The sequence below is a fragment of the Manis pentadactyla genome, chromosome X, assembly GCF_030020395.1.
Source record: "Manis pentadactyla isolate mManPen7 chromosome X, mManPen7.hap1, whole genome shotgun sequence".
Lineage (NCBI taxonomy): Eukaryota > Metazoa > Chordata > Mammalia > Pholidota > Manidae > Manis > Manis pentadactyla.
In genome coordinates this window covers 24,539,081-24,683,259 of record NC_080038.1, presented here as the reverse complement: position 1 = coordinate 24,683,259, position 144,179 = coordinate 24,539,081, and the positions used below count along the sequence as shown (strand labels likewise).

The following is a 144,179-nucleotide window of genomic DNA, read 5'->3' as shown; positions in this document are numbered from 1 at the left end:
TCTACCTTTTACTTGCATCTACCTGCCACTTCAGCATTTTATTTAAAATAATAATAATAATAATAATAAGGGAGAAATGTGGGATTCACATATAAATCAAGTATAAAAATCAAACGAATAATCATATCTGACTTGATTGTTTATAGTTCATGATGTGTGATCAAAACCGAAAGTTTCTGTGATATGACTGCCCTTGCACTGTTCACCATGTAAGAACTTATTCACTATGTAAGACCTTGTTCACCATGTAAGAACTTGTTTGTTATGCTTCAGAAGATTGGAGACTGTTGAGATATAGGCTTGGGGTTTATTAATGACTGTGCATTGAGTCCCCTATACAGAATTTTATTGTTGTTAACAACCATTTGATCAATAAATAATTCATAAGTCTCAAAAAAAAAAGAAGGAACGAGAGGACTGAAAAAGAAAAAAAAATGGGTAGAAGACCTGAATAGGTATTTTTCCAAAGAAGACATACAGATGGCCAAGAGGCACATGAAAAGATGCTCAACATCACTGATCATCAGGGAAATGCAAATCAAAACCACAGTGAGACACCACCTCACACCAGCCAGAATGGCTACTATCAACAAGACAAAACCAGTAAGTACTGGGGAGGCTGTGGAGCAAAGGGAATCCTCAGGCACTATTGGTGGGATTGTAAATAGGTGCAACCACTATGGAAAGTAGTTTGGAGGTTTCTCAAAAAACTAAAAATAGAAATATCATATAACCCACCAGTTCCATTTCTGAGAATTTACCTGAAGAAAACAAAATTACTAATCCAAGAAGATATATGCACTCCTATGTATTGCAGCATTATTTACTATAGCCAAAATGTGGAAACAACCTAATGTTCATCCATAGATGAATGGATAGAGATGATATGGTACATATATACAATGAAATATTACTCAGACATAAAAAGGATGAAACCTTGCTATTTGTGATGACATGGATAGACCTAGAGGATATTATGTTAAAGTGAAATAAGTGAGACAGAGAAAGAGGAATACGGTATGATTTTACTTATATGTGGAATCTAAAAAAACAAATGGACACCCAAAACTGGAACAGACCAGTGGTTACCATAGGGGAGCAGGGTGGGGAGATGGGTGAAATAGGTGCATGGGAAAAAAGATTAATGATAATGTTTGGTATCTTGATCAGGGTGATGGTTACATGAATATATACACATGTCAAAATTCATCAAGCTGTACGCTAAGATATGTGCATTTTATCATATGTACCTTATAAAATATATATATTTGAAGTTGATAAACAATGACTTCAAAGCAATCACTAGCATTTTAACAGAATAGGTCCATTTTCAGGGATTTTGGTTGGGATATTTAACTCCGAGATGCACATTGCATATACAGATGTATGTATGTGTATGTATGTATACATATATAGTAACTTTTTGTCTTAAAAATTTTTTAATTTGTGAATTTAGTAATACTCCACAGTGCTTTTCTACTAGTAGGCAAGGAGGGACAGTTCTATAAGTGATTGTGCAGAAGACAACTCACTCATCCTGCTGCAAAGGAGGGCAGTTTTGGTTACTTCGTTACACTTGGCGTGCCTTTACCAGAAATGCCTGGAGGCTTAAACTTAAAACCCCTCCCTAATTGGTAGAAGCAGCTCAGCACGTATTATTTAATCTTCTGGCTCAATAACACACTCCTATTTCCTCAAGCATTGATGAGGCCATCTGGAGCTCACAATGACCAGACAAATGGGCAGCATTGGTTACTATTGCTTCTCCTCAAGGAACGTTGACTAAAATGTCCTTTTAAAGTAAAGTATCTGGACCTATTTATCACTGTTTAACAATGTGCAGGGGTGGCATTCTAGCCAGAGTTTGCGTTAAAATGCTGAGTACGCATTGAAAAGAAATTCAACAAGGAAAGAAATGACTGCCAACCTCTCTCCTTCCCTAAGACTTTGAACTCAGTCAATGTTATACATGGCAAAAAAATCCCCATTCTCTGCTTCCGTATTTGAGACTCTTTTTGGATTTTCAAAAGAAGGTGAGAAATTGCCCCTAGATTCATCCTTACAGAAACATTTGTGATTTCATGGGCGCTGAGCCTTTCTGTCCCACTCAGGCACACGCACGCACACCTACGCAATCTGACCAAACTTGTGAATGAATCTTGACTTCGGAGAGGCCTCCTACTTGAGACCCTGATCCCTCAGCGTTGAGGGTTCCTTCCTCAGACCACTATAGAATATTGAAGGCTTTTGAACAGTGGAGTGACATTTTAGGTTCATGTTTAGAAAACTATTAGCATGGCAAGAATAGGGTGGTGTGGATAAAATGAGAGTTCCTGTGGCCAGGATTCTCACCCTGCCCTGGTTGACTAGCTCACTGCACACCTGTGGGCAATAGATGGCTGTTGACTCTATATAAAGAGCTCCACCCAGTGCTCTGCGCTTGACACGGTGGCACTGCTACAAGGCTGCAGGAGAGCAGAGCAGAGGCTGGAGTGGTGGCAGCGCAGAGGACAGAGGCCCAGAGGCAGAGACTGGCTTGCTGCATGCAGACTCGCTCTGAGTGAATGGGATTTTAGGGACTGACCTGCCACCTGGAAATAAAGTTGGGTATAACCCTTTCACCCTGAGAACGTTTTGCTGTCATTTTCTTTGGTCACATCGAGTCCATAGCAAACTTGCCCAGGGCCGAAACCCATTGGCAAGACACCTTCACACGCCACCCATCAAAGTGCTTCATGTGCTAATCCAATTCCTATGCGTTTGATTAGGCTCCTAGTGGGGTAAGGATAATGAGGAGTGCTAAATTACACAAAAAGAAAGAAAAGATAAATTGGCCTTAATCATACTCATCAGAAGTTTTGTGCTTCAAAGGACACCACTAAGGAAGTGCAAAGTCAACCCACAGAATGGGACAAAATATTGGCAAATCATATACCTGATAAAGAACTTGTATCCAGAATATATGAACGCTTACAACTCAACCATAAAAAGACAAAACATTCTACTTACAAAGGGGTAAAGGATTGGAGTAGACATTACTGCAAAGAAGATACACAAGTGGCCAGTAAGTACCTCCAAAGCTACTCAACATTATTAGTCATTAGGGAAATGCAAATCAAAGCCACAATGTGATAATACTTCACGTCCACGAAGATGACTAAACATTTTTCGAAAGACAATTGAAACCTTCAGGACATTGCTGGTGGCAATGTAAAATGGTGCAGCCACTTTGGAAAACATTCTGGCAGTTCCTCAAAATATTAAACAGTTATACGACCCAGCAGTCCCACGCCTACGTATATTCCCAAGAGAATTGAAAGCCTATGTGTACACAAATGCCTGTACTCAAGTGTTCATGGTAAAATTATTCATAACAGCCACAAAGTGGAAACAACCCAAATACGCACCCACTGATGAAAGGATAAATAAAAGGTGGTATATTCACATCATGGAAAACTATTCAGCAATAAAATGAAGATTAAAAACATTATGCTCAGTAAAATTTGTGTGTATGATCCAATTTATTTGAAATGTCCAAAAGAGGCAAATCTATAGAGCCAGAAAGTGAATTGGTGGTAGCAAGGCCTGGGGGCAGAGGGGATGGGATTGACTACTAATGGGCAGGGTGTTAAACTTGGGAGTGATGAAAATATTCCAAAATTAAATTGTCATAATGGTTGCTCAACTCCACCAATATACTAAGAACCATGTAAAAGTTTGCTTTCAAAAGGTGAAGTTTATGGGATATAAATTATATCTCAATATAGCTGTGATTTTTAAAAATGATCTCAAGACACTCAGTGCACAGTTGCCCTGGGTTTCCTGCCCCACCAAGGCTGAACGGGATAGGACCTAGAAGGCCGACCCCATGCCCCTCTGTCCCGCTACGTGACTCTGCCTAGCCCCACCTCCCCTTCTGACTCCGCCACACTCTGTGCCCTCACGTCACTCCGCCCAACGCCCTTTACTCCGCCCTATCCCGGCCCAACTTGTCTCTGCCCCGACTTGACTCCACCCCACCCCCGCAGGACCCCGTCCTCTCGCGACACTGCCATGCGACCACATGACTCCGACCCTAATGGATCCTCCCACTAACAGTTACTGAAAAGGGACCGCATTTCCTGTCCCATCCCAGAGCTGCTGCTTGCTCCAGAGCTCGCCTGCCTCTAGCCTCTCCTACTGTTCACCGTGGGAACACGCTGAGGCCACCTGCGCCTTCACCACCACACCGCCCGCCATGAATGCCGAGCCACCATCCCAAGTGGTGCAGAACTGCCAGACTGCTGACAACAACCAGATCAACCTGGAGCTCTACGCCTCCTACACGTACCAGTCCATGGCCTTCTACTTCGACCGGAATGATGTGGCCTTCAAGCACGTCGCCCAGTTCTTCCAGCGCCGGTCCCGTGAGAAGAGCGAGCATGCTGAGAAGCTGATCTGCCTGCAGAACGAGCGCGGCGGCCGCCTGAGCCTCCGCGACATCAGGAAGCCCGGCCGCGACGACTGGGGGAATGGCGTGATGGCCATGGAGTACGCCTTGGGCCTGGAAAAGAGGGTCAACCAGAGCCTGCTAGATCTGCACCGCCTGGCCACCGACAAGGGCGATGTGCACCTGTGTGATTTCCTGGAGCGTCACTATCTGCACGAGCAAGTCAGGTCCATCAAAGAGCTGGGGGACCATATCAGCATCCTGCGCAAGATGGGAGCCCCAGAAGCCGGCCTGGCCGAGTACCTCTTTGACAAGCTCACCCTGGGCAACAGCGACAAGAACTGAGCTTGGACGGCCTACCCCGTAGCCAGGGGCAGTTTCCCCTGGCCACCATGCCCAGCAGTCTTATTGAAAGACTGCCCTTACAAAGTGTTCCTTCAGTTTTTTCTTCTAGTTTTGCCATTTCTTCCAATAAAGGTATTTTGTTTTTGTTAAATAAATGAAGGTCTCTGGTTGATTCTGGGTGCCAAAGCCTCCCCTTTTAAGTTTTAAAACAGGTCTCCAGGTGTCTCCATCCACGGACAGCTCTGCATCTCCACGGATGGAGTGAGATGGTGTCCACGGGACCAGGAGAACACAAAATCCATCTTCCCCTTATAAAGCAGTGGGGGTCGGATGGGGTTGGGGTGAGGTGGGTGGTCTGGGTTGTGAGGGGGTGGGGTGAGGTGGGTGATCTGGGGCCCTGGAGAAGGCAGGCACGTGACCATGGTAAAGATATAAAAGAACATAGCCTAGAATTCATTAGCATAGTTGCCCTAAGATAGAAGGAAAGAGGATGGGATTGGGTGGGCATTAAAATAAAGGGGATCTTTCATAGACAAAAGACTGGTGGTTGCTACTGGGGAGGGGGGAGTGGTTAAAATAGGTTGAAGGGATAAAGAGGTCCTAAATCCCAATTATGGTATAAGTTAGCCTCATGAAAGTACAACATCAGAAATATAGTCAATAATATGCAATATCTTTGTATTTTGACAGCAGTAACACTTACTGGGATGAGCATTTAATAATGTAGGTAACTGTCCAATCACTATGTTGTGCATGTGAAGCCAACAGAGTGTATATCCACTCTACTTCAGTAAAGGAAACAAAAGAAAAGGGGGATCTTCGGCTTGATGTGAAATGTTTTAGTTCATCAAATTATGCAAATGCTAACACTTGTGGATTTTTCATAGCAAGCTGGGTGGCCCTGGAAATGGGAATGGCAGAGTACTTCCTCAAAGGGTCACCCTGGGCTGTGGTAATAATGGGAAATGAACCTTAGGCTGGCTTTTCCATAGGCAAGGGGTCGCCAAACTAAAAAAGTACCAATGGCACTTTGCAAGTCCACGGCCTTGTATCTACCTTCCTGTATTTTCTTTCTTGTAAGACCCTCAGGAAGTAAGGGCAGGTGTTAAGACCACGTCTTCTCCAGTGAGAAAAAGGGAGGTCACACAGGTAAGAAGTTATGGATGCGGACATGAACAAAGATCTTCTGATGCCATGTTGCATTTTTTCTGTTACCCCCAGGCAAACTCATGGGTTCAGCAAGATTGTGCGGGTAGACTGGGAATCCAGCCCGATCACCAGGCCCTGAAGGGAGGGAAATCCCCAACACTCTTAAAGACCGGCCAGACCTCTGTAGTCAGTCTCTCCCTTCATTACTCGTGTGCCTTCCAGCCTAGGGTGGGAATGGTTCCTAAACCTCAGCCCAAATCCTCCTCCTTTGAAAGAAGTCTTCAGAATTAGGCACAGAATGGGTAGGAGGTAGCAGGGCACCTCCCAGGAGGGCAGTCAACACCTGAACGCCCGAGTCCCTCTGTTCAGGCCCTCTCCCCTCACGGGCAGCCACGCTGCTCCCTGAGTTGGCCCAGAACACTGGGGAGACCTGGACTGGGAATCCCCACATGGTGTGCCATGCGCCCAGAGAGCTTCACTGTGAGTGCCTTCTCTTCGGATGCAATAGCTAGAGGGGGTGGCTGCAAGGCACACATGGACTGCTGGCAAATCCAGCTCAGGGACGTGGACAAACCCAGGGTTTTTGCCAAGTCCAGGGGGCTGTATCTCTACACCGAAGCATTGCCTGTGGTGATCTCTTGGTTGACCCCTAAAACTGACCCCTGAGTGGTTCTGCCTTGGCTGCTGGGCCCATCTTCATCCCATCTTTCCCTTTTTTGTGATTCAGAGGGACTCCCCGGAATAATGACGACAAGTCTACTTAGGTCTACAGCCTCTTATTTCACCTGGAAAAGGGCTTCCTCACCTGCAAGGCTCAAGGAGAATTGTGATTACCCTCCAGCTCCTATTAAAAGCCCCTCCTGGTAGTCAGCGGCAAGAAGTAAGAAACATTCACGCCAATGGAGTTGGTGCGTTTGCACTTTCCCAGGTCTCTGTCCATCGCTGTAAGCCTCCTCATTATTCCCCCCTCCCGTCACACAGCGCTCAGAAGGGGTGAGCAAAGCTTCTCTGTGTGTGCCACCTTGCTGAATACCCACAGCCTTCTCAACTCCTTGAGTTTCAATAATACATGGGAGTGAGTCGTGACTTGGTCTCCCACCCCTGGAAAACAGCACCCTGAGACACACAGCTGGGTGCCTGTGAGCTCCTGGCCACGCCCTGTTACTTGGGGAATTGACATCAGAAATAGTGGCTGTTGCTAAGCTCGCCAGAGTGATGGGTGAGGACAGACTAAGGGAAAATGGCCCTGAGCAAGAATGAAGCTCTCACTGTGTTAGACACGGAGATTTGGTGTGTGGGGGGATTTGTTACTGCAGCACTCTGTAGCCCGTTCTGACTGATAAAACCCTCCAGTGCTGGACAGGAGAGGCGGGCATAGATAGACTCCAGCACCAGGCCTGAGCTTCCTGTCACCTGGAGGCCCCAGCTCTGAATCACTTCAGTTTTTCTTCATGAGCCATGACATTTGGGAAAATAAAAATCATATTAAGTAATCATATTAAGTGAATTGACAGATATTCCTGTATGGGATAGGCATGACCAGATGGAAAAAAGTGAGCAAGCCCACAAAATAATTGGGGATTGTGCCAGGCTAGGGTGGCTGCTCATTAATAAAAAGTAAGAGAGTAAACAGGCTGGTCAGGATTCAGATTAAATGCCTACTCTGCTCTTCTCAGGGCCTATTAGAAGTAGCAAAATTCCATTTATCACATGCACACAGGTCTGCCACCAATTACCTGCTAGGGCCAAATCAAGCTCTTCATGTACGTAGGGATGGACACCAACAGGTGAGTCAGCTTAACCTGGAAGGCCTGTAACACTCTTTATTACAGTGCTGTAGATACCTGCCTGAAAGTATTCCATCTGTTTCCACAATCAACTTGTTAAGCGCCATGAAGCACAAAGCTGGCTGGATTCCCTGGAACCACAAAACCATGAGGAGCTCTCAGACCTTTTCTAGAAAATCAAAGTAATTTCCCCTTGCTGCAAACCTTCAGATGCCTCATATAATTAGGATGAGTGGTGTATCATGCAGCCTTATGCTGGGAGATTGCTCAGGTGCTTGGAGAGTGGGCCCAATCAAGCCAAGACTGAGTTTAAGCCCAGATGGGTCAGTTATCTTCACACAGAGAAAACCCTTCTCAGCCACAAACTACACCCACAGTCATGGGCTCCAGACAAATTCTGTCAAATTAGTCCCAAAGGAGCCTGGATAAGTATGTCTATAGCTCTCCACATCCCATTACTGCTAATGGAAAAATAAGTCCTACCACTCCTCTTACATCATCTCTCCAGGGTCCTGCCTGCCAACACACTATCCTCAGACATGCTCTTCCCTAAAATATTGCTACTTTATAACAGAACAAATATCCACAAAGGGGCTTCATTTCAGCAGTTTCTGGACACCTTTTAGAAAAACTGTTATGTCAACTGCGCCCATTTCTCCTGGGCTCTGAACACAGAAGTCACCATCCTACAGGGCCTCTTATTTTAGATGTCCAAGAACTCAAAGGGCTCAGTTAAAACCCCGGTTTTAACTTCTTCCTCCAGCTACATGGCCTCCTGCATTGCCAGTCTTAGAAATGGTGAATCGAAGCCTGAAGTCTGAGAGTCCCAGATTCCACTCTTTCTCTATTACCTGCATCCAGCTACACACTCTGTTGACTTTCCACGACAGGGACACGGGCACCCATCACCCTCTCCCTTTGCCTTGCCCCTGCCCCACTCCATGCCTTCTCTTCCCACCCTGGGTCATCACGTGAGTCTCTGGGCTGCTCTCTTTCTCTGCAGTCTCTTGCCCCACTCATCTACCTCTCACTCATGCCACAGTACTCCACGACAAAAATCTGGTTTTCACACTCCTGTGTTGTGAAAAGTCCCAAGTGCCCTATTGCATACACAATAACTCCCAGAGCTGGGCTGCTGGATTTTCAGATTTCCCTCAAAATACCCGTAGCTCCCCCTCGCCTTCTGTGGATAAAATGAGAGTTCCTGTGGCCAGGATTCTCACCTGGCCCTGGTTGACTAGCTCACTGCACACCTGTGGGCAATACATGGCTGTTGACTCTATATAAAGAGCTCTGCCCAGTGCTCTGGATGTGACATGGTGGCACTGCTGCAAGGCTGCAGGAGAGCAGAGCAGAAGCTGGAGTGGTGGCAGTGCTGAGGACAGAGGCCCAGAGGATGGCTGTGTGGGATGACTGCAGGCAGAGAGGCCCAGAGGATGGCTGTGTAGGCAGAGAAGCCCAGAGAACAGCTGTACAGGCAGAGAGGCCCAGAAGACGGCTGCGCAGACAGAGGAGCCCCGAGGCAGGGACTGGCTTGCTGCATGCAGACTCGCTCTGAGTGAATGGGATTGTAGTGATTGACCTGCCACCGTGGAAATAAAATTGGGTATAACCCTTTCACCCCAAGAACATTCTACTGTCATTTTCTTTAGTCACACTGAATCCGTAGTGAACTTGCCTGGGGCTGAAACCCATTGGCAAGACAGGTGGTAAGTTTTTGTTGTGTAAGAAAATGACCCCCAAATATAGAGGATTACCAAAACAATCATTTTATTGCTCAGGATTCTGTGGGCAAATCACATGGCCAAGCCCTGAGTCAGTGCACATGGGGACTAGCCAAAAGGTGTGGGAATATTTGAGGAACCTCGTTGCAGGGTGTCATCTGTGAGTTACTTCAGAACTTGGCATGGATTTTCTACAGCCCCAGCGACTTTTTTTTTTTACATTTGTGTACATTTGAGAGATGATGAGGCTTTTAACAAGGTTAATGAGGAAGATCAGGGGACAGACAGGATAATATGTTCTGTTTTGATTTCTATGTTTAAGAAAATCTGACTTCAATTAATGCTCATTTTTCTACTGGGAAAAGTTTAGTGTTATACCAACCGAGAGAATTCATCCTATAGACTTTACATAAACGTTATCTAATTATGATCACAAGGTGTTAGCTCAAAGAACCTCACCACTGGTCATAGATCTACCTCTAGCCAAGTACCTGTCTTGCCAATGGGTTTCAGCCCCGGGCAAGTTTGCTATGGATTTAGTGTGACCAAAGAAAATGACAGTAAAGTATTCTTGGGGTGAAAGGGTTATACCCAAGTTTATTTCCAGGTGGCAGGTCAGTCACTAAAATCGCATTCACTCAGAGCGAGTCTGCATGCAGCAAGCTGGTCTCTGCCTCTGGGCCTCTCAGCCCACCCAGCTGTCCTCTGCGCCTCTCTGCACAGTCGTCCTGCACAGCTGTCCTCTGGGCCTCTGTCCTCTGCTCTGCTCTCCTGCAGCCTTGCAGCCATGCCACCATGTCGTGCCCAGAGCACTGGGCAGAGCTCTTTTTATAGAGTCAACAGCCATGTATTGCCCACAGGTGTGCAGTGAGCTAGTCAACCAGGGCCGGGTGAGAATCCTGGCCACAGGAACTGTCATTTTATCCACATACCCATTTAATTTGTTGTTTACAAATTAGTTTCTTATCTACACAAAGACCGTTTGATTTCAAGTATAAGGAAACCAATTCTTGTTCTCTTTTTGTCTATATTCTTAATTATCTTTTCCAAATCCTCTAATTAGAGGGCTCAATTCTTTCCAAAAATAGTTATTTAGCTTACTATGTGCAAAAAGAGCACAATGCTATGTAAGATATGTTTTTCCTATCTTTATCCCAGGCTTAGTCATAAATTCCTTATTCATCCAGTAAATACTGAGTATATTTTATATGCCAAATGCAATTACATCTACACATCAAACTCAATCAACGAATATGTACTGAGGGTTGATTATGTGCCAGGCACTATGCTAGACATTAGAGCTCTAAGGGTGAGCCAAGCTTAGCATTCTTTACCTTCTGGAGTTTATGGTATAGTTGGGGATACAGACATTAATCTTAAAATCACATAAATGCAAGTATATTCAATCACAACATGGGGTAAGTAAAGGAAAAGACTATAACCTGTGCTAATGGGGCCAGAAAAGGCTTCCCTAAATAAGTGACACCTGAGGAGAGAGGCATCGGCTGGGAAGAGCCCATGGGGGACAAAAGTGACAGTATATGGAAAGCTCTGGCAGGAGGATCAGCATCTGTTAGCAGAGCTGAAGGAAGAGCTGGGGTAGAGAGTGCATGGAGGAAGTTGTGGGAATGAGGGGTGGTTCCTGCTGTGAAGGGCTGCAGGTTATGGTAAACACGTGGGCTTTGATCAGGTAAATGAGAGTGACTGAGGATTTCATGTGGGAGGGGGGCATTGTTGGATCTGCATTAAAATGTTTGCTCTGTTAAGTGCAGAACAGATGCAAGTGGGGCAGGGTGGGGTGCAAGGAAATGGGAGGAGGAATCCCTGCTCAGGAGTCCAGGCCCCGGCGCTCTAGGGTGGTGCCAGTGGCAATGGAGAAAAGGAGATGGATTCCAGATTTAAAGGAGGTAAAAACAGAGTTTGGTGACAGGTATATGCAGGCTCAGGGAGAGGGTTCTCAAAGCTAATTCCTAGGTCCCCAAATGGTTCAGTAATAACTTTAGTAAGGCTTCAACTTAGGATTCTGTAGTAATTCCAGTGTGTGGGATTTTTTCCACTGTCTTGCCAATGGGTTTCAGCCCTGGGCAGGTTCGCTATGGATTCAGTGTGACCAAAGAAATTGACAGCAAAACGTTCTTTGGGGCGAAACGGTTTATTACCCGGCTTGCTCTTCAGTGGTAAATCAAGCACTAGCATCTCTGCCTCCGCCCAGAGCACTAGGCCGAGCTCTCTATATAGCACAATAATAGCTTATTGCCTAAAGGTGTGGAAGCGGCAACCCAACAACAGGCCAGTTACATCATCAGGTGTTTTAAGTTCAGTGAGGAGCCTGGCCATAGGAACCCCAACTTCCCCACATTCACCCACCACCAAGCAATCCTCTAACATCACCTGGGTGTCCTGAATTCAGCTCAGTTCTGACACTGTCTACCTGGAGACAGCATCAGAGCCCACAGATCAAAGGCTCAGTCCTACAAAACTGTCCACCTGCCCCTGACTTTCAGATGCCAATCACAAGTTCAGGCTGTCATCGGTACTTCTGACCAACCAGCTATAGAGCAAAGGTCCCCTGTTCTTCTCAGGTCCAATTAATTTGCTAGAGGGGCTCACAAAACTCAAAGAAACATTTTACTTACTAGATCGCTGGTATATCAGGAAAGGATGTAACTCAGGAACAGCCAGATGGAAGAGATGCAGAAGATGAGGTGTGAGGAAGGGACATGGAGCTGCCACGTGCTTGGAGGACCCCACTCTCCCAGCATCTCCATGCGTGCACCAACTCCGAAGCTCTCAGAGCCTTCTTTTGCGTTTTTAATGGACCTTCATTACGCAGGCGTAATTGATTAAACCATTGGCCATAGTGAATGAACTCAATCTCCAGCTCCTCTCCACTCCCTGGAGTTCAGGGGGTGGGACTGGAAGTTCCAATGTTCTAATCATATGGTTGGCTCCACTGGCAACCAGCCCCAGACTCAGGGGTTTTCCCAAAGTCATTTTATTAGCATAACAATAATACCCCCATAGCTCTTATCACAGAAAAGTCCAAGGGTTTTAGGAGCTCTGTGCCAGGAACCAAATATATATTATTACAAATCACATTATCACCCTACCAACTTGTTAGAGACAGAAGCAAGACACATTCTTTTGGATGAGAACTGCAGACACAATCCATGAGGTTGTTTACATGGTGTATCAGTTACCTCTTTATGAGTTATGAACCACCCCCAAAAGGTAATGGCTTAAAACAATCATTCACTCCTAATTCTGATGTTTGGCAATTTGGGCTGTGCTCAGATGGGTGGTTTCTGGGCACGCGCCTTTGGGCTCACACTTGTGAATGCAGTCAGTTGACAGTGCTGCTAAGAGCCCTCAGCTGACATGACTTATTGATTCTTCTGCGTGATCACATCTTCCAGTAGGCAAGCCTGGCTTCTTTACACGGTGGTCTCAGGCATCCAAAGAATAACAGAAGCTATTCTCAAAGTGTTATCATTTTTCAAGTTTTTGCTGGCATTTCATCTACTATTGTCCCATTGGACAAAACAAGTCACATAGTCAAGCTCAGAGTCACTGTATGAGGATCATTCAGAGGCAATGGATGCAGTGAACAAAAGAGGAGTGGTGAACAAACTGGGGACAATTACTGAAACAATCTGCCACACATGGTTTCATTGTTTTAACTATGAGTGACTTCAAAATTTGTGGATTTCCTATAATCTCAGGGATTTATTTACATTTTGCAGAACCAATACATTATTATCTAGGCATAACCACTATTTGACCTAGTGTTCTTGACCTAGTGTCTAGCTGTAGTGACATTATGTATGTCCTCAGTCGTCCAGACCAGAGCATAGAGCTACCTGATGCTCATCCCAGGCCTTAGCTCTCCTGCTGGATCACCATGGCTTTGACTCACTGCTTCCCAAGCAGGCTCCCCAGCCACTGCAATATCACTTCTTGTGGCTTTTATGCCTTTCATGAGGTAACTTTGAATTATTTCTTGGTCTCCATCATCTTGTATTTGACTCTAAGTGTTTCATGGATCACTACAGATTTGCTTATATAAGCTTTCCATTTAAAAAATGTCCTTTCTTTCTCTCTAGCCTGAGGGTTTCAGGCCCAGGGAAGTTCACTATGGATTTGGTGAGACTGAAAAATGAAAACAGAATGTTCTTGGGGTAAAAGGGTTTATATCGGGCTTTATACCCATGGCAACAGGTCAGTCACTAGAATCCCATCCGCTTCAGGGCAAGTCTGCATGCAGCAAGCCGGTCTCTGCCTCTAGGCCTCTCCCCCACCTTGCAGCCCCAGAGCACTGGGTGAAGATCTTATAGAGTCAATAATAACTCATTCCCACACATGTGCAAGCCTGTGCCTGCAAGCATTACACATAGGCAGTGGGCAAGCAGACCAGGGTCAGGTAGAATCCTGGCCATGGAACTTCTATTTTCTCTACACTTTCTAACAGACATAATGACTATCAGTGAGTTATTGATATGTATTGATAAAACACAACATTTCTATTGCATGTAACAATAAACATTGATTTTGCTCACGTCTGTGGAACAGCCAGGGAGTCTGCTGGTTTAAGCTGGTTCTGGATCAGCTCTGTGTTTCTCTTATTGTCCTTGATCCACAGGGTTAGCGAACAAGGGTTTTTCAATAATGACTTCTTTTAAATCCACTGGCCACACAGTTTCCGGGTTGGCTGCTTTGCTTGTTTTCAAATTTGCTTCTTCCCCAGCTCTTTTTCCTTCTTTCTCTTTCTCCCCTTCTCCTCTGTGTTTATAATGTGGTTTTTAAAAAGTTTTAAGGTACAGTAAGTTATTTCTCTGACTTTTTACTTCAGTTTTCCCCTAAATCAAGGTTGTTTAAGATGTCTTTTCTTTTATCCATTTCATTTTCATTAATTATAATATAAAATATAAAATAAAAGACATTTATAGAGACATTTTAGTTTCTCTATTATTTGTGTACCTGTCAGTTGTCAGAACAGTTGGGTAAGACATTTGTTCACTAAGTTGTCAAGTGTATCACTCACTGTGTCCTTTTTATCCCAAGTATATCAAGACATTCTTTCATTTTCTGGTATTATTATTCACAGAGGAAACATCACCTTCTGTTCTTAAGTTTAAATGAAAGTTCTAGACATTTATCAAACATCCAGCACTTTCAAAGCCTGCTCAGGCTATTTTGCCAGTTATCGGAGAAGCAATGGCCATGAAAAGAAGCTCTGAAATCCCCCCAGAGAATCAGTGTTAAAAAAAATGAACTACTCCTAGAACAGATAAATCTTCTGCAGTTGATGGGATGGGAATTTGTTAATTTAGGGTCACCTACTTAGGTATAACTATATATGCTTTGTGGATTAATAATAAATATTAATAGCAGAGGCTACTAAAGTAGAAAATATAGGTTTGCAAGTAAATATACCTGCAAATATCATCGTAGCTTTGCTGAGTGAAAGCCGTATCTCTAGGAAGCCAACCTGTGTGACAGACTAGAATGTGGAATCAAAACTAACCCCCCAGTAGGATTTCAGAGCAAGGAGCTGAATTGCACATGACCATCAACTGTCCTACTATCATTTCTTGGTAACATTTCTGAATGTGTATATTACCCAGCTTTTGGGCTAAAAATGTATGTGGGGGGACAACAGTTAATCATGATCAGAAGAGAGTCAGTAATGCTAAGAAGTTTGGTAGAATGGTTAAGAGACACACTTGGGCATGAGTCTCAGTGCTGTCAGCTGCTTGCTCTTTAACCTTGGGCAAATCCCTCAACTTTCCTGAGCCACCTCTAGGGATTCGGGGAGATTGTCATTCCTAGGGAAGATTCTAGTGCTAGCATCAGCTTCCTTGAGCAGCCCTCCGCTCTCTGCTCCTCCCCATTCCTGCCCCTCCATGCGGCCTCTGAGGCTCCCTTCTGAGTCTTTGTAGGGAGGAGAGCCTAGTGCTCCCTTCTCCCGAGATTCAGGGCTCTGCCCTTGTGTTGTCTTTCTTCCGTCACTCATTTAGAAGCGTTTATCTTTCCTCTCCCGCCAAGTATAAAGTCCTCCAAGCATTAAATGGAAAAAAAAAATCAGCAGAAGCAAAACACATTCTAACAGTTCAATAAATTTCGTAGTCAAGAGAGGAAATAGTTTGAACTTAAAGTTATTTATGTGATTTAAGTGTGATAATGTATGATAAAGTATGTAAAGCACTTGAGCTGGATACATAGTAACAATTCAATAAATATTACTATATTTGCCTACTTTTCACCTCATGTAAGCAACATTTTATAAACCAGATGGTTATACTTTATATTAAACCTCACAGGCATTTTGCCTTGAAGACAGATCTAGAACCAAATTCTGGTGCATCTTTTTTAAGGGCATGCAATATTTTTCAGGCTTCTGTAAACCATCTCCCAAGAGCTTCTGAATTTAATATAGCCTATTCTTATTTCCCAAATGTCTACTTTCTACGAGGAGCAGCATTATGCTAATTAAGCTATCACAACAGCGCCTGCATTTCCCCAAGGTGACAATCCTATTCACTCCAGGTACATAATCTCTGTTCTACAGTTTTGTCTTTCCCTGTTTACTTTTTCTTCTTCCCTCTTTACATTTCTTGTCTGACCTCTGTGGGCACTTGACATTTGGACATAGGCATAGGGTATAAAGGGACCAGGAGGATGCAGAAAGGAGAAAAACACCCAGGAGACTGTCTTCCTTTTGTAACACCTTATCTTACCATTACTGTTTTTCCTACTTACTAAATGACAATAATACTTAACACTTACTGAGCAGTTGCTCTGTGACACCCCTGCTCTAAGCAGTTTGTATGTATTATTTCATTTGATCCTCACAACTCTGAGAAGGATTGTTCATATCTTCATTTTCTAGATGAGGGAATGATGCAAACAAGTTGAATAACTAGACAAAGGCCACACAACTAATTTCTGTGTGTCAAACCCAGGCAGAGTCCAAGATCTTAACTACTACACTCTTTTCCCCATTGTTTTCCTCTGCTGTTTTAAAATGTTTTCTTTTCCTTCAGGATTCTTGCAAGTTGTGATTTCATTCAATTTGTTTTCTATAGGGTCGTAATTCTTTCCTAAACTTTCTTAAGTCAAACAATACAGATGTACATACAGTAGAAGTGAAAAGTCTCTTTCCCTATAATCCACCAGGAAGACACTGTTGATAGTTCAGTGTAGACCTTTCTTATGAACCTCAATAACTTTCTCCAGTGACAAAATGGCCACAGCAAGAGAAAACCAGTATCATGGAGTTTGTAATAGGATGACTAGAGTATGCAGGAAGTTTGTCCAGAACTGCTCTGAGTCTGATAATTTCTGTTAAGCTTTCCTCAGTTTACCTCAAGTGTCAAGGAGAAGCAGAAAAGTGACTCTGAAGGCAACTCCTAGGAGAGGAAATAACCAACCCGTCTTCCATCAAACCAGACTCCATGGGAAAAAAAAATTGTACCTTCTTTTCTCCAAACCTGTCCCCAGGAGTCTAAAATTAGCTCCACTAAAAGCAATTTCAGAAACAAAAGTCATTATTCCTTAACTTAGAAACCTGAGCAGAGAAAGAGTGTAAATCTATTTGCTTTATTTCAAGTTAACATCCCACTCACATGTTTTGGATAAAAACCTTTTTAATGTCTTTCTACAGCAGAGTTTCACAAAGAATTTGAGAGTAAGACAGTCTTTCAGTATGTCTTCCTGCTTGTATATTTTCGTATCTGTACACCTACAACTAAGGTTCTCACAAATTGTACAATGCAAAGCAAAATATCATTACTTCTCTTAGATGAAAACTAGTTTGGATTACTCAGTTTCAAAGTAGTTTAATGATTTCTTTTAAAGTGGTATATTCAAAGAAATTTCTTTTTAAAAATCTTATTTTATATATAAAAAGAATTCAATTTAAAATATACTTTACTCGAAAGAAACCAGGAATTACGGTGTTAAAAATTGTTGGCTCAATAACTGTTTTATGACTAAAGGAATTTAAGCCTATTATTAATGTTGATATGAACCTATTGTGATTGTTTTTTCAAAGTAAACCCTTTGTCTCATATAACTATATGTGGAAATATTTACTATGAAATATTCTATAAATTACCATTTTCCAAATGAGTTAAATTTTATTATTCTTAATAACTTTGTAAAGCTCAATATATAAAAAGCTAATGACAACAATAATAGAGCTAAAAAAGATTTGCTTGGTACTGAGGCAATAATGATGATATCAACATAAGGTACTACTAATAAAATTTTGTCTTGATTTGATCATGTTTGTCAATTGTTATAGATTATTTCTCTATAATTTTCAAGAACCAAATGCGTGAAAAGCAAAAGCAACAGAATAAGGATGAAAAACAGCTTGGCTGGTACTGGGAAAATAATGGGGGCACAATTTTGCCTTGGAATTGATTTTACTATGTCATCCCAAGAGTAAACTACAAACAGAGGTGTTTAAAAACAGCTTTGAAGTAAACAGGCTATAACTAAGATCTTTAGGACTGAATAAATTTAGGAGAGTATATAATGTGCAATTACCAGAGATAACCCAGTTCTTAAATAACTGCTAAATGTTAAGTTACATATTAGGAAGAGAATTATAAATCTGACTTTTATGATGAACTGAAGAGACTAGGGGAAATCAAAGCTGCAGGAAGCGCAAGATGGCTTCATTTAAGCTTTTTTTTTTTTGGTAACAAAATTGTTTACTATTGTATACTGCTGAGGTTTTGTGGTTGTGCTATACATTATTGCAGCAACAGAAAACTGATACACTCTATATCTACTATACTTTCTTGTATTCCCCATTCTGCAGGTGAAGCTAATCAATCCTCCTTTGTGATCTCACACTTGGTCACATACTCCACATTATATTGTTGCAATTTTTGTATGAATTGTAATCACTTATTGAAATTACCTGTTTACATGTCTGTCTCCTTGCTAATAAGTTTTTTTTTGGTATCATTAATCTATAATTACACGAGGAACATTATGTTTACTAGACTCCCCCTATCACCAAGTTCCCCCCACATACCCCATTACAGTCACTGTCCATCACTGTAGTAAGATGCTGTAGAATCACTACCTGTACTCTTCGTGCTGTACAGCCTTCCCCGTGCTCCCCACACACATTATACTTGCTAATCGTAATACCCCCTTTCTTCCCCCACCCCCTTATCCCTCGCTTCCCACCCATCCTCCCCTTTCCCTTTCCCTTTGGTAACTGTTAGTCCATTCTTGGGTTCTGTGAGTCTGCTGCTGTTTTGTTCCTTCAGTTATTTCTTTGTTCTTATACTCCACAGATGAGTGAAATCATTTGATACTTGTCTTTCTCCACCTGGCTTATTTCACTGAGCATAATACCCTCTATGTCCATCCATGTTGTTGCAAATGGTAGGATTTGTTTTCTTCTTATGGCTGAATAGTATTCCATTGTGTATATGTACCACATCTTCTTTATCCATTCATCTACTGATGGACACTTAGGTTGCTTCCATTTCTTCGCTATTGTAAATTCTGCTGTGACAAACATAGGGGTGCATCTGTCTTTTTGAAACTGGGCTGTGCATTCTTAGGGTAAATTCCTAGGAGTGGAATTCCTGGGTCATATGGTATTTCTATTTTGAGTTTTTTGAGGAATCTCCATACTGCTTTCCACAATGGTTGAAAACTAATTTACATTCCCACCAGCAGTGTAGGAGGGTTCTCCTTTCTTCACAACCTCACCAACATTTGTTGTTGTAAGCTTGATTTTTATGATCCTATTATGAAGCATCCTGGGCATCTCCATGCATTTAACTGATAATCAAAACAAAAAACAACCCCCCCCCAAAAAAAAACAAAAAACGAGTAGCCTAGCAACTTCTGCAGTACACACTTGAAGGGAGGAAGCCTGAACAAAAATGCCTGAGTGTGGGAAGCAGCGACATCTAGGGGTTAAATTTGTTTCTAAGAAGAAACCAGCTTTTCAATAGATGACATGTCTCTAGATTCTGTTCCACATGGCCTTTAGCAAACTGATAAAAGATTTTAGACTACAAGTGATGGACTTGGGATAGGGAAACATTGTATGGTACACATCACTTTATAAATTGTGAGTGGACGTTTGAGACCTATCAGCACTTCATATTGGCATTATGGTATCTAAAATATAACTCAGTGAAGAAAAACCATTAAATTTGATATCATGTCTACTATATCAGATGAAAGAAACCTATGTTAACACTTGGAGCTTCACCAGTTCTTCCAGTTGTGGGACACAAATCCTTGGCTTGAATAGTCGCTTGGCCCGAGCCAAGAACCTGGGGACACATTTCAAGTGAGGATTTTCCTAAATTTTGAAAGGCAACCTTCTTTCTGGAAGGCCCATACAGTTACCAGTGAGTGCAGCTCAATCAGCCAAACACAGTCACAGACATTCATTAGGAAACAGTAATACGTTGTCCAGGCCTAGCATACGTGTGCCTCTCTGTGAGAGGGAAGGAAGGGGCACCTGGTGGCTCTGATGAACACATATACACACTGGAGACCTGGCAAAAATTTCCCTCCAATAATTTTTATTATCCACATTTAACAAATAGAATTAACCCGCTCTGTGGGATGGGTACATAAAGAAAACATTGAAAAGCCATGGAACAATCTACACAACTTCCCTTGAGTCATAAGTTATGTCTCTTCCTTGAAAACCTATTAAATAAAGCAACTAACTAGCAGTAACATCTCCCTGAGTGTCAGGGGAGAGAAGCGAAATATCAAGCCATAATGGGAAAAGCCCCAACATAGTGTAACTGTGTAACTGTTCAGTTTCAGAGCCCAAGTTTCCCTTCCATCACAGGCGGCAATCATTTTGACTGTCACCTGACCATTTTATCCATGTCTTTGTGGTCTTTTAAACACATGATCAGAGGGAAACACATGTCATCCAATTTCAGTAGTTAGTGCTTTCTTTTGACTGTAATGAACTTTAGCACCTACAATACAACTGTACAAGGAATACAATAAAACACAAGTCCTGTGCCTGAAATCCAGTTATCACAATGATCTGTTTCCCCTGGACATTGAAGTGTAAAGTTGAGACTTTTCTGTCCAGAAATTTTCTAGTCTTAATCTACAAGTATAAATACGGTGAACTGACATCAGTGCAATTATCTATTCAAATTTGTTGAACGTACTATATAGGAAATTAGACAAATGGGTATTTCTTTTTTGAGTCTTCCAAATTCAATTCATAACAAGTGAATGGCTAAGCAAGGATGTACTTTCTAATATACATCATTCCTTCTATATATTAATAGTTTATATGAGGTGCTGGCAATAATTGTGCCAGAAGATCAATAAGATTTCAACCCTTTTAATTGGGAAGGCTGTCAGAATAAACAAAAATGCACTCGTTGGACAGTGAGAGATGGACTTAGATACATACAATTAGGAGGGCAATATGCTTTACCTTTTGATTATGAAATATTTTAAGCATACAGCAAAGCAGAGAATATAGTAAATACATATGTACCCACCACTCAGAAGTGTCAAAACCTAAGATTTATCTATATCTGCTTTAGCTCTTTTAATTTTTTAAGAAACACAACTTTTCAGGTTCCAGTGAAGTCCCTTTTTCAGATTCCATCCTCTCCTTTCCAGAGGTAACCACCATCTTAATCTTGGTATTTATCATCCCTATGCAAGTTTTGTACTTCCAGTTCACCTGTAAGTGTCCATATACATGACACTTTGCATATTGCTTTGTATATTAAAGTTTTTATGTAAGGTTTATGAACATTCAGGATCTATGAATATATCCCCTTAACATTTGGGGAAAAAGACCACAGGCATTATTTTAGAACTATATTTTCTACTCTTCCTTCTAACCTCTTTTATTTTCCAATTTTTCTAAGAGCAGTATTGCTCTTCTTTCCAAACAAACAAAAAGGCAGGAATGCTTGTTTTAAATAGAGCTCCTTGAGCTGCTGAGAAACCAGTAATGCAGAGTGTGAACTTGCAAATATTCACTGACTTTTGAATTAGATTCTCAATTAATCAAAGAGATTATAAGCAGACCTATTGTTTACTCTTACAAGCTTTGTAGTAAAGAAAAAGATTTGGTGGCAAATTAACTAAGGGCTGAAGGTTTAAATTGAGTTTGGGGAGAAAGAAGATGATGAACAGATGTAATTAAACCTTTAAGAAAATTAAGAAAGGGCAGAGTTAAAAGGTTCCACCTAGGGAAAAGTCAAGTTACTGATAACTACGGTGATACATTTTGGTTAATACTTTCAGAAGACTGCCTCCGCGTTGATCAAGTCTTTGGAGGAAGTGAGTTAGCTGCATCCTTTAATATCAGTATACAGGCATACCTCAAAGATACTGTGTGTTTGATTCCAGACTACCACAATAAAGCAAATATCCTGATAAAGTGAGGCACATGACTTTTTAGTTTCCCAGTATGTATAAGTTATGCTTATGCTATACTGTAGTCTATTAAGTATGCAAAGCATTATGTCTAAAAAAAACCAATGTACATACCTACATTAAAAAATACTTTATTGCTGAAAAATGCTAACCATCTGAACTTTCAGCAAGTAGTAATCACTGATCACAGCTCATCACTACAAATAGCAATGAAAAAGTTTGGAACACTCTGAGAATTACCAAAATGTGACACAGACACAAAGTGAGCAGATACTATGGAAAAATGGCACCGACAGACTTGCTCCAAGCAGGGTTGCCACAAACCCTCAATTTGTAAAAAAAAAAAAAAGCGTATCTGCAAAGCACAACAAAGCAAGGGGCAATAAAAAGAGGTATGCCTATATTTTTACTGCACAGACCATGAAAACCCTGGGAAGGGAATGAAAGTCCAGATCTTCTGTTTCACCATAGTCTTTTATGTGTAAGTGACTAAAGCATTTTTAGTATTTCCAATATTAAATACTTGAAAGACAATTATCTAAAGTGGAATAAAAAGGAGTCAAATTTACTAATCTCCATATTTCAAAGAATAGATAAAAGTCATTTCCTTCAGAGGGCTCATTTCAGGGATTATAAGCTCACATGCCATCAAGGACTGGTTGTATATGTTTATTTTACATAATTGCAAATTAAAAATAATTTTATTGTCTTAATCAATAAAATTTGGCCCATGGGTTACTAACTTACGACATCTGAATTTTTAAAATCACATCCTTTATTGAGATATAGTTCATATACCGCAAATGCACCCCTTTAAAGTGTATGATTCAGTGGTTTCTAGCACATCCACAAAGTTGTGTGACCATCACCAATATAATTCCAGAACATTTTCATCACCCCAAAAGAAACCCCGTACCCATCATCAGTCACTTCCTATTCCTCCTCCCAGACTCTGGCAGCCACTAGTCTACTTTCCATCTTTATGGATTTGTCTATTCTAGATATTTCATATGAATGGACTCATACAAAATGTGGCTTTTTGTGTGTGGCTTTTTTCCCTTTGTATAGTTTTCAAGGTTCAGCCCTGGTGTAGCCTACATCAGTACTTTATTCATTTTTATAGCTGAATACTTTTCCATTGTATGGGTTAACACCTCTTGTATATCCATTCATCAATCGATAAATATTGGGGTTGTTTTCTCTTTTGGGCTGTTATGAATAATGCTGACGTGAACATTCATGTACAATGACCTCTGAATTTAAGTCAAAAAAAATTAAAATTAGTTTTGTAGTTATGTTAATATGGCTCAATATTATACATACTAACAATTAATATGGTTCATACATATAGATACAGTGGGAAGTTTTTTCCCACGCCTTTCCCCCACATGCCTGATTGTCACTGCTTTCTGTCCCAGTAAGTGAGCACTTGTAACAGCTTCTTAAGTGTCCTTCCAGCACAGGCAAATGTCCTAGGTTTCTGTCTCTTTTTTTTAAGTAGAAAGGTACCACCCTGCACTCTCTTGCACCTTGCTTTTTCACTTGTCCTGGGTATGTTTCCATATGTTTCTAGACAGAGTCCTTATTCTTCTCTAAAGCTACACATTTTCTAGTATTTGACTGAACCACAGTATATTTAACCACTTTCCCTTTGATGGATGTTTTGGTGATGACTTAAAATGATTTTGTATTTATGAAATCTACTTGTAAACTAGTCATACAGCAATAAGCAACCGATGAGACAGACAAAACCAGGTTTAATAATGAAGAATAGAAGCTCCATAACTTTAATACTAAACAGGAAAATTTCAAAAGGCTTGAGGCTGCTTTTCAAAATAAAATATTGTCATCCTCTCAACTATTATGCTGTCAGATAGAACTAGTTATCTGAAATAGGAGGAAAACTGGCAAATACAGATTATGGTCTGGTTGAGCAACTTGTTTTTAACCTATCTTTTGCTTCTCAGAACAGTTATCTTTCTCGTCCCCAATTTAATTTAATGGGCCATTTTCACTAAATCTGATGACAGGGAAATCTCAGGGAATACTTGTGAGAGTTTTCTGTCTATGGCATTTAGCACATCTTTTATTTTGTCGTAAGACCAGAATTAAGATATGCACCTATAAAGTTTAGACCAAACAGCAATCAAGTTGGCTTAAAAAGTCACTCAGTTTCTACTAATTGTCTATTATGTGACCTATAAAAGTTGTTAGGTTGCAAGAACAACAGATCAAGTCAACTTCATTATTAATTAAAACAAACTATTAAAAAGTTAGTTAAAAAATAAATTTTGGAACCCTTGTACACTGTTGTTGGGAATGTAGAATGGTGCAGCCACTATAGAAAACAGTGTGGTGATTCCCCCCAGATCAGAAACAGAACTACCCTATGGTCCAGCAATGCCACTCTGGGTACATATCCAAAGTATCTGAAATCAGGATCTCATTGATCTCTCTGCACTCCCATGCTCACTGCAGCATTAGTCACAACAGCAAAGATATGAAAACAACTCAGATGTCCATTGACAGATGAATGAATAAAGAAAATGTGGTATATACATGCAATGAAATATTCTTCAGCTTTAAAAAAGGAAATCCTGCCATTTGTGACAACATCACTGCACCTGGAAGACATCATGACAGACATAGAAAGACAAATAGAGCATGATCTCACTTATGTATAGAATCTAAAAAAGCCAAACTCATAGAAACAGAGAATAGATTGGTGGTTACCAGGGTTTGGGGGAGGGCAAAATGGGTAGTTTTTTTCAATGGGTATAAGTTACAGTTATACGAGATGAATAAATAACATAAGATGAATAAGCTGCAGAGATCTGTAGAACACAGTGCCTATACTTAAAGATACAGTACTGCGCACTTCAAAATATGTTACAGATCTCATTTTCATGCCCACCCCAACCTGGCCACCACACACACAAAATGCAAAGGGACACAAGGAAACTTTTGGAGGTGATGGATATGTTTATTACCGTTATTGTAATAAACATTGTAATGGTATCATGGCTGCATGTGTATGTCCAGACTCATCAAACTGTATACATTAAATGTGTACAGTTTTCTGTATATCAATTACACCTTATTAAAACTGTAAAAAATAAATTGTATACTTCTATTTACTGTTAGGTAGGCACTGGGAGGCAAATACAACTTTCTCTACTGTCAATGCCATTAGGTTTTGGGCTATGACATCTTTGGTTTGGTGGTTTCTCCTAAACAGCTATCATTCTGCATTCCCATGATATTAAACACCCAAAACCCAAACAACTGAGCTTTGGGCACCTCAGAAGAAACACACTAAAAAGTTCTAAGTTATCATTATAGGAGCAAAGATGCATTACTTATTTTACTGACCAGAGAACAATTGAGGTGCTGACTATCCAGTTGAGAGAACAATGGTTTGACTCCACCGACTAACCTAGGTAGAAAGAAACTGAAGCACAAAATGAAACCAGTAGATGGTCACGGTTAGCCATGCGAGAGCCTATTGATAATGGTTGCTGACCTCACCAGGATATTTTCTGGATGCTGAGATGGGGAAGTGAAGTCTTTTCTAATAGAATGATTAAGGGGCTCATCACTCCGAACTACTTCTTCGGCTGGTGGTTAATTCTTCAGAGTCTGCCTGATGAATGGCTAACCGCTGAGTTTCACGTTTCCTGAAACGCTTTTCTTAATTTAACTTTGATCTAAGTTCTATCTGTAAATGAGAAATGCAAGTAAGAATGAGGGGTCAATTTATTTTAAGTAAACTTACCATTATACATCAATGTGTACAGTTTCAAACATTTATAAATACTGCAATTTATAGAAAAATTAACTACCTTTAAAAGTATTTGAACAGTGATTTTTCACAATATTTACAATGAACCCAACCTCCCTTTGTAGACATAGTTATGTTTAAAAGTACTCTGGCCACAAAGTAAAATTTTCTCAATATCTTTCTTTAATATTTATTCACTCAAGTGGCAGCTCCATCAATAAAACCCAACAGATTCAATAATTTAGAAACAGTCCTATCAGAACTGCAAATGCAAGCCACCATTAATCACAAACAAAACCTTACATGTTAATATATAAATATTTTCCCATTCTCAGCACTGACTGAAAAAATAATTAGGAGACAGTATTTTCTTATTTGTAGTAAACAAATTAACTTTAAGGTATTTTTAAATTGACATTAAGAAGCTAGATTATGTAAGTTTGTAAACTCATAATACTAAATATTTTGAGAAATTCTTGAAGCCATTTCTAAGAGTAAGCCCTTTTTCAGTTGAAATATGACAGTAAGCAGAGGTAATTCTGTCATACCCAACAGAAATTATAATTGCTTATCAGCAACTGATAACTATTTGGATGGAAAGAGACTCTCAGCTTTATTCTTAACGTTTTTTTCCTTTTTAACCTTTTTTAACATCCCCTCAAAAGGATCCCAAATATGTCTAAAATTATGTCAAAGGAAAATATGTTTATATAGATTAGTACTATGTTTGAAAACAATATTTACAGTAGTGTTCCACAGTATTTTTTCTTTTCTTTTAGCATATATCCAGCTGAAATGAACAAAAAGATAAGGTATAAGAAATATAGTTGAAGTCACAATAAAGTACATTTTCTTTTATTGACATAGGACATATATTTAAATTTTAAATGTTGGCTCTTTAAGAAAAAGTTTTTCCTTTTAATAATATGCATAACCACTGCCTAAAAATGTACAGTGTTTTCCTCAAAATATTTATACACATAAGTGGTCCAGTTAAGACCAGCCCCATTATAACCTACTGAATATACTGTGCTCTTAATTTATAAAGGGGCTGCCCTCAGTATATAAAATATATAAGCATGTATGCTATACAATACAAGGTAAGAAATATAAAAAGGAGATGAAAAGAAAAAAAATTAAGTGTCCTTCCCTATAAGATCCAGACAGAAATTCAGTGTAGTGAGACCATGTAAAATGTACTCTTCATTTATAAAGGGGCTACCCTCAGTATATAAAATATATCAGGCATCTGTGTTATACATACAAAGTAAAAAACATAAAAAGGAAAGATGAAAAGTAAAAGGAAACAGTGTACTTCCTTGTAAGATCCAGATAGCAATTCAGTGTAATTAGTGAGACCATGTAAAATATCTGAAGAATTTCAGTATTAGCGAATCCTTTTCAGAAAAAAAATCTAAGGTATGACAGCACTAAATTTCCATATTAAGAATTTAACAGAGGTTTCCCTTTAAACATTCAGTGATGCGTGGTCTTGCTAATAGGCAGAAAAAAGACTTTTGGGGGTCCGTGAAAAAGAAAAACAAAAATGCGCTCATTTTAGCCTCTTAATCAAGTGTGTGTAGTACAGAGAATCAAATCCTGGCCCATCAGCATCTGAATATGTTTTATGAAAGATTCCAATGGACAGGATCTGAATTCTTCCTACATCTTAGAGGGAATGGGGCAGGAAGTGATGGCACAGGAGGGGTCAGCCCCAAAGGTGGCTGGTCTGTTCTTAACTGTTGATGTTAAAAAACACACCAAATGTTCTATAGCATTCTTTCTGCTGCATTTTCTTTATTTCAAGCCACAGGTCTACTGGAGGGTCATGCAGCAAGTGGCTTATAAATAAAATCAGAGTCTATGAGTAGTGTCATCACATTAGGAGAAAATTGCTGGGTTCTCTCATTAAGTAAAGAGCTTGCATCTTTGGAATCCATGAGTGGAATTATTTACGGAATACCTAAAATGGGGGACAAAAACCATATATGTCAATATAACGTATATGCAATTCACAAGTTAAAGCAATGAAGATTATTCAATCATTTACTGAGCTAGAAATTCTATGTTTTCTAAATATTGCTTCACAGTTAAAATGCAACAAATATAATGGGGCCAATTACAAAATTAGCAAATATTAACACTGTTGCTAATTGTTTACCAAGACAAGCAATTCCCACTGTTCTCCTATCTCAGCATATGTTGCCAAGAGAGAACCTAAAGAGATAACCATATTCATTTTGGAACTCTAGGAATTTGGACACTTAATGCATCCTTTAGCTTAGAGATATGCTACATGTCTCAATTTTCACAGAGACATCCTTTTCACCCTGTTATGGTACCAAAGGGGAAACAGAAAAAAAAACCAGTGAACATATTCAGCTGCAATGCTTTTATCTTTCCTTTTCCAGACCATCACTATGCAGCCAAAAAACTCAGGATAATGAAAAAAGTAATAGAATTTTTCCTAAAAGAGCACATAAGTTTCTTTATAAGCTTACTAAATTACAGTTTATAAGCTTTATAAACTTCTTAATTACAGTTCTTCTGGGCAATACTTGGACTGTTCCACCAAGCATTCCCGAGAAGCAAAAAGAAAACAGACATCAGTTAATTCTGTATAGATTTATGTATACAGAAACCCTTTGTAAGGTGGAAAGCTCTAATACCAACATAAGGCATTGTTACTAGGGAAGCAAAAGACTTGAAGAAGTTTACCTTGAATATGAAGAATACAGAATAAGGTAATCTAGATTTACGTTCTCATGCATGCAACCCACATTTTCTCTTTAATTAAAAGAGAATCTAATGTTCTACTGATGTAAATAATTTTCATTCCATATTTTTATATATATAGCAAAATGAACAGATGATGCCAAACTGAATTAAGGCTAGTCAGGGAAATATCTACAGATATTTCCCCCATATCAATAAAGTTTAAATTTTGCATTTTAAAGCTAGGGCATCATCTAATTAATTAAGATAAATAATTTAACTCTTTCCCTAACGATGAAGATTTTTTAAATGTTTTACTTTCTTGGCAACATATGGAACAAGTCATTTCCATTTAAGCCATTAATTTGAAGAAAAACTGAGGTATCATCAGGAACAGCTTCCAAAAATGATTAATTATAGTTGAATTAACACAAGTCATACAATGTATTTCAGAACATGCTGAGCAATTTTACTTTTAAAAGAATCTTCAGAAGTTCATATGCAAAAATAGTCATTCAGTTTTAATTTCAACTCCAATTTATTTAAGCATTAATTTAAAAAACTTCAGTTCACTGTTCTTACAACTAAATAAAAGTGAATATAACTTTTCCCCAGTTTTAGAGGTTTACAGAAACTCTGCTAACATAGTCTGGCTGAAATTCTTACCAGACTGAAATAGTACACCTTGTATAGCAAATATGAAAACCTTAGGTATGTTTGAAAACCAATTTAATTAATGTCAAAAATTACACTTTAACTTTCATCTGTCACTCTGAACGTCTTTTCATTTAAGCATTAACAGTAGCACTTTCACTTGTTTATTGCTCAGCTGACAGCAGAATTCAGCCCCTTAAAGAAATCATCACCTACTAAAAATAAAACAGGTTAGGTAGAGTCACAGTCCTTAATTCTGACTGCCCCCAAAGATTAATAGGTCTTACTAAGTAGACCTTTAATAGATTTTCCAGGTTCCTAGACACAGGAAAAATGAAAAACACTGAAAACTTTGTGCTGAGTTATACACAAAAAATACATTAGTGCTAACTAATAAAATTGTCTAAAGAGTAACTGACCTGAGATGTACTTTGCTCCGATTAACATTACCATGCTACTCACTATAAAAAAGCCCAAGGGTAGACTACAGAAGATACTAGGGTCACCTGTGGTCATCCAAGTAGAAGGGAATTCCAGTCAAGCAAACCAAAAGAGAGACACATAATTACAATATTTGTGTTAAGAATCACATGATAGCAAAACAAAATAAGTTATAAAAATAGTATATTCATTCATAAAAGCTAGCAAAGAGTTATTACTTCAAATCAAAAATATAATCAATATTGAAGGCTTATGACAGCTAATGAACAGTACAGATAGCATGACACAAGTAGTCAAGAACATAATACATGTAGACCAACATAAGCCATCCACTGGCAAAGCCAAAGAGAGCTGATGGAAGAGACCTTGTAGGGAGGCTGTTGACTTTAGCTGTCTTGATTTTTCCCCAAAAGATACTAAATGAGCAAGTCAAATTCCCCCATAATTCAAATTATAGATCCTTTGGCTATCAGAGAAGAGTTATATTTGTCTACTGAAAATGAATTTCAAACTGCATTTTTGCTCAAATATTGGTTTCGTTTCTTCAATAGAATTTGGTGTGAAATGAAAATGCACCTGACAATTAAAATACTGTAATTAAAAAAATAAATTGTATTAACCCACTTCTTTAAAAACTGCCTGATAACACGGTTGTTTTGGTATTTTCTAACTTGAATTCTCTTGGAATCCCTTACTTTAAGGAATATTCCTTATATGTGTGTGTGTATTTTATATATACATATATATATATATATGTTTTTACGGAATTTAAAAGTTACATATCTAGAATATTTAATACTCTTTCAAAGAGAAGTATATTTACAATTAACGCCCAAGAGTTAAGAAAGTACAACCACTAGACAAAGGGGCTTCACTAAAATGCAACTAGTTAAAGATTCACTGTGGGCATATTTTGATATATGATAAGCTGATAAGAGTCATTTCTTTGCTTTTTGGGGGAGAGAATTTTTTCCCTTTCACCATGTATTTCTTTTTCCTTAGAAGGCAGATATTCATTAAAGAGGGATATGAACTATTTCCCCGCTTATGTTGTCTTTCACATAAAAGACAAGGTTTCTTTTTGCTTCCACATTTGTAGAGCCACATTTTGATTTGATTTTAGAAAAGGGAACATACTTTCTAGTTCTTTCAGAGCAACCCATCAGTTATGCTAAGTTACAGTAACTGACATCCTGATGTGGCTGCAGTGAGTTTTAGTTTGAGAAAAAGATCCTGAGGATTATCTGCATTCACAAGTCCTTGGTGATTTAGGTAGCATCTACTTACTGAAAATGTTTTCCTTGTGGTGATGATATAGTTATATATATAATAATAAATCATATGCTTGTTATCTTATAGCTGTGCAATGCATTTTAAATCAAGTTTTTTACCTGTTTTCAAAATGTTGTTTTGGTGGGTTTGGAGTACAAAGCCAAGGAGTCATCACTCATGATAAGCTTTCTCCAACAAATGAAATCTCCAATCACTTCTACAACATTTTAAACTCATATTGAATGTGTATTAAAAATCGTTTATGATGTATTCAGATATAGTTATGAGAAAATAAATATGACTACTTCAAAACTGGCCAACTGCTTTGGAAGTTAGGCTAGTTTAATATTTTTCCCATAAATTAAAGCAATTTAAAGAGAATAAGAGTCCAGGTAGCAATTCTCATCTCCTTTTAAGATGATTAAAGTAGGATTCTATCTGTTATTGTATAGCTTATTGATATATCATATAGTTGTGTCATATAGCTTCTAATGCTTAAGGAAATACAATTAGCATTTCACTAATTGAATATTTTATTCTGAGTTTATTATACAACTTAGAGACCCTCAAAACGTTATATATTAGAGTGCTTTTCATAAATCTAATCAGGAAACATTTTCAAATTTGGCATAAATCCACTACAGTCTAATTGAAACAAAAATAAAATTTGAAAAATCTAAATTAACTCTCAAAAATCAGATTACTTCTATTAACAAATGCTGATAGCAGAAGCTAAAGAAATCATGTAATTTTCTTTCATCAACTTTTTCTTGACCTTTTAAATTCATTGACACTAAGGAATGCAAACAAAGGGAAAATGATCAGTTGGTTTTGTGGGAATTTTGCAATTAAAGTTCTGTTGTCAACTGCTAGTAAGGAGAATTGTGTGTATGTGGGGGGGTGGCATTGAAGTGGAGGGAGGGACACAGAGAAGACTGCACCATTTTTAAAAATCCAATTAGTCAAAGAAATCAGAAAACTCAATTTCTCACTAGCCATTAATTAAGGGCAACTAGAAAATAAATCAAGATGCATGTCTGTTATATCTTGCACAGCAACTGCCACTGTGCTAGAAAAATACTCATGGCTGAGAAGTTTAATTATGAAGGGTCTCAAAATTGCAGCCTTAGCAAGAAAAGCTTTGCTACTATCTTGGAGCAGAAGCTGAGTTTCAGAACAAAAGATTTTGTTTTAAAAAAAGGATTTAAGCATATTTAGGAGAAAAAATAAAAGCTTCATGTAGGAACATCCAGGACTAAAAATACAGATTATAGTGATCTGTGATGGTAGATGTTTCCAGAAGCTTCTCCTAAAAGCCAGGTAGATTCAAAGTGGTTCTTTACTCAGTTTGGGGTTGGAAGGAAGTTTATATTTAAATTTCATTTATAAACTCTCCTCCATTAAAGTATATGCTTTAATATATTATTGGCCATTGTTCCATTCATTATATTCCAAATCTTGCGTTTAGCAAAGAATTAAAATATTACGCCACATTAAAGGCATGTTTAAGGCTATTTAAATATAAAGGCATATTAAAGGTGGCTTAAAACTGTTTACAACAAAATGGATTACTTAATGAATATCTTCCTACCTAAATGATTGAAAAAAGTTCTATTAAGTCCCAAGAGCATTTCCCAATCTATTATGACACTTCTAATTTACTATGTTTAGTACATTTCTTCTTCTCTGATTCCAAGGAATTCCCATAATGTACATTCACTAAAAACTTGAAATCAGCCTGGGAAGTAGTGAAATATATTCTGAAATTAATGTAGCTTTCTGTTGGTTCAGGTCTTGAAGACAGCCCCCCAAAAAGGTAAAGTAAGACACTAAGAGAAAGAAAGAAAACTCTAGTTGATTTTTTTTTCATTAAGAAGAAACTAGAAATAATTTCACTTTTAGAATACTAAGTTATCTATTAAGGACCAGAAATAAACTAATAAGGAAAGATATGGCAGGAGAGAGTTAAGCATGTGTATCAACCTGATAATTAACATTTTATGTCTGGAACTTTAAAGTGTTTTCAAAATGTTAGAAACTCTGAATGTATGATAATGCTTTTCTTCAGAGCAGCCTTGCTAAGTATAAATGGTCAGATACTTAAATGAGCTATTTAACATACTAAGACAAAGTGACAAAATAATAAAAACATTTTTACCACTTTCTGAAGACTGGGTTGTAACCCAACCCATTGACTTCATCACAGCTTTCTTCCACGTAGAATAACGAATTTCACTTTCTAGAAACAGAAGGTAGGAAAAACACATATGAAGGGTAGTTTACTGAGATCTTCTAAGTATTGTACTTATGTTCCCTCAGCAGTCTTGACAAATTGTTACACATATTAAACTGACATGAGGCTTTATCAGGACTCAGATTTGGGAGAGTACAGTTGCTAATGACTGCCCATAACTGGGAGAGAAGCTGCTTGGAAGTTGAAGGGGAAGTTCAGAATGGTCTTCAGGGTGAAAGACTGGGAGATAGACTACATGTGAAGACCAAGTCATACACAAATAAGTGGTGATGAATTAGAAAGGGGAATCCCACTTTTAGAAATTTTTATTAAGGTACATCCAATAAAATGCATAAACATTCATACACAGCCTGATGAATTTTCACATGTGTATATACTCACGTAATCATCACCCAGATCAAGATATCAAACATTCTCACTAATTTTTTCCCTTCACCTGTTTCAACCATCTACCTACTTACCCTCCCCTACTGTAACCACCAGTCTATTGTCTGTATTGATGAGTCTATCTCTGTTTCACGTGTTTTGTTTTCTGAATTCCACATACAAGGGAAATATATGCCTTTCTGTTTGACTTATTTCACTTAGCATAATGCCCTTGAGATCCATCCATGTTGTCATGAAAGGCAAGACTCATTCTCATTTATGGCTGAATAATATTCCACCATGTATATGTACCACTCTTCTTTATCCATTCATCTACTAGTGGACACTTAAGTTGCGTCCATATCTTGGCTATTGTAGATAATGGTGCAATAAACATAGGGGTGCATATATCTTTTCAAATTATTGATTTTTTTTCTTCAGGTAAATGCCTAGAAGTGCAATTACTGGGTCATATGGTATTTCTGTTTTCTTCTTTTTGAGGAACCTCCATACTCTTTTCCATAGTAGCCACACCAATTTGTGATCCCACCAACAGTGCATAAGGGTTCCATTTCTTCCACATCCTATCCAACACTTGTTATTTCTTGTCTTTTTGATATTAGCCATTCTGACAGGTGTGAGGTTATATGTCACGGTGGTTTTGATTTGCATTTCCCTGATGATTAGTGATGCTGAGCATGTTTTCAGGTGTCTGTTGGCCATCTATATGTCTTCTTTGGAAATATGTGTATTTAGGTTCTCTGCCCATTTTTTAATTGTATTATTTGTTTTTTGGTGTTGAGTTGTATAAGTTCTTTATATATTTTGAATATTGGCAAGGAAAACCCAATTGATCTGCTTTCTCTTTACAATGGAGAGAGCTTGGGTTATGGGGAGGGGTATTATCATATGCAAGACCTAGAAGGGTAATTATTTTTGGTCCAAAGGACTTAACAAGTATTGATTTCTCATAAGATTCAACTGTGTTCCTGGGAGACAGGATTTCTTGGAAGGTGAAAATTCACAATAAGACTAAACAAAAATGGGCACTGGTGCATCCATATACATGGTACTCCTTGCAATGATAATAAGCTACCCTTCCAGAAAGCCTCCCTGCCGTTCCACAGCACCTGAAGCCTGTAGCACTGGTGAGACACTGCTCACGTATCACCTGCTTCTGTTCTGGCCTCAAACAAGGAAAAATGAAGATACAGGTATAAAACCTACATCTAGGTTCCCATTCATGAGTGTGCATGTGTGTGTACATATGTGTATATGTGTGTGTGTGTGTTTTGTGGGGAGAGCAGAGGAGCTGGTGAAGGGAAGGACAACTGACACAACTGATCAACTCTGGGCAAAGGCCTTAAAAAATGGCAAAGGCGGCTCTCAGAAAACAGCAATCATTAAATATTTGCACAACTGCTTTGCTTTGACTGGGATTAGCATCTCAAGGCCAGATACTTGCTCTGAATATTCTCTGATTATTAAAAAGTTGATTTTTTTCAGAAGTAGAAAAATTTTTTTTTGCTTATTTTAGCCAATATTGCAAAAGTTAAAAATTACTTATAGACAATATCAGAATTTGAAACACATTTCTACATCAAGGTACATGGTATACGGTCTGACTACAAAATTACCAGTTGCAATCCATTTTCTTGTATATGGAAAAGAATGAATAAAATTAAGAACCACTGGCATAGTCATCCAGAAAATTAAACAAAAATGCATTTGGAAGCTTATTTCCCCAAAGCCCCAAATCCGCTGATGATATTTTATATCTAGGTTTTTAAAAAGTTACAAAACTGAATTCAATATATAGAAAACCTTATTTTTGTACTCAAATTTATTTCAATTTAAGAGCTGCATCACTATTTTAATAAAAGTGTCAGAGCTTGTGGCTTAGCTTAGTTTGTTAGGACAGTGAATCAGATATTTAATTCCCATTTATTGTAATTGTGGCAGTTTTGTCAGGATAGCCCAGTTGTGCTTAGAAGTTACCAGAATGTTCCTTAGCCCAGCTGATCAAGTCCTAAAATGGGCCACTGGCACCAAAGATGATCTGGTGTAGATATTCGGTGTTGGTAGCCGATATATCTTCCTTCTCACTTTTGAAAAAGGCTGAGCTAACTGACAGTGTTGCAGTGTTATCCTCCTATGTGAAACGTCTGTCAACAGTAGAAGTGAATGGTGAAAAAAAAAAGTAATTTTAGAAGTTTCTTGTTTTACAAAGAACTATTTCTCTCATTCACCCTCAATCATTGTAGCCCAATGTGCTTAGTAGCCAATTCTGAATCAGTAGCATTTGCTATTTTACTTAATTCCTTGACTTATGATAAACAGAAGGACAGGCTCTCTCTCACTAAGGTCCTTTTCACAGTATACCATCAAAGTTTCATTCTTTAAATGTACCCTCAGCGTTGATCTGGGGTTCAAACCGCTCCATTGTGACAGCTGACAAGTCCTCGGGTTCAAGACTCCAAACGCCAACTCCTTCTGCAGCCCCTGCCGCCATGGCAGCTCCCAGGGCAGTTGTTTCCGGCATTGAGGGCTTCACTGAGGGCAGAGAGCTCCGTCAACATCTTTGCAGTTACAGTTTTTCCACAGGACACCTAACTCCTGCTGGAGTTTAAGGGAAGGAAGGCTTACTAACCTACTGGGATATACAGAATGTCTGCTTGCAGCTGCATAAGAATTTTATTGTTGGTCATTCCTCCGTCTACCTGTAAATGACTGAGCGGAATTCCACAGTCGCGGTTCATGGCATCCAAAATCTTAAAAAAGCCCAAGCAATGAACATAATTAAACGATTACTTCATAGTAGTATCTCTGAATATGGTAATCTTCTACTTGAAAACCCTCCAGAGCTTCCCAAAGCCCACAGAATAAAATCTGGACTTCTTTTTCTGGTTTCTCAAGGAAGGTTAAGCCTTCCTTGATCGGGTCACCACCAACCTTTTCTCTCACATCCCTGCACTCGCCCTTACAACCGGCCAAGCTAAACAGCTCTGCTTTTGCACCCTGGTTTCCTGCCCTGATGCCTGTGTTTGTGCTATTCCCTTTGCCTAACATGTACCATTCGGCATCCCCCCAACTGGAAAATGCCCAGCCCCTGGCAGGTAACAGAAACTTAGGAGGTAATGACAGCTGGAAAAAGAACAAAAACTTAATTTTTGTTTAAGGCTTGATTTTTGATGAAGTATTTAATAAATTGGAACATTTATGGAACATTAATATGGAATTGTTTTAAGAGTGACAAAATCAGATTAAGTACAAAAGAAAGGCCCATATTTATTACCTCTCGGGTTTGGAAACAAACAGCTTCTAATGCAGCAAAAGCAATATGGCACTTATTGGTGAACTGAGTGAGCCCACAGATGATCCTACAGATAGACATAAAGGTTTTTAAGATTACAGGAGAATAAATGAGTCATCAATCAGAAATGTCCTGAATATGATGTAAAGGTTGAATTTAGTAGACAGAAATGTGCAGGGGGAAAAATGGACATTAAAAATAAAAATGGACATAAACATTAAGCAGCTTAGAAAGTCCTTATCATCCACAATCCTGAATCCACATATGAAAAAGTTCATAATCCATCTGAATAGATGACAGTACTATAGAACCAAATCAGTATTCAGCTAGATGATGTCCCTTTGGCACATACATTGCAGATGCACTGAAGACACAAGATAATAACACTAACATGAATATGGATATGGCAGGGGCTTACTGTCAGATTGATTTATAACTTTTTAGAGTTTAAAGGTTCTGAAATTATATTCTCCAAACAGAATAGGTTTCTTCAATAGTTTAAAACCATTTGAAAACAGGAAACTATTAACTAATAAGTTATTAGCTAACTAAGTAAATCACGACCCACAAAAGCATACCTTATTTTCAGTTCTTACCCTCTTGCACTGGGCTCCCAATAAGGTGCGTATAACCCCGAAAACGCTGGGACAAAATAGCAGCCATAAGAAGTACCTACTTCTTTAGCAAGTTTCTCTAACATTAAAAAACAAAACAAAATGAAAATCACTGTAATATATTCTACTTACTTTAGTCAATGAACACATCTTTTTAAAAAATTAGGGTTGGGCTTTTGGTTTCATTCGTTAGTATAATAAAATGTTCCTATTTATAGCGGTATGCTAGGAACAGCAAAAACAAATTTTCCCACATTGCATGCCCCCCACTAAAATATAATCCAGCCCAAGAAATAAAATAACTGGATTAGTTTTGTTAAGGTATTTTAGCTCATTTTCACTGTTTTTAAGGTTGCTGACTAGGGGATGAAGAAGTAGCTTCCAGAGCACCCTAATCAGAAATGTGTTTCTGCTTGTCTCCCCTTCAGGCAAAATTAAGCAAGTAGATGAAAGAATGGGTAGGTGAGTTCAAAATAACTATCCATCAACTGAAAAATAGCCTTAAATTATAGGTACTGGAGTTTTAATGCTCACTTTAGGAGTTAAAGCTTTTCTCATCAGATAAATTTAACTGGACTGCTTTACCTGAAGATTTTGGCAATCCTGGTGTTCAATTTTATACTTGGGTAGTTTTAATGCCCTACCTCGCCAGTTTATTAATAACTACCACCAGTTATGTCAATTCGGTCTATTACATATCTTCACAAAATAGTCTCTTATATATGTCAAACTCATAATAGGGATCCATATAATTTAATGTCATATGGGGCAAAGCAAAAGTATTAACAGATTACAAAGGTATAAGATTAAAAATACTCATTATTTATATTCTAGTTCTTTGTTACAACATACTCACCAATTTCCTCTGAGGTCTTTATAATTCCAAGATTGTCTCTTAGCCAGCGAATAACAGCACCAGCTATAGCTACAGAACCCTGTGGAAAAAGGAATCCGAGAGAGAATACATGTCATTACTCTAAAAAGGTTTTACTGAGCATATTCTCTGTGTATGACACTACCAGATGGATAAAGATAAAAAATTTCAATGTTGGGACTTCCACAAATATCATTAACTAGGTCTCCTAATACAAACATAGTTGTACCTAGGTCATTATAGTTTCCGTGAGACACGGAACAGAACAGAGCCCTGCAGCACACCCTTGGACCTTTCCCCATAGGTGGACATCAATATGATGAGCAGTTTGCTTCGTGTACAATTGCTCTATCTGTTGCTAAATGACTGAGGTCCGTCCACACCCAGAATACATTCCCGTCATATCCACAAAGTTATCGGGAGAGGCCACTTTAAATGTTTTTCAATTCCATTTCCCACATCTAACAGTATATAAATCAAGCAACAGCAACAAAAAAGTTAGCAAAGAAGCTAACAACAAAGTATTATTCTTTACAACAAAATCACCAAGGAATGGTTGGGGAGGGGCTGTGGCAATAAAGAAGAAAAACACTATTTGGAGTCAGATCAACTGGGTTTGAGTCCAAGTGCCAGTTCTTAATTGCTATGTGATCTGATGCAAATAGGTTAGTCTTTCTGAGCCTCCATTTCTTCACCCATAAAATGGTAGTGACGAACACCACCTAACAAAATAAACTACTGTGAGGCTCAATACGAGACCATAATGGAAGGTTCTTACTGAATGCAAATATTAGCTTCATTAATTACTTTCAAGTGTTAAAAAAGTATCAGCCAAATTCCACTGGCTTATGAATGGTTTAAAAAAAAAAGTGTATCCACCAATGGAATATTATTTGGCCATGAAAAGGAATGTACTGCTATAACATGGATAAACCTTGAAAACATTGTGCTAAGTGAAAGAAGCCAGTCACAAAAGACCATATATTGTATGATTCCACTTACATAAAATGTCCAGCATAAGCAAACCCATAAAACAAAGAGATTAGTGGTTGCCTAGGGTTGGGGTGATGGTGTGATTTTCTGGGCTGATTGTTGCATGACTGTGAATATACTAAAATATACATTTTAAAAGGGTGAATTGTGTGATATGTGGACTATATCTCAATAAAGCTGCTATAAAAAGAGCCTGAGGGTAAAAAGAAAGTATCAGCACAAACCATTAGGAGTTCCAAAAAAAGCTTTTTGGATCTGATGTTTCATTTATATAGATTACTAATGTAAATTACTTCCACATAATCCCCCAAACCAAAACATCAGGTGATAGGAAGTACAGGGAGAAGAATGTTTTTATCTGTTGCACACTTCCCTGCCCCCAATTCAATGAACTGAATTACAAATGATCACCCCTTCCTGCTATCAGTTTTCAGATGTAAACAACTAGAAGCTGAATATGGTGATACATTCTATCATTCATAGCTTCTATGAGAATAAGTCACTATATGTTACTGCTAAGCTGCAGACAACCACAATTGTTCTTTACAACAAAACCACCAAAGAATGGCTGGGGGGGGCACTGTGGCAAGAAGGAAGAAAACATACTATTTGGAGTCCAAAGTCGCTTTTAGGTGTAAAAAATTATTTGAGGAACAGATTTGACATCACTATGCAAATATAACCAGGCTTTAAACATGGGACAAAAACAATTCAACAAATTCCTTACAAGGGACTCTAACCCACTGTACCCTCCATTTTTGCTAAGAAGATTTTAATACACTTCTTAACTTTGATTTGTTATATACTTAGGTTCTTAGTAGGGCCATCAAGGAGAACTAAGTGAATGTTTTGTTTAGAGAGACTTAAGAATTTTACTCTCACATTTCCTTTGGAAGCAACCAATCCAAGGATGGCAGTGGCCAAACACTAGTAAGCATATAAGATTTTCTAGACCAGTGCTGTCCAATAGAAATATAATGTGAGCCACATACGCAATTCACATTTTCTAGTTACCATATTAAAAAAGTAAAAAGAAACAGGTTGAATTGTAACAGATTTTGTTTAACCCAATATATTAAAAATATTGTCACTGTAACATGTAATCAATATAAAATTTTTTGAGATATTTTATATTTTTTGTACTGCGTCTTTGAAATTGGGTATATATTTTATACTTGTAGTGCATCTAAATTTGGATTAGCTACATTCCTAGTGCTCAGTAGCAACATGTTCCTAGTGGCTACCATATTGGACAGCACAATTCTAGATCTAATTGAAAAGACAGGTGTCCATTTTCCTTATACTCTCAAAGGACACTGGCCCTAAATAGCATCTAACCAAGAAATGTGTATATTTTAAATAGTTTTAGGTGAATAAACTATGAATTTTAAAAAGCCAGTGTGCTAGAGGTCTAGTAGAGTGGTTTTGCGGCTATCACTCACAACTTTATACTTTGGGAAACCAAATGCTGATGTACCTTATTTTCACTAAAAAGGGCAGGATGTTATATGCATAAGATAAAAATTTTTTTTGACAGGAAGCAATATGGTTTTAGCAAAAGGAATATCAAGGCCTTAATTAAAGGTAACTAGTTGGGAACCAGAGGGCATTACTTAGATTAAAACAAAAGAAAAAAATACAAAGCCACTGTGAAGGCTCCAGAAGAAAATTATTTTAAATTTGGTCATCAGGAGTGTACAGGAGTATTTGGTTTGAGTTAAGAAACAGGTTTACTATAAGAAAATAAAAAGTAGATTAAAAACACTTATCTGAAAGAAGTACATAATTTTGGTGTCAGAATATAACATGTGGTATTAGTTATTAATTTTAAAAAATTAATAAAAATTAGAGAAACCTCTAAATTCACTAAAGATGTGGTCTTTTGAATTCAAAGGCAGGAGATAAAGTGGAAGATGGTATAATGCTTTAAAGATGGGCAGGAAAAAAAAGTAGAGGAATGGAAACCTAAAATGATAGAAGGTGACCATCTATCATTATCAAATAAGTTACTGTCAATTATATCCTAAATACAAAGATCCAATATTTCAGCGTGTCATCTACAAATATGAAACCAACCCCTGTCCAAAGTCATAATCCTCTGGGAAAGGTGCACATAAGCGTAATAGCTGTACTCTAAGAAAGACATAATAGAGATGAGAAGGTATAAAGAAGAATAAATGAAATGATAACAGGACAAGAGGAATAAATTATTTAAAAACTAGATACATAGCCTGGAAAGTAAAAGGCTAAGAAACAGGCTATGGGATGATTGGATTAAAAATAATCAAGTAAATCTGATGTAATGGCATAGCAGGCAAACATACTTTTCCTTAAAAGTTGCTTGACATGAATGCCACTGCCATGAACAGTATCCATCTAAAGTAGATAAATATTACAAGACAGTTACAGTTAAAAATCACTGGGTGTGGAGAAAAATTATGGAAAATTAAGATTATCCTTAAATGGCTTAAAATCATCCATCAGGCATAGTAAACATAGTTTTATCTATGCTACAGTAATGTATCTCCACATATATAATTTATACTGCACTTAATCTATATAAGATTACAAATGAAAAATCTAATGCTATAGCATTTTTAATTGCATAGAAAAAAGGAACCCAGAGTTGAATTGGGGGGAGCATTACTTTTGAAATGTAATCTATATCATTAATATTTCAGTAACAAATTAGGGAATTAAAATTAAAAGCATTTATTGCTCAGAATGTATACTTTCCAAGGAAGTACATTATGTAAGTCCATAAACAATGTTTATAGGCTGTGGCAGACAGATTCTTAATTAAGGGCCTCCATGGTCTTCACTTCTGGTGTTCATGCCCTTGGGTAGACCCCTTGCCGAACTTGGTGGGACTTATGACTTGCTTCCAACCAATAGCACACATCAAAGGTGACGGGGCATACGTGATGGAGTGTGTATGATTAAGGTATACAAGCTTGTCACACCTATTTTCTAGATTCTCTTCCTCCCTTGCTAGCTTTGAGGAACAAGAGGGCCATGTTAGGGACCCTCATGTGGGAAGAAACTTCAGGTGGCCTCTAGGAGCTGAGGGTGGTCTGTGGCTGACAGCTAGCAAGAAACTGAAGCCCTTGGTCCTACAGCCAAAGGAACTGAATTTGGTCAATCACCTGGCGAGTGGGCCTGGAACCTCAGATGAGACCGCAGCCTCTGCCAACACCTAGACTGTAGCCTTGAGAGACACTGAGCAGAGCACCCAGCTAAGTTGTGCCTAGACTCGTGACCTATGGAAACTATGAGATAATAAATGGGTGTGGTTTTAAGCTACTTACATTTGTGGTAAAACTGTTATACAGCAATAGATAACTAATGCAAAGCCTTATACCAAAAATGGAATATCTACCTTAAGAGGGGTGAAATACTCCAAAAAGGAAATCTTAACACTATAATCAGAAATCATAGCAGAGATGAAGTGGGAGATAGGGCATTTAGAAAAACCAATGTAGGGAAATGCTCTTTGAAGCTCGTATTTAAAATAGACAAAAATGCCATAACATCTGGTATGTAAACAACATTTATCGAGTGTCTGCTCCATGCCAGCCCACTGCAGCAGTGTCGTAAATGAGACAGACAAATGCCCTGGCCTCAGGGCACTTACATCCTAGTGACAGAATACAGAACAGGGAAGTCACAGATCCTAAGTAAGCTCAATTTCATAATCACGCCAAAGGCCCCCAAAAGGATTTTTGTTTCGTGAAATAATATGTAGAAAAAGATGAACAAGGAAAGGGAGAAGCACGCTTCAGGAAGATAGTGTACTACTAACAGATGGCAGAGGGAAGGCAGAATTGTTCGACTGCTCTATTTTGCTTCAGTCTCTTCCACTACTAGAAAAATTTTCCATCTAGAAAGAATGGGACAAATTTAAGCAATTTAAAATGAGTTTAAGTCTTAGAACAACTGAAGGATCATCTGCCCCCATTCCTTTTTACTGCTAATGAAAACAGGGACCCAGAGAGGTTATGAATGCCAGGTCTAGATGGATCACATGCCAGGGGGTAGGGAGACAAAAAAAAGAATGCTCTTGGTGAAGAGAAAGAGGTAGATGGATGTCCATGTCAACAGAGATGGTGAGTTTGCACTTTAAAAATCCCCTCTGTTCTAAACACAGAGGGTAACAGACAAAAAGTAAAAAGAAAACTAAAACAGTACCTGCTGACTCAAATGCAAATAGTGTCGATGTGCACAGAAACAGAAATGCGAGACTGAGCAGGGCTTGAAAACACAAGCATGATTGGTTCTGATTAATTTTTCTGTATGTGTCAGGAAGCCGGGGGACCAGAAACCAGCTCTTCCAGGAAAGTCCAAAATGCTTTGTGAGGCAAGGCATAGAATCAGCTCCAGTGCTTGAAGTCAGGGGCTAGGTGGCGCTCTCCTGCTGTGCGGGGACGCTAGGAAACAAGCAACTGTCTACTTACTGACGAAGGCTCTGGCTTAGTGGAAAATGAGACTGGAAGCGAAAATTCCAAAATACAGGAAGAAATCAGTTATCAGTAAATCAGCCAACAAAACTTCACAGCTCAAATGAAATTCACTCCAATCTTCCAAATACTTTAAAATAAGTACATGCTGTGCATTTTATTATATGTACCTCAATATGACAAATGAAAACTTAAAAAAATATAAAGTAAGTATGTGCTGGAAGTAATCAAAGAGATAAATTAAGGCACAATTTCTGTTTTAAAAAACCAGCCATGAAATAATGAATCAAAAGAAAAGAGAAACAAAATCAAGTGGATATGAGAAATAACGAATTACAAGTCCTAGAAATGAAGTAACTGAGTGAAATTTTAAAATGTCATAGATGGGATAAACTCTCGACTAGACAGATGATGAGTAAATTACGGTTCCTATACACTGCTGGGCACAGGATAACTTGCTACGTCCACTGTGAAACATACATAATCTACTGCCTAGGAATTCTACTCCCACAGAAAGGTGTACACGGGTGACATATACAAAAATGTTCACAGTAACATTTTTTGTAAGAGTCCAAAACTGAAAACAGCTCAAATGTCATCAACAGTTGGATAAATACCAAACTGTGGTATTTTCATATGGAAATGAAAAGGAATGAGACAGCTGTATCTCACAACATGGATGAATCTCACAATAATGTTAAGTGAAAGAAGCCAGATCAAAGAATATATACTGTAGGACTCTCACTTCCTCTCTTTCTCACTCTTTTAAATATTTAATTTATAAAATAATGAAAACATGCAAAACTAAACCCCAGTATTTAGGATTACACATTTACATGTTAGGATTGTATAATAAAAAAAAAGTAAGGAAGTGACGATAGTCTGGGCAATGGTGACCTCAGGGGAGGGGGAGGAGGCTGTGATTAGGAGGAGCACAGGGGTTTCTGGGTGCTGGCAGTGTTCTGTCTCCTAACCTGGGGAGAGGTCACATGGGTCTTCTCTTTAGTTTATGCATTTTTCTGTACGTGTCTTATATTTCACAATTAAAAAGTTTTTTTTGTTCGTTTTAAAGAGAGAATTTGGAAACGTAAGGCTGATACTGAGCCATTCACCAGGGATGCATGGAGACACAAAGAGATTAACAAAATATAAAAGGGCAGTTAACAGACATGGACTTTGGACTAAAAGGTTCCAATATCCATATACCAGCAATGCCAGAAGAGGATGGAGGTAATAGTAGAGAAGCAATATTTGAAGAGATACCACTGAGAATTTTCTAGAACTGAAGACAAACTTGTATTCAAGTTATCTAACATGGTAAGTAAAAATAAATCCAATCCCAGGCACATTATAGTAAAACTATGGAACATCAGTGATAAAGAGAGAATGTTAAAAAAGTCTCAGACAATAAGCTATATTATCTATAAAGTAACCACATTTAGATCAGAGGTTTCATTAGCATTAAAAATGGCCAGAAGGGATGTAGGAAAAACAATTCTAAAATTAGATTTGTTAATCTAAGATTTTATATCTACCCCAGAGAGAGAGCAAAATAAAGATAAACCTAAAAAGAATAGGCTTACTGCCTAGACTCTTACCAAATTACATGAAAGGCTGTCTCTTGGCAAAAAAATGGGGGTGGGGACACAAATAAGACCAAAGAAATGATACTGGACACAGAAATTTATATGTTACTCATTGTGACTTACCTATCAACTGGAAAGAAAACAGTACTTACTACTGCATGTTTAAGAAAAAGGGGAAACGAAAATTTTAAATGCAGTAACATGATTGCTGGTGGAAGTGATAGAAGTAAAGCATTTGAGGTCATTGTGGGTGGGAAGGTAAAATATTAAACAACTATAAACACTGCTAGGAAAATACATAGTTGAGTAATACCTTAAAAATTTTAAAGATAGTCATGAAAAAAACCTAAACACAGCAAAAGCAGAAACACATTATATTGCTTCCAAGTGAGCAGAGGGAGAATTAAAGAAGACTAGAAGACTAAGATGTGCAGCCATGGTTTTAGTTCTTAACAAGTAGAAAGTAAATTGTTAATATGTCAGATTGCCAAGCCAAGAAGAATCTGTCAAATTAAAGAAATGATTACTAAATATATTCTTTGTAAATACTTACAAAAAAAGGAAGCAGTGTGACCAAGTGGAATTAGCATTAATTTACTGAGAAAAAGTTTTACGAATCTAGCTTTTAACTTCCCTGCCTTCTTTTACCAGTTTGGTTTAATTTTATAAAAATGTTTGGTAATTGAAAAAAAGTTAGAAAACATAGGAAAGAAAAAAGAAGTAAAATCCTATCTACCATTGTTAACATATTAGTGTGTGTGTGTGTGTGTGTGTGTGTGTGTGTTAAGGCTGAGGCTGCTAGGTTATGGGACAAAGGTAGTGACATAAGTGAGACACAAGGAAAAGAACATTGGACTTAGAAGACTGGAGCCCAGAATATTAGGACTACACGGAAGGAGACAGCTCAGTAGGGTGGCCTATGTATCTAGAATTTGATGGCCAATAACCTGGATTTGCATCCTGGATCTTATTAATAACTTATTAGTTACCTTGGCCATGTTACTCCAATTTCATTTCTCTACTTTCAGATTCTTTGTGTGTAAAACAAGGGGATAGGAGGTGTAGTGAAGCCTGTTGCCATCTAATCTACTGTCCGTCTTAGCTTTAAAAATCTATGAACTGAAAAAAATTACAGGAATCAAAACAAATCATAAACCATATGTTTGGTAAGTCTCCACATGAGAAAACATAGCAAGAGTAACAAAGACTGAAAGAGAATTCAGAAGGTGTCAGAATAGGCTGAAATCACTATCACGAAATTTAACAGTAAGAAATTAAGACCTCAATTTAAATTAATGAAAGATCTTCTATGCAAATACAGAATGGAGTGGACTTGCTTGACAATGATTCACTTGAAAAAGAGCTAGATATTTTAACATATGCTCCTGGAGCGAATGATATGATGGGGTTATTAGACTAAATTAATGAACTCTCAGGCTAGTGTAGCAGAAGCACTGTGTATGGTCAAAGGCACAAATCACACTAGGGAATATAGGTCAGATTATATATAGAATATTCTATTCTGTTCTGGAAGACACTGACAAATTGGAATGCATCTAAGGAAGGGAGTGGAGAACCATAAGCAACTGGAAACCATGTGACATCAGGGCACTGGGGAAGATTACAGCGGAGTAGGAAGACCCAGAGAGATGGACAGCTGCCTCCTAGTATTGGAATGCTCTTGATGGCTGGTCTCGATCCACTGCTAGAGGTGCTATCAGGAAGCAGTTTTTGGTGCTTTCTTCAAACCGAAGTTGGAAGGCCATAGGTAAAAGGTAGAAGAGAAGGCTTTTCACATTGGGAGGGAAGTAAAGACCAGGTAACCCCTACCCTTGAGACCCTTTCCAGGTCTAAGGCATCTGTAACTCTAAATGACTACTCATCTCCCGCAAAAGAAAAGAGAGGGCAGTTTACTGCTACTGTCATAGGTAACATTTATGCAGTGCATGTCCCACATGCCTATCACTGTACCAAGCACTTTTCACAGGGTTAAAACAAAGGGGGAGAGGGCTTGTAGGAGTTTGTAGTATTAAGATACCTTTAATACACAGACCAAGTGCTCCACAAATGCTTCTGTAATCCATAGAAAAGGCACTAGGGAGAGATTACAGTGCTTGTATAGGGAGGGGGTGAGAAAAAATGGAAATAAATTACAGTTCTTTATGCTCTAGGCATAACAGCTAATAAAATACTTTAACTATAAGCAGAAGTCTTATAGTTTAACTATAAGAAGAACACTTGTGACCAAATTATCATATACATCAGGAAACAAGCCTCAATGAGTTTTCAGATCAACTGTATATTTGTATATTACAAGAGAGCCATTTAAAATGAATTGTACAGAAATGCTTTTAAGAAGGTATCTGATTTTACAAAAAGAGCACTGCTTCTTTGATGTCATAAATAAATGTTTCTAGTGTTTCTAATACAAACCCACCATGCCCTATGGACTTAAACTTATTCCTAGTAGAATCTACAAACATGTTTGAAACAGATTTCCAGTGTAAAATGGCTTAAATCTCCTCACTTTCTTTCCTACATCAAAATGTGACACAAAATTTATTTTTATGGAGACACACAGAGAAAGTTTCTCTTTTGAAACACTGGGGCACTGTAGTAATAAAAACACCGAATTTTCAAGCCAAAAGAAATATTCACAAACAAGTCATGCCTTCATTAAATTTTAGCAATAGAAAATCTTACACTGTTAAAGTGGCTACAAGGTCCCACAATTATTTGGTAAAAGAATGAAGAGCAGAGCAACTCAAGGTCTTCTGGGAATCCTGACCCCTAGCTCAGTCCCAGGTTCCTTCCTCTCAACCAAATGCCAAGAAGAAAACTAAGTTTTTTCAGTCCTACATATTAAGATTTACCAGAAAAGGTATTAGAAAACACTGTGACTTTCATTAGCTTTGAAGGTTTTAATACTATTTATTGATTGAAAAGGACTTACTTCCAATGCATAATATACTGGTTTGTCCCTGCCAAGTTTGTAAGCCACTGTGGTCAGAAGGCCATGTTCAGAAAATACACACTTATAGGAGAGAGAAAAATATTTCAGTAGTCAGAAAAATAAAGATACTGTAAGAATCTTTTTTAAAGCTAAAATGACCTAGGTACAAAATAATTCAATAAATATAACAATTTAAAAAATAACCTTAATGGTCAGAATTACCAGTATTAAGAACAATACACTTAAACAGTACAAAAAATTTATCCCTTGTACCAAATTAGATTTTTGTTAAGAATCTGACAAGGTCCTAGTGTAGGCATCCCATTGACACAATTAAAAACACACATATTATGCTCAAGTACTATTTATATGAACTTAAAGAAGACTCTCATCAATCTTTTAATTTGAAAAAAACCAACCTTACGGCCTGTATTACATAGTAAGAAACAGCCTGTTCCATACCTATAGTTGGGGGAAGAATGAACAGTGTGAGAATGTTATTAAAAGTAAATCATGAAACATTAATAACACAAATTATTTAAATGGACATTTTACTTAGTACAACAAAAGTCATTAAAGTATTAGAAAAGTTCCAAAAGCTAGCAAACATTGAATACCTCTTTTTGGAATAATGTTTTAAAGATAAGTCTAGATGAAAATCTATTTCGTGCAATCTTAATGGAAAAATGCAGGTATCATATTTAGTGCTCAGTCAGCCATAGCCCAGTGCTGTGCTTATAAATATCACCGAATTACAACAAGTTCTAAGTTCAGCCACAGTTACACTGCTATTAATCCCCACGGAGTGAAGCACTGTGACTAAGAGCCTTTCACCATTAGTACGGTCACAAACAGAAACGCCATCTCTGGCAAGCAGAGGCTAGGTCCAGAGTGGGGCAAAGTGTCGTTGGACTGCGAAGAATGTGGCATAAAGGGGAAAGCTATTTAAGGCCTAGCCTTCCCATCCTTTCTCTGCAGGACAGAGCATTCTCACAGGGGCGGGAGACCCAGGGCCCATATATAACTCGGCTGCTGTGGAGGAACGGAACTGACTGTGTGGCAGACCTACCGGTATAAGCTTCAGACTCTGCAACAAGTCGGGCATTTGGAAATGAGTGAGTAGTTTTGACTTGTGCCAGGCAGACCAAACTGATACTAATAAGGGTCACAGGGAAACAATTTCCAAGTGAGTTGGTTACAACAACCCTCGGCTCTCCACAAGCTGTCCTGTCTAAGCTTGGGATTCCCGAGTGGGGACACGGGCCCTGCTGCTGAGCTCTGTGACATTCTGGCAGGTGGGAGGAGGGGGAGCACTCAGTCCAGGCGTGGACAGAGGGATCCCAGCAGAAGCTACTATCAGTCAGCACTAAGTCAACAGACCCCATCAGCTGTGCTTGTCCTGTGGAGCAAATAGAAACCAAGGGAAATTTTTTCTAATCAACATTTTCCCAGGCACTGCTGTTATAAGAATTAGCCCTGGCCCAAGACATTCTCTCTTTTCATCTATATATATTATTGGCCCGCCTGACAAACAGCTAATGCACTCAGGGAGCATGAAATTAATGAATATGTAAGTTTTTAAAGACACCAATCAAATAACATGAGGTTCAGGTAATAATACATTCATGAATTAAAACACATAAATCACTACAGTTTTTTACTTCCACAATGCTGAAAAAGTTGTAATGTTTTAAGTTAGTCCATCTACTTTTATAAATATTCATAAAAATGGAAGTTAATCACCTGTTTCACACTTCTTAAAGGAGAAACCTGTACCAATTTAACTCCCATATAAACACTCTGTGTAGTGAACAGTAGTGTACAAGTCTTAAATCACAAAATTGATGCAAAGGCTCTTTATTAAGAATAAAAGTAAATTCTTAAGTTAGTATACTTAAGTAATTAATGAGCATTATCATTGTATAAAGAGACTCCCTTGCTACATTTAGGCCACAGCTTCCAAAGCAATACACGGCCAATTATTTTCCTCTTAAATTTTATTTTTTCTTCCCAGTTATCAAACACATATGGAACTTTCAGCAGTTTTGTGGTCTACCTACCCTTCCTTAAGATTGTATTGTGTTTAAACATCCCAGAAGGATGCCTGACTTTTCTAACCTCTGTGAAGGTCTAGGTTGCTTACTCTCCTTCATGGGGATATGTGCCAAAGACAGCGAACAAAGAAAGGGGAGGGTAAGTAGCCCTGGCTGAGCGTGAAGGAGGTAAAAAACCTCCTTTATTACTGTTAGTCAGGGTCCCTGGGGAGAGAAGGGATCTATTTTTGGTTCTCTTTCTTAAAAGCAAAATTTAATGTTCACATAGTCCATGTTCATTCTAGAAAAATTAGAAAATATAGAAAAACTAAAATAAAAATTAGTACTATTCATAATCTGTTCCTCCACCCCAAAACAGATGGGCTTTCCACCAAATTCTGAGTTGACGAGTTGAATGTCATTTTCTCCAAACCTCAGCAGGGAGAAAATGACCCGATCTCTTCAACCTCTTAGGACTTTGTTCTGTCGCTCATATATCTCCCATTTACTTGACAACTTCCATCTGTTTTCTGCTCAGACTCCAAAGAAACAATCTCTGATTGCTCTGTGACTTAAAAAACATAATTCCCTAACAGGCATGATCCTGTTAACCTAATAAACTACCTACTTTGCTGACACTTCCTGGATGGTACATTTTTGCAAGCACTTTTTTATCTTGCTGTCTTTATTTTCTACCAATCTACATCTCTTTTGACCATTTGCAATCTGGCTTCCACCTTGAGCATTCTACTAAAGCTTTGTTCCTGGAGGTCACTACTCAAGTCCTAATTTCTATGTACAATGGTCTGGTCTCATTCTCAGCCTCTATGACCTTTTTGTAGTATTTTGCACTGCCAACCAAGCCTCCTTCTTAATTATATCTATCCTTGATTTCCACATTAATGAATAACTGCATTCTATTTTTCTGAATTCTCTATCTCAGCATCTCCTACTTCTCCTAAATATCTGTATACTTTTTTACTTTTTTTCTTGGTAATTTCATCTATTTCTATTGCTTCAAAAATTACCTCTAAATAGGTGAAATTCAAAATCTCTACTTTTGTACCGAACTCATTCCACATTTCCAAATGTGTGCAATATACAGCCTACCACTAACACAAACATGGCCCAAACAGAAAATCTACTCAGACCTGTTCTTTACTCTGGCTAAGCCAACCCTGGGCCAGGTGACTAGACTCTATACCTACTTCCTGTCTCTTGTCCCTCTGCAGAGCCACAGACATTCATCCACAGACTCCCTCTCTGTCTCCATCCCTCTTAGTCCTTGTCCTTGTTACGAGGATGCTAAAGTGGCCTCCTCCATGGCTTCTTTGCCAACAGTCTCTCCTCACTTTCACCCAGTACTGCTACATTAAGGACCAGCTCCAGTTAGCTCGCAACAGCAGCTCACAAACCTTCAGAAGTGTCCCTCTGCCTATCAAGAAGAAAAACCTCCTCAGCCTGAAGTTTAGGGCTTCACAACACGATCCTAGACTTATTTTCTACCACTTCCCTACCCAAATGTTCTCTACATTTTCCAAACAAAGTCTTCCATTTCCCTATTTGCTTCTTTGTTCAGTGTTCCTTGTACTTACTTGCCCATATAGCTCATTCTTCAAAACATCTCATTACTAACGCAATCTTTTCTGATTTTTCTCCCCTCCCTTTGAAACCCAACAGCAGTACTTCAAAATTTCTTATGGCACATTAAGTTTTCATTTTTAATATAACTTACTATATATTTGTGTTCTTTGCCCTCAGGAAGAGAAATATGAGACCCAAGATCTTGCAATTTGCTATTTCCCTCCTTAACTTAAATGTATCATTTCAGGACTTGGCTGGTAATGCTTAAGGGGGAAGGAAACAGAAAGAGGACGAAAATCAGACAGTTTTACTGGGGACCTCCCATGTGCTCTAAACTGTGTTAGGTATTTGACAAATAGAGGTAGTATCTCATTTACTAGTATTAGTGTGTCTAGCAGAGGAGGAAAGAAGGGGGAAATAGCTTACTTTTCTATCACTTTTCTTGATTACTGATTTAAGCGCCTGGAACCCAGAATTCAAAGAAAATGTGTCCAAACTCACGCTGACTCAAACTCTCCTGATCGTGACCTCAGGATACCATGACCTATGAAGAATTTTTTTATCTCCACTCCCAAAAACATCTCTCACACAATAATGTCATACTCTTGCATGAGGACTGCTCACACTGCTAAGACAACAAGGATGTTTAACTCAAATGTTAGCCTTTCCATTATTCACAAAAGAACTTAACCACTGAAGTTAACCTTGATGAGAGACTTAGGAAATCCTCAAGAAGAGAACAATTAAATGTAGATAGTCTCCTGCTAAGTCTACGGAAATTCTTTCCACCCAGGGGACAGTAAAGTTTACAGGTTGGGAGCTCCCGCCTAAGTCAGAATCAGATGGATCTGGGTGGAAAGACTGCCTCCCTCACTTAACTAGTTTAACCTCTCTGAACATCTGTGTTCTCGTCCTAAAATGGGAGTATTCTTATCGCTCTTAGATATAAACTCTGCCTATGTGAGTAGTAAGGAGATAAGATTAGGAGAAAAATGTACCAAATTTCTCCTTCCGTCATTCCTTCTGCTTCTTGTCAAAGGAGAAACTCCAGATAATGAGGAGAAAGCACAGTGCCAGGAAAATAACATTGAAAATCCCACAATAATATGACTTCATTATTACAGTAAGAAAATCTAGGGCAGAAGCAATATGCTGAAAACTGTAGTTTAAACCATGGCTCTTCCTTCCCTCTGCTTGGCCCTCCCCCACTCCCGACCAATGTCCCCAAAAGAGGTAAGACTGCTTTAAACCAAAATTTAGTTTCTGGATGGAAAAGGTACTGAATTTTACAAATTAAGGTCTTCACAAGCCTCATTGGTATATTTACATGTGGCCTAATGGATTTTATTTGAAGGAGATGGGAAAAAACAAATGGCAAAAAATTTGTACATCCATATTGGAACTCTTACACTATCTTGATTTTCAGCTTTGATGAACTTCAAAAGCTTTTTCTTGTTCAAAGCACCAAAGGAAAAACAAACAAAACACCATTGGTTTGTCTGTCTCTTAAACTCACGTGTTTTTGGCTTGTCCATTCTGGAAACACATTTGTCCCACCAATGCAGCAGACTGGTCCCCCAAACACTGAAAGTATAAGTGACAATAAAGAACACTGACTCAGACAATATTATTAATTTCCTTCTTAGATGAGCCATAGGTTAACTTTTCCTTTTTTATTTATCAAGGAATGAACTGTCTCAGGTGTTTTACATTGCCTCCACTTTGGCCATTTTCCCATTTGAAAATACTCCTGCCAGGTAACAGGTATGTGAAGGAAGAGTTAGAATTAACTGATTCAAAATATTCTCAGTAGCCCACACTATGTCACAGAATGACAAGAATTAGCCAAGTTTGCTGCTCTTACCTGTTTTCTATAGTGTAGGAAGGGGCAGATTGATTCAGACACAGGAGGAGACCCATAAATAGAAGGGGGCAGGGGAGGGGAGGTAGCACATGGGTGTTTGTTGAAGACACTTACCCCAGATATTGGTACGCCTTCCAAGGCCCCAGCTTTCTAATAAAAATTTTAAAAAGGATTATGAATAATCACAAAGTGTTGGCTCTACGAACACAATTGCAACACGAATGAACATGGATAGCAACATGCCAAAGCATGTGGGCGGACAAGACAAAGCGAGTTTCAACTACAGGAGTGGTTCAGAGAGAGATACTGGGAGTAGCCCTAGGGTAACAAGAGACCCTGCATTGGAAGATGGACAGGAAATACTGCACTGGCACTCAGGAGACGTGTGCTTTTCTCCTGGACTCAAACTCTCTTCCCACTGAAACTTCCCTATGCTTCAATTTCTTTATCTACACTGTGGGGTCTGGGGGACAGGAATGCCTGAGTCCATTAGCTCTTTGCTTTTACTGCTGTTACCAAGAAAACACTAATGCATCCTTTAAAATGGTCACACAAATAGCTATCAAACCAGTGGGGAACATATTTATTTTTGGAAGGCTGTATTTTACCAGCTATTCCTCCTACCCAAACGGCTCTTAAGCAAGAAACACAAGAGTGTTCTGGCATTAGGTATTATTTGTTCTTGGCCAACATCATTCTTTCCGTGTATAGATAAGCAAGAGTAAATTTATGTCATTAATAGTGGTTCTTATTTAGATCAAGTATGGCCAAGCATTCTAGGAAGAAAAACGAGATTTAAGTGGATGACTGTGTACTTCACCAAACTTAATTAAAAAAAAAAAACATATACCAATTGAAAGCAATTTGTACTGTATTAAAGAATTAGGGGAAAAGAATGTGATCCCTGTAGGTGCGATGTACTAGGAAGAGCACCAAACAAAAGCTTTGGACTGACCCTCATTCTGCCATTTATGAGCCAGCCTCCCAGCCTTGGGGAGCTTCGGGTTCCCCACATATTACAGGGAGGGTAAGGACAGAAGCTACCTCACATGGCTGTGATGACAAGGAAACCATAGCATGGACCTCGGAACCCTTTACAAATAGAAAGCACCCTCTAGAGAGTGGATATTATTTTATTTCTTTCATGCCTTCTAGTTAATTCAAGACCTGCTATTTTTATTAATTGCATATATTCTTAGAAAATCTGAATGTGGATAATAAGTGAAGGGTAAATTTCATAAAGGGTTGAATATGAATTAGTAGGAAACCTAGAGACTGTATATCTTAATATATTTAAATACTAAAAGAAGTCTTTGCTTATACTATTGAAGTTACTATAAAACTACCAGCAGGACCTATTATGTGCTTTGAGGCACATAAAACCCCCCTTTTTTTCACAGGGAGGGCTCTGTAGAGGATTCTTGAGAGCATCCTCTGGTGAAGCATGCAGAAAAAGTGACAGTGCATTTCCAACTAACTGGTTTGAAAGGTTGGCCAAGTATCATTGAAGATAGATGTTTAGGACATTTAAAAACTAACTCATTTTCCTCTTACTCTAAAGCCCAAAGCACATCACAACTGTCTTTTGTAATGGGGAACATCAGAATTTCTTATCCTAGAGAACCACCTTAGCCTTTTATTTTGAAACATCACTCTCAGTCTTATGGAAAACTTAAAAAAAAGAACATTAAGTTAAAGAAAACCTAAAGCTTGGCTGGAGCTTATAATAATTTGGAGGATCAATGGAAAGTCTAGATAAATCTATTTAGTAAATGGACTTCTGCTTGTCTAAAACTAAATGGAAATGCACTGTATCTTTTCCAAATGAATGAGTAGCATAATTGGTGGGCAACCTACTCACCAGGGTATGAGAGATTTTCTATAGTCAGCAAGGTGGAAAAAGGGGGACAGAAGCATAATGTTTTAAATGCAAAAGAAAACTAGGCCAGTTAAATGTTTTTTTCAACCACCCTCTGAAAGTGTTTCTCAAGAATAGTTTTTTTCTCCAACCCAGGTCAGTTTTTAAGCAGTTATGAAATCATAGAAACACTTTTATTGTAGGGAAGCAACTATGCTTCCCCTAAAAAATTGCATGTTGCCTTTAATGGCTTTATTATAAATGAAACATTTAAGAATTTTGCTCAAGTTTGATCCAGAGCATCTAGCATTCAACTCTATTAACTCTATAAGTAGAGTTTTATAATATTTGTCATGAAACGTCTAAACAGTATTTTTTGCACCTTATCTTAGCCACATTAAGTTTTATCAAAAATTTCAGATTTTTTCACTCAAACACCAGTTCAAATCCTCCTAGAGGTTTTCATCACTGACGTATAGTCAGAGATAATTAGGCATGCTAAGCACTTTTTCCTGAAACTACTTTTTCTCTGGGTTTCAATGACAACAACAGTAAAAATGTCCATTATGGAAACCAGTTTAATTAACAATCACAAATCAGAAATAGACTTTTTTGTTTTCAGTTTCTTTGCTAAAGTGTTGCTCAGGTTGACAGAGAATCTAATGTAGAACATGGTTTGGCCATTAAAAGAGATTCTACAGGAAAAAGAACACCACTTAAAGGTGAAGAGTCCCTCCTATAAATTAAAAGCAGAAACCACAACTACTAAACAGTTATTCAGATTAAAAGAATAAACTGGCTCAAATTTTCCAAGCCACCCACTGCACTTAGATTACCCCATTAATACTTTAGATGTGTCATACTCAAAGAAAAGCCAACTAAATTTTATAAAATTTAAAATCAATTGGTAAGGACTTTAAGATTTTTAAGTTATAAAACTATTTAAATAATGCTAAATGCTTATTTCACATACTGTCAACATTCACAGAAAAGTCGCAATTTTCAAACTATAAAATATAACACAATTGACTTCTGAATTCTGAACAGTAAAGCTTAATCATTTTCTTTCTCTCTCTCTCTCTCTTTTTTTTTTTTTTTTTACCATTAGGCCATAGATCTCAGAAGAACTCCGGACATTTGGAAGAATTTTCATTGGAATTTCAAAAAATCTGAAAAACATTAAGATACACATCTGGTAACACTTATATGTATTTAAAGGCAAAAAATGTAAATAACAATTAGAAAATGGATATATTTGAGTATAGAGTTAAATAGTAACAAATAAATAAGCCAGCAGAATATAGTTGTATGCTTGGGTATTTAACATTTTAACGTTATACAAACAAATCAATAAAAAATGAAAAGCACAAAGAAAGCAAAGCACATTTCTAAAGGAACCTAACCCTCCTTGAAGAAAAATCAAGACAATTACTTAATTTGGCCTTTTTATTACATAGGCCAACAACAGTCTCTTAAAAGAATACATAACATTGACTTGTATATTATAGTTGAAATATCAATAGAAGTTTGGTGCTCCACTGACATCTGAAAATAGTAGGTTATAAATAGGTAATGTATTTGGAAAACTGTTCTTAGGGCAAAATACAACTCACTCGCAGAGCTCTTTATCCCATTCCAAAGAATGAATGTTGAAAAGCATTGTCCTACTGGCATTTGTTACATCTGTACAATGGACACCTCCATTGGCTCCTCCTGTCAAACTCTAGACAGAATAAAAAGGACATGTTAAATTTGTACTTATTTACAAGTTAGTTTACATTTTGTTGAGGGCCATAATCAGCAGGGCAGCACATAAAGCAGAGAATGGAACATTTCGATTTAACTTTCTACTTCTCAACAGTGTCTAATAGAAATATAGTATGAGCTACATATGTAATTTAAAACTTTGTAGTAGCTACACTTAAAAGTATAAAGCAGGTGAAATTCATTTAAACAATACTATGTATCTTATTCAACCCAATATATCCAAAATATCCTTTCCATGTAAAAAAATTACTACTGAGATACTTTACTTTTTTTGTATGAACTCTTTGAAATACAGTGCGTATTTTACACTCACATCACATCTCAATTCAGATTAGCCACATTTCAAGTGCTCAACAGCCAGGTGTATGTGGCTAAGTGGATAGCATATTAGATAGCATAGTTCTAGTTAAACGATGGTTAAACAAAAATCAGTTTTGTTCTCATCCTCTTACCTTTGGAAAATGCAAAGTCCTATCAAATTTGGCAAAGTGAAATGCGTTGAGATGCCTGCCTCTTCAGGATCTTATTGAACCCCGTGTTTCTTTTTTTGTTGTATGCTATTGTTTTGAGCAACAATTCTCACTGGGCTCTGCCTGCACTCACCCAACCACATATCCTGAAAGCAGTTTTAAATTCTCTAATGTTAATATTCTCAGACCTCAACTAGAAGCACTGCTGCTTTCTTTTGTGTTGAACAATAAGAAAGGAACAAAAGTGGGAAAATGGCATCACGTGGGGAGTACAGCCAAATGTGCTCCCTCAGAGTCTCCTGCAGCTCCCAGTTCCCACATCCTGCCTTACTCTGGTTCCAGGCAATTGTCAGACTTATGGTTAGGACTATTTCAACTGTGACTGACACGTGGGAAAACTGCTGGCCATGAGCACAAAGCACAGAGGCCCTAGCCAAGCACAGGGAGGGGTAGAGAAGGTGCCACTTCCTGGTAGTGGTGCCAGAAGACCGGCTCTGTGGATCTGGCAAGTGAGAAGAGGGAAAATATTCCCTTGAAGCTCCCTTGAATGTTGAAAAAGATAGTCACATACTTAATGAAGTATTTACAAATGAAATTATATATCTGGGATTTGCTTTAAAACTATCTGTGGGGAGAAAGTATGTGAGTGTAGGTAACAAAAAAGATTGGCCATCACCGATAGCTGTAGCTGGTGCACGCTTGTAGAGATTCATTATACTACTCCCTCTGCTACTGGGTATATTTGAAAATACCCAGAATAAAAAAGTAACAGGGAACAAAAGAGAGAAAGAGAACGAACATACACTTTTAAGATATATCCGGGAAATGTTTGAAATATTAGCTCCACTTATCCATGCTCAGTTTAGGCAAAAGGATTACATAGCAGATATTTACACTTTGATTTTTCCTATTATGTCTTAATTAAATTAGAGACACTATGTAATGTTGAAAAGGAATGATAAAAGTAGCCTACATGTTTTATCATGTTAAATAGTCATTTTTTCCAAGAAATGACTGGTGGAAAAGAAGTACATGACAGGTAAGAGAGGAAAGCGGCCTAAATTACTAATTACTAATGACCTAAATTGCTTATTCTAAAAATAACAGGTATGAGGTAAGGTTTTGGTAATCATCCTCCATTTTTATTGAAATAAGGCAAGAAAAAATAAAGAGGAAGCAGGCAAAAATGCCTTCTAAATGGAGGCCAAAATGTTCTGCTCTTTCTTGAGTGGCTTTTGTTAATAATGCTGCGAACTAAATAGCTTGAACTCTTAGGAGAAAATAGATAGCAGGCGAGGCAGTTTAAAAAAATTTCTGAAAAATTTTCTCCATATACACATTATATGCAAACATACCCAAATAAGCCATGAATCAATGGTCCCAAAAAGAGCTCTATCTTCTTCAACAGCCTTTTGAACTTGTTTCACATTGTCAAGGAGCCAACGAAGTTTCACTGCACTGAAGTAAGTGCTAAGTGGAAGGCCTGTTTTGGACTAAAAACAGTCATGAAATTCAGACAGCATATTCAGTTCATAACAGTTAAAAAAAAAAAAAAACAAAGCCACCAAACCAAAAAACTCAACAAATCACAAAGTGTTCAGTGACCCTAAAGGCAATCCTACAATATCATAGATAAAAATACTTTTCCTATCTCATGACACAGGAAAGCCTGTTCATGAACAAAGATCAGAGTGATATGTTTGCAGTTCAAAGAGCGTCCACGTAGCAAGGTACAGAGAAATTAAATGACACAACGCCCTGTAATCTAGATAGCGAAGACATAGATGTTAACTTCTGTGATGAGTTAGTATTATATGCAGAACCTAGTCTGAAACTCTGTTTCTGATTTTACATTCCATGAAAGTGATATTTAAGCTGTTGAAAATCAGAGGATATCAAATCATAAACTAATGACATTCACCTGAGATTTTGTTTTAAAACATATGACTTAGCAATATATTTATGTAAAATATATAGATATTATAAATATATATATATTTACACACACACATATTCAAATAACATAATATAAAATTAGTGGAGAATAAAGTAGAGCTCAAAGACAAGCCAGATGAAAGCAACACAGGGTTGTTCTATCTAAGAAAACAGTTGCCTAAATTCAGCAAATACCCTGAACACAGGGAGGGTGGATTGAATAAAGGGTAAAAATGAAACACATATGGGCTTATCAATCTTTCTTGAGAATGGATCAGGTCCAAGTCTTATTTTTGTTAGTATATTAAATACCAAATTTATTGATAAGGGTTGATGAAAGTGGTTAAGAAGATACACACATCAAAATAATGCAACTATCTTTCCCCTCCCCAATCCCTATTCTCCTCATTTATCTCCTAACTACATACAGAAAGTGACACCTTTTTCCTTCTTATCTCCTATGGATATGTTTAGTAAGAAAACTCCAACCAAAGGATTTAAGACTTCAATGCAATCTTTAAGTTAAGAATCTTAACTCATGGCTTACTAGCTTTCCTAGTGGAAAAAAATCAATGCTCAAAAATAATGAAAGGGAATAATTTATGGGAATATTCTTCTTTGAGTTGAAGGACCAAGGGTCATCCCCCAAAGCCAGTAGCGAGGTAGTATATAATGTCTCATTTTCATGAATTAGGTAGAAAGTGCAGAAGCTGCCTAAAATGGCATGGGAGAGAAAAACATGCATCCTTTGAAGCAAGAGTGCCACTGGAGGTAGGAGCCGAAGCATTGGGCAGGGTGACAAAGAGAATCATATATGAAACAGGTAAAGGTATATCAGTCTAGCCTGAAGTTATTTGGGCAGGTTGAGGCCAGGGAACGGTTTGTTCAATTGCTTCAATCAATGGGATTTGAACACTACAGTTTCAGAACCAAGAGCCACAAGAAACTGCCTTAAGAGTCCCACTGACGAATATAAAGGTGCTAAACCAAAAAACAGAACTTCCTTTGGATACTAAGACAATGTGGCCCTGACCTTGTTAAGAAAAAAAAATACTTTGCCCATTTAAAAAATTCCCTCTCTTCACTTACCTAAAGAGAGCTCTATGTAAGGTCTGAAAACAATTTTATTAGTCCTCTTCACATGAGGGAAGTGGAAGAGGAGTTCAATAAGGGGCTTGAGTGTCTTCTGCTTTCTCTCCTGGAATCCAGATGCCTAAAATCTCAAAAACACCCAAATCTTTTTTTGATGGATAGCAGAAAACAAGAGGGATGGATTTGGGAAGACTGGCACCCCCTGGGAGTATGGCTTAAGCCACTGGGTCACTTAACAGTCCCTTTGAGTCTATCAACCTTGGAATGTTATTCTTCTAATCTACCACAAGGCCAGGAAGACAGAAAGGTGAAGACTTGAACTGTCCTCAATTATTTGTGGGGAAATAGTCTATAAATTGTATCTGATAACTATTGTGTAATAAAATGTAAGGTCAGAATAATCTTTCTGGTGAAATCTCTAATTTTTTTTTAAAACAACAAGCATTCTTATAGTATACTTTTGAAGAGATCTCTTACCTTGACAAAGTTATTATTTCCTGGAATTCTTTTACTAAGATTCTCAACGGTAGACTGGGTTCTTAGATCAAGCCACACTATAGACCAAAATATAATAATATATATGAAAAACTTCATTAAAAAAATCAGATCTTAATGAAATCACTGTCAAGGATAGGAGACCGATTAGTTTCCAGAAGCAATTAAATTGCTATAGCTTTCAAAAGACAGAATTTAGAAAATTAGAAATGAATGTTTGTATTGTTAGAAGGGAGAATAAATTTATGAGGGAGAATTTAAAGCTTGTATGCAAAATTACAGAGCAACAGAGCAAGTTAGGAGAACAATACCAAACCTTAGGGTGCTTACTTTGTATTCTTTTTATAGAAAAAAAATGATGAGAAATGTTTTGGATATGGATTTTATAAGCATACATGAATGCAGAGAAAATCTAAATGTTAGGCAGGCTAGTTGCCAGGGCAGAATGCACAGCCCAGAATCGTTGTATTGTGTATAAAGCGTGTATCTTAGAAAATTTGGGAGTAATTTGTGACAAAATAGAAAACCTGCTACTATTATTGAGGGAAGAAAAAAAAAGATTCAGTCTTGCACACATGAAATGCTTATTTACATTAAACTCTTTCTAGTAGGCTAGGACCGGGAATCATTAAAATAATTATTTAAAGGTCACCATTCTTCCACCCTGCTGAATCGTGAAAAAAAAAAAATTTCCATTTTTAAACAGATCAACATTATTTTTACTAAATACCTATTGTCTACTTTCGGATCCCCAAGTAGAAAGTATTTCTATTCTGCTTCATGACAGAAGGCTTAAGAGGAGGCATTAAATAGTACATCAGCAATCCTGAAAGGTAACCAATAGGATCAGCTGAGCTCTGTTTGTCAGATTTAAGTTGTGCACTTCACTTTCATGACTTTTAACCTGCTGGCAATCACTCCATATTTTTAGACACTGACTTGTGCTCAGATACCTCCTGAAAAAGACTGGGGCCCATGATCTATTTAAAGGGCACTGGAGGAGATTATACATGCTTGTCCACCACACATGAAGGCTGGCAGTTAGTCTAGTTTGGCTGACCCTTAACTATACTGTTCTTTTCTTTCCAAAGCCAGTTATTACCTGTAGTGAATTTTCATCAATTCCCTGTAATTGCTTAAACTGTCATTACCCTTGATGGCTATTTGTGCTGGATTCTGATCGTGGTTATCTTGCACAAGACCTAAATTGGGGACTTCAGGACATACACTGGTTTCCACAGGCGTGAAACTCAGCAAGAAAACACTCACCACAACCAAGGGAAAGGAGGCAAAGAGAAAGCCCATGGACATACATGGCCTAGCAGGTATTTGCTGCCCAGCATCCATTCCATTCCCCTTGCCGCTGGGAGAAGTAACTCAAATCCTCTTTAGGAAACCATCCTTCCTTTATCCTCAGCCATACGGTTTGTCTGAGATTCAACCCTACCTCTAGCTCCAGTCTCGGGTCCTGACCCCAGTGATCGGTTCAGGATGGAGCATGTGCTCTAATCAGCCTGACTGAGATTTGTGCTCTGTTGGTAAGGGTCCCTCTCCTCAGCTCAGTTTGGCAGGGTGTGGCTAGGACCGGCTACCCTCATGAGGAGAGAACTGAATCAGCTCCTCTGGGGGCAGAACAGACAGACTCTTAAGGGATCCACGTGGCATTGAGTCTGGAATCAAACTGAACCTAAAACTAAGCTACTCTTGTTTTGCTGGTTCCATGAGCAAAGCAATTCCTTTTTTAAAAACTTCATCTAGTTGCCGTTGAGTTTTCTATTATTTGCACGGTGGCTTATACAAGCCATTAGCAGTAGCAGCACAGAATTGGCAAGAATTCCCATGTTTAGGGAACACGGGCAGTCCACTTTGTACACAGTGGCATTACCATATGACTGTGACAAAAGAGGACCTTCCTTTTAGACAAGCAACCCCAGCAGGTGTCAATGGCTTAACAGGAGTAATTGGGACAGTAGGGGAATTTGAGCAAAAAGATTAAAATCTGTGATAGGTAGAATTGACAAACATCTCAATCCTCAGTTTCAAACTACAGTGGGCTAGTGGTTTAATATCAACTGAATGAGTTTGAATTACCCAGTTTAAAAAAATAAGAGAATGTTTTGGAATGGAAAATATCAGAGTTCACTGAACTTGGTAAGCATTGACTTGTGTGTAATTTTGCTTTAGTTATGGAGGGTTTGATGAATCATGATGTAAAATATATTTCTTACCAATGAACATGAAAGCCATTGCTCTAGGCTTTTTGTTTAATGACTCAGACTTCCAGATCAGCATTTTTACATATTTTAATGAACATAACAACTACTAGGCAGCTTAAAGATGGAGCTCATCCCTAGGGGTTCTAGGATGGGAGGTCCGTGGATGAGGCCCAGAAATACACCTTTTAAATAGGTGCTCCCATTTAGGAAACACTGTTAGACTCCACAGCAGTGATTCGTATCCAGAAAACACACCAGGACCACCTGGAACACTTTGAAATCACACAAGGCCCGACCTTGCAGATTCTGGATGCAGGTTTAGATGAAGAAGACCTGAGTCTTTCTGCTTTTGTTATAAGCATCCCAAGTTATTCAGTATTACACTAGAACTTGAGAACCGCCTTTCTAGGACATATTCTTTAGGATATTGGGTTTGCTCTGATTATTTATTTAAAATCAAGAGTAAAGACAAAGTGACAATCAGGTGGCTTCCTGAGTCCCAGTGGCTCTGATCCTATTGCTCCTTGATAAGGACCACTTAAATAACTGGGCATTTTACTCCCCACTTGAAAGCTTGCAAATATCCACTGTGGAATCTGCAGAATTAACCCCTCATCAAAAAGAGTCAAAACATTGAGTGTGAAATCAGGAGACTAAGGTTTTATGTCTTCTGGCTTTGCTGTTAACCAGCTATGTGACTCAAGCAAATCATTTTATCCTTCGTGGCCTGGATTTCCTGACTATAAAATGAAGCAGTTGGACTAGAAGGTTTCTAAAGTCCCTCTCCTAACATTATTCCATGATCACAGAAGGCTGGCATAATATTTATTTTGTTTTTATAGCCCAAGAGTTTAAGGCAATTAGAATACATGAAATGAATTAGTAAAACTGCCAAAGAAAAAATGTCAGTGGTTGGTACACTACCAAGCAATTCACAAGTACTCCAAATTAATTAAATTAAGAACAAAAAAAAATTATAAAACTCATTAAAGAAGCTAAGATGGCAGAATTAGATCTGTAGAATTAAAAGACCAAAGCCAAAGAGAGGACCCCAGGCTGGAGGACTAAGCCCCATGTGGAGGTAATTTCTGAGAACAATCAAAAGAATGCCAGATCCAGATCCGGCAGCAGCGGTCAATTTCCCCCAACATGTCTGCGTTGGAAGGCCGGGAGATGAGCAGGAGTCAGCACCAATACCTGAGGAAGTGCCAGCAGCTGGAACTGCAGAGCCAGAGGGCACAACAGCAACTGGATCTGAAGGGCCAGGAGAAACTGGAGCAGCTGGAGCATTAGGAGAAATAATGGCAATTCATGCTAGAGATGGCCAGATTCAAGGTATGTGTTCTCTTGTTGACCAATTAGGAAATGATGTCACTTGGGCAAGTTCATCAGAATGAACATTTTTCTACACTTATGAGTGTAGAAAAAGAAAAGGAAGAGACATGGAGTCAAAGGGGAACAAAGGCAGTCTAGTCAGAGTCTCTGGTTCAACAGTATTTCTACTTGCACAAAGACCAAGCAAATACCTGCTTCTTGTTCAGGACATCTCTTCCCTACCTGGCCATATATCTGCACCCTAGTCAGAAAAGTGACTCAGTTGGTTATTGATTGCTCACCCAACCACTGAGCTGAAAGGCTGTGTGTGTGATGTAGTGAGTGAGCACATCCCTAGGGGATGTTAGCTAGGAATGCTAAGGTGTGCCACACCCTCTGTTGGGGCCATCTACACAAAGACATGAAAGGGTAGGTTTGGGAAGGCATGGCCCTAAGAAAGCACTTCCCTGGCAGGGTGGCAGGAATTGAAGGCCACCTGCACAAAAAAGAACAGCATGTCTAGAAGGAACAGGGAATTGCTACATTCCAATGTGATTTGAAAAAAAAAATAAGAAGAAAAATAGATGTCAGGGAGTCCAGAACACTATACAGCCTGCTTCTAGAAGGCATGCCCCTAATTTTTACCAAGTAAATTGGATTTAATTGGCTCAGACCATCAAATGAATAAGCTAAAAAAGCCCAACTTGAATGATCTGAAACTTTCATTTGTATTAAATAAAGTCACATCCAACATATGTCTGGTAGATTGAGTTTGTTCTGAAAAACAAAGTTTAAAGAGTGAAGAGAAATGCAGTTGCCTCAATGCCCAGGGACAGGGTTAATTTAGTGAAGTGGTAATAATACAAAGGAAGCAATTATTTTTAGAACATTTAGAAATTTGCATCGACTTTGATTAGTCATAACAACAGAAGGAAAAAGTACCTAAGAAAAAATTAAAAAATAAAAACACTAGAGATCAACAAAACTATTTTCAGTTGACTAGAAGTAAAGCCAATAATACATCTCTGCAATGGTTTGTTATGAGGAGCTGCTGGCCGGACAGGAAGTGAGATGAAGGTGAGGCTTCATGCTATGGAACACACCCTAAGCAAGGACTGCTGGCAGTTACAAAAAGTGTTATCAGGTTGTTTCCTTCACAAGAGACATAATAATAGCAAACGACATTTAATTGCTACATGTTGCCACTTGCCAAAAGTTAAGCTATTAATTAAGCTGGCTAAGAGGTCACTGCAAAAGACGAGACTATAATTGATGACTGACCCTCACCTGATTATACTGTCAGCAGTCAGGTGGGGCCAAAAGGAAACATGCAGAGTTGGGAGGGAGGTGAGTTGAAACGTATATATATGCCAAAATGTGGGGACTGAAACCTACTTCAGCTCCTAGGTATGTAAATGCCAAGATATCAACGACAAACAAGGTGTGTGACCCCAGGCAGGCTCTGCATTTCTGCTACGAATACCTGTTGCATATAAATCAATCATTTCATCTGGCACTTCTGGGTTAAAAAAAAAACTATCAGCCAATTCCCAGCATGGCTAACACTTACTGAAGCCTCTTAGTCTTTCAGGTGATGTTTTAAGTACCCTAAATGTATTAGTTCATTGGTCTTCATCTCAAGCATATGAGGTCCATACTTTTAATTTCTCCAGTTTAACCGTCAAGGGAATAGGTGCAGAATGGTAGTAAGTGGAAAAGCCGGGATTTGCAGCCAGAGTCTAAATCTGGAATTAAACTTCTATGATGTAGGTGTAACCAGGATGAATTCCTAGTCTTACATGGAATATGAAGAAATATTAAAGATCAGAGACCTCAGAGTTGAAATCTAACTCAGTTTCTTTTTTATTTAAACTGGCCAGAGTTGAAGAATTCAATCATTGCGAAATACCGCAGTATTTCTTTACCCAGGATTGAAACACATGTAAGGCATTCAAAGAACTGTGTAATAAAAGGTGTGACATAATGAAAAATAAGTGGATCTTGACAAAGCTGGATGTTCTAGATTTTACAAAAGTAAAAAATCTACTCCCTTCAAAAGCCAAACAATAAAGACAAAACCATACTTTTATTAAGGCCAAGTGTGCTTAGGAGTTTTAGATGGTCTGCCATCTATGGTTTTCTTTTATGCTGATAATTCTGAAACATAACCCAGTTCGAGAAAAGATAAAAATATTGAGCTCAAGGTTCCTTTAGATCCCAACAGATGATTACACAGGTTTAATCATTGACCCAGGGTTAACCAGTATGTAAAAAAAAAAAAAGTCTTTTAAAAGATGACCAATGTTTAAAATTGCAATATTCTGCAAAGAGTTATGTGTCACAGTGAACTTTAAATCCAACATCATAGACAAAAAAAAAAGTTTGCTACACCATTTAAATAAGGAAAAATGGTTCAGAGATAAATGTTTTTTGTCAGTGGTTTTCTTTTATGTACTAAAGGTCATAAATGAGTGATTCTTATGTCCTTGGATATTACTTTCATATTAAGTGATTTTGCATTAAATCATATTAAATCATGAATTGTGCTCTGCAGAAAGCTACTGGAGGGTCACAATGCACTAGGCTTGTACGCACACCATGGACTGCAACAGACAGTGACAAAACCTGGCCAAGACAGTGGGGAACAGTTGGGCCATCCTGGTTAGGTCAGAATATTTCACTGGTAGCATCAGTGAAATATATACATGAACATACTAAATATTACTGATCAGACCTCCCCCCACTCGACATTTGGACCACTTGTGTAGATTTGTGCTTCTTTATTGGTTTAGTTTGTAGTGCATTTGTAAACCCAAATCTTATTTTTCCATAATACTTAGAAGACAGCAAAGTATGTAGACCACTAATAAAAGCTGGTTTTGGAAGGAAAGGGCTTAGAAAAATGGCAGGAATAGCAGGGAAGGAACTCTTTGGAGAAGAACATTGATGAAGATGATGATAAGAGATAGAGAGACAACTACCAGGGGAATAAGGATCCTAAAGACAGCTGAGAGAAGTGAAAGGACTGCTTCAGATCCAGGACCACAGACCTCCTGCAATACACCTGTGATGTTAGCATAGTAAACGGCTGCATCACAGCATGGTGACTGGAAACAGTGATACAAAGGGATGCTCCTCCACAGTGGACACCACACCAATGTTTACCTTGGTCACTGCAGAATGAACACACAAAATCTCAAACCATGTGAAACCACTAAAATAGGCCTTCTGTGTCTCGATGGACCCATGTAAACTTTTCTCTATGCTTATAATTGTATGTGTTATGAAAGATGTCAGTAAACAAATACACCTTTAATGCAAGCAAGAAAATATAGCCTTTGTCAGTCTCTGACTTCTTCACTGAGTGTATCTCATGTCCACTCATAGTACCCTGGAACTGTCCTATCTCTAGTACTGTATTGGGGGTGAGTGAGCAGATTGCTAACCAAGGCCACTTAAAAAAGAAAGCCACATACCAGCATCAAAAAGGCTAAGGACAACAAATGCTGGCGAGGATGCAGAGAAAGGGAAACCCTCCTACACTGCTGGTGGGAATGTAAAACTAGTTCAACCATTGTGGAAAGCAATATGGTGATTCCTCAAAAAACTAAAAATAGTAATACCATTTGACCCAGGAATTCCACTCCTAGGAATTTACCCAAAAATACAAGTTCTCAGATTCAAAAAGACATATGTACCCTTATGTTTACTGTAGCACTATTTACAATAGCCAAAATATGGGAGCAACCTAAGTGTCCATCAGTAGATGAATGGATAAAGAAGATGTGGTACATGTATACAATGGAATATTATTCAGCCATAAAAAGAGAGAAATCCTGCCATTTGCAACAACATGGATGGAGCTGGAGGGTACTTTGCTCAGTGAAATAAGCCAGGCAGAGAAAGACAAGTATCAAATCATTTCCCTCATTTGTGGAGTATAACAACAAAGCAAAACTGAAGGAACAAAACAGCAGCAGACTCACAAACTCCAAGAAGGGACTAGCGGTTACCAAAGGGGAGGGGTGGGGAGGGAGGGAGAAGGGGATTGAGGGGCATTATGATTGGTGCACATGGTGTGGGGAAGGATCATGGGGAAGACAGTGTAGCACAGAGAAGGCAAGCAGTGACTCTGTGGCATCTTACTACACTGATGGACAGTGACTGCAATGGGATATGAGGGGGGTGATTGTAGTAACTACATTGTTTTTCCTGTGAAACCTTCATAAGAGTGTATATGAATAATACCTTAATAAAAAATATGATACAAAAAAGAAGGCCACATAAAAGGCAGTTTTTAAAAAAGAGAAATGTAAACTGCTCCTCTCATTTGCTTGTCTATAACAAATAATGCTTATCAGTTATATAATTTACTAAGTGGAGAGAAAACTGAAGAGGAGGACAGGCCTAGAGTAATAGATGTACAAAAGAAAGGGACAAGGAGGGAAGAAAATATACAGAGAGAAAGAGAGATGGATGTAAACAGAGACAAAGCTTAAACACATATATGAAAATTGGTTCTGTTTCCATCAATCCCACCCTGTTGGGATTAAGATTAAGCTTTTAATGATTTAATATACTGCTGATATTCTCAACTGAAGACTTGCATGGAGATTAACATCTTAGTGTTTTACTGGATAAAATAAAATTGAGGCAGAATCTACCTTTGTCATTATTTAGTGGCTTCTCTTCCCAACTAATTATTCCTTCTCTCTCCTCCTTTGTATTCCCTTTCCTCCTTCTTGCCTCCAGATTCCTATCCTTAGCTGTGTCACGAGGGCAAGCACCATGCCACCTGCCTGGTTTGTTTCTACACACCTAGGGGTCACCACAGAACCAGTACACAGAAAGGCACCTAAACTTTTGTTAAATAAATTAAATTTACATTCATTCCTTATGGAAGTCATCTATAATAAACAGAGACTATCACCTCTGTGTTATCAACTCTGAAGTCTACATTTTGAACAATCTCTTTACAATTGAGCCACAGATTTCTAATTGCCCAGAAATTAGCTCTGATTCCAAGTCTGATACTCACTTTGTCCAAAAAACTAAGCCATTTTTCTCCCAGGTTGGCACCCCTTAAATATTAATTTCCTTTTGTTTTCTCAGGCTAAAAATCTTACAGCCCTGTTTTACATTTCCCTCATCTTTATGCCCTATCCAATTTACAAACGTACAGGTTGTATCTTTTCTCTGAAGCGGCTCAGAGATTTGCCTTCCCTCCATTCTCACTGCACTTGTACAGTCTACGCATTAGCAATCTCAATTAACTCCTTGCTAGATTTTACTGCCGAGATGAATCTCGTCCTTTGTAATATAATTACTTATATATTTGGATTTAAATGCTTTCTATTTGTCCTTCCTGTTTCATATTCCTTTTTCTTTCCTTTCTTGCCTTATTTTAAAAAATCATTCCATTTCCCCCTTTACAAGCTCTTAATTATATATTGTTTTACTCTTATTGCTTATCCTAGAGACTAATGGGCATTCTTGACAATGCAAAGGCCTCAAAACACTTTAACCTCATCTACCCCAAATTCCTTTCATGTACAGCTGCTGTCATGTATTTTAATTCTTAATGTTTTGAACATCATGATATTGTTTTATATAGTCATACTTCTTTTAGATTGACCTACATATTTGCCCTTTCTAGGGCTGTGCATTTCCTTCCTGCATTGCCAAATTTCCATTTAAGAACACTTTCCTTCTACCTGAAAAAGTGTTTGGTTTTTCATTCAGTAGGTTTGCTTATACTCATTTCTATCAGTTTTTGTTTCTGCCTCTATATTTCACCTTAATTTCTTAAGAATATTTTCACTGGATATAGAATTCTAGGTGGAAGTTATTATCCTTTTAACAATTTAAGAGATTTCATTCCATTGTATTCTGACTTATTTTGTTTCCATTGAGAAATCAGCTGAAAGTTTTAGTGCTGCTCTCTTGAAGGTCATATCCTCTGGCTACCTTAAAATGTTTCTTTTTATCTTCAGATCTCAGCATATGTTTATGTATGGCTCTCTGTGTATTTATCTTGCCTGGAGGTCAGTGCTTGGATCTGGCTTGATATCTTTCCTCGGTTTTGAAAAACCTTATCATTTCTCTTTCTCTTTCTTCTGGGACTCCAATTCCAAGTATGTTGGTCCTTCTCACCTTACCCCATATTTCTCTTAGATTCTTTTCTGTATTTTCTAAACTTCTGCCTCTCTGTGCTTCAGTCTGGATATTTACTTCTGATCTCTTTTCCAGTTCACTAATTGACCTTCATCTGTATCTAATCTGATGTAAAACTCATCTACTGAGTTTTTATTATAGTTTTAGAATTTCTATTTTTAAATTTCCTATTCTTTCCTCAGATTATCAATGTTGTTAATGAATTCCTTAAACATGTTGATCATGGTTAAAGTCTCATAACTCTAATATCAGGATTTATTATGGGTCTGTTTCTAATGTCACTTGTTTCTGTTGGTTTTCAGTCATGTGTTGTTTTGTCTGTCTGGTTATTTTTTACAGAAAACTAAAAATTGAACATTGAAAACTCTAGGGAGTGTTCTCCTCCAGAGGTCCTCCAGAAAGGGTTCACTTTTGCTTCTAAAAGGAAGTTAGGCTAGTAGTATTAGCAATCTCAGATCACCTTAACACAATAAGGATTTAAAATTAGTTGAATGTGGCTTCAATTCCTATGAGGGTTGGTATAGGTCCAGTTTGCTTTACTTCTAGGATTGGCCCTTCCACAGTACAAATCAAAGGTATTGGATTTTACTAATTCTCAACTCCATTCTTGGTAGCCCCTGACTCTACCTTTTGCCTCCCTATTTCCATGAACCTATGAAACAGCTGCTTAGCCTCTCAGATAGTCCTTTCAGAATCTATAGATATCTCCAGGGAATAAGCAACATCAAATGCCAGGCTTACTTCTCTGGGTTTTCCATCTCTCCCATTTGAGGATCTCAGTCCCACAATTCCTCACTGCTTAGGCAGCCTTCTAGTCTTTCAGACAGTTTTGTTTTGTTTTGTCCAACTTCTTGAGCTATTCTCAGCAGAGAGGTGCATTTGAAATAATCCATTCCACTACTGTGGAAAGCTAACCTCCCCTTTATTACTCACTTTGTTCCATGTTGCCCAGTGCCTGGCTTTTGGTGTCTTCGCTATCCTCACCAACCCCTATCTATCCAAATTAAAACATAGGCTTTGGGGTTGGAGAGGGTTATGTTCAAACCTCTACTTATAGCTATATATGGCACTGGACAATTTATACAGCTTTTCCATGACTAATTTATAAAATAAGGCTAATAAAACCTGCTTGATGGCCATTGAAATGAAATAATATAGTAAAATGTCTATGATAATTCCTAGTACACAGGAATGTTAGCCCTTATCGAGCCAGTATAATCACTGCTAGTTCTATAAAACTAACAAGTCATCTTATGTGCAAATATGATTAGTCTCTTCACTCTTTGGTGAAATATGTATACATATTTTCACTTTCATAGTTTGTTCACACTATCCTTCAATTTTCCATTTTCTGAATGTAATCCAACACATTCTTCAAGGCCTAAAATGGAGTTCAACCTCCCCCAAAAAGTATGCCAAAAATTCAAAATTTATGCTAATGTGTATTTGCTCTAATTCCTATTCAACTTTGGATACAATTTATCAACTATTTCCTAATTTTCTATTAGTCTCTTTCCAAAACAAGATTATAAAATATTTAGAAAAAGAGCTAATAATTCATATCCTCCAAAACACACCCAGTATAGCACCAAACACATAAGAGGTTCTCAAAACTTGCATGTGGTTCAGTACAGAAAAAAAGTTCTTCATATCCCACAGGTACAGTATGAATCAATACTCCAAGGCACATAGAATGGGGAGCAGAGGGGCACAGGTAGAAGAAAAGAAAATGAGTATACAAGCACATCACGAAAGAAAATTTTTCTGGTAAAATATTTACTTAAATCCTTCACTCTAAGCATAACTTCAACTAATGTGGTTGCATGACTTTAAAATGACAACTCAAAGTCCAAAGTTGCATTTTTATAATTCAAAGTTTAGAGTTTAACAGGAATCTGGTTCCTTTGAGTGGACCCTTCCTTCCACTAGGGGGAAAAAAAGTAAAACCCTAACTAGCTTAAGAAGCTGGCTAATGATCTGTGAAAGAATACTCTCCTAGGTACTAGTCATTAAAAATATAGCATCCTGCTTTACTTATATCCAGAGTAAGCCACTCATGAGAATGAGAACAAAATAAAGATTGAAAAGATGTACTTTTGTGTAGTAAGACCTTTGTTTGCAATTCTTTGACATTTTTTGAGTTTTCAATTTTTTATCACAGATACAGAAACATACCAAATACTTTCTTATAACATAGTAACATTAAATACCTTAGTTTTTTATAAAGATTATTTCCAAAGGATTCATGCCCCTTTTACAAGGTACCCTTTTATTGTATTTTTCTGCTTGAATATCGTGACTTTCTTCCAATCAATACTAAAGTAACTATATTCCTAAAATTAGTATAAAGTAAAAATAGCTCACTATTTTTACTTTACAATTTCTGCCTCCATTCCCCACCCCACAATGAGGTACTGACAAAAATCTGTGATAGAATGATACCTTTTAACATTTGTATCTTTAGAATAAAACTTTCCTTTTAGCAAGTGACAGTGTCATTCAATGCTCAGTTGTCATGTGCTAAGAAAGATGCTAAGATATACCCATGGTCATTCACATTTAGTTAGACATGATAGCTAGTGGTGGTATATTTGAGATTTTGAGTTTTTGAACCACTGCTGAAATAACCAAATTTGTAGCAGAAGGAGCTCAATTTTTGAGGTATTATTTTCATAACCTTAGATGAGTCAATTCAAAATCCTAGATGGGAAGAACAAGTACACAAATATGTTATAGAGAGATGACGAAACATTTAACTTTGGATTGTTGAGGGGAGGAGGAGGTGAGGTTTCTTTTAGGTGTCAGAAACAGCAGGGATTATAAAACTGTTCTGGCAACAGTGACCCATTTGTATGATATAAATAATCAGGAAAAGGGAAGGGTATGGGAAAGAGTTAATTCAAGATGTGAATAAATATCTGGAAATGGTAAATATAACAATTAATTTCTTAGAGGACTCTTCTGCCCATCCTATCAGATTATAGGAAACATGACTATGCTTTTCAGCCAGATATTTCAGTATGACGATACTTGTAAGTGGAGAAAGGCCTTGCATTTAACATCCATGCATGACAACTTACCCACAGCATTGTAGAGAGGCTCTCCAGTTAACCTGTCCCAGACTACAGTGGTTTCCCTCTGGTTACTGACACCAATAGCTTTAAAGAGAGAGTTAAACAGAAGGAAGTAGAAAATTAAACAAGGACAAAACTACTCCAAAATAGTTCTCATTTTCTTTTACAGGCACAATAAACATAGCAATTCAAAAATATTTGGCCCAAGGAAAAGTGTACACCCAATGTCAACCTCATGTTGTGATTAATTAGAAATTCAGTTTTATTCCTGTATTTTAATGTTACAAGACATATGAGTTCATTCAGACATAAATACAGCATGTAATAGCACTTATATTACACTGACCTAGATACAACTCAAGTGCTATATAGTTACAGTAAGTTATTATAAGTAAAATACTAATCCATACCACCTTATTCAATTCAACTTCATTCAGCTAAATCAGAGATTGTCACACTTGGTTGTGCATTAGAATTAACTGCAGAACTTTAAAAAAATTCCAATGCCTAGGCCCTGGCCTCAAACATTCCAGTTTAACTAACCTGGGGTTAGATCTGGGCATTAGTATTTTTCCTTAAAACTCCCTAGGTGATTCTACTGTGCAACCCAGGCTGAACACACTGAGCTAAAGGATCAAGCTCTTGCAGAATTAAGATTAGGACCGGCATTAAAGGCTATATAATCAACAACACATCATATGCGCAAATCTCCTCTAAAATTGCTCACCATGTGGCCATTCAGACAGCACTTCTAGTGAAAAGACACTACCTCTCTCAAGGCAGACCCATCTCTACTACATAGCTTTGGTATTTTTATAAAAATCCTTGTCCTTCTAGCTTCTACTTACAGATCTTAACTATATTCTACAGAGACAGACAGAATAAGTTAATCATTCTTTCACATGGCAGTCCTGCACAAGCTATTTTGTCCCTCAAGTCTTCTCTTCCACTAAGCTCAACAATTCAGTTTCCTTCCACTGACCCTGCCTCCATATGGCGTGGTTTAAAGCCCCTAGGAACATGCAACTATTTGTCCACATTACTCAGATTGTACACTCAGAATAAAAAAACAGCAGTGTTCTGACTAGCAGAGCTGAGGGGGGCCAGCAGCATCCTTGTTCTAAATTATCTTTTTTATTAAGCTTAAAACAATTATTTGTATTTTAAACAATACACTGTAATCTAAACTTAAGAAAGAACAGTAATTACTTAGGTTTTACCTTAAGAATATTTTATGTATAATAGAGAGCAACAAAAACTGGCCTGTGGAAAATGAACAATGTACATTTTTTATTGAAGTATAATAGACAAGTAACAGTTTTAGGTGTACAACATGATTCAATATTTGTATACACTGAGAAATGATCACAGTAAGTTTCCCCATAACCATATAAAGTTATATAATATGCAATACAATATTGTTGACTATAGCCATCATGTTGTACATTACATCCCCATGAATTACTTATTTTATGACTGGATTTTGCACCTCTTGACCCTCTTCTCTCATTTTTCCCATCCCCCAACACCTCTCCCTTCTAGCAACCAACAATCTAGTCTCTGAATCTGAGTCTTGTTTTGTTCATTTGTTTTTTAGATTCTACATGTAAGTGAAATTATATGGTATTTGTCTTTCTCTGAGCTATTTCACTTAGCATGATACCCTCAAGGTCCATCCCTGTTGCAAAAGGCAAGATTCCATTCATTTTTATGGCTGCATGGTATTCCACTGTACGCATGTGTGTGTGTGTATACATGTATATGACATCTTCTTTATCCATTCATCCATCAGTGGGGACTTTCATTGTTTCCATATTTTGAAATGCTGCAATGAACATGGGTGCACATCTTTTCAAATTAGTATTTTTGTTTTCTTTGGATCAATACCCAGAAATGGAATTTCTGGATCATATGGTAGTTCTATTTTTAGTTTTTTGAGGAATCTCCATATTGTTTTCCATGATAGCTGCACCAGTTTGAATTCCCGCCAACAGCACACAAGGATTCCCTTTTCTTCACATCCTCACCAACACTCATGTTCTGTCTTTTTGGTACTAGCCATTCTGACTGGTCTGAGGTAGTATCATATTGTGGTTTTGATCTGCAGTTCCCTGATGATTAGTGATGTTGAGCATCTTTCCACGTGCCTATTGGCCAACTGTACATCTTCTTTGGAAAAATGTATATTCAGATCCTCTGCCCATTTTTTAATTGTTTTTTTTTTCATTTTCTTTTTTGCTATTGTATGAGCTCTTTATATATTTTGGATACTAACCCCTTATCAGATATATAGTTTGCAAGCATCTTCTCCTATTCAGTAGATTGCCTTTTCATTTTGTTGATGGGTTTCCTTCACTTTGCAAGAGCTTTTGAGTCGATGTACCCCATTTGTTTATTTTTGCTTTTGCTGTCATCACCTTTGGTGACAGATACAAAAAATATCACCAAAGAGTGATGTCAGGGATCTTACTCTCTCTATTTTTTTATAAGAGTTTTATGGTTTCTGGTCTTATAATCAAGTCTTCAATCATTGAGTTGATTTTTGTTTATGATGTAAAATAGTGGTCTAGTTTCATTCTTTTGCATGTGGCTGTCCAGTTTTCCCAACATCATTTATTGAAGAGACTCTCCTTTTCCTATTGTATATTCTTGGCTCCTTTGCCATAAGTTAACTGACTATATATGTCTGGGTTTATTTCTGGGCTCTCTATTCTGTTCCATTGATCTATGTGTCTGTCTTTATGGCAATATAATACTGTTTTGATTACTATAGCTTTGTAGTGTAGTTTGAAATTAGGGAGCTTCCTCCAGCTTTGCTTTTCTTCTTCAAGATTTCTTTGGCTGCTTGGGATCTTTTGTAGTTCCATACAAATTTTAGGATTGTTTGTTCTATTTCTGTGAAAAAAGCCATTGGGGCATTGAATTTGTAGATCACTTTGGTTAATAAGGATATTTTAACAATATTAATTCTTCCAATCCATGAACACAGGATATCTTTCCACTTATTTGTGTCTTCTTCAATTTATTTCATCAATGTCTTGTAGTTTTCAGTATATATGTCTTTCACCTCGTAGATTAAATTTATTCCTAGGTATTTTATTCCTTTTTATGTAATCGTAAATGGGACTATTTTCTTAATTTCTATTTCTGCTAGTTCTTTTTTTATTATACAGAAACACAAAAGATTTCTGTATATTGATTCTGTATCCTGCAACTTTACTAATTAATTTATTACTTTTAAGTTTTATGGTGGAGTCTTTAGGGTTTTTAATATATAAAATAATGTCATCTGCAAATAATGACAGTTTTACTTCTTCCTTTCAAATTTGTATGCTTTTTCTTTCTTTTTCTTGCCTAATTGCTTTGGTTAGGGCTTCCAATACTATGCTGAATAAAGGTGATCAGAGTAGACATCCTTGTCTTGTCCCTGATCTTAAAAGAAAAGCTTTTAGCTTTTCACCGTTGAGTATGATGTTAGCTGTGGGCTGTCATATATGGCCTTTATAATGTTGAAGTGTGTTCCCTCCATACCCACTTTGAATGTTTTTATCATGAATGGATGTTGAATTTTATCAAAGGCTTTTTCTGTATCTATTGAGATGATCATATGGTTTTTCTCCTTCATTTTGTTAATGTGGTATACACATTGATTAATTTGGGGATATGAGCCATCCTTGCATCCCTGGAATAAATCCACTTGGTCATGGTTAATCATTTTAATGCATTTTTGAATTCAGTTTGCTAATATTCTGTTGAGGATTTTTACATCTATGTTCATCAGGGATACTATACTGTGATTTTCTTTTTTTGTGGTGTCCTTGTCTGATTTTGGTATCAGGGTAATGCTGGCCTTGTAAAATGAGATTGGAAGCATGCCCTTCTCTTCAATTTTCTGGAAGAGTCAGAGAAGGATACGTAGAATATTTTCTTTGTATGTTTGGTAGAATTTACCAGTGAAGCCCTCTGATCTTGGACTTTTTGTTTTTGGGGGTGGTTTTTGATTACTGATTCAATCTCCTTGCTAGTAATTGATCTATTCAGACTTTCTGTTTCTTCATGATTCAGTTTCTAGGAATTAAACCATTTCTTCATTTGTCTAATCCCTTGGAATATAATTGTCTATAGTAGTCTCATATGATTGTATTTCTGTGGTACTAGTTTTGACTTCCCTCTTTCATTTCTGATTTTATTTATTTGAGCCATCTCTCTGATTTTCTTAGTGAGTCTAGTTAAAACTTTATCTAAATAATCTTTATCCAATGCAGATTTACTTTAACACTTTTTCTAGAGGAACAAAGATGATTAAGGTTCTACTCCAAGAAAACTTAGAGATGTAAAAGGAAGAGATTTTGGTGTATTTTTTTTAAAAATAGGAGGCACAAATGTTTGTAGGAATAAAGATGGAAGAGAAAGGAGAATGGGGTGGCACAGGGTTTGGAATCGGTTGGACACTCTCTTGATCCTTATAGTGACAGGAAGGAATGGGATTAATGCACAGGTGGAGGGAGAAGTCTCAAGTAGAGCAGAAGGCTATTGCTTCCCTTTTGATGGAGGGAAGGGATAAGGGATCCAGATATTAAGTGTAAGAACAGGAAGTTGAGTTATGGCCCCAGAGCTTCAACTTTCTCTGTGAAGTAGCAGCAAGGTTACCTGCTGAATTGGGACTAAGCAAAAGTAGTATCATCAGTTTGGGGCACTATTCAATAGAGCTCAGGCTCTGATGCTAGACTGCTGAGGTTCAAATTCCAATTCCTCTGCTTCCTCAGAGCACCACCCTGGGTGTTATGTATTCTGTAAAATGGAGATAATAATAGTCCCCACCTTGCAGAGTAACAATGAGGAATCCCCAAGTTAATGTACATTAAAACAGTACCTGGCACATAGTAACCACTCAATAAATGTTACTTATCATTGCCAATCATTGTTGTCATTATTAGTAAGGACAGAATGGAGTAACAGTTACAGAGAATGGGACTGAGCTAAGCAGGGCACATAAAGGCCAGAGACCTCAGTGAGGCCGTGGCAATGAGTTGCTAAAGGGGAGCATTCCAAACATGGTATTTTTAATGACTTTACAATGTGGGCTTGCAATCTATTCATGATCTACTAAAATCTATTCCTCCCCTACTATGTTAATTTTCCATAAACAGGCTGGCTGCTCCCTTTGCTGTAGTCCTTGTGTCACTCTTCTATGCCCCTCACACTACCTTTCATACTGGCTCATTCTAACTTGCATTCAGAATGTAATCTAAAGCTATTCCTATCTGATTCATTGATCACAAGTTCCTCCCTGAACACTGCTTTCTCCTCTATTTTAATTCAATTCCTCCATGCCAAGAAAAATTGCTTTTCTTGCAGATAATCAAAGTACACTGATATAGCTTCTCAGTATTCTCTTCCAGCCACAAACACATCATTATTACCAGTTTCTCCCCAGGGCACCCAGGCCTTAATGCATTATATCTGAACATCTTCAATGTTCTACCTTCTTGTCATTTTTATCCTAAAATCCTGTTTTTAAAAAAAAATATTTTCTGATTGCTAATCCTCGCACATGTGCCTCTCTTAATAATTCCTAATTTTAATTTCTTCTTTCTCAGATTAATGCATTCAGGCTTTTTAATTCACCACCCTAGCACATCTACCATGTAGCAGTATATGAAAGTTACATGCATGAAATATACACTTTCTGGCTTCATAGGCTTTCAGTTACAGATTCTATAATCGTTGGCATATGTAAAACCCAATGTATCACTCTTGTATCTCATAGGTTCATGCCTCACACCAATATACTCTTTCTCAGGGGGTATTTTTTTCAACACTGAGTGTCACTAGTAAAATTAACTAGTTAAATGCTACATTAAAAAAATCTCTGGTTGAATTTTGCTTAAAATGCCTGTGAAAAGATAATCACAATTAAAAAGTATAGTTAGGAAAACCAGAAGAAGGCTCTGTGGCTACTAGGGATGCCATGTGGGAAGAGGTATAAAGCTTTTTAAGGCAACAGTCTCCGGAAGATGTGAGGTTGAGGCAAGTTATAACGAATGCAAATGAGATGTACCCATTGCTGGGAAGTTATTTTACAGAATGGGGTGCCTCCCTGAGACCTCAGGGAGACACCTGAGAGCAGGAGGGTGGGAAGTGATGGAAATGTGTGTGGCTGTGTGGGCAGGGCAAGGCAGTGGATGTTGGGGTTTCTCTTTCCTCCAACAGCATGGTAACTACTTCCAATAAGAGAGAATCTAATCACAGAGAATTTTATGCTCTCAGCTTTAGAACAGTGTATGTTGTGTTTTGATTGTATCACATGAGAGGGGGTGAGTGGGGGTAGCTGGTGTTGTCATTCTTTATACTTTGTACTTCCTTCAGTCTAGTGTCAGGCAAACAGTTGCCCAACTTTCTAAGTCAAGAGGGAAGGAAGCAGCCTGTTTACTTTTCTTGGGCTCATATGTGCTGTTCAGCTAGAGAGTGAACTTGAATTTTGGAGGTACTGTTCAGAAGGACCTGACTGAAATCAACAAACTTTCTGACGGGTAAGGATAACTACACCCAATGAAGCTGGAATTTGCAAATGAAATACAACCAGCTATGAAGGACTCTTAATGATTATCACACAAGGCATATAAATGTAGATATAAATATAATGGATTTCTCTTCAGTTGGAAAAAGTCATTTATTTGCCACAGTGGAACTAAAAACCAAAGTAGTTCGTGAGGTTGTCATCAGAGTGGCTCAGAAAAAAGAGCACTGCACCAGGATGCAGGGGAGCTATGCTTTAATGCTTCCCATCACTAAATAGCTACATGACCTGCATGGAGTCCCTTTCCCTCATTTGCAGTTAGTCTAGGTGACAGAAGGTCCTTTACAGCGTTAGCATTCTATGATCTAGGGTTCTCTATCGGCAAGCAAGGGCTTAGCCCTTGGAGGTACCAATTCAGTAAGTTATGTGGGAAAAAAATTTAGCACAACTGGTATGGAGGAGCTAATGGTATGTTCTCTTCCTTGGCCATAGGCTGGTAGTTGTTGAGAAGGACGTGTTGGGTCACTCTGGCTCAGGTATGGGTTTCACACTGGACAGACACAGAAGAATGTAGAGCAGGGAGCTGTGTGTTCAGTATTCTCACAGACCAGATAGTGCAAGTGGAAGACGAGTCACTGGGACTGCAGTTATGTGTCATCTTCACATACACCACAAAAATAAGAGAAAAAGGAATGGCACCTGTATGGGTTCAAAAGGCAACATATTGAAGCCTGCCTTACATATAAGGGAGGTAGAATTATATAAAAACCATGGCCCACCATCCCAGAATCTATGCCCTCAGCATGGCTTTAAGCCACCTATATTTGTATCTTTGGAAATGCATACTTTGACCACAGAGTATGCTACTGAATGCCTCTTAATATGTTTACACTGTTTAGACTGAAAGTTGTGAGAACAATTCAAGGAAATAACCAAACATCACGTTGACGCACGACTCATCTAAAACTTGGTGAATGCAACTCTGAAGTTTGAAACACTTCCACCCAGATGCAGGGATAAAACAAGGATAGGCTATTAAAAATTATTAACAAAATATCAAATTGTACATGGGTGCTTCTTCTAAAAATCTGTAATAGCAGAAATAACTAGATACTCTTACAATTTTCCATTAATTTGGATTGGATTAGCATGTTTCCCCCACTTAACTGGTAGCTGCATGACCCCATTTGTGTTCTACTGCTTAGCACACCTAGCACATAGGAGGCACTCTATAAGTTTGCTGAATGAATAGTTTTGATTATGCTTAGTCTTTTTTTTTTAAGTGAGTCATATTTTTGCAAATAGGGGAAAGTCTTAAAAAAAATGAAAGTTTCAACTTAGGAGCTCTGGTAAATCTCAGAGCCAAGTTGACGTGAATCAGGACACCACCACCACCAATTGATGGTTCCCCCTATCTAGAGTCAGGCTACCTAAGGAAAAAAAAATAGCCCTTTAATGATGAATCTGAAAAACTTAAACCATAAAGGGATGGCGATTACTGCATGATGCTTCTACCCTTTACACTAGCATACCGATTTTGGACGACTGGGTGGTTTTTTTTCCTCCCTGCATGAATGATTCAAAGCCAAATTTCAGTAGATATTCTTTAGACCTACTAGGCATCAGCACACAGAGATTTGTGAAGTTCTCCAACAATTATTTCAGAGAGATTTTACAAGTGAAGTGCTCTGATTTCAAACAACCTCCCCCCTGCCAAGCTTTTCCTTATTCTAGTCTTTCCCTCTTCAGTAAAAGGTATCTCTGTCCATCCAGGAGCTCAAGCAAAACCCCCAAGTACTGTCTTTCACCATCTCTTCCCTCCACCCCACCCCACCACTCTCTCTACTATCCTGACATCCAATGGATCAGCAAGTTCTGGCCAGTTCTCCCCACCAACACTGCTACCACTGTCAGCGAAGTCAGCATCCTCTCTCTCAGGACGGCCACGCAGCCTCCACTCTGCTCTGTGTCTACACTTAAGCCTTTACGGTCCACTCTCCACACTGCTCCACACAGCAGTCAGGAAGTTGTCTTTAAACTGCAAGTCATGCTGTCATCCCCTGTCACCTTGCTTAAAACTTTCTCATATTTAGCTCCTGTGATACTAAGAATAACATGCAAACTCCTAACTACAGCTGACAAGGCCCTAACTACTTGCCTGATTTCAGCTCCTACGGAAACTCCTTAGTCACCCACCCTCACCCTGCACCCCCTCCCCTTTTCTTACTCTGTTTATGACACACTGGCCTTCTTTCTGAGACAGGAACCTTTCCATGTGCTGCTTCCTTTTTCTCAAACACACCTCCCTGAGATAGTTGCATGGCTTGGACCCCTTTGGCCTTTGAGATCTCAACAAAAACATCACCTCCTGAGAGGCCTTCTCTGGTCATCCAATCTAAATTGAGCCTCTAAGGCACTCCTGACCGTATTGCTCTGTTTTATTTTCTGCATGAAACTTAGCAGTATATGAACTTAGCTTGTGTTTGTCTGCTTTTATTGTTGGTCTCACCCCCACTAAAATAAAAGCTTCATGAGAACAGAGACCTAATCTTCCTATTTACTGCTATATCTTCAGTTCTCACAGAAGAGGCTTGTCATTTCATAGACACTCAATTGTGAGATGAACGAATGAATGATAGACTGAGATAATCATACAAGGGAGTAAAATATTCTATAAAAATACCTTTTATGTTGGAAATATCAATATTGAGCTGTCCAAGTTTCTCACAGGTTTTCTCTATACACTCATAGACAGACTGCAGAATTTCTTTAGGGTCTTGTTCCACCCATCTTTGAACAAAAGAATGTATTTGGTTAGTCCACAAGAAAGCAAAACAAATGTGACTTTTCTAGAAACGTTCACTTATGAGGGTGTGGCTGCTGCATAAATTAAAGAAAATCAGATAAGGAAAGCAATACATATCCAATATTCTAATGAAATGATTCAAAGAAAAGCCTACTTCTGTTACATTTTTATTATTCTTCATGGAGTAATTAATCATTTGAAAGGATGCAAATAATAACAGACCATAAATAGCAAATATTCTACCTATTTTTAAACCATTTTTTAAAAATCCAGTAAGAAATTAGTTCTCCAACTCTTTATATCCTGTGGGTTTGATGAATTTTGATAAACTGTCTGCATGTTTCACTAGTCACTAGTTATTTATAAGTCATCTGATATATGTACTATTCTTGGGATGGATGGATGGATTGATTGATTTACTTATTTATTTATAAAGCAAAAGGAATTCTGAAAAGTCAACTAGGTATACTAATCTCTTTTGCCATTTTTTTCCTCCAAACTGTTTTGTTAGAATTTAGGGGGAAAATTTAAATTCCTGCCAATAACTATTTCATGTAAACAAGTGACTGGTCCAAGCGTTCAGACCCAATCCCAGTGCAATTTTGGTAAGGTACAAGGCCCTCAGAAGGGTGAAGTCTCATAGCAAGTGACAAGAAGAGAAACCTGGGAGAAACAAATGACGCTTGAGGAAACCCAAAAGAAGATTCTGAGATAATTTGAAAGAATCCTACCCTTGGACCTGGAAGCAGCAAGGGATTTCCAAATGCCTTTCTTCTCTGCCCTCCTCAGGCCTGCCTGGCTTGCCTGTGCTTTGAATTCTCTCTCGAAATTCTCTTTTTCTAAAAGCCCAATCTGCTTCCACAGATTTCTAACTTTTGTTCCTCCAAGCCCCAGGTATCCTCTCTCCAAACTGCACTGGGATCAGGGCTGTGGACGGTCATTCTAATGCTGGTAACATACCAATAGCTTTTATTATTACACAAAGGGATTCTCTAAAACATAGGAGAACATTTTTCATGGAAAGAAAATTATAAAATTTGGTAAGACATCAATTTTTTGTCTCTTTCTTAAACTTTACAGTGAGACGAACAGATCTAAAGCACACAACCTGTTAAGTTTTAACAAATGTATATAAACTCATCTAACCAACACGCCAGTCAAGATACAGAATATTTCTATCACTCCACCGAGTTCTTTCACACCTCTTTCAAGTCAATCACATGCTCCATGGGCAACCCATTTTTGTATGTCTATTGTCCTAGATTAGTTTAGCCTCTTCTTGAATTTCCAATAGAGCTATGCAGCATGTACACTTTTGTGTCCAGCTTTTTTTACTTTCCATGATATCAATGAGATCCAACCAGGTCGTTGCTTGTGTCAGTTCACTTTTTAAAAATTGCCAAACAGTATTTCATTATTATCTGTTCTACTGAGGACTGACATTTGGGCTGTTTCTGGTGCAGGTAATTATAAATAAAGCTGCTGTAAATGTTCATGTATAAGTCTTTCTATAGTATATGCTTTCATTTCTCCTAACAGTGGAATGAGGCAGCTGTATGGTTAATTTTACAAGAAACTGCCACATGGTTTCTCAAAGTGGTTGTATCACAAACATCATCAAATTTTAAATAGCATACTTAACATTATTTTAAATCGCAATTTCTACACATGAACATTATTCCATAAAGTGATGATTTTAGTATTAGATGATAACATGTGAATGCTTTTTTAAACACAGGTGTCTTTAGTTAAGGAAAAATCCCCTCATACTCAAATTAGCAAAGAAGCAGTTTGGCAATGATGGAGACACAGAACTAAATGACTTCAAAGTCCATGTGGAATTTCTGCTATTTAATACTCCTTTGCTTGATTACTTTATTATCCCTCCCTTTTCTGAATTCCTAAGCCATCAATTACCCACATGTTTTTGTGGAGCTATCCAGTTATTGCTTCTTTTCATGACTAATACCTGTCCCTCAAGTCTTCTTAGTATGGTGTATGGTCAAGTTTATTTTACAAAGCCCCAGAGCATGTGGGATGGGATGGACCAAAAAGCATGATGTATCTTTACATAGTAAATTAGGAAACTTACCCTTCTCTTGGAAACTCTTGTTTTATTTCCACTTGATGATGACTAAGTAGTTCGGCTGTTTTTGAATTGAAAACCTGAAAAATATATTGCAAGATTAGGGTGGAAATACGGGTAGACAGCAAAGACATTTAAAGTTATTTAGCAAATGAAGTTCTTTTCACTGATAGAAAAAGATGAATCAGATGACATGCCATACAAGATGTTCTACTTTCTCTTCAGGGAGAATCTTAAAAGTTGTAAGTTAGCTTCAGAAATAACTTCTCTCTGGATAAATAGAAATATATCGGAGATAAAGCTAAAGAGGCAATGCTTTATTCTTTAAAAAACAAAACTGGCTCCAGATGGAGGAAATTTAATATATCAACAGATTAAGAGTATTGCTTTCTTTTAGAAAATAGGAAAACCAAGCATAAAAGAGAGCTGGCAAAATGCTGGTAATGAGGGTGTAAAGTTACATTCTGCATCCATCTTAGACGTAGAGACAGTCATAGATGCCCAGGCAGGGAAGCACAGTGTGGCAGTTCGTTTGAAGGAGGGCGCAGCAATGCATCTAGCTCTCCTCAGAGGAACAGAGCGCCGCTTCAGCACAGGGAGAAGTGTATCCTGGCACCTAGCCCAGCGCACTCTGTGTCCTACTATAATGAAGTGCTGACCCTTGATTTAAACATTAAAACCAATGGCGGAAAGCTCCCAAGGAGGAAACGCTACACAAACCTGCACAATTTTAAAACCACTAAACTTCTCAATCTTTTTACATATGTATTGTTTTTTTAATCTGGGTGTGCCTATACTTAAGTACCAAAGTGCTTCATCTTTCAAAGTTAAGGATTCATATTTTAATTAAAATTAACTTCCCAAGTCGCTGTGATTGCAGCAATAAAGTCACATCCAATTAGTTAAGAAAAGAGTCGCTATGCGCAGGTTTCCTGTGGGAGAATACCTGCTCAACGCAGATAAGAAAGGGAAAGTAATAGGAGAAAACACATAGTGACTCGCTCTCCCCTTCCTCCCCACCACACACACCTCTTTTTTGGGAGGAAATGATAAACATAATAAAAGCAAGAAGGCAAATTCTCAAATCCTTTGAAGAGATCAAATATCTTACAAGTCAAAGGCTAGCTTGACACATCATAAATAAAAGGCACTTGGCAGGAATAGCCCGGTAATTTACAACTTAGCATTAGGGTATGTGTCTAGGATGTCCATTCCATTTGTCCGGTTTTATTCGCTGAAGTATCTCTAGGGCCCAGAGTAGTGCCTGGCATAGGGTCAATACTCAGTAACTATTTCTTGAATGTCTGAAAAAATATGGTCTATCAGGGACTTATTAGGAGAAAAATTATCAAATAAAATGAGAAACAGTGGCAGAAAAACTCCAATAGGAAATCACAGTTGTACTATCTTTATTCATATTACTACGGCTCCTGGGGTCCTATTCTCAAATCCCCAAAGGGCTCTGGTTAAGAAACAAGGCATCTCCTTTTATTGGCTGGATTCATGCAGACTTCAATAGCAGACTCTTGGGGCTACGAATGGAGTAGGATCCCTCTATCATCACTGACTTCTTTTAAGTAGGCTTACTTCAGTACCCTCACACTAAAAATTGATTTACAGGTCTTTGGAATGGGTACAGAAAAGGGAAGGATTTGGGACATTCTATCTGCCATAGTAGAGCATGACACCGTCTGATCAGATCGCATTTGGACATAACAGGATGGCACATGGACCTCCCTACTTCTTTAGAGCTCTGAGTCTGAGAAGATGGATACCACCTGTAGGTATTTAGGATTTGACCCTGTTGTGCACCACTTCTAAGTTTGTAGGACACTTTTTAGGTTTAATATTTTTACAATCTGCAACTTAGTGCAGCACTGTCTAATAGAAATATAATACAAGCCTATGTAATCTAAATTTTTCTCATAAAAAAACAGGAAAAAGAAACAGGTGGAAATTAATTTTAATAACACACTTTATTTAAACAAATGTATCTAAAAATTATCATTTCAACATGTGATCAATATAAAAATGGAAATTTTGTACATTTCTTTAGAACTAAGTGTTTGAAATCTAGTATATATTTTATACTTACGCTTCACCTCAATTTGCACAAACCACATTTAAGGTGATCAATAGCCTCATGTGGCTAGTGGCTATTGTATCAACAGTCCAGTTATGGAGAGCTGTTTTTCTCATATATCTAGGTTTATGTGAAGAACTGTAATGAAGCCTCCTGTCTGTCCATTTGTCTACAGATAGACAAATGTACAAAGAAAGCTAACGATGCTTCCACGAGGCTCCATGGCTAGAGGGAACTAACTCCATATGAGAATACATCGCCCAGAAGCAAGAATGCTAGTCTGTTCTTTTCAAGTAGATTTCAAAAGCCATTGTCAATTAAAGATGGCAGTAGCTATATAGTTTGCTTTATAACAGATTTAGCAAGGCCATTTGCCTAAAAATCATTGGATGGCAAGGGAGAAACGCCTCAGAATTACAGATGCCCTTCATCTTTTTCTCTTTTCAAATTTGAAATTCACCAAACCTAAGAGTCGGTTAAAAATTCAGAAGCACAATAACACAGAATAGAAGGTTCTTCTAGGAAAAGTAATTAAGAGGAATGTTTTAAGACACATTGAGTCTATGGGCACTAGAAGAGACCCTAGAGATCCTCTGGGCCAGCGTTTTCAAAATGAGGTTAGGGATCTTCAGAAGCTGGGTAGGGGGGACAGGGAGCTCTACTGAGTCTCTGGGCTACACCTTACCTTGGATTTCAGATTCCATTGACTTCAGCTTCCAGATTTAAACTCTTTCAGAAACAAGTTTAACCATGGAGTTCCAAGGCAAAAAAACAAATGACATGGAAACTGAAACCCTTGGCCCTCAGGTGATGCTCTTATCCTTACAAAGTGAGCTCCGGGAGACTGGTGCATACTGACAAACAGCACTAAACTCTAGGTTTTCTAAATGCCAATGCAGTGCTTTTCCAGTACAAAATCATACGAATTGTGATTTTGTTATCATCCATTAAGTAGCAGCAAACACAAACAAGTTTCGTAACACAGGGCTGCCAGTGTGATGGAGAAAGGACACCTACCCAAGACTTGCGGAAGTCAGAAAGGGGCTCCCAGAAGGGGCAACTTCCGGACGAAGATTTCAGGTTGAATGGAAGGGAGTCCATAAGGAGCAAGTCAAGGGCTTGGACGGGGAGGAGTGGAGAAAGAGGAGGGATAGTCAAGGGGACAGGTTTCAGGATGCAGGTTAGGGTAGGCAGCATTTACAAGGCAAAGGATAAGGAAGGAGCAGTAATTTTGGTACAGAAAGGGGCAAGGAGATAAGGAATATCATTATAGATAATGTACACTAAGGAGGGGTGACTCTGGCACATATGTGGAGATGCCTAGCAGTCAGTTACTTACATTTTAGGTCATAAGCTTAAAGAAAGAGCTCTGTTAAGGGAATTTGGAACTAGTAGATAAGTCCTGGAGAGCTAATACACAACACAGGGATTATAGCCAACCATACTGTATTATATACTTCAGAGTTGCTAAGGGACTAGATTTGAATTGCTCCCACCACAAAAAAGGAAGTAATAATTATGTGATGTAACAGAGTTACATTAATGCTGTGGTGACTTGTGTATTGCAGGATCAAACGACACGCTGTGCACCTTAAACTTGCACTCTGTTATATGTCAGTTATATTTCAATTAAAAAGAAGCAGCAGAAGAAAGGGATCTCTTCTCAGAATTTTGTGAGGTCCAGAAAGGCGGATGAGAACTTCATACATGGTGTAACATAGAGGCAAAAAGCACAGGTCTGGGAAATACGTAGCGCTGGGGGTGAGGGCCAAGCCCCCACCAGCTGTTTTACTTTACCTTTTCTAAATTTCAACCTTTACATCTGTAAAAGGATCAAATAAAATAACTTATGAGAAGTATTTCATACAGGGCAGGCATGTAGCATGCATCCAAAGGATGTTACCACTACATTGCTGCTGTTGCTAGACTGCTTCTATTTCTATTCCTGTTGCTACTATTGCTACTACCACCAGCACGACCCATAGGTGACAGAGTTAAGATTCCAAATCACCAGTTCTATATTCATCTCTGAGCCCAAAGGACATATAAGTTCCACATTTTGTTTTGGGAGGAGGGCAATTAAAAACTGGAGAGACAAGTTAATGTAGGAAAAGAACTGAGCACAGGGCAGGCACATAGCCAAAGATATTAGCGTCGCTGCTGCTGCTAAGGCTTCTTAATAATTATTAATATTATTAAATTATTAATAACTACTACTATTACCTACAAGTGGTAGATTTAGAATTAGAAGCTGCCAGCTCTATATTCACCATTATGCCTAAATCATGACTCAATTCCAGATCTGCAGGCGGAGGGGATGGTTAAAAACTGCAGAGGCAAGGAAAATTGTTTTTATAAAAAAACTGTTTAAAAAGGACTTTCTGAAACAATGCGTGCCTTCTCTGTCTTAGAAGGGGAGTAGTAGAGAGACAAAATGCTGTCCTTACTAAGTAAGTGTCCTTCAGGCTTGCCTTACTCATCCTATGACTAATTCAGTCATCCCATCATAAACATGCACATTCATTTCCCTCCCCACATGATTTCCCGACTAGCCTACCCTTGTACGCCACACTCTACTTTACTATGTGATAACATGCTTTTCAGGAATGTAAACTCCCTCTCTAGGACACTATCATACTATATAAATTCGAATGACTTAAAATAAAAGTACCAGCTACAGATATGTTACATTGCAAACTCGACCACAAAAGCCATAATGGCATCTTTCAATAAGCCACAGAAGTAAGGAAACATAGCCAATGGCATTATATTCTTCTTAAAAAATAACACTGTTTTAAGTAGCATATACATAGATCTGATACAGCTACAGTTGCCAAATCAAGTACTTCCAAGACCCCACGAGTTTCAACCTCCCTAGTCTTCCAATCCAAGAAATCTAGTCAACACATGTGAGCCCTGCTGGCCCCTCTCTGCTGATGTCTATACCTGTAATGAGTGCCTACCACATGCCTGATGCTGTGTTAGGCTTTGGGGAGGAAAAAAAAGGCACCATTCTGCCCCTCCAGAAGCTCAAAATTCAAAGCTCTTAACACATGCTTGTGAGACTCAAGAGAACAAGAAAGGGTGCAACTCTCTGATGAGAATGTGTTCTTGCCATTTGTGTAATGTGATGGGCAGGAAAACAAACCAACTTATTGGGGGAAAAAGCCACAGAAGAAACACAACTATAGTTACCACGAGAGTGGCCTCATTCTAGCTATGAGCCAAAGTACTTTTACCAAATTTACTGTTCATTTGTCCCTGCCCCTAATGGGTTCTTAATAAACATGTGTTGAATAAATAAATGAAAGAAAGCGGAAATCCGTCCCTAAGCCTTATGAGATCTCTGAGTATGATGAGACAGCTGGGGCCAAGGCAATGTTTCCTGCCAAAACAAGCACAGGACTACAATTCTAGTCATTCTTCACGGATGCTGGCTGTTGGAACAAAATGATTGTGCAACCATTACCCACGGTGACTACACCTGAGCCTGTCCCAGACCCGCTGAATCTGAGTCACAAGATGATCAAAACCAACTGCACATATTCAGAGGAAACATTTTTTACATATTGCAAAACCAATGTGTAAGTATGTTTTCCTTGGTGAAGATTCATCTGTCACCATAATCAGAACGGATGCTTGAGTGTGAGGTGGGTGCGTGCCTTCCCTGGGCCCTTATCTTCCCTGTGCAGTACTCCAGGCTGCCAGGGAGCCTTCAGGAGTTCTGGGGATAGGCTTCTGGCTGCAACACACCTGAACCTGAGTCCTAGTTCTACAAGTTACTCAGAGACCTTGGGCCCAATCAGCCTAGTCTAATCACCCGTGTAAAGGAGTTTACTAATATTACCTTCATCGTGGTTGTTAGGATTAAGTGAGATAATGCTGGCAAAGCCCAGTGCAGTGCCTGAAGCACTTCAAGTCACAACACAGTCCAAGCGTTTTGTTGTTTGTTTGTTTTCTTAACATTCAACTCCATGGGGAAAAAACAAAGTTACCAAATTAAAGAAGGAAGTTGACTATTTACGCCAAAACTTTTGTCTTATAAACAAACGGCCCCTCCTTGAAACCTGTTTCACTAATCCTCTTTCCAAGAAGTGCCTACTCTGTAATCTGAGTAACCATGTGACAGCCCCAGTTTACTTTCCTATCAGACAAGTTGGAAATTTTCTTGTAGTGTAAAACATATGCATAGGGTCCCAAGATAAATTCTTTGACAATTGGAGGAAGAAATGAACATATTCTAAAACTGCAGGTCTACTGCTACAATAGGAAAAATTATTCAAACACACCCAAGTCAGAAAGTTGTAGGATTTTTTTTGACGAGGTAAAAAAGAAAACCATAATTAAAATTCAGTAACCTAGTAATGAGAAATAAAAATCTATTCAATAAATATGTATGAAGTGATCCCTGTAGACAAAACAGGTATTCATCTGTTGTGTTGACCAAGGTGTTTTAAGGAATACAATGATGAACAAGGAGGTCCCTGCTCTCAAGTACAGCAGGTATGTAATACAAAGGAGGTGATACGAGCTATTAATAGAGGTAAAGAAGTGCTATGGGAAGGGGGACAAATTTATACTAAGGGTTTGAGGAAGACGTCTAAGAGATGGCAGTTGAGCCACTATTTGGAGGTAGAGTAGAATTTCAAGAATCAGATCTGGGGAATGGGGGAAGAGGCATTTCCCTCGTAGGAGAAAGCAAGAATAAAGAAATCTTGTGTCCTTTATGGAAGAAAGCTAATATCGTTAGCACAGAAAGGGGAGAAGAAAGCTTGAAGGTTATAGGTCTTGTGAAAGTTGAATCAGATATGCAAATTTAATGAATGGTCAGAAAATTATTGAAATACCTTTAACTTCATATGCTTCCTTATGAGAGTTCTTATCCACTCTATTTCTGAGAAGGTAAGCAATTATTTTTGACTCATAATTACAACATGGAACAATATGCCTGGAGCAACTCCAGGGAATCACCTTGTGATTGACACTTATTCAGCAAATCTATTATCTACATTTTGCAGGGAGTGGTTAAGAACACTCTTTCCTTATAACCAAAAGAAAAAAAAAACACCTTGCTAAACCATTCCCAAGTTTTTCTCTATGTCACACAGGAATTTTATCTACCTCTGAAGCATTCCTTCATAGTTGTTTCTCAAAGAGCAGAAAACTTTATCAATCAACTTTTATATATCATTCTATTGTAAGCAGAATGGGAATCGTCTGAATTTGCACCTTAGCTTACCCAGTGAGATTATGCCACACAGAGCCCAGTAAACAGAACCCAACTTTTGAAGGCTCATGTTGTTCACGCCACATGCTGAACAACGGATGGTGGTAATAGGAAGTTGATCAATTCCTTCCCCACCAAGGCAGAAAGATGCCTCTTGGGCAACAGAATCTAAGGGACCAGGAACCACCTGCAGTCAGAGATAAGGAAGATTGCTGGGCTACAGGACAGCAACAGGGAAGTCAAAAGGAAGATAAGCACAGTAAGGCTGGCTTCTGAAAAGCAAGCCTACAAAATTATGAAATATTTTATCCACTTTCATAGAGGGCAAAGGCTGTATGAACTCAAGAACAATTACCATGTTTGGTTTGGTATCCATAGTACTTCGTGAGCTAGTTACCAACGTTTAAAAATAGGAAGATGTCACTGAAAACTCTATAGACTACCTGCTTTTCTTAAAGAATGTGACAGTCTGACAATACCGGGCTTGTGCTCCTGCTTGGCAGTTGGTTATAGGCTGTCCCCTTGATATGCGTCTGCTCTCCAGTCTGCCCTCCTCCCTCTACCTGTGCAGCCCCTGCAGGTATCTGTGTGGGCAATTTTTGAACATGGCTTCCAAAATCTACCCACCGTTAACACGCGTCTTAATGGCCTTTCTTAATTTGGGAAGATGGTAATGATGATTGTGTATTTTATATTAATCAAATCCAGTTAGGCAGACTTTCTTACTTATGATTCAGGATTCCTTTATAAACATTTATATGAAAATAGGACAAAGTGAAACCTGCCCTGTGTGATCAAAAGATAAACAGGGTAAGAGATGGCAGAACCATGCCATTGCAGCTCAAATCAGGGTAAGTCATGAAGGAATATTCAGACTAAAATTGGACTGAAAGCTTTCTCCTTCAGACAACAGAGACAAGAATCAAAAGGAAGGTACAAATGTAGGTTTTCATCAAGTGATCAGCTAAACAGTACTTTGACAAAAATATTTATGCTGTATGTATAATGTATACAAACAGTATAGGTACACATACATATACATATGAAATAATGCACTAAAAATGATTTGAGATGAAGAAGTGAAGACAGAGCTAAATAAATCTTTCAATATTTATATCAACTTGCCAGCTTAGTCAGATGCCCATTGAAAGCATGGGCTTTTAACCAGCAAAGGTTTATTTAAATTACTTTGAAATTAGCTTACTGAACTTAGTGCTAAATTTCTTTAAAAGCAGGTTCTAATTGCACAAAACAGACTAATCAGTAGTCACTTAAATAGCACTCCATTATGCTACTTCAAAGATGGTAAGTAAAAAGAGAAAAACAGAATTCCCTGTCGCTTTATGCTACAAAGCACGGAGAGGTCAATCATCTGCTTGTAATGGGCAAAGTATCAGAACTGAAGTTTGCCAGTCGTCGAAATTAAATAAAGATTCTGGTAAAAGCAGTGTAGTATGACTTTTTTCTAATGTGTTCTGCCACCCCCACCCCCTTAGCATTTTACCTTCTGCAATTTCTGTGGTAGAGGATGACAACGCATCATCATGCTAACACTATATTCGCTTTACTGCTCCAAAGGACGCTGTGTTAGGTTCCCACAGCCGTGACACAGCTTTCCCCCCATCCAAGGACGTCCTGCGCCCTGCGGGCCAAATGCTCCAGGGGAAGACCGCAGCAGCGGTCATTGTGGCCACCTGTCCCTGGCTGCAGGCAGACCGCTGTGCACGGATGTTCGGTAAGTCCTAGCTCCCTTTAGAGGAGGAGTCCCTTCCGTTAGCAGGTGATCGGCTCCACCAGCAAGGCTGGAGCTACTCTGCTGTGGGGGTCGCGAGAGGCCGAGGTCCCCTAGCCCCAGGCAGGGCAGCTTCAGCATGGCAGTCGCGCTCAAGGGGTTTTGGCCTCCTCCCCTTGACTGGCAGCCTGGCCGGCGCCGGGGCAGGCGCGGGATGGGGACGCAACACCCAGCCCCGGCGTATCCAGGCTTCCGCCCCGGCCTCCTCATAGGTCACCCCGGGCTCACCAAAAAGCGTGTCGAGCTGGTACCCTGGTCCACTGCCCCCACCAACGGCCCCAAGACTGCTTTCTTTGCGGCTGCCATGAAATCAGCTTCGGGTCGGCGGGCTATCGCAGCCGGTGTCCCGGGTGACAGCGGTGGGCAGGGGAGGCGCAGGCAGCGAGTCAGGAGTGCCAGTCGGCGCGCGGCGGCCGAACTCTGGGACCGCGCTTCAGGCGGTCCCTTTACCCGCGCAGAGCCCTCTCATCCCGCCCCTCCGACCAGGCCCCGCCCCCCATTGCGTTCCCTAGGACTCCGGGGACGCGGCGGAGGGCTGTTTGTTGGGCCGGCCAATTAGCGAACTCGGAGAGGGGCGGAACGATCGAACATTCAGAGGGCGGAGAGACTTCGTAGAGGCGGGGCCTGGGCGCGGCGGAGGCGGTGGCTCGCGCCGCCGGTCACGTGAAGCTGGCGCCCCAGCGGCTGAGCTGCCTTGCAGCGGGGCCCGGGGCGGAGGAGGTTGCTGCTCCGGGGAGGGAAGCGCCGCCAGCCCTGCTGAAAGGGCACACAACCCCACCTGCGCCCTGGCGTCCCCACCGGGGAAAGGATCCCAAATTGCAGAACTGCTTGTACCTCTGGTGGGCCGCGCAGAGCACGGCCTCAGTCGCTCTTTGGACAGACCCAGCCCGGCCTTCCCGCGCTTCCCGCGCCCCTCCCACCTCCCTGGCTCCTCGCCCTGGATAATAATAATAATAATAATAATAATAATAATAATAATAATAATAATAATAATAATACCCTATACAGAGATTTACCACCTGTTCTGTCACTTCCAGAAGCAAGGCGAATCCCAAACCTTTGTAGGCTTTTCAGGAACGAGGGACGCGGAAGTCCTTTCTGCTTAGCATATAAGGGAAGCGCTCAAAGTCAAGCTCCCCAGATCCCTCAGTGGACTATTCCTGCGGGAGGCACCCGGCACCTGCATGCCTTGAAGCACCTTTGCTTCTTGCCTGACCTCTCCGGCGTCCCCTCCCTTGCAGACTACTTCCTCTCCCTCTATTAACTGTTCTGAACTGCAATGGGAGAGAAAAGGGGCTCTCTCATTTGACCTTGAATTTACCTTGCCAGGATCTTTTGGGTGCTATGTTTCAGGGGCTTTTAAACTTTGGACCAAGACTCACTGTGTGAGATAGTTTACAAAACAACGTGTGTGCACACACGTATGTTTATTTATGATACATATAACATATAAAAATATATTTATGTACATTTACACTATTGAAAAGTTTCCCAAACAGTATTTGTCCTTTCATGTTATACATTCTGTATTGTTTTATTCTGTTGTGTGCCTTAAAAAAAAATGCTGGTTGAAAATAAATTGATTATGTAAACCACGAAGCTCTCTATGAATTTGAAAAGCACTCTGCCCTTGGGAAGGAATTCAGTTCTGAGACCAGGGGAGTCAAGAGTGAAAGGTGAGGAAGGAATTCATTAAATCGAGAATAGCAGGGAATGACAGCTGCCTTACAGGCAGCAGAGAGCATGGAAAAACAGAGGGAGGAAACGGAAACTCACTGAATTCCTGCTCTGCGTAAGGCAATCTCTTGGCGTCCAGTCCAGTGTCCGCTTGAATCTGCAAGGCGTGGGAACTAAGTCCCTACCACTCAGGATTTGGGGGAGCCTCAGAGCACTGGATGGAGCGAGATTATGTTCTGGAAATTTGCCAAAGCAAAGGAAGGAGATTTTCAGGCAGGCTATTAAAGAGCACGATCACACAGCTGCAGTTCTGTCCAGGTCACCCAGGCGACGGGAACTTGGAAGTGCAAATCAGAGCTCTCAGTAGCCCCTCCCTACTTGTCTGAAGTAGGACAGAGGGAGTGAAGAAGACTTGTGCTTTTAAGTCTGGAGAACAGAATGAAATAGAAAAATGACAAAGAAGCTTACCACTGGAAGAGTGCAGAGACAAAATGTAAGTTGAACAGTAAGAAGTCTTTATTTAAGGCAAAGAGTGCACACTCGAAGGGGAGTGTGGGTAACCTCAGAACGGATGCATGCTTAAGGGTTTAAGATGTGGGGTTTTATGGGGTCTTTTGGGTAAGGGTCAGCATAAGGCATGATGTATGAAGGTGATTCATAATTCCTTTGAAGTTTTGTCCTAAGAATAGGGTTATTTAGGAGACTGTTGGTCTGGATCTCAACATCCTTTATCTACAATAGGTTTATTTAAACGTAGAAGGTCTATCTCCTCTCCCAGTTACAAAGTTACTTAATTGATGAAGGGGTCTGGAAGAAGAGGAAAAACAGCATATAGATTAAGTTAAAGAATAAACTGAGCCTTTTTCACAGGCTATATAGCTTTTACAATGGCATGACCTTTGTCCCCTTTCCCTGCCCTACCTCATGGGGTTGGGCAGAGAAGTCCTTGATTGACAAACTGTGTTCTTGGAGGCCTGATCTAATTGGTTCGATGAAGACATGGGCTGCGCTCTGATGTTTTTCTTTATTTGGGGAATTGTTTTTCATCTGGGGACTATTCAGACATTCCAAGTCACACCTGGCCTTTGAAACTCCAACTAATTAACTCTGTGAGTCTTTCTGGCTCTCTGGTTTTATCTGGTTAACTCTTTAAGTCCCTCTTAGTAGACTTTGCTGGCTTTATTCTCTCTCCACCCTGCTCATGTCTGTGTTTCTGCCTAACAGTACCATTCCCACTCTCTCATTTCTTTCCATCCCTTTTCCAGTCTCTCAATGTTCTGGTACATCAATTCTATTTTTCCCACTCTAGCCTTACTAATACCACCTTACTTGTCCATCTCTGTGTTTATAATTTTACCACACTTGTTCTGCAAGCAAACTTTTCTGTACTCTGTCCAGAAACCAGAATCTAGTGTTCCAAATGGAGATGCTGGACTTGATAACTATTGATAAACTGGCTTGCTTATGATAGGAGTGCAGATGAATTAGTATTTCTGAATTTCCTGGAAGAGGAAAAGACATAGAGAGGCATGCAGGCAAATGTAAAGGAACTAGACTAACTTTCTCTGAACACTTTGAAAGGCATTAATTGAATAATGTAGGTTAAGATTTCCTTGACTCTAGAAGGCAGTAAAAAGAAAGCCACCAATGGATCAAAGACCTGAATGTAAGTCATGAAACCATAAAACTCTTAGAAGACAACATAGGCAAAAATCTCCTGAATATAAACATGAGCAACTTTTTCCTGAACACATCTCCTCGGATAAGGGAAACAAAAGCAAAAATGAACAAATGGGACTACATCAAGCTAAAAAGCTTCTGTACAGCAAAAGACACCATCAGCAGAAAAAAAAGGCATCCTACAGTATGGGAGAATATATTTGTAAACAACTGATCCGACAAGGGGTTAACATCCAAACTATATAAAGAACTCATATGCCTCAATAACCAAAGAGCAAATAACCTGATTAAAAAATGAAATGGGCAGAGGATATGAACAGACAATTCTCCAAAGAAGAAATACAGATGGCCAACAGGCACATGAAAAGATGCTCCACATTGCTAATCATCAGGGAAATGCAAGTTAAAACCACAATGAGATATCATCTCACACCAGTCAGGACAGCCAACATTGAAAAGACTAAGAACAACAAATGCTGGCAAGGATGTGGAGAAAGGGGAACCCTCCTACACTGCTGGTGGGAATGTAAAATAGTTCATCCATTGTGGAAAGCAATATGGAGGTTCCTCAAAAAACTAAAAATTGAAATACCATTTGACCTGGGAATTCCACTCCTAGGAATTTACCCAAAGAATACAAGTTCTCAGATTCAAAAAGACATATGCACCCTAATGTTTATCGCAGCACTATTTACAATAGCCAAGATATGGAAGCATCTAAGTGTCCATCAGTAGATGAATGGATAAAGAAGATGTGGTACATGAACACAATGGAATACTATTCAGCCAAAAGAAAGAAACAAATCCAACCATTTGCAACAACATGGATGGAGCTAGAGGGTATTATGCTGAGTGAAATAAGCCAGGCAGAGAAAGACAAGTACCAAATGATTTCCCTCATTTGTGGAATATAACAATGAAGCAAAACTGAAGGAACAAAACAGCAGCAGACTCACAGACTCCAAGAAGGGACTAGCGGTTACCAAAGGGGAGGGTTGGGGGAGGGAGAAGAGGATTGAGGGGTATTATGATTGGTATACATGGTGTAGGGGCGGGTCACGGGGAAGACAGTGTTGCACAGAGAAGACAAGTAGTGACTCTGCGGCATCTTACTACACTGATGAACAGTAACTGCAGTGGGGCAGAGGGGTACTTGATAATATGGGCGAATGTAGTAACCACATTGTTTTTCATGTGAAACCTTCATAAGAGTGTATATCAATAATACCTTAATAAAAAATATATATGAACATAAAAAAAAGCCACCAAGCCTACCACATTAACCCATTTAAAAAATCCCTTATCATGTTGGAACTTTCACACACTTCACTTTTGACTCTAAGATTCTAAAAGGACACGAAATTATTTGTTAAGCGGAAGAGTAGAATCATAATTTAGACATATCAGAATAAGTAGAGCTAAATGTCCATGAAAGATTCTTAACGTAATTGATCCTGTGGTTCCCACAACAATCTGTATTCCACATCCTCAACTTATTTTTCATCTAAACAAAACTGATTAAGTCAAAATATTATTTGAGCTTTCAGGAGTCAGATACATCTAAGCTCTCTCTTGGAGACCAAGGAAGGTCAAGGGAAAAGGACTTCAATGGAAGAGTCTAGTTCAGTCTATCTAAACTCCACATCTTAAATATTACTCTGACTCTCATAGATCTAGTTTCTTTCTTCCTTTTGGAATTATTCCCACATGCCTGTTCTTTCTCATCCTTTCAAGTCCCAGCTGCAGTCTGAAAACTCAAGTTTACAGAAGTATAAAAATTAACCAATATATATTCTGATTTCATTTCTCATATTATCATTGAGACAGAGTTGGAAGTAATGATGGGGCCCCTGCAGCCCAGAGAGCATAAATGACTTGTCTGAGGCCAGCAAGCCTTCTGTGGCAGAACCAGGACTAGAATTTTGGTTTCCTGACATCAAGCCTAGTGCCTTTTACAGCAGACTGAGGGGACGGAAGCCGAGGAAAATTAGTAAGGAAAATGGAAAAAGGAAGAAGATAGGATGCTGGTTCACTTGATCTCCCCACCATCCATCCCAGATCTGAAAGCAAAATAGTGGAGGAAACACTGGATTGGAAAGGACCTTGGTTGGATCTTGGCCCTGCCATTCAACACTTGATCTTCCTGACGTTAAGTAACTCATTTCCTCCCATGACTTCCTTTTGCTTATTTGTAAAATAGGGAAAATATCACTGACGTGGATGGGATAAATGATGTAATGCCTATGAGAGCACTCCACAAGCAACATGGTTAAGTGTGAAATGCCTGATGCAGTCTCACTGGCAAGTCTCTTTTCACCAAAGAAACCCAGAGGTGAAGACCAAGGGCCATTATATGCAAATGATTTAAGTAGTTTAGTTACCTAAATCTCACTGAGATTTTTTGACTGGTAGAGCAAGAAATCAACATTAACCCCCGTTGGAGAGTTTTTAGGTGTTTCATTTATTCTTCTCTGTTTTTTTCCTGTTCTTTATTAATTTACACAGAAGTTATATAAGCAGAAAGACTGCATTTCTCTCTAGGAAAAAAGTTTTTTTTGTTGTTCAGTAACCCTTCTTGGACTCCTCATATTTGCCTGACTTATGTTTTCTAGTCTAGTCTATTTGGAAAGCTAACCTTTCCTTACTGTCTCCTGGCTATTCTCATGATACTTGGATATGGACTGATGTGTATATGGAAAGCATAACATGGAAAGTTAGTGCTGGAAAGAATTACAATGATCAGAGAGGTACTCCTTTATCTTATGGGACCGGGGTGATTTAGGTAGATATCAGAAGTGGTTTGCCCAAGGTAGCAGAGGGAGTTAAAGGGAGATTAAGAATTTAAATATACTTGATAAAAAGAGCCACACTGGGAGCCCTCTCCTCCCCCCAATGCAAACTGGAGAATCTGCTCATATGCATGTTAATCATCTAAGTGTAACTACCTAAACTTGTGTACCACTTTCTGCAATGTTTCAGTTGTAAGAGTTAGGATATGGTGATGATTCTCAAACTTGTATCTGAACCACCTAGAGGACTTGTTAAAAAACCCAGGTTGCTGGGCCCCAAACCTAGAATTTCTGGTTTAGTAGGTGGGGTTCTGAGACTTTGCATCCTGCTGGTACTGGAACCAGATCTTGAGAACCACTGCACCATAGGTATGCTGGAAAATCCATTTTTCTAGGATCTGACAAAACTGTGACAAAACTGTGTGGTGAGAGAAATCTGTTTCATGACTTGTGTTCATGTCCATTTTTCCCCAATCTTAGTTCTCTGCTAACAATCTTATAATCCATTTAGAAAGGCTTAAGGCAGAGATTTTCAAACATTAGTGTGTGTCAGAATCACCTAGGACACTTGTTAAGGATGCAGATACCTGCCATCTTCTCTTTACCCCACCCCTCAAATGCGAGGAGTGAGGCTCCTTGATGCCAGGGATTTTGTGCTGATCACTATCATATCTCTAGGTTCTGGGTGTTCTACAAGTGATTATCAAATAAACGAATAAATGAATGAATGAATGTGGTAGACTGTTACATGGGTGGCTCCTAATGAATCATGCCTATTGGCAATAATGTCCTTGTGTTGTACCCTCCAGCATTTTTTACATTGTTTTATTAAAGTTTTATTGTAGACTTTGCTTCTGGACACAAATAAAGGCAGACAATTGTCACAAGGAGAGTAGTAGTAAAACAAAGTCTAAGCTGTAAAACCATTTCAAAATATAAACTTCCTTTTTGTAAATACATTGTGTCTAAGTCTGCCCATGTTAGTAACTTTGGTGTACAATGTTTCCCCTGATAAACAGACAAAGCCCATCCATTACCTTACATAAAGCCCCATCTTTTTGTAACTAATCTACCTAGTCTAGTCTCAGCCATACCATATTAGTCACAACTCACTTCTGTCCCTTCACAGGTGTGGAGGGGAATGCCTTGGATGGCCAATGAAACGTTAGCAAACATGACGCAAGCAGAGTCTTGATAAGTGCTTGTACAAAAGTGGGTCTCTCTCTCTTGGAACCCAGCTGCCATGCTTTAGGAAAGCCAAACTAACTAGCAGATGAGAAACTACGTAAAGGACAACTATGGCCCTCTAGCTGACCAACACCAACTTCCAGATACATGAACGAAACCACCTTCGCTATTTCAGCCCCAGCAGACCTCCCAGCTGACTGCAGCTACTGAATGAGTGACCTTAGCTACCATCACTTAGAGTGGCAAAACCACCCAGCTGAGCCCAACGAGTCCAAAGAATCACGAGAAACAACAAATGGTCTTTGTAGCCTCTTGGTTTTGGAGTTGTTAACGCAGCAACAGACACATAACACAATGAGTACATTTTGGTGTGATCTCTATTCCTCACAGAATTTAATTCTTGCTTGTAAAGTTTCATTACAACCAAGGCACTGGGTCTTTTAGAAAAATCAAAGCATGAGTATCCACTTTTCTCATTTTCCAAACATGTTTGGAAAACTTGCAACTGATACAAGTTGTGAGGTTTTCACCTTGAAAACCTATTCGTGATAAGGGTCTGGGGCAATGACTATAACTGGAATACCCTTGAAGTCATGGCTGATCTCTTAAGGGTAATGTGGTGCTTAAGGTGAGGCCACTCTGACTTTGGCTGTTTTATTTCTTTCCATCAGCATCCACCTGGCTTTCCAGTTGCACATTCCTGTTATTTCTCTCATGCTTTCTCTGTTGTGTGCTTACTTCTTTTGTCTTTCCTTTTCATATATTCACCTCCAAGCCTCCAGTGACTAATCAAAGAGAGACAAAAATGTATGTTTCTTTTTATTTTGTGCCTTCTGCCACTGGATATAGAGAGGTAAAAATACAGATACTGACAAAAATGACACCAAAGTAACCACAGTTATGTTCAGTTATGCTCATGATTATAAATTATGTATTATATTTCTAATCATGGGGCACTGACTTTGCTCCATTCACACATTATCATACAAAGGAAAGGAAATTTATTTAGTGCCTTCTCTGACAAGTCACATAGTAGGTACAAAATATGTCTTGAATGGATGAGGGGAACTCAGTAATCTCAATGAGATTAAAACCATTCATTTGCTGGTTCCTTTAAAAAGATGTGTGCTCTTGAAAAGAAAAGGTAAGTTTGTTTGGTCTCTGTATTTAAACTTGATTAGGAAAAAATTGGAAGAAAACATATCAGTTATCACTGTAATGGCATGTAAGGGAAGAACAGTGATCTCAATTGAAGTATACTCTCATTGTCTTTTTAAGGGGAAAGTACTTTTTTTGAAATATTCCACTGAAATCACATGTGTCTTTCGGGGAACTTATTTGTGAAGGAACAGATGGGTTTAATTTTTTTAAAAAGTTCTCACAATGTCTAGTTCAACTGCACTTATTAGAGCTGAAGAAAATAAAGGCAAGAACTGGGTTACTTATGTAAGATCACTCAAATGTGTGAAATTGGTTACCAAGTGGTGAGATGCACATGTGTGTCTTAGGAGTTTATCACTATTAATGAAAAAAGCAACTCAGAGTAAAAGCCAGCTTACAGGGAATCAACAGTACTATTTCCCCAAAGATACTGTAAATATATGAACATTATATGTATAAGTAATTAAGCCGTCACTGGAAAAAAAAACCTGTGACCTTTTATCAGAGAGATTTTCTGCCATACTTTTTGTACTCTATTCTCCCAAGGTCCCATTCCTCACCAGTGTACACAAAACCTAGGTCTTCATCTCTGTCTTCAATCAATGTCAGAGAATGACAAATTAAAAACGGTAGAGAAACACAAAATGCTGAAGAGGATGTGGAACAACAGGGACTCTCATTCATTGCTGCTGGGCATTCAAAATGGTACAGCCATTTTGGAAGACATCTTGGCAGTTTCTTATAAAACAAAATATATATACCCTTACCATATGATCCAGCAATCATGCTTCTAGCTATATACTCAAAGGAGTCAAAAACTTATGACCACACAAAAATGTGTATCAGATATTTACAGCAGCTTTAGTCATTATTGCCAAATTTGGAAGCAACCAAGGTGTCCTTCAGTGGGTGAATGGATAAATAAACTGTGGTCCATCCAAACAATGGACTATCATTCAGTGCTATAAAGGAATGAGCTATCAAGCCACGTAAAGACATGGGGGGGACCATAAATGCATATTACTAAATGAAAGAAGGCAGTTTGAAAGGGCTCCATACTGTATGATTCCAACTATAAGACATTCTGGAAAAGGCAAAACTATGGACACAGTAAAAGGATCAGTGGTCATCAGGGGTTTGGGAATGGGGAGGGCTGGTGGGGATGAATATGTGGAGCACAGAGGATTTTTAGGGCAGTGAAACTGCTCTGTATTCTGCTATAATTGTGGATATTTTATTATACATTTGTCCAAACCCATAGAATGTAAACACTAAGAGTGAACCCTAATATAAACTGTGGACTTTGGGTGATAATAATGCATCAATGTAAGTTCATCAATTTGTAAGAGATGTACTGTCGGCTTCCTCCTCGTCTCCGCCCCGCAGATAGAGGAGGTGATGCGATGAGATATCGAAGACCTGAGTAAGCCAGCCAGGGGACTCAAGGCATATCAGCTCAAGAGTGGTGCTGAGAGGGTACCTCTCGTATTTATTAGTCATACAAATACATCCAAGGACAGTTGGTGATCTCATGCGTACAACCATAGGCTCGTTGTGATCTCAGTGCACAACTCCCTCTGCAGTTCTTCCCAGCACAGCACAATAAGGGAGATAACAATGTTGTGGGAACTGGTCTTGGTTAAGGTACAACATTCCTTTAAGGAACACATCACATTTCTTTTTTTTTTTTTTTTTGTAGATAATCATTTTTTATTGAAGGGTAGTTGACGCACAGTATTACATTACATTAGTTTCAGGTGTACAACATAGTGATTCAACATTTATATACATGACAATTCTAGGTACCAGCTATCACCTTACCAAGCTGTTACAATATCTTGACTATATTCCTTATGCTATACATTACATCCCAGTTACTTATTATTTTACCATTGGAAGTGTGTACTTTTTTTTTTTTTTTTGTGAGGGCATCTCTCATATTTTTTGATCAAATGGTCGTTAACAACAATAAAATTCTGTATAGGGGAGTCAATGCTCAATGCACAATCATTAATCCACCCCAAGCCTAATTTTCGTCAGTCTCCAATCTTCTGAGACATAACAAACAAGTTCTTACATGGAGAACAAATTCTTACATAGTGAATAAGTTCTTACATGGTGAACAGTACAAGGGCAGCCATCACAGAAACCTTCAGTTTTGCTCATACATTATGAACTATAAACAGTCAGTTCAAATATGAATACTCATTTGATTTTTATACTTGATTTATATGTAGATACCAGATTTCTCTCTTTATTATTATTATTTTTAATAAAATGCTGAAGTGGTAGGTAGATACAAGATAAAGGTAGAAAACATAGTTTAGTGTTGTAAGAGAGCAAATGTAGATGATCAGGTGTGTGCCTGTAGACTATGTGTTAATCCAAGCTAGACGAGGGCAATAAAACATCCACGTATGCAGAAGATTTCTCTCAGAACAGGGGGGGTGAGGTTCTAAGCCTCACCTCTGTTGATCCCCAATTTCTCACCTGATGGCCCCCCTGCGACTGTGCCTGTCTTAGGTTGTTCCTCCCTTGAGGAATCTTACCCGTCTCTGGCTAACCAGTCATCTTCCGGGGCCATACAGGGAAATGTAAAGTTGGTAAGTGAGAGGGAAGCCTTATTGTTTGAAATGGTTAGCTTTTTATTTCTTTGCATATTTATGCCCTGTAGCTTCTATGCCCAGCATTTGTCTTGAGGTATCTTTACCACTTGGAAGAATTATGATACTCGGTAAATTTGATATGAGGTACGAATTCTATTTAAGGGTTGTAATTAGGAAGGAAGAAGAAAAGCTATAGAAGTAGCAGGCGGCAGAAAACATGGGAAGATTGATTATTTCTTTGACATATCTTCTTGTAGAGTAACTTCAGCATGTATAGGTTTTAAGCTACTACTTAAATTGCGCACACACATTAACATAATAGGAGTATAGTTACATAACCAAAGCATATCTGTAATTACCAGCCATCTCCAGTGAAACCAAGAAAATCAGTTAGGCACCTTAGGCATTTGTGAAAACTTATCTATGATATGGTGGATATTGTCCAACTGAACTTGAACAGTCTGAGAGAAATCAGACACATCACATTTCTTAAGGCACACATCACTGATTAGTAGAGAAAAACAGGTGAGTTATGATATTTTGAGCCCACAATGTACCTCTCTGGTGGGGGATATTGATAATGGGGGAGGCTGTGGGTATGGGGGCAAGGGTTATATGGGAACTCTCTGCCCTTTCTGCTTAATTTTGTTGTGAATCCAAAACAGCTCTAAAAAATAAGATATGTTTTTAAAGACTATAGAAATAGTATTGATAGGTTTGGATGGCTCTATCCCCTACTCACCCTCCTTGTCAGACTGCATATTGCTGGGTGTTCATTACCTTGGTTCAGAAATTGCCACTTCTTCCCTCATTGCTATTTCGATTCTCTGGGCTTGACCTCCTTTACTTTTGATCACATTACTTGCATTGGTATATTTCCTTGCTTATGAAAAAATTAATTTTCTTAGAATTCTTTTTAGTTGTATTTAAATAAGCTCATGAATTAAAAAAATTTTTTTTACAGCTAATGCCATTTTAAACTTTTGTAAAATATTGGCACAACATGAAATCACTGACTGACGGAGAACGGGGATTTTTCTCCTTTTCAAAACAGTTGGCCCCCAAATCTCTGGTTGTCAGGGAAATTTCAATTATGCTTTGTACTTATATTTTCAAATATACCTTCACTTTCCTCCCCTTCATGCCTCCTTTTCCCTAATTGCTGCTTAATTACACTACAGTCTATGAATGGAAATGATCTCTTTGTAGGTTGTATCTGGCTGCCTGGAAATGATGGTGATGTCAAAATCGTTGGTTTGCAGTTAGGCATCAGAGCGAGAGGAACGTGGGTAAAGGGGAAATAACTGGTATTTGTAAATTAGCATTTGGAGGAAACCATAAGTTTCTGTGACACTCCTCTCATGACTCCCTCTTCTTCTGGATAAGGTGATACGAAATGTCTTTCTATTAAAGAGAACTTGCTTTGATGTAGAATCTATGTCTACACACTTTGCGATGCTTGTGTATTCCCCATGTGACAGTCCATCTTGCTTCAGATTTGGGAGATCTCCAGTCTGCCAGTCTTGCAGATGTGGATTCTCCGATTGGCATATGTGCTCACGAATAGGGAAGAGTGGTCACTTTTAACTTATGATTCACAGCTGTGTGGTTATGATGCTTAAAGGAACAAACTCCATTTCAAGTGAGGGTTTGGTGCCTTCTGTGGTACTCCCAGTAAAGTGTTTGTAGCAGAACAATTTTCCCCTATAAGTGTGTTTATTATTTGGGAGGCTTCTCGGCTATCAAGTCTAAGAGAGATTGTTATGTGGGTTGTATTTCAGGAAAGGCTTTCAGTCTTTTGATATATTCCCCCTGTTAATCCTACTGAAATTCTTTCTCTGTAAAGGAGGAAATGCAGACTATGTATTCCAATGAGAGTGAAAATACCACAGATACTTATTGCATATTTTATAATCATTTAGACCAGTGTTTCTATGGCTTTAGAGTCACAAGTCCCTGAGTTAAAATCTTGTACTCTTCCAAAGGTATGTAGGTCAAGTTACAGCAAACTGGAGGTTTTCTTAGACTCACCCTTAAAAACACCACTTCCCTGGCCTTTGGCCTTTGTTCACAGGCCCCTTTTCAGCATTATTCCTTTCTCCCCCTTCTACTGTAGTTTGTGGTAGGTTGTTGCAACAGTGGCTTCCAATGTGTTCATTCCTCCTTGTATCCAAATCTTTTCTTAGTCTCTATCACCCTGTGCCTGCAACTTGACCAGGTGACTTGTTTTGGGTCAGGGGCACTAGTGACTGTGACATGAGCAGAAACTTAAGATGAACTTCTTCATCTGGGCTAAGGCTCCTTTGTGGCTCCTTTGATAGTCCTCAAACCACCTTGGGAGAAGCCTGAGCTAGCTGGCTAGAGGCTGGGAGACGCTGTGCAGCAGGGGTAAGTCATTGCCAATGAGGCCCTACCAGAAAAAAACAGCTTAACAATCACCAGACATGTGAATGAACATCCAGCCTCAGCCTGGCCAGCCAAGTCCAGAAGACCCGTCACAAACATCTCAAATGTCCCAGCCATCACAGACAATTCACAAAATTGTGTGCTAAATAAAATACTTTGTTGTTCTAAGCCCCTAAATTTCCAGATAGTTTGTTATGCAGCACAAGCTATGTGATACACAGTCTCACATGCAGTCAGTTCAGTTTTCTCTTATGTGACGGAGTACCATTCACACAACTGGTTCCTTATCTTTCCTGTTCTTCCACTATAGAAAACATCTTAGTTCAGTTCTTTAGTTAGAAGGAATAAAATCCATTTAGGCTGGCTAAAAATAAAACTGTGTGTGTATATGTATATATTTATGTACACATCTGAGTGAGAGGTGGAGATCATTTTGATGACAAAAGACTTGCAGCTCAACCAGGCTTCATATTTGCTGATGCTAGGAAGTCTCTGATAACTGAGTCTACTCTAACAACCTTTTTTTTGTCTTTCTCTCAGGCTCTTCTTTGAAACTCTTTGAACAGCTATTCTGTCTTCCTACTTCACTCTGAAGACTGGCTTTCTCCGTTTATTCATCAAGTGGCACAGGGCTCCAAATGACACCTCAGTCTCCACATCTAGAAGACTCTATCTCTTATTGATTACAATCTGTTTCCAAATAGAAACTCTCAAAAAGAAGATTTGATTGGCTCAGCTCATTTGCCTACTGCTTATAAGTAAGTTTCACTTTAATCAAGTGATCACCCCCATCTTGTGAGTGATGGTAGCACAGAGCAGATAGGGTGGGCAAGAAGATTTTGTGTATCTGCTGGTTCACCAGAGTTCTTTTGATCTAGGCTGAGCTCAGCTGGGTATTACTGCTTCAAGCCATGGTAGCTAGGGTGACCCCTTTTCACACTGTAGGTTGTGTATTGGATAGGGTGGTTCTATACAGTATGTGCTACATGTATGTTCTCTTGTTTCTTGCTCCAGTGACACAGCTTGTTCCTAGGCATGTTCATCTCATGGTGATGGTAAAAGTGCAGGAGAACACGGGGAAGCATGCAAGACCTACTAAGACCTAGGCTCAAAATTGTCACACTGGCACTTCCTTCCAGATATCATTCACCAAAGCAAGTTACATGGCCAAGCCCAAAATCAAGGGACAGGAAAATCCACTCTAGCCATGATGAAACCAAAGCAAGTGTCTGCCTGCAGATAGGACTGAAGAACTGTGGCCAGCAATGCACCCCAGTACACTTTTTTCTTTTCATGTCTTTCACATGCTCATCTTTGGGTCAGCAGAGATGGTGGTGGTGGCGACTCATGGTGAACAGCTGCAAGAGATGGATCCAGGGCTAAGGAACTAACTTCTATTGGAATGGTTTCTAAGAGTGTCAGCAGTCAAAATGGCAGTGTTTAAAGGGACATGGTGGAAATGGGCTTGCTCTGGATCAATATTATTATTCCAGGAGACCAATATGGTTTCATAGCTGCAATCTCTAGGCTGTGATATGGCCCTACAGTGGACAGGGCCGGCCAGGTTGTTCCAGGAAGGGCCATACTCCTTGGAATAGAAAAATTGCTGTGCACATCAGGAAAGCAACACAGACATACAGTCATATATCTGGCCAACAAAGAATAAATCAGAGGCAAGGTGTCAGCATGATGACGAGCACCAGTCCAAGGTTAACGGACAAGACTACTTCTGGCTCTAGAAGGTCTGCTTTGGTCAGGTTTGGCTAGGGCCAGAGATGCAAGGTTGTTGAAGGTCCTCAGGTCCGGCAAGAGAAAAAAAAGAACATAGATTGATGCTGCTAGTTGACAGTGTTTTTCTTCTGTGCTGTAAACCCACTGCCTCCTGCCTGCGACCTGCCATACTGCTGGTCTATGTGACTCAGCTGGCACTGCATCATGTTCCACCGTATCTATTTATTTGTCATCTGTGGATTATGTGAGAAATCATATAACTGTTTTTAAAAATAAAATTCAGAGCAAGCCCATGCCCATATGGTTGATTCTGATAGTTGAAGGAGTAGAAATCAGGGGAATAAAGTCAGAAGGCCCAGTAAGTGTAAACTGATGGTGGAAGGAAGAGACAATATAAAATTTAGTCATTAGCAGGATTTGACTCTGTGAGCCCCAGAAGAGGCTCCTAATGAAGGCTGATTACTAATGGTGGAAAGGAGGCTGCGGCTTAACTGTGTTAGGAGAAATGGGGGAGGAGCTTACTCTGAGCTCTTAGGGGAAGAAATGGATGTAGGCCAAGCAGCAGTGGGAACTCTTTAAACTTCCTCATCTCTGAATTCAGAGTAAGCTTCTGTTTACCTATCCAGCCTCATCCCCCACAACTTCCCCATCTGTACTCTATCCTCTGCCAATGAGTGTGCTTTCCATTCCCCAAAGACAGCCTGCTCTTTCCCTATTCTGTGCCTTTGACTGTACTGTTCTCACTGTCTAGGATGCTGTCTTTCCGATTTTTGCCTATCAAATTATTCTGACCCTTCAAGGCCTATCTCCGATTCCATTTCTTCCATGAAGTGGGTTCCTCAACCAAACATGACCTGTTGCTGCTTTAACTCCCATAGTACAACTCACTGTCTGCCTTGTATTATCATTTTACCTGTACGTCCTTAATCTAGCCTTTCCCTCCACTTCCCTCTGACTTAGTTATCTATGGGACAGCCTAAACTTTACCTGGACCGATAAAGCCACATGTCCTCAAAATCAGTGCTCTCAAAAGACTGCAGTTGGTCCAGTGGGAGAGGTAGATAGGTAAATGGGAATTGCAGCACGTGGTAAAGATTTAACAGAAGTAAGCATTGGTGCTACTGAAGCCTCTAAGAAGGGAACTCTAACCAGCCTTCCTGAGTCAGAATCCTAAGGGTAAAGGGCATAGGTCATTCCAGCAGAGCCAGCAGCACCTGCAAAATCTCTGGGGTTGCTTCACAAATTGCTGTAAGGAGCAATATACTAGATATTTCTGTTTAAATCTTGGAAAATCAATAACCTAAATGCCTAACTCATACAGATACTTTCCTATTTGTTACCATCTCTGGTAACCTGCAATAAGCTATCATTCATTCCAATTTATAAATGAAGAAACCAGTCTCAGGGCTTAAATGATTACTCTGGGGCAAATTCAAAGTAGCAGAGTGAGGATGACAACATAGATTTTCTGAGGCCAAAGCCATGCTCTTTTCTCTACATTGTGCCTCTCAGATCTGTCTCCTCCAGATAGGAGACAACTGGGTGAAAGGTCAAGGAGAGGATCTAGGAGAAAAGTCAAGAGCTGGAGGATAAATGACATAACCTTCTCAGTGTTTGCCGAAGACTATTTCTGCTTCATAAAGCATGTAGAAATCCAGTGTTCTGTATGTAGACCAGAGTGCCTTAATCCCCTTCCATGGATTCTTCTCTACTTTCAATGGTTGACATTGCCATTCACATAGGCAATAAGAAGGGCGGAGGGTACAGGATGACCTCTAACCTACTTAAAGAAGTGATGTGGCTGCAGTGATGGTAGCCAATATGAATGTCACAACCCTCAAGTGTAAAGAATTGGCTTGGAGTTACAGAAATCACCTGACTCAAATTCTGACCTCAGTATTGGTGACATTCCAGTGGTGTACCTTTTTTTAAAAAAATAGCATATTATATATTCTAACTCAAAATAAAGCTTCACTTCATTTCCACTTACATACATGTGCCATATACAACATTTCGGAGAAGTAATAAGGGTTTTGTAAAATCTAACAAGATTGCTGTAACTCCAAAAACATATGGTCTCTGTAGAGACCAGCACTGCCACCCTCAGTAAAAGGTAGACATTGCAATTATCAAGTAAGAATCTTGTATCCTTAAATTATAATTTGCTCTCCTAATTAACAGTCTTGAATAACAGAGTATCTGTGTTGGAAAAAATCTTGGGGATCACTCACCATTTTCTGTGTTAAAAATCAGATTTAGAAAAACTTGGTAATTTTGCCAGTTAACTTTTCTTTGAAATTTTCATATACATGATACCATTTCATCTTTGAAACCTTGTGAAACAGACATGACTTGGTGGTATTCTGATTTTACAGATAAGAAAACAAAGCTCAAAGAGTTTAAGCCTTGCTTATCAGCGTAAGAATAGCAAACAACCATGCCAAGATTTTTGTGCTTTTTTCTGTGTACCACATGACCATTCATGAATTTTTACTGATTTGAAGGAAATGATAGTAAGGAATGATAATCACAAAGACAAAACTTGGCATTTCACTGTTTTCTTGTGCAGTTCAGAAGGAGGGGGAAAAGGTTCGAGACTGGAGCTTGAGACATTTCCTTCAGCTCTTGATGGAGTGACATGGGCTAGCTCACGTGTGTCATCTCTGAAGTCACAAGCCTGGAAATTGACCTATTTTACAGGATTGGTGTGAGGCTCAAATGAGATAATGGATGAGAGACTGCTATGTAAACAATAAAATGTTAAGTGATTATATGGTGAAAACAAATTCTGGTCCATCCAGGCTTTAGAAATGTAGGGGATAATACAAATATTAACCTTTTAGGTACCATCTAAAGAGGGACATCTGTCACTTAAAAAGGAGGATTCAACAACTTTAACAGCAGAAATCATAATCCTGAACACAAAAAGAAATATATGTGCTCTTGTTTGGGAAGACAATATAATGAAGGCATTTCACAAGTTCATTTACAGATTCAATATATTGCCAATTAAAATCCCAATAGAGAACTTAACAGAACTCGACTATCTGTAAATGTTTTATGGGAAAAAACTTTCATTTTTAGAAAACAAAATAACAGCATAAGATTTACTCTGCCAACCTTTTAAATGATTGTCACAATTTTCTGGTACAATTTTATTTAGAGAGAATAGAGTGATGAAGTAGAACAGATATAAAAAGTAGACTAATAACATTTTAAAATGTGACTATATGGCAAATCAAGTGACACAAAGTAATATGAATGAATCATTAATAAATGTGTTAAAGAAAATGGATATGAATATAGAGAAAAATTAATTTACAACACTTTCTTGTATCACATCCTAAATCTACTTCGAATTAGAGTTAAAAATTAAAAAGCCATCTACAAGCAAAGCCAGAAAAAATGGGAACCTCAATAAATCAGTCATGGGAGATAATTTCTTGATAAAGGAACAAAAAGACCTTTGGCAAAATGGATATAATAAGAAGTTAAATGTTTTCCTACAACAATGAATAATAAAATGAAAACAACTGAGTGAGAAACATTTATAATTGGTCTGTAGGAATAGAAATTTTAGCTTCAAAATACGTAAGCAAGATACTGATTTATAAAGGCAATAACTACTTTCTAATGGAAGCCTGGTCACAGAATAGGAATGCATAATTTATAAGAAGAAATATATGGAGTAATCAAGTGTTATTCAAAAATTAAGCTTCCAGAAGAATTTTTAATTTTGTGAATTATAGCGACTATGAGGTGTCATCTGAACTGTACTTAATTAGCAAAAATAAACTTGAATAGGTCATGTTGACAAGATTATGGGATAAAAGATCCTTATGCATTGGTGAGAGAATGTGGGCAATCTTCACCAAGGAAATAAATACTTCAAAAGAAAAGAAAAAGACCCACTTGTACAAAGCCACTTATATTTATGTTTGCATATCGTATTCCAGTCAAAACTGAGAAGTACCTGAGGTACTGCTGTGGAGAAATTCCTAAGCAAACTGTGATATGTTTGGGTGATGGATTACTATTCCATTAGAAATGACAAATGTGAGGGTCATATAAATATGTGGAAATAAATGCATAAAATAATGTTAAGCAAAATAAACAGTGTACATACATTGATACCAGCCTTGTAAAATTTATAGTATAAGCAGGAGAGTTGGAAGGGACCCTGTTGCTAAATAACAATTTTTAAATGAAGTTTTCCCACCTCACTTAAATATTGTGGTTTCACTTAATTTTATACCATGTTACTAAAACGTTAAAGCATAAAAATACAAAAATACATTAAAAAGTCAGAGATAAATAAAATTCTGCCCTGGAGCTATATATTATTATTATCTTACAATTTTTTTACATCTACATATTGTAGTTTATTTAATGCTATCAACTGAATGTTTGTGTCACCCCAAAATTTATATATTGAAACCCGATCCCCAATGTGATGGTGTTTGGAGGTGGGGCCTTTGGAGGTGATGAGGTCACGAGGGCAGAGCACTCATAATTGGGATTAGTGCCCTTATAAAAGTACCCAGAGAGCTCCCTTGTCCCTTCTGCCATGTAAGGTCACAGAGAGAAGATGGCTATATGAACCAGGAAGGGGGCTCTTATCAGTCACCACATCTATGGGTGCTTTGATCTTGGATTTCCCAGTCTCCAGAACTGTGAGATACAAATTTTTGTCTTTTATAAGCCACCCAGGTTATGGTATTTTGTTATAGCAGACCAAACAGACTGACACATTTGCTATTTGTAATTGTGATATCCTTCAATCCTTTTTTATCAACTCAACTTTTAGACTTGGAACTAAACATATTCTTAGATATTGTTTAGTCTGACATTCTCGTTTTGGGAATGAGAGCATTTAAGGCCTAGGGAGTTTATAGGGTGGCTCAAAGTCACAGAACTTTTCAGTTGCAAATTAATTTTTAGATTATATGTGAGAAATACTTATTTTCTTATAAACAGATTTGTCATGCCTCTAAATGAGCATGTGGTCCATAAAAGTAACTTAAGGTCAATAGTATTATTACCTCAACCTTGCTCATAATTAAAGAAATGAAAATAAAAACAATGAAATGCTATGTATTGCTTATACAATTAGAAATACTTTTAAAATATGTTATCTTATGGTAGAGAGAGTTTGGGGAAACAGGCATTGCCATATCGTGTTGGAGGGAACATCAATTGACACAGTGATTTCTGGAGGGCAGTTAGCAATAGCTGCCAGTCATTTAAATGCACTTTCCATCCAGAATTCCAACAGCTAGGAATTAACTCTAGAGATATACTGGCACAAGTACTTCAAAGTGTGTTCAAAAGGATTTTCATTAGGACAGTATTGTATAGGAAAGGAAAAGAAATCAAGATATTGATTCATTGGAAACTGGTAATATCTTTCAGATGGAATATTATATAACCAGTCACAATGAATCATGTATGTCAAATTGGGAAAGGTGTATAATATAAATTATTAAAAGGAAAAAAGCAAGGTACACAATCATGAATGGTCCTTGGTATATATTGGACATACATACATAGACACACACACACATGCACACACACACACACATTATGTATGTATCAATTCTAGAAGAGAACATGAGAAACTCTGAATAGTAATTGCCCTTGGAGAGAGAGTGATGGAGGAAGGGAAAGAGGAAACCTTTCACTAAATATCTTGTACCAATCTGTACAGTATGGATTTTCTACCTACTTACATCTATTACAGGTATTTTAAAACTGTCAACAGAGTTTATGTAGGTTGTGGCGTCATAGGTCAATAATTTTTTTATGTTTCTTGTTTCAACTTTATACTTCTTTGTATATTTTCTTTATATTTGTCTAATAAAAAGAATAGATACTTCAACTTTTATATTAAATTATATCCATGTGAACTGACCTGGAAAAATGTCCATGGAATTTTAAGTGAAAAAAAAAAAACAGGTTGCAAAGTGAAATGTTTCATTAAAAAAATCTGGGGAAGGAAAATATTGCATCATAATCAGAGAGGTTTGGTGAGGAAGAATAACAAACCTCTTTAAAAAAAAATCCAATGAAGTGAGAAACTGATTTAAAAATATCACCGAGAAGCATTATGGGGCCTATATTAGTCTCCTATTGCTGCTGTAACAAATTACCACAAACTTAATGGCTTAAAGTAACACACATGTATTATCCTATCGTTCTGAGGTCTGAAGTGTAAAATGGATCTTACTGGGCTTAAGTCAAGGTGCCATCAAGGCTGCCCTCCTAGAGGCTCCAGGGGAGAATCTGTTTTCTTGCCTTTTCCAGCTTCCAGAGGCTGCCTGCCTTCCTTGGCTCAGGCTATCTTCACAGTCAGCAATGGCCAGTTCAGTCTTTCTCACATGGCAGCACTCTGACATTCTCCTTCTTCTAATTTTTCAGGACTTTGTGATTACATTGGGCCCACTGAATAATCCAGGAAAATTTCCCTATCATAAGGTCAGCTGATTAGGAACCTTAATTCCCTTTGCCAGGTAAGGATATATTCAAAGGCTCCAGGGATTAGAACATGGATATTTTTTGGGGGGGACCATTATTCTGCCTACCATAGGACACGATGGCAATGGCCACTTTTGGGATTATACAAGGATGCTTTCAACATGAGGTAGAGGGGCTAGAATGCCAGTAATTTATCTGGACAGTTTGAATGTGGTTTTATAATCTCATGCTGACAGTACCTCAGTCTTAGGTAGCCTGGACAGAAACCTGTTATGCTGGTTTCCTAACTAAGTTGAACTTGAGAGACAAATAGGACTGCCAATTGCATAATCCTTTTATCTTTTCTCTCTCTTTTTTATTTTACGATGTATTTGTTGGTCCTGTGTCTGCAGCAGTGCTTTGGCCCTTTTATGGAGTCCTTCATCCACCAACACAACCACATCTTTAGTGTGAAAATACACCGCCACACTACTCTGTCTTTGGCACACTTCCTGAGAAAGTTCTACCACTCACCAGAGCTCTGGCTGAAACACACTTATCATCACTCTTCATTGACAAAAGGTATGAGTGAGCAACACTTATCTGAGGTATAGATGTATGACACACACACACACAATTTACTCAGGAAGTTTAGGTAGGAAAAGAAAAGGAGATAACAATTTCACTTGAAATAGAAACCTCGTGCAAAATTCAGGAGTAAAAATTAATTTGGGAGTAATAAGATACATTGCTTCTATAATTAAACAAAATCATACTGTTTAGGAATATCATCTCTTTTCTAAGGTCTCAGGGGTGCATTTCCACAAACAATTAGATAATTTCCCCCCTAAACTTAAACTTTCCTTCTGATTTCTTGGCATTAGTAGTATGCAACTCAGAATTTGAGAACAAGAGGTCAGAAAAGAAATCACCCTCTGATACGGTGCCACTAAGAATCAAAATTTGGGAGATTAATCATGACCAAGGAATTAGGTAAAGGTGTTGGCCTGCAGGCTCTCAGCAAATCCTCACTTGCTACTTGACATGGGTTTCTTCTCCAGTGTCATATTCTTTCTAACCTGGTTTAAAGGCAAAAAATGATTTGAAACGAGGTGACTGCCTGTGCCGTGTTTGGTTCACAAGGAAATGCCATGGGGAACATGGGGGCGAGGAGGGAATGGGTGGGATAGGGAGTGGAGATTCTGCATAGTTTTGGGCATGTAAATGCAGAGAAAGGCAACTGAGAGATATGCAATTGCTGTGTCATTTTCAAGGCAATATAAAGAGCTCCTTTCATCTGCCTGAGGGTGATGAAATGTAATGTGGGGGTGTGTGCTGGACGGTGGGATGAATCGGGAGCATATGCATGCCTTTCTCCAAGCAGGCCTACAGGAACACTCCTGTCCTTGCTGCCTTTCTCGCACCTCCTCTTACTCTACTCACCAAGAGGAAAGATGGGAAGCAACAAAGCCCGCTTCAAACTACACTTACTAAAAAGCCAGGTACCTTTGCATACTTAGCATAGGTTATTTAAATATGTTGCTCTTGCTATGACATATCTTGAAAAGATTATGTAATCTGTTTGTGAAATGTACAACAAAGAAAAGTAATCTCTTCATTGGCAATTGTCTCCAAGTTGCACACCTATCTTTTTACCCCTTCACTCAAAGAGTGACTGTCCATCAACTTGCCCAACAACTTTGGAATCCAGAAAAAAGGACACATTAACTGAAAGACAGAGTTTTTATTCTGTTAAAATCCAAAGAAGGTGAACCCTAGTAAGTTTTATAAAGCCTCATTTCTGAGTTGATGGAAAAAGTCTTTAGCATTAAAAATTAAATGGTACCATGTATTATTTTCTGTTTTCCAAATAAAGTTTATGTCATGGCTTAGCTTTCCTGTCTATGTGTCCTTATTGTTGGAAATTTTAAGTTTGCATTATCTTTATCCTGACTATAGATAAGAACTTGTTAAGTGTCCTTCAGCAAAGAAGAACATACTGGGAAATCACAAATCATTGCTCTGTTTACATTTGTATCATAAATATTTGTTTTAAGTAAAAGATTATTAGTTTTGGTCACCTCTTTTAATGAAAGTCATTTAGTAGAGCCATTTCAAAGCTATGAGAACATGAAAATTCTGTGTCTTTTTCTTGTTCTATTTTATAGCAGGAATCAAAGTTCAGTCAGTGCTCTGACTTGCAGAGGCCCCTAACTTAATAAAGAACTAGATTTTTTGTGTGTTCTCTTTGTCGATCAATGTCTAGTGAATTTATTAATTGTTCTCTGGAAATGAGGAGGTAGCTATAGAAGGACAAATTGGGGGTGGAGAGAACAACTAGTCAGGTGAAGAAGTCCAAAAACTTAGTTTCAAGGCCATAACTTATTAACAGAATGAACTTGGGCAATGGATCCCTGTGAGTCACCTCTCTGATCTGAATTATATGAATTGTACATGAATTGAGGGACTGATAGCTATAAAACCCCAACACGGAATAAGTAGCATACTAATTAGTCCTAAGAAAGGACCCTGGAGTCAGGCTGCCCAGGTTCAGATCCCAGCTCAGTTGCCTGCTGCATTGTGATTTGGAGTAAATTACTTAATCTCTCTGTGCATTGCTTCACCATCTATAAAATGTGGCTGAAAAGAGCACCTCACAGAGTTGTTAGGATGATTAGAAGAGCTAGTATATGAAAAGCACACTTAAACTACTATGTGAGAATTAGTTATTTTGCTGAGTAGTTTTAATATTGAAATTCATTAATGATCTATTAACAAAATAATTTGCTACATAACACGCTTGAATTTGTTTGATCATCAAGAGGAAAAAAAAAGAAAAAATACCCCTTCTGGATGACAACGCAAACCATCTACACCCACAGAGCTTACTGCCTACAGTCATTAAGATGACTGTTACTCCACACAGCGCTGTCTTCACCACATAATTTACTATCTCAGCAGACTCTTGCACAAGAAGGTAATAGTTGCAAATAACTTCAGTGCTCACTCTGGGAACTTCTGGAAAGATGCTCTACATCCCTAGATGTTTTGAAGTCTTTTCTTTGCCTTAAAAATCCTCACCTTGCTGTGTCTAGCAATTCTAAACTATCACATCATGATCCTCACCTAATCTGAACAAAGACTCCTTATGGAAAAGCCTTCCTTAAACCCAGACTTCAAAAGCTGATAAGTATCCTGACTTTCCCCTCCCCACTCAAGATTCCATCAAGGTTGCTCTCTTTTACTGTAGTAAGAATAAACTCAGTTTTGTCTTATCAAGTCATCTTACATTATTGTCTTATCAAGCATCTTAGTGCTATTACGGGGAGCCAGTATTCTATAGATTAGTGGACTGAACTTTGGAACTGGAGTTAGAGGATATTAGTTGAAGTCACAGCTCTGACACTTGAGCAAATCATTAATTTTCAGATGCCTCTTCTGTAAAATATATGTATATAAAATATATACATACTGCAGTTTTAAGTTAATAAGTTATGGCCTTAAAACAATACACTTATAAATTATATAAAATGTATATAAAATATATACATATAACATACATAAAAGTGCCTACTACAGTGTATGGTAAACAACACTAAATGTTTTGTACATTACCCATCCTTCTTTTTGGTTGCCTGCTGGGGCAAATGACAACACGGTTAGTCTGTTCAAGCCATCGTCTTTGGATAACTGCCCCTTGGCCCCTAGTAAACCATCTTATAAATACAGCCAGTACAAGCAGGAGGCTGTGAAGGATGGGCTTGCTTCTTCCTGCCTGAGACACCAGGCTTTCTGAAAGGAACATACACAGGACCCAGAGAAAATATTAAACTGTTCTTACTTGCAGAGAGCTAGTAGCTGATCCAAAACCATATGGGTGGATAGCTGAGGAGGCCCAGCACTCAGGCCCTTTGTTCCTCAGAGTCTGGAGGACACATGGGGTGATATTGTGTGTGTTCATTTCCTAGGCCTTCATCACTTTGCTCACTGACTCCTCTCCTCCTTTCTCACTTACTGGCCAATTGTTGGTTTATTGACTCTCAGGTCCAAATTTACCCTTTGTGTGTGCTATGATAAAATGGGTCTGGACCCTTTAAATACAGTTGCACAATATTAAGCTTTGTCTGTAGAAAGTGCTGGAGAGACATTGCAGAAGGAAAGGATTTCATATCATGGTCTGATGTGCTTGCTCCGCAGGCTCTTTCAGGATGCTGATCTTCACCACTGTAGTCTCTTTAGTCCCCAGGTCCCACAATGCAGGAGATGCTGCTCAGTTACTGTCCGGAAGCTTCCCTTGGCACCCATCTTGAGTGGTTTTATAGCAGAGTGCCTCTCATGAGATACTTCCCTGTGAACAGCTTCCCAGGAAACCTAGAGGATAGTTTCCCACAGTAAATTACAGAGTCGTTTACCAGCAAGTTCTGCTGGCGTGACACCACGATGACTTCTCTGTCATCCAGTGAGTCATGACTGTGACTTCTCAACAAGGTCTAGACCTCAGCCTTTAGGGGGGGATATCTTCTTTGGGCACTCTAGCTTATGTCATGAGTATTGGCTGCTTCTGTATCTTCTATTCCTACATTCTGTAGAATTCTTTTTACCTTTAACTAAGTAACCCCTTGTTATTTCAACTTCATGTGATAGTTAATAATTCTTTAAAACATTTTTTAATTAGGTACTTTTATTTCTTTTTCTCTGAGTTGCCTATTTATATTCTTCATTCATTAAAAAATACTATTGAGGTATGATTGACATACACAAAGCTGTATATATTTAATGTATACAACTTGATGAGTTGGGAGCTAAGTATACATCCATGAAACCATTACCACAATCTATGCCATAAACAAATCTTTCAGCTCCAAAAGTTTCCTCCTGCCCTATTTATTTACTATTATTATTTTGTGATAACAACACTTAACATAAGATCTATCCTCTTAGCAAATCTTAAGTATACAAAAGGTTATTGTTAACTATAGGCTCTATGCTGTACACTGGATATCTAGGGCTTAGTACCTTGCATAACTGAAACTTTGTACTCTTTGACTAATACCTCTTCCCACCCACCCCATCCTTCGGCAACCACGATTATACTTTCTACTTCCTTGAGTTTATTATTTTAGATTCCTCACATAAATGGTAGCATGTAGCATTTGTCTTTTTGTGTGTGGCTTATTTCATTTAACATAATGTCCTGCAGGTTCATCCATGTTGTTGCAAATGGCAGATTTTCGTCTTTTTAAGGCAAAATAGTACTCCATTGTATATATATATATATATATATATATATATATATATATATATATATATATACACCACATCTTTTTTATCCATTCATCTGTCAATGGAAATTTACTTCCATGACTTAGCTCTTGTGAATAATGCTGCAATGAACATGGGAGTGCACATTTAATCCTTTTGGATATATACCCAGGAGTGGGGCTGCTGGATCATATGGTAGTTCTTTAATTTTTAGAAGAACCTCCATGCTGTTTTCCATAGTGACTGCTCCAATTTACAATCCCAATGTGCGCAATTGTTCCCTTTTCTCCGCATCATCACCAACACTTGTTCCCTCTTGTTTATTACTGTAATTTTTGATAACACCCATTCTAACAAGTATGAGGTGGTAGCTCAGTGTGGATTTGAATTGTGTTTCCCCAATTAGTGATGTCGAACACATTTTCATATACTTGTTGATCATCTGCATGTCTTCTTTGGAGAAGTGTCTATTCAGTTCCACGGCCCATTTTTAAATCAGGTTTTTTTTTTTGCTATTGAGTTATAGGAATTCTTTATATATTTTGTATATTAACCCTTTGTCAGATATATGCTTTGCAAATATTTCCTCCCATTCTATAGGTTACCATTTCATTTTGTTGATTGTTTCTTTTGCTGCACAGAAGTTTTTAGTTTGAGGTAGTCCCATTTGTCTATTTGTACTTTTATTGGTTTGTCTATTTGTACTTTCATTGGTTTGAGTTTTTGGTACTATATCAAATAAATCATTGCCAAGATCAATGTCAAGAAGCTTTTCCTTTTTGTTTTCTTCTAGGAGTTTTATGGTTTCCAGTCTTACTTTTAAGTTTTTAATCCATTTTGAGTTAACCTTTGTGTGTGGTGTAAGATAAGGGTCCAATTTCATTCTTTTGCATGTGGATATCCAGTTTTTCCAACACCATCTATTGGAGAGGCTATCTTTTCCCCATTGTGTGTTTTTTGGCATGCTTGTCAAAGTTTAGTTAACTGTATATGTGGGGATTTATTTCTGCTCTCTCTATTCTGTTCCATTGGTCTGTGTATCTATTTTTATGCCATGACCATACTATTTTGATTAATGTAGCTTTATAATATATTTTGAAACCAGTAAGTGTGTTGCCTTTAGCTTTGTTCTTCTTGCTCAAAATTGCTGTCGTTATTCAGTGTCTTTTGTGGCTCCATATGAATTTTAGGATTGTTTTTCTTTTTCTGTAAAAAATGCCATTGGGATTTTGATAGGAATTGTATTGAATTTGTAGATCACTTTGGGTCATACAATCATTTTAACAAAATTAATTTTTCGATTCATCCATGAGCTTGGGATATCTAGTCCATGTGTATAAGATATGTGAAACTTCCAGGAAGTGGGATAGATGTTATTCTTTTAAAGTGAGGTAGATGTTATTCTTCTTCCTTACCCCCTTTTCCTGAAAACTTGAATGAGATTATGATAGTTGAGGCTAAAGTAATCATCTTGGTACATGAGGTAGAAGCTATATGTTAAGAATAGTAGAGCAACAAACTGGAATGGGCCTGGGTCCTTAATGATTGTAGGGTCATTATATCAGCTCTGGACTGCTGCTTTTGACTGCTTACTTGAAAACTATCTTGCATAAGCCATTGTTAACTTAGGATATGAGTCACACACAGCCATTCCAAATCCCAACTATGATGGTTAATTTTATGTGTCAGATTGGTTAGGCTATAGTGACCAGTTGTTCGGTCAAACACCAGTCTAGATGTTGCTAGGAAGGTATATTTTTAGATGTGATTAACACTCAAATAAGTAGACTTTGAGTAAAGCAAATTATTCTCTATAATGGGGGTGGGCCTCATCTAGCTGGTCAAAGGCCTTAAGAGAAAAGACTGAGGTCCACCCAAGAGGAAGGAATTATCCCTCTAGCTGGCCTTCAGACTCAAAACATCAATTTCTTGCTGGAATTTCCAGCCTGTCACTCTGTCCTGGAGATTTAGAACTTTCTATCCCCTGCAATCAAATGAGGGAATTCCTTAAAAATCAAAGCCAGGAACCTTCCTACACTGCTGGTGGGAATGTAAATTAGTTCAACCATTGTGGAAAGCAGTATGGAGGTTCCTTAAAATGCTCAAAATAGACATAATACCATTTGACCCAGGAATTCCACTTCTAGGAATTTACTCTAACAATGCAGCAGCCCAGTTTGAAAAAGACAGATGTACCCCTATGTTTATCGCAGTACTATTTACAATAGCTAAGAAATGGAAGCACCCTAAGTGTCCATCAGTAGATGAATGGATAAAGAAGATGTGGTACATATACACAATGGAATATTATTCAGCTATAAGAAGAAAACAGATCCTACCATTCGCAACAACATGGATGGAGCTAGAGGGTATTATGCTCAGTGAAATAAGCCAGGCGGAGAAAGACAAGTACCAAATGATTTCACTCACGTGTGGAATATAAGAACAAAGAAAAAAGCGAAGGAACAAAACAGCAGCAGAATCACAGAACCCAAAAATGGACTAACAGTTACCAAAGGGAAAGGGACTGGGGAGGATGGGTGGGAAGGGAGGGAGAAGGGTGGGGAAGAAGAAAGGGGGCCTTACGATTAGCATGTATAATGTGGGGGGGCACGGGGAGGGCTGTGCAACACAGAGAAGATAAGTACTGATTTTACAGGATCTTACTACGCTGATGGACAGTGACTAATGGGGTATGTTGGGGGGACTTGGTGAGGGGGGGAGTCTAGTAAACATAATGTTCCTCATGTAATTACAGATTAATGATACCAAAAAAAAAAATCAAAGCCAGGCAGAGAAAAGACAAATACTGTTATGATTTAACTTATATGTAGTATTGAAAAAAAAACCCAAGAAATGAACAGAAATAGACTTACAAACAGAATAAGACTGGTGGTTGTTATAGGGAAAGGGGGGTGGGTGAAATAGGGTGAACAGGATAAAGAGGTACAAACTTCCAATTTTAAAATATATCAATCATAGGGATAAAATACAGCATAGGGAACACTGTAATTTCTTTTTATAATGTACTTTAAAATTATAATTTCATAGTCAGTAACATTGTAATTTCTTTTTATAATGACAGATGGTAACTACACTTATCATGGTGAGCATTTAGTGATGTATATAATTGTTGAATCACTATGTCATACTCCTGAAACCAATGTAAAATTGTATATTGACTATACTTCAACAAAGAAAACCAATCTCTCAGTCTCAACCTCTCTCAACCTGTGTGTGTATATGTATATATACATATATGTACATACATACACACACACATATATATATATGCACATACATATACTGTTTCTCTGGAGAACCCTCACATACTAACTCAGTTTCCAATTTCAGTTCAGTATATTCTCTTTTACACAGTGATGACAAATTCAAAGAAATGTTGCAGAAACTGTGAGCCAACAATGTGACTTTTTGGCAAGCTACTTTATATCTCCAAAATTAGGTACAATAGGTAATAATTAGGTAATAATACTCTACATTTATCACAGAACCAAAACAGTTTGTTTGGAAAATGAATAGAGGCATTTATGAAAGTACTTTTAAATTGTAATTAAATTGTAAAGTATTCAGTAAATGTGAGACCATTATTTTTGACATCCAAAACCAGTCATTTATGAACTGTGAGGTAAAACAACTTATTAGACAGCTGAGCAGAACAGCTTTTGCAGCTTGTAGAGAGATATCACTCCATTTTCAAGGGCTTCAAGCGAAATTTGAAATACGTGCTGTAAAATCCCATTCGTGACTGGGACATTTTGCCTGGTTATTGAGTTGAGTAGATGGGGAATTGGTACACTATGTGCTCATGCTCAGATGCCCACCATCAGGATTTTCAGAGGGGTTTGGAGGTCTTGTCAGATTCATAAACCAAGAGGCATGTCTTTTCTACCTCTGCCTGTGTAGCTGGATGTTAGCATCAGGAGCTCACTAGCTGGGGAGCATCTCTTTTCCTTGACCCAATGGTAGCCTATGTTTCAGGACTGTTCCTATCACTTCTCTTTGTTTTGAAAAAACAACTTAAAAAAAACCCAAAAAACCCTTCCCTTACATGATATATTATAAGTACATAATCATCAATATTTGGAGCCTGGTCTCATTGTCTTTGTGGCATCCCCAAACTCCTTTTGATATAGGGCTTTGATTACCTCTAGACTCCAATCCTCCCCAAAAATACCATCTCCAACTCTTCTTCTATTAGCCCCATTGGTTTCCATCACAAAAATGTCTCCATTTTTGACAGGTCTTCCTCACTATGCCCATGCCATCCCTAAAACTCATGCACTCATCACACTAGATCTCTTACTCTCTGGGGTATAGCACTCTTTGGCACCCTCCTGGGTCTATCTATGTGTTTTTTGTCTTGCCTATACATGTTCTTAATTACTGTAATACCTCCTAAGCAGAATCCCTTTTGCAGGGGAAATCTGGACTTTAGCTTGCTCAATCTTAGGTATAACTGTCACTCTCATTTTCAGGCCATTGTTGCCATTGGAAAAAGGTCGAGGGCCATTTCTTGAAAAGTGGTATTTGGAACAAGCCTTCAACAATTCTTAAAATTAAGTTTTTGTGGGAGTAGGTAATATAGCCACGTGGTACAAATGGGTAAGAAGTTCCCTAGGCACCCAATTCCTTTTGTTGGAGGGAATGAAAACGATCAGTTTCATGTGAACCCTTCCAGAGATGTTCTAGAATTTAAAATGTACACACACACACACACACACACACGGCAGGGGAGAAGCATATTGCACATAAATTATGCAAGTCCTTTTTCTGCTTAATATATCTTGAAGATTGTTTTATATCATACACATATAGCAGCTTCATTCTTTCAAACAGATGCACTATGCTCCATTATATAGATGAATCATCATCTAATTCCTTACTGGGGGACATGGGTAAGTCCAAACTCTTGCTATAATAAAAAATGCTGCAATAGATATCCTTATATATACAGCATTTCACACTCATGTGAAGATGTCTCTTTGATCAATAAGAGTAAAGTTGACTAGTCAGAGAGTTTGCATAATTTAATTTTTTACAGATAACTTTGACCATTTTTGTAAGGGAAAAATGGAATCACTTTCTAGTTACTATTTACATTTCTCTGATTACAGTGAAATTGAACATCTCAGCAAATTTTATAAGGACTTCATGTCGACTGTTTCACCCGATATCCAGTTGCAGTTTTCCCCACTTTGAACAAATTCTCCAGTGTTCTAGAATACCCTCTTCTCTTCAATGTCCACGTGGGCAATTATGAAGAGGCTGGGTTGCTCTTACAATGAAGGGTCCCTAGTAGTGAGACCTAGATGATACTGGCCAACCATTGCTTCTGTCCTCTGCATTTCCTCCCTTCTGATTTGCTGATGGTTAAGTCAGCTTTTCCACTTGGGAGCTCTGGTAATTTTAGCCCCTTGTGGAAGGAGGTCACTAGAAGTTCCTTGTACTCCTCTTGGCTGGCCAGGACTTTAAGGGTCTCTGTGTTGGTCAGTCAGAGAAGCAGACCTATTAGATTTTTAAATATATACACATAATTTGAATATTACATACAAATTGAACATTATATGTAATTCATATATTATATATAATCTGTGTATTACACATTATATTATATGCATTATATATTTATTACAGGAACTTGCCCTTATCTGATTGTGGGAGCTAGTTAAAAGAATCTGCATAAGGCTGTCATTTCTCAGGCTGTTGATGCTGGAGCCTGAAGTCTCTGGGAAGGCAGTTAGGAAGGAAACAAACGTGAAGTGGAAGAAACAAGACGCTGCTGGAAGCTGTGAGGCTGAGTTGGAACCCAGGAAGGTAGAATGGAACTTTTGCCAGTCTCTCGCCACCTGTAAGTCTCCAACCCTGATGACCCTGATGATGTGGGTGCCCCAGAGGAGAAGCTGATGCCTCTTGCACAGGGTGAGACACACAGCCTGGGAGTAAGAGAAGCTGCAGGAAGATGTGACAAACTGGAAGAGCTGAGGGCCCTGCTGCCGCCACATGCCAACCAAGAGATCCAGCAGATAGGAGATACAAGTGTGAGCTGCAATAGGCCCTCCGGCCCCACTCCAGCCTTTTGAATGATAGAGAAAATGACCGCTCGTCTACTCCCACCTTCTCAATGATGTGCAGAATGTCTCATGATCCTGACTATATTGGAACTATGCAGGGAAGGGAGTCCTGGGAAATGTAGTTTCAGCTTAGCTAAGTTGACACTGTGCACATCCTCTACACCCTCTCAGAGCAGCCTTGCCATTCAGGTTTATGCTCCCGACATGTGGGGACCTGGACCAAGTTGTGAACCATACTTAAGCAGCTTTTCCTACCAATGCTCATATTGGGCCTTTATCAATTAGTTTTTACTGTGTAACAAATCATGTCAACACTTAGTGGTTTAAAACAACAAACATTTTTTACTGATGATTTCTCATGATGCCAGTTGGGCCATGTTCTTCTCTGGCAAGGATCTGCTGGAGGCTGAGTGGTCTGGGATGTCTTCACTGACAGTGGTCAGGCTGTAGTCAGGGGCCTCAGCCGAGATGGCTTGTCTCTGTTCCACTATGCATTATTTTATTAACGCATTTGCACTGGCTCTATCCTTTTCTGCATGGCAAATGCCTCTAGCATCCTTCTATAATCATCTAGCACCCAGTTATTTATTTTTTGAGTCTTGGTTGGGGTCTCACATAAGCTCATCACTTGCCATCTGAGTTCTTCCTCTTCAGAACTCATGGGGTTATCTGTTCCCTGCAAAGCTACTGCAGGTGGGGAATCTATGCCCTTGCACATGTGGTGATGTCCCTCCTCCATGCAAATAATGCTGTTTGAGTCAAGGGAACTTTCTTCTTAGGTTCTTAATACTGCAGCCCTCAAGGTATCCATATACCATCTCACTCCCTGGAGTCTTTGATATACTAAAGCCAGGTGCTTTTTACATGTAGAAGTGGGGAGGATTTCCACACTCCCCCACTGGATGTTATGCTTTGTCTCCTGGGCATTGACCCAGGCCTGCTTGTGCCTCTGGGCCAGCATTTCCTTTTAAAATCAGCTCCTCAGTTTCTCTTCATAGGCCACGTTCTCAATGGTAAGCCATGAGTTCAGGGACAGGGAACCCACATCTGGGACACACACAAAGCTTTTTATGACCTGAAGGTATCTGTGTACAAATACAGTCCTCTTGACCTCACTCAGCAGCCTATCAGCCCAAATCCCAGCTTGGGTGAAGGCTGGGGCCCCAGCACCACAAGGCATGCTAGGTCCTTCCCAGGGTGCAGGGGACGGGCGTCCCTACCCTGCTTTCCTGGCTCTTCTCCTTCTGTTCCCTTTACATTCATGCAGTGCCTTAGCCCCACCTGCTACCTCCTGGTCTGTGTGCGCTAACTACAGTGAACTACTGGCCATTCCCTCAATGTGCATCTGCTTGCACATCTCCTTAAGCTTACCCATGCCAGTCTCTCTGCTTGGAATATTCTTTTTGCCGACTTCTACTTGGAGATTGCTTCTTCATTCTCCATGACTCAGCCCCAGTGTTTATTCACCCATCAAATCTTCCTCAAGGCTTTTGGTCATAACTAATTACCCCAGTAGCACCTTTTAAATAATTTCCCCACTAAAGTATTTATGATATTCTGACTGGAAACTATGTGTGACTCAACTTTGGCAGTCTCTAACTGTAAGTCAAACATAGACAACTGCTTGATGGGAGGAGAGATCTCCCAGCCTCTGGCACAGAGGGTAAGGTTAAAGAAAAGGTACTTATGATGTGAATGAGTAAATGACTGAACAGATCAAGAAGGAATGATGTAGAAGACAAATCAGCCTGTGGGAAGTAAATAGCAAGGCTACAGCTGAGGCCACGTAGAAATGACAAGTGTTGCCCTAGTTCTGGGAGTGACAAGTCATTTCAGAAGAAGAAGAAGTGGAGTCTGCTAGAGTCCTTGGCTTCTTGGTCAAGGTGATTTGATCAAGGAGCATTCAGAGGGAGAGAGTACGGTTCCTGAAATCGGAACATGTCCCATTCTGGGCACTGGGCCAAAGGTACTCGTACATTCGCTACTCAGGAAGAGACATCCTAGGCGATCCTGAACTGAGGCTACCCTGACGAGGTGGCTCTCTGGGCGGATCTCTTGGAGGTCTGAGGATGTCTGGAGAGACACAAAGCTGTATCTTGTGGGGGTGTATTTATAATAACAAGTGAGGCAGTCACTACACTGACTGGAAAGAATAGAAAAGAGCTCTAACCTCAAACTGTGTAGCTATTAGGAAGTTATGTATGGAAATGTGTAGGGTACATTTCTGTAAATAGTCTCATTCCCTGGCTTTCTTCCTGTTCCTTGAATATCTATAATTTTTGTCTTCATATATGGCAATATTCCAATCGTTTTGTTAAGACTTTGTTTTTTTAAAGCACTTACAGGTTCACAGCAAAATTAAAGGGAAGGTGCAGAGGTTTCCCATGAACTCCTGGCCCCACACAGGCTTGCTCTATTTTTTATTTCATTATTTTTAATACACAATAAAAGCAAATTCATTATAAAACACAGAAACTGCAAATAATCAAAAAGGGAAGGGAAAGACTTTTTCCCCCAAATATCTTTTAAAGAAAACCACTGTTAATCTTTGGTGGCTACTCTTATGTAAATATTTTTCTTAATATTCTTGCTTATGACATAACTGAGTGGAAAATAACTTTTCTCATGTAGTATAATTTTATTTTTTAAATGTTCACATTCTTTTGTAGAAAAGGTAATACTTACAGAGAATACAAGTCTCAAAAGTCACCAAAAGGTATGCAGTTCTTCCATAGGTAGCATATATATTTAGAATTCTCTCTCTATATATATTTTTTCCCTGCATAAATGGTAGCACACCACAACCATTATTGAACATCTTGTTTGTTTTTTATTTACAATAGATCTTGGGGATCTATTACATTTCACTTCACAGAAATTTTCAATATTTTCACAAGGTGGCAAGAACTATTACGTTGAAGGTATCTTTTCTTGGCTAAGACTAAGACAAATAATTAAAGAGAAGCTAATGCCTTTTGAATGATACTCACTAATACCAAGAGGCACAGAGAATAGGGATTGGGCCAAGAACAAGATTATGGAGTGGGTGAAAGAGCACTGGCCAGAGACTGGGGGAACGGTGGGGAAGGAACTGCTCAGTCTGGCTAGGAAGAACTCAGACTGGGGAGAACGGCTGAGGCCAGTGACTAGAGATAGGAAGGGAAAGAGAAATTTGTGGAGAAGAATGAGCAAGAACTACTAAATTATCTCTAGGTTTGTTCTGCTTTATCTGTGGAAAGGGGACATTTCTGCCTCACCGCAATCCCCAGTTTGTGCATCATAGCACAGCCTCCTGGCTCATTTATCCCAGGGCTGTCCTGTCTCTTCTCCTGCCTCCTGTCCTCTCCACAGCAGGGGTGCACTGATGTGAGGTGCTCTCAGGGCCAGTCTCGGCCTCTTTTGAGTGGCTCTGCTCGAAATGACTTCTTTACCATGGCTGGGTCATATGCCAGGAGGGAATCACCTTGCCCTCCCCTGAGACCCTTCTTTTGCTCTCCTAGGGGTCCAAAACCACCACTCAGTACCTTTCCTAGCACAGTGCTGCAACTTCTGCTTTTCACGGACACTCTGCTCTTTGCCGAGAGGTAGGAAGTCTTGGAGAATTAGTGGATGCTCTCTTCTTTCTAAGGGAATGGGTCTTCCGCCAGCCTTCTGAGGGGCCCAGGCTGTACCTTGTATTATAATTCTTGGGCTGGGGTGGGGATTTCTGCTTACCCCCAGTGATAGCCCTCAAGCTGGATTCACGAGTGGGTGTCCTTTATGAAAATAGGGACTTTATTTCATACAATGCCTAAAACAGTTCTTAGGACAGGCTCTGTTCAAAAAAAATGTATCAAGTAGATAGAAATACTGAGTAAACAGAAATGTGGTTAGCTTCCTGGGTGAGCACACAAAGGCTAATTTCAGCAGAATAGACGCAGTCTATGTAAAGAGAGCTATACAGATCAGAACCACTAGGTGTAGCAATACTTCTAGGGGAAATAACTTTGCAGGTTCCTAGCTCCTTGAGACAGCTCTAAATGGGAGAGTAGATCCTTCCAGTTTCAAACTCTAGGTGGAGTCCATCTGGGCAGGCACTGGAATTCTAGGGTTGGGGAACGGAAACTCTAATGGGGAGTGGGAAGGCTTTAGTGGGGAGAAACCCATACTGTGTTGGAGCTGAGGGACTGTGGAGGGCATGAGGGCGTGGATGAGTCTGGGGAAAGGAAGGTTCCTGTGCAGAGGATATGTTGGTTGTCCTTCCTGCTCATGATAAGCAGAGACTGACACCTCAGGAGGAAGAGGACAAGTGGAAGGACAGAGAGAGAAGGAGGAACAGCAGCTAAAGAGCTTAGAGTACTTAGCTACAGAACAGGATTTTCTTCACCCACTTGGACCTGGGATAGGCAAGAAGGTACAGTCAAGACTTGAGAAGGGAGACGGAGGAAAAATGCTGGCGTGGCAGGGAAATGGAGTCCACGGCAGGGTCTGCAGTGGGAAAGGGGGAGGGCCAGGGGAAGGAACTCCATGGTCCAGAGGGAGGCAGTTTCTGGAGCACGCATGGAAGAACCAACTGGGGAGTTTGCTTGTATCATTAAGCTTTTTCATAGATAACAATGAATAACCTTTCTTGCTAGGTAGGGCGTCACTCACTGGCTGAAGAAATGGAGTTCCACTGAAGAAAAAGAGATCTTGTCTTAGAAGTTAACTTATGAATTAATTTTAGTGGATTGAGTAACAATACCACTGGTGTTATTTTTAGAAAAAGGAATTATACCCTAAGACGACTTAACTCTTGTGGTGGTAAATGGTAAAGGAAATGGTTCTATTGTCACACCATGATTGTTCCAGTGCCCTTGTCTTCTCTGGGAACAAGAGTGCTCTTCAACAGGTGTGGGTCATGTGCTCAGTATGACCACATCATTTTCCCATCTGCGGAGTCTACCACCACATCCTGATCTTGAAAAATCTGAAATGTAAACTGAACTGTGCTCCTTTCAGGACTCTATTCTTAGTGACTTATGTGAATTAACTTCTTGCCTAAATTTCCACACACTTAAGAAGGTATTTCCACACATGCTTTCGCAGCTCCTTGAGGAAATGAAACAAAGACCTTTTGATCACATGAGACTTCATACATAGAGGTAAAAGTATGTGTTTCATGTACTTGAGTAGTTCTTTCACTCCAACGGTAATTACAAGTTTGCCAGTTATATATTTTTAAGTTTCTCATTAGTGTTTTGAATTAGGGAATGTTTTAGCAAAATGGTTTTGAAGTCAGTTTTCTTGGGTTAAAATCCTAGCTCCATAGGTATTAGTTCTGTGTCCTTGGGAAGCAAGTAACCTGTGTCTCTGTTCCCTCATGTACAAAATAGGCTAACATGGGTGTTAGCGGGAAGATTAAGTGAGTTAATACATTTAATGTTCTGAGAATAGTTTTTTTTGTGTATATAAGTGTCCATTAAGTCTTGGTTAGCTTTTATTTAAACCCAAAACAGTTCAACAGAAGGAAAATGACTTGGTGTAGTGACAACAGAATAAGCTTAAAATCAGGAAGATCTGGATTTGCATCTTAAAATCCTGGTCTGTGCTTGATCTAGAAAATTACTTAATGATTATTTGTCAAATAGGACTAATAATATTACTCTGTGAATGTTACCCTGAGGCTTAAATAATAAGTAGATAATCCACGTGTAGTAGATATTTGTCCCACCCAACTCTCCTACTAATACTGCTTTGTTCTTTTAAGCCAGCAGTTCTCAAAGTATGGTCCCCACGGCCCTTTTGGGAAGTCCATGAGTTCAAAACCATTTTCATAATAATACCAAGATGCTACTTGCCTTTTTCACTGTATTGACATTTGCACTGACGGTGTAAAGCAAAAAAAAAAAAAAAAAAAATTCTGGTTCCTTAGCACAAATTGAGGCAGTGGCACCAAGCTCTACAAGCAGTCATTTTATTCTTCACCACCACACAATCCCAATTTAAAAAATTCCTGTCTAATTTAAGAATGTCCTGATGAAGCCCCCCAAAATATTAATTTTATTAAATCTTGACCCTTGAGTACACTTCAAAAAATATTCTCTGTAATGAAATGTGAAGTATGCATAAAGCATTTCTGCTGCATATTGAAGTTGAACTGATGCCTCTAGGAAAACGCTTTGAAGTGACTGAATTGTGAGCTGGAATTAGCAGCTTTTCTCACAAAAAAACATTTTTACTTGAAAGAACAATGGACAAGCTATGGCTATTCAGACTTGGAATTTTGCAAGACATTTTCTTGAAAATGAATGGAGTTTGTCGCTTCGAGGAAAACAGTTGGCAGTATTGGGTGCCAATGATAAAATTCAAGTTTTTTCAGATGAGAATTAAAATTGTGGGCAACTTGATGCACTATTATGGTCTTGACAGCGTCCCAATACTTAAAGACTTTTCTGCTGAGACTGGCTGTGCTATTCATAAATGTGACTTTTTGGATATTAAACAATATGAAGTGCGTCAGCATTTGGAAAGGCTGCATAACTCAGTGATCCAGCATTTTTTTCAAATGACCAATGCATGCTGTTACAAAATCATGCATGAGTAAGAGACACATTCAAAGTATAACATAGACCAGTGGATTTTAAGGTAATGAGTATGAAAAGTCCATTGATACAGTTTCAGATTTCACATTACAACCTTCAAGAAATGACCACTTACTGAGTTTTGGTGTGTCAAACATGAATATCCACAATGATCTGAAAAGTTTATTAAAAGTCTATACTCTTCCCTTTTCCAACTGCTTTTTGTCTGAGGGGCTGGATTTTCTTCATACACTTCAAGCTGAAATCTTCAACCAAAGTAACAAACCGTAATAGAGTAAATGCAGAATCTAGCCATCATCTGTCTATAAGCCAACATTAAAGAGATTTGTAAAAATTGAAAATGATTCTATTCTCCTCGTTGGTGTTTTTGGAAAGTAAACTTCTCTCAAAACTATGTTATTTATATTGCTTTTTAATGGTTCTATTATTGTGATTGTTAAATGAGTTAATAAATACTTAAAAATTTTCTTAGTTTTAATTTCTATTATGGAAAATATCAATATACCCCACCTAAACAAAAGCTCTTTGGCATCCTCCATGATTGTACAAAGGGATCCTGACACCAAAAAATTTGCTAACTAGAGCTTTGGACCAGTATTTCTGAACACTAGAACAGCTGAACCCTAGAATCACCTAAGAAGTTTTTCAAAAATACCAATGTCTGGCCCTACCCCACATAAATGAGAATCTTTGGGTTTAGAACCTGGGCATTAATATATATGTATATTTTCAAACTCTCCAGGTGATACTAATGTACCTCCAGGGCTGAACATTACTGCGCTAGTGTACTGTTTTCCAAACTTGCCCAATCCGAAGAATCAGTTGTTAAATGTAGCAGTCCCAGTTCCCACCTTAGATCTAATGAACCAAATCTCGCGTAAGTAGCTGGAAAATCTGCTCGCATAATAAGCATCTCAGGTGATTCTTTCTCAAAATGAGACTTTGGGAAACACTGCATCATTTTCTTCCCCACGTCCTCATTTTTGATGGCAGGCTCACTAAAGGCACGAGTGGCAAACAAAGGCATTATTCAACTCAGTCAATCCACAAGGTTTGGAGTACACACCTTAGAAGTTTCCCTGGGAAATGATCTTTTCATGTGAGATTTTGCATGTAGAACTGACTTTAAAATTTAAAGGAATAAATACGCAGTAGTTAATTGTTTGACAAGGTACTATTCTTGTATGGAGGGACATTTCTCTCAGGCCATTCAAGTTTCACAGTGTTGTGGGAAGTGCTTTACAAGTTCGGGATGGGCGAGTGAATATCCCATAGGCAGTTGGCTGCTCAGCCCAAGTGTTCAGAGGGATCTATGTCAGAGGACTGGGGAGAACCAGCTTTTCTTGATTATTTGATTGTCTTGTGCCTAGGATAAAAGCTATGTAAATAAAATTTCATTTCCTCATGAATTGTAAGAAGGCAAATAGATCCAAGGAGGGGTTCAAATGGATTGCCTTTGGAGCACAGGCCAGAAAGTGGTTTATGGGAATCACAGTGGAGAAGTGAAACTTGCCTGAGGAGAATACACCCTCAAATTCCTACTTTTTCTCTTTGGGTAAAACAGGAAGAAGGCATTGCCAGTATTAAATAGTAATTTCCTGTCGGAAACATCACAGTCATTCTTTTTCTCCGTTAGAGAACTATAACAATCACTCAACTACATGTGGAGGTAGAGATTGAGCTTTAGTAGTTTTTATGTGCTAAGTGTCTAATGCCTGGCTCATAATAAATGCTTGCTAATAGAAGTGATCCCTTGTCTAGCTAGAGCTCAATGTTAAAAAGGTACAAAAATATTAATTCTTTACAGAACATTTCTTTAATGTAATTGTGTTCGAGGCTCACACTGAAAACTGGATAAACCTATAAGAAAAACTTAGTTCTGCCAGAAAAGATAATCATAAAGCTGAAAATAATATTTCCCTCTGGGGAGTGGATGTAAGCAGGATAGAGAAGAAGACTTTTCCCTTTATAGCATGTGACCATTATATTTTTTAAACCATGAACAGCTAGTTTGTAGACATTTTTAAAAAAATGACAAGTTTAAATTTTGATTTACATAACCATACAAGTGGAGACCTTGAAGGGACCTTGGGGACCCCTCTCCCCCTCAATCCCAACACTCAGAATAGTTCCAAGTTCCTCTTCGCTATTATCTACGAGCGGCAGTTGTTGGAATGCCCACAATTCTCTTCATTCGCCAAGAGGAAAAATCTTTTGAATATGGGTTGGCCATGTGATTTGCTTTGATCACTGGGATGTTAGCACATGTGACACAAACAGGGACTTTAAAAACACTGGTTCACTGGGACCAGCCATCTTGGCCCCCTTGTCACTTGTCTAGCCTGTTGATGATGACAGACAAGGGCCCATTCATCCTCACTGCCCTAGCCAACCACTAGACATGTTGGCAAGGCCACCTGGAGCTAGTCATCCCCTCTCTGACTCTCCAACTGACCACTGACACACGAGTAATCCCAGATTCTGAGATCAGCCCAGCCTAGCCCAGACCAGAAGAACCTTCCGAGAGAACTGTGAACGAAATAAATGGTTGTTGTTTTAAACCACAGAATTTTGGTGTGGTTTGTTGTGCAGCAATTGATAACTGATACAATCTTCAAATTGGGAATTCTCTGCTCTAGCCAAATAAGTAAATTCAATCTCAACAATAAACCATTGTTCACACACCTTTGTTCATACTCTTTCCCTAAGTGAGCTGTGCTCTTACCTTAACTCTTTTATCCAGACCTGTCCCTTCTTTGAAGGTATCCTCAATTCCTTCCCCTCTCCATGACCAACAGCTTTCATTTCTGAACTCTTGAAATACACATTTTATATCTATTAAATATGCCAGCACTGGTTTTAAAATTCTATCAGAAATATTTCTGTAGTTTAACACAACAGAGATTAATGAGTTAACCCAAAGTAATTTTTGTTAATTTTTTCCTTTCACATTTAATTTTTCCTTTCAAATTACCATTTAACTGAATAGTCTATACTTTCTGGATGCTTGCATAATACTTAAAAACTCTTATCTTTTTATGTATATATGTCCAATTTCTGCTGTTATGCTGTTGACTTCCAAAAGGCAGAAACTTCCTCGCCAGTCTCTCAACGTGCTCTGAACAGGACCTTGTATATGATACATAGAGAATAGTGCTCTGGTTTTGGAGTCAGAAAAGCATGGGTCCAAATCTCCCTGGCACACACTAGCTGTGCAACCTTGGGCAAAAAAAAAAAAAGAACTTCTCTGAAAGCCAAATTTTCTCTACTTCAAAAAACACTCACACTTAATTCATAGAGTTATTTTAAGAAATAAATGATATAAACTAAACTTTCTAGTCAGTGCTGCACATACAGTAGGCATGCTACAAAGAAAAACTTTTGCTACGAACAAAGCCTTAGGTTCAAATGCAGAATATGGTGCCTTAAAACCTGACTACTCAATGTGGTCCCATGCAGAGCAGTAGCACTGTCGTCCCTTGGGAGATGACTAGAAATATAGAATGTCAGGCCCCTCCCCACACCTACTGAGTCTGGATTTTAACAAGATTCTCAGGTCATTCATATGCACCTCAAAGTTTGAGAACCGCTGCCTTAAAAGACCTTAGAGTAGAGCCAAGAGATCTGTAAATTGATTTAACATGGGTATCTGGGCAATTAAGCTCATATCCACTGGATTAAATTCTCATCTACTCTCATTATTTGGTGGGAATTTCTGGTAATGAGCCCCCAAAAGAAAGCCTGTATCATCACATGCATCACAGTCATTCGTCTAAGAGAGTCGATAGAAAGGATTTCTTTTTTCTCTAAACTTCAAAACCAATTAATTGATTTCTACTAAATGTGAATGCAGAGGGACTTGTAGGTTTAAAACTGATCATGAAAGGCTTTTTTTTTATTAGCCCCATACATCTTTCTTTTCATCCTTAGGTGTTAAGGAGCAAGGGAAACAGTTACAAAGATAGAAATCATTTCATTGTTGTAAATGGTGCCTGTAAATAGAAACTGCTTAAAGAAAGCTAGCTCTTGAATCTATAATCCAATATATGCCTTGCTTGAATTTTACCATATAGGGACAGGAACCAAAGGAGGTTTGATACGGCCAGTAGGAGACAGAGATGGACAATTTCTACCCCAGAAGCCTCTCCACAATGAGAGGAAATCTGGAGACTTAAGGACTCAACAGCGCTATTTTCACTTCCCTGTTGCTTCATGAAATGTTATTTGGGCTCAAGTTCTAGTTTCTCCTCCATAGGCCTTATGTGTTCCTGGCTGGCTTTGTAAACATGAGTCAGTACAATGGCATGATTAAAATAGAATCAAAGGGAAAAAAAATCTAAGACGAAGCACTCCAAAGAGAACATCAATTTTTAAAAATCTGGAACTTCTCTGGGGTGCTAGGAACTTCTACCAGTTTCTGGAGTATGTAGATAGTCCTTCTTTCGGAAATGTACCCAAACTTCACAGTTTGGTGGGATTAGAGCTCACAAAGAGAATGCAGATTCAAATTTTCTAGGCCTAACCTTGGGGCCAGGATCTAAGAGCTGTTCAGTCAGCTCTCAGGAAGGAACCTATTAACTTCTAAAAACTGCTTGGGGACAAAAACAAATTATTATTAGAATCATACAGGTAGAGCACTATTTAAACTGCTTAAGACCTCTGCCCTCCAGAGCCTCTGTCTCAAATCAGTTACGCTGGGAGAGAAACATGTATTTGGGAAGCCCACTATTACTTTTGAAGTTCTACTGTGCTCATTCTTTGTATTATAGCTCAGATTATGAAAAATGCAGAGACAAGGGTGGTAAGGAGAATGGAATCTTTTCTCAAAATCCAACTTTAGCCTATTGGTTTAATATATCCTTTTAATTTAATTTAGTCCCGTAGGGAGGCATGAATGAGAACAGATACCAGATACTAACAAATTCAACTTGCCCTTTTCCTTCCTTCTTTTAAAAGTCTGAAAGGCAGACAAAATAAAGGATAATGAAATAGATGTGGGTTTAGGACAAAACTGTTGCATGAAAATTGAGATTCTCCCCAGATTTGGTTGAGTCTTTGGCCTCCTGGTTTTAACAGAAATAAATCATTATGAGGCTAAATCAGAGTTCATGCAAATACTCATTTGTGGGAGCTCCAAAGAAGAGGTAAACAAACACCAGTCAAATGGAAATTCTCAGTTGCCCAACTAAGGAACAGAACAAGTTTTTTTCTCCTCAAGACCAATTTATGGGAGAGGAAGTGAAGCATTATTTTGACTTGAGGAGGAAGTATCTCTGTGTCTCCAGACCTGAACACTGGATTGGGGGCAAAGATAAGAGGTTAACAGAGAAAAATAGAAAAAGTTGCGAAGAGGGGCAGAAGTGTAAAATGGGCAGAAGAAGGACAGAGCTTGTAACAAAACTCTGTCAAGTTTTCCAGGGGTAATTTATTTTAGAGTTAATGATAGAGATTTGAGTTTTGGTATTAGGGATATTTGCTAGATCATTAAGGCAGAGAATGTCAAGAAACAGCAAAGTCTGACAATTAGAAAGCAGAATCTAAAATAGTTTATGGGATTGTTAATTCCTTTAGCATTCAGATACTTGCTTTGCTACCTCTGATTAATGCCAACTACCAGGGTACCAGCCAAGAAGGCTGAGCTATTCTGTATACGTATACCTAGTCTTAAAATGAAACATATGGGATTAAGTTCAATTTTCCCCTTTAATTTATATCATATTTCAATTGTGAATCATTTTTTACCTGGAAGAATTTCAAAATGCTTCAGAAACTTCACAAATGCTGCAATCATGTTATTTGATGCAAAAATGAAAATCTCTCCAAAGTAGAAAATAGGAGATACTCAGGAGCAAACAGTATACATGACAACCAATTGTATTATAAATAACAACATCTCTAGTGCACAACAAGCCATTACAGCTTCATAGGAATTGAGAGGATAGTTCTTAATAAAGCAATTATAATCAGTCATCCCACCCTCAAGATAAGATATTGCCCTGGAGCTTACCTTATGGGTTTCTTTGGTATAAATCAGACTTACTGGAGTATAACCAAGAATTTTTAAATGTCATATTAATTTTACTCTGTGGAATATGTAACATGTTCCTAAACTCTAATATGTTCATGTTAGTTTTTATAGACTAGCAATTAAAATTAACCGTCTGCAAAAGAAACACATAACAACTATATATAATACTATACTTGTGTACACAGGAAATTGTGATTATAAAACAGATCACTCAGTTATAGATACTACTCTGGTCTATTGAGTCAACTTGGCAGGCATTGGTGACTAACTAGAGATCAGGGCTAAGGCGGAATTAGGTCTTCAACACATTTAGCTTGAATAGTGTTATAAAGGTAAGTAAGGATATGAATTTTGGGGTCAAAAGGTTAAAGATTTGCCCTTATTTATGTGAAGCAAATGTTCACAAGTGAGAATCTGGAGATCATAGCACAGAAACGTCAGGACTGGAGATAGAGATTCCTTGATCATCCGGAGACGATAATGGAAGGTGTGGCAAATGATGAGTTCATCAAGATAAGATAATGTGGTCAGGTGGGGGAAGCAAGAATTTCAATTCTAAGAAATAGAAGTCTAATAGGAAACCAATGAAAGAACTTAGAAAGGAGAAAGTGGAGAGGTAGGAGAATAACTAGTAGTGTGCAATGACACAAAACTCACTGCGTGGTGGTAGGGAAACCTTCGTAAAGGAGGGGCTGCATCAATAAAGAACTCGGTAAACAGCGTTTTTGAAACATCCATGCATTGGAAGTCTATGCAGTTATTTAAAAGGATGAAGTCAACCTGCATATACTGACACTGAAAAATTTATGCAAGAAAGAGACAAAATAGCATATGTAGTAGTATCCTATCATTTATACACAAAAGAGGATATGTTATCTTTGGACTGATATACATGAACCTGACAACTGTAATTGCCTCTGGGGAGAGGACCTGAGAGCTGGAAATCAGACAGGGAGAGAGGTTTAATTTTCACTGTATATCTTTTCCTACCATTTACAGTTTTTAACATGTACATGAATTTCTAAAAACAAACTATTAAAAAAGAGAAGAGATTAGTGAACAGTGTCAAATACCATAGAAATATCAAAGAGGCTATACAGACTGGGATAAAGGTTATTAAGACTTGACAATGAAGGGGTCTTGGTAACTTTGAGAAAGTAGGTTCAGTGGAGCGATTTCAAGTTCAGAGAGAAAACTGCAATGTAAATAGAGAGCATACTTTGGGAAGTTGAAGGATTTATCCTTAAATGGTTCAGGTTTCATGGAATAAATTTGTGAACTGATCAGTTCGGTGTGTAAAACACACACACACACACACACACACACACACACACACATACACACACACACACATCTACATACCTTTCCCTGGTTATGGGAAAAGCAATAATAGATTGTACCTGGAACTGACAATTGGCAAGTAGGATGTGACAGAAAGACAAACTGTTTAGGAATTTGAGTGCTGGTAAGAGCACTTGGAAGTGAGCAGAGAGTGGAGGAAATCTGGTAAGGATTGTGGGTGAGCTAAGTCTGGATGACAACACAATGGAAATAGCTCAGAGGAAGTTTTGACACCAGGAGAGGTAACTGGATAATAGGAATAATAACCATGTAGAAGCACAGAAATCAAGGCAGTAACTTTTTATCTGCCATCCAGCAGATGGACAGAAAATTGTATTGTAAGATTTCAGCTACAAAGGAAATGATTCTGCTTTATTATAGTCAGCAAAGAGAAAGCAGTTTAAAGCCAATTTCATAAGCTCAGGTCTTATCAAAAGAGAAATGGTAAGCCAACTTGACACAGAGCCAACTTTTTGGTTACAGGAGGGTTTCCTATAAAGGAGGGTTTCCATAAAATGAGTAACTTGAGACAAAATCGTGAGTATATTCAAAATGTGTCATATTGCATTTGGATAAAGCAATAAATATGACTTAACCCAACCTAGAGCAGATGGAATCACCCCATTAATGGTTACTGCATGGCACTGCCAGGTCAGCTGCTGGGAAACCCACCAGAGAGGGTTTCTGGAGGTATGTCCCCCTCTAGGATTCCTCAGTCTATATGGCTGTGGTTGAACCGACACTAGAATGAAATAAAACAAAATTTGGCGCTGAAATTACCATGACCCCTGGTTCACAGTGAAGTTCTTGATGAGCTACGGGAGCCTGGGAACATCCCTCTGTCTGAGTTTGCAGGACTGTACTGCCACTGGACTTGCCCCTGGGGCAATGAGTCCTGTCCTTCTGTGGTGCTGGCTCACATCCGATTCAGGACTAATTGAGATATGGTCTGTGCTGTAGCTCATACATGCGAAACCTGCCTTTTCAGCTGGATCTAAGTCATGTTCCATAGAATAATCAGGAAAATCACAAAAGACTCTAACAGAAATAAAAACGCTAGTACACTGTAAAAGATAAAACTTTTTAAGATAAGTCATAGAGTAAAAGTAACAAAGCAAGCCCATTAAGTGGGAATGTTCACATATTCAGGGATTGGAATCTAGCTTTGAAGGAAGGGAGTTAGGTAGAAAAAGAACACAGAAGGACAAATTACTCGAGCAGGGCTGTTCTTTGTTGGTTTACTTGAAGCACTCAGGGTAAACCAGCTGAATTATTTTGAGAGCACCGAACAGTTTTCTGCTTTTAGTCAAGAATAACTGATCCATTTGCAGATACACTTGTCTGTCCACCAGGAAAGACATAGATTACAATACATTTGGGCTGTAAAATCAAACTTAAATGTGACTTAAAAATACTAGTTTTTAAAATGAAAAGGTAATACATACACATAATAGGAATTTCAGAAGGGTACAGAGTGAAAAGACTCATTTTCAAAAGGCAACTGCTTGTTTTTAGTTTCTTGTATATCCTACAGAAATATTCTATGCATAAGCAAATATATATATATTTATGGTGTTTCTTCCATATATATACTTCTTTAAAAATACAAATTGGAACATATTATATGTTCTTGCTAAACAATGTATCATGGAGATCTTTTCCTATTATTGGACATAAAGCCATCTCTCTCTAACAACTGCTGAGTATTCTATACTAGAGATATACTCTCATTTATTTAGCCAATATCCTTTTTATGAGTATTTTTTTCAGTTGTTTACTTCCATAATCATGCTGCAACAAATAGGCTTTCACATATCTTTGTGCACAGGTGGAAAATACATTGCATGGATAAACCTATAGAAATGGAATTGTTAGGCCAAATGGTATGAATATTTAAAAATAGCAAAAAGACTTTGATCAACAGTGGGAAACTGGCCTCTAAACATGATTATAATCTCACCAGCAACATATAGGAGGACCTGTTTCTCCACAACCTTGCCCACCCAGTATGTTATTGAGTTTTTGATCTTTGTTAATTTGAGAGAAAAAACTGTTTTCATTTCCATGTTTTAAAGTCATAAGTACATCTGCAAAATAAATACTTCTTGAAAATCATAGGTTAGCGATGAAGCTGAGAATTCTAGAAATCATCTTTGACTTTGGCTCTTCTTTCAGGAGAGGGGCCCCAGAGAATTTGTTTTAGGGGTCAATTTATGTTGATAGGGTTCTTACATATGCATAGCAATAAACTATTTTAACAAGAAACTGTTTCATAGATAGGTTTCATTTTTTGAAAAAGGGGAAGAAACACCATTCTGTGGCTTCATGTGGGCTTGTCAGTTAATGCCTCCCCCCTTCCTGGGACTTCCCACTTGTCTTCAGCACAAATCAGACTTGAGCAAAAACAACTCTTTTTCCATAGGATTAGTTATAAAAAGAAAGGCAATGCAATGAGCAGCTTAGCTTCTTGGTCTTATCAATGAAAGGTAGACTCACCAAAGGCTTGTGAACTTTTCTGGAAAAAGCACTGGCTGCCTCGTTCGTCTCTACATGGTCAATAGCTGTGTTTCTGCAGGACCAAAGGAACAGATTGGTTAGTGAAGGTAAGAGAAAGGAGGTAACAGGCCCTCTAACTGCTAACTTTTTCTGTCATTTCTCTTCTCAGACTTTCTTGGTCCTTTATCA

General features: G+C 38.6%; 3 protein-coding genes and 3 long non-coding RNA genes across 12 annotated transcripts in view; 5 read left to right on the top strand and 1 right to left on the bottom strand.

Annotated features, from left to right (window-relative positions):
• The first annotated feature begins 4,175 nt into the window (after nucleotides 1-4,175).
• Nucleotides 4,176-4,911, top strand: LOC130681849 (ferritin heavy chain-like). Its single transcript, XM_057495473.1, has one exon. It carries the CDS (start codon nucleotides 4,238-4,240, stop codon nucleotides 4,772-4,774), a length of 537 nt encoding a protein of 178 aa, XP_057351456.1. The 5' UTR covers nucleotides 4,176-4,237; the 3' UTR covers nucleotides 4,775-4,911.
• Nucleotides 4,912-25,592: 20,681 nt separating this feature from the next.
• On the bottom strand, nucleotides 25,593-95,003 carry GK (glycerol kinase). 6 transcript variants are annotated; one of them, XM_036917954.2, is made up of 22 exons: nucleotides 94,746-95,003; nucleotides 85,422-85,495; nucleotides 83,207-83,313; nucleotides 74,010-74,087; nucleotides 64,639-64,722; nucleotides 61,208-61,284; nucleotides 59,059-59,196; nucleotides 57,080-57,189; nucleotides 56,569-56,635; nucleotides 55,470-55,487; nucleotides 53,723-53,758; nucleotides 53,261-53,328; nucleotides 48,547-48,589; nucleotides 48,128-48,208; nucleotides 38,121-38,199; nucleotides 37,247-37,343; nucleotides 36,633-36,717; nucleotides 35,988-36,108; nucleotides 35,747-35,890; nucleotides 32,876-32,956; nucleotides 29,424-29,510; nucleotides 25,593-27,598 (listed from the first exon to the last, which is right to left on the bottom strand). In XM_036917954.2, the coding sequence occupies exons 1-22, from the start codon at nucleotides 94,821-94,823 to the stop codon at nucleotides 27,588-27,590; spliced, it is 1,764 nt and encodes a 587-aa protein (XP_036773849.1). In that variant the 5' UTR covers nucleotides 94,824-95,003; the 3' UTR covers nucleotides 25,593-27,587. The 6 variants fall into 6 exon arrangements, with proteins under 6 accessions (XP_036773849.1, XP_036773851.1, XP_036773853.1 ...); XM_036917956.2 differs by lacking the exon at nucleotides 94,746-95,003 and adding an exon at nucleotides 94,230-94,722; XM_036917958.2 differs by lacking the exon at nucleotides 29,424-29,510 and having other exon boundaries at nucleotides 94,746-95,002.
• LOC130682032 (uncharacterized) lies at nucleotides 48,597-56,765 on the top strand. Its single transcript, XR_008995337.1, has 2 exons — nucleotides 48,597-49,242; nucleotides 56,575-56,765. It is a non-coding gene; the product is annotated as an uncharacterized LOC130682032 (long non-coding RNA).
• LOC130682033 (uncharacterized) lies at nucleotides 50,094-55,670 on the top strand. The gene is made up of 3 exons (XR_008995338.1): nucleotides 50,094-50,320; nucleotides 53,430-53,508; nucleotides 55,623-55,670. It is a non-coding gene; the product is annotated as an uncharacterized LOC130682033 (long non-coding RNA).
• A 1,546-nt stretch (nucleotides 95,004-96,549) lies between the features above and the next one.
• Nucleotides 96,550-116,711, top strand: LOC130681972 (uncharacterized). 2 transcript variants are annotated; one of them, XR_008995268.1, is made up of 3 exons: nucleotides 96,550-96,687; nucleotides 108,565-108,782; nucleotides 116,622-116,711. It is a non-coding gene; the product is annotated as an uncharacterized LOC130681972 (long non-coding RNA). The 2 variants fall into 2 exon arrangements; XR_008995269.1 differs by lacking the exon at nucleotides 116,622-116,711 and adding an exon at nucleotides 116,173-116,264.
• A 27,195-nt stretch (nucleotides 116,712-143,906) lies between these two features.
• Nucleotides 143,907-144,179, top strand: part of TASL (TLR adaptor interacting with endolysosomal SLC15A4) — a 14,686-nt gene continuing 14,413 nt past the window's right edge. Inside the window, exon 1 of the mRNA XM_036917953.2 lies at nucleotides 143,907-144,097. The gene's annotated coding sequence lies outside the window, so the exon portion shown is untranslated. The remainder of the gene's footprint in view (nucleotides 144,098-144,179) is intronic.

What these genes read in the sequence shown, in the direction of transcription:
- LOC130681849 (XM_057495473.1), top strand. Translation starts at nt 4,238, where the DNA reads ATGAATGCCGAGCCACCATCCCAAGTGGTGCAGAACTGCCAGACTGCT.
- GK (XM_036917954.2), bottom strand. Translation starts at nt 94,823, where the DNA reads ATGGCAGCCGCAAAGAAAGCAGTCTTGGGGCCGTTGGTGGGGGCAGTG. An exon ending in TTGATTCATGGCTTATTTGG is followed by an intron (nt 57,190 to 59,058) that starts GTATGTTTGCAT and finishes TATTCTGTCTAG; the next exon opens with AGTTTGACAGGAGGAGCCAA. An exon ending in CAGTATATTATGCATTGGAA is followed by an intron (nt 38,200 to 48,127) that starts GTAAGTCCTTTT and finishes CTTTTTCCACAG; the next exon opens with GGTTCTGTAGCTATAGCTGG.